At 37.2% G+C, this 118,412-nt stretch overlaps 6 protein-coding genes, 4 long non-coding RNA genes and 1 pseudogene across 19 annotated transcripts; 8 read left to right on the top strand and 3 right to left on the bottom strand.

The window, feature by feature from the left end:
* Nucleotides 1–8,888: 8,888 nt before the first annotated feature.
* Nucleotides 8,889–9,445, bottom strand: LOC145229893 (uncharacterized). Its single transcript, XR_013860505.1, has 2 exons — nt 9,371–9,445; nt 8,889–8,989 (listed from the first exon to the last, which is right to left on the bottom strand). It is a non-coding gene; the product is annotated as an uncharacterized LOC145229893 (long non-coding RNA).
* Nucleotides 9,446–13,728: 4,283 nt separating this feature from the next.
* Nucleotides 13,729–26,701, top strand: LOC145230699 (NACHT, LRR and PYD domains-containing protein 3-like). 3 transcript variants are annotated; one of them, XM_080096198.1, is made up of 13 exons: nt 13,729–14,275; nt 14,767–14,948; nt 15,156–15,281; nt 15,827–16,021; nt 16,681–16,779; nt 17,124–17,195; nt 19,852–21,632; nt 21,999–22,157; nt 23,736–23,894; nt 24,262–24,423; nt 24,831–24,992; nt 25,452–25,604; nt 25,912–26,701. In XM_080096198.1, exons 1-13 carry the CDS (start codon nt 14,262–14,264, stop codon nt 25,945–25,947), a joined length of 3,300 nt encoding a protein of 1,099 aa, XP_079952324.1. In that variant the 5' UTR covers nt 13,729–14,261; the 3' UTR covers nt 25,948–26,701. The 3 variants fall into 3 exon arrangements, with proteins under 3 accessions (XP_079952324.1, XP_079952325.1, XP_079952323.1); XM_080096197.1 differs by having other exon boundaries at nt 13,730–14,275; nt 17,121–17,195; XM_080096199.1 differs by lacking the exon at nt 15,156–15,281 and having other exon boundaries at nt 17,121–17,195.
* A 248-nt stretch (nt 26,702–26,949) lies between these two features.
* Nucleotides 26,950–50,168, bottom strand: LOC145230700 (uncharacterized). 6 transcript variants are annotated; one of them, XM_080096201.1, is made up of 18 exons: nt 48,742–50,168; nt 44,946–45,099; nt 44,407–44,532; nt 44,196–44,345; nt 41,660–42,207; nt 41,176–41,297; nt 40,786–40,890; nt 40,017–40,161; nt 38,359–38,500; nt 36,017–36,130; nt 35,547–35,689; nt 35,007–35,187; nt 34,616–34,795; nt 30,730–30,798; nt 30,383–30,556; nt 29,641–29,800; nt 27,937–28,125; nt 26,950–27,377 (listed from the first exon to the last, which is right to left on the bottom strand). In XM_080096201.1, the coding sequence occupies exons 9-11, from the start codon at nt 38,449–38,451 to the stop codon at nt 35,570–35,572; spliced, it is 327 nt and encodes a 108-aa protein (XP_079952327.1). In that variant the 5' UTR covers nt 38,452–38,500; nt 40,017–40,161; nt 40,786–40,890; nt 41,176–41,297; nt 41,660–42,207; nt 44,196–44,345; nt 44,407–44,532; nt 44,946–45,099; nt 48,742–50,168; the 3' UTR covers nt 26,950–27,377; nt 27,937–28,125; nt 29,641–29,800; nt 30,383–30,556; nt 30,730–30,798; nt 34,616–34,795; nt 35,007–35,187; nt 35,547–35,569. The 6 variants fall into 6 exon arrangements, 5 of the variants coding, with proteins under 5 accessions (XP_079952327.1, XP_079952326.1, XP_079952330.1 ...); XM_080096200.1 differs by lacking the exons at nt 35,007–35,187; nt 38,359–38,500 and adding an exon at nt 39,630–39,820 and having other exon boundaries at nt 48,742–50,164; XR_013860736.1 differs by lacking the exons at nt 35,007–35,187; nt 35,547–35,689; nt 36,017–36,130 and adding an exon at nt 37,878–38,016 and having other exon boundaries at nt 44,946–45,047; nt 48,742–50,167.
* A 4,378-nt stretch (nt 50,169–54,546) lies between these two features.
* On the top strand, nt 54,547–59,543 carry LOC145229709 (uncharacterized). The gene is made up of 13 exons (XM_080095042.1): nt 54,547–54,577; nt 54,673–54,786; nt 55,544–55,720; nt 56,046–56,185; nt 56,310–56,433; nt 56,509–56,639; nt 56,890–57,112; nt 57,373–57,508; nt 57,565–57,706; nt 57,987–58,143; nt 58,592–58,771; nt 59,029–59,247; nt 59,338–59,543. The coding sequence occupies exons 1-13, from the start codon at nt 54,547–54,549 to the stop codon at nt 59,541–59,543; spliced, it is 1,980 nt and encodes a 659-aa protein (XP_079951168.1).
* A 582-nt stretch (nt 59,544–60,125) lies between these two features.
* On the top strand, nt 60,126–67,872 carry LOC145229708 (P-selectin-like). Its single transcript, XM_080095041.1, has 11 exons — nt 60,126–60,145; nt 61,578–61,741; nt 63,211–63,387; nt 63,645–63,863; nt 63,953–64,141; nt 64,511–64,687; nt 66,157–66,333; nt 66,591–66,809; nt 66,899–67,087; nt 67,457–67,633; nt 67,751–67,872. Exons 1-11 carry the CDS (start codon nt 60,126–60,128, stop codon nt 67,870–67,872), a joined length of 1,830 nt encoding a protein of 609 aa, XP_079951167.1.
* Nucleotides 67,873–70,828: 2,956 nt separating this feature from the next.
* On the top strand, nt 70,829–73,917 carry LOC145229707 (clotting factor C-like). The gene is made up of 10 exons (XM_080095040.1): nt 70,829–70,895; nt 70,947–71,126; nt 71,282–71,458; nt 71,752–71,897; nt 72,022–72,154; nt 72,233–72,372; nt 72,624–72,846; nt 73,102–73,237; nt 73,294–73,435; nt 73,732–73,917. Exons 1-10 carry the CDS (start codon nt 70,829–70,831, stop codon nt 73,915–73,917), a joined length of 1,530 nt encoding a protein of 509 aa, XP_079951166.1.
* A 559-nt stretch (nt 73,918–74,476) lies between these two features.
* Nucleotides 74,477–75,280, top strand: LOC145229706 (angiopoietin-related protein 4-like). The gene is made up of 3 exons (XM_080095038.1): nt 74,477–74,495; nt 74,811–74,896; nt 75,011–75,280. Exons 1-3 carry the CDS (start codon nt 74,477–74,479, stop codon nt 75,140–75,142), a joined length of 237 nt encoding a protein of 78 aa, XP_079951164.1. The 3' UTR covers nt 75,143–75,280.
* Nucleotides 75,281–81,504: 6,224 nt separating this feature from the next.
* On the bottom strand, nt 81,505–89,293 carry LOC145230641 (uncharacterized). 2 transcript variants are annotated; one of them, XR_013860714.1, is made up of 4 exons: nt 89,134–89,293; nt 85,776–85,861; nt 84,991–85,230; nt 81,505–82,637 (listed from the first exon to the last, which is right to left on the bottom strand). It is a non-coding gene; the product is annotated as an uncharacterized LOC145230641 (long non-coding RNA). The 2 variants fall into 2 exon arrangements; XR_013860715.1 differs by having other exon boundaries at nt 81,505–82,632.
* A 4,902-nt stretch (nt 89,294–94,195) lies between these two features.
* On the top strand, nt 94,196–97,596 carry LOC145230640 (uncharacterized). Its single transcript, XR_013860713.1, has 4 exons — nt 94,196–94,551; nt 94,614–94,678; nt 95,042–95,120; nt 95,478–97,596. It is a non-coding gene; the product is annotated as an uncharacterized LOC145230640 (long non-coding RNA).
* A 596-nt stretch (nt 97,597–98,192) lies between these two features.
* On the top strand, nt 98,193–101,518 carry LOC145229956 (uncharacterized). The gene is made up of 4 exons (XR_013860524.1): nt 98,193–98,353; nt 99,068–99,136; nt 100,280–100,406; nt 101,454–101,518. It is a non-coding gene; the product is annotated as an uncharacterized LOC145229956 (long non-coding RNA).
* Nucleotides 101,519–103,196: 1,678 nt separating this feature from the next.
* On the top strand, nt 103,197–111,630 carry LOC145229705 (zinc finger protein castor homolog 1-like; annotated as a pseudogene). The gene is made up of 12 exons (XR_013860470.1): nt 103,197–103,256; nt 104,234–104,344; nt 104,646–104,733; nt 105,592–105,736; nt 106,247–106,387; nt 106,782–106,909; nt 108,117–108,205; nt 108,619–108,754; nt 109,061–109,157; nt 109,552–109,669; nt 109,900–110,028; nt 110,100–111,630. The product of XR_013860470.1 is annotated as a zinc finger protein castor homolog 1-like (transcript).
* The last annotated feature ends 6,782 nt before the right edge of the window (nt 111,631–118,412 follow it).

The following is a 118,412-nucleotide window of genomic DNA, read 5'->3' as shown; positions in this document are numbered from 1 at the left end:
CAGCGCGGTCCATCCCTACGGATCCATCCGTGCTCGGTCCGGCACAGTAAATTAGGCATTTAAAAGTGTAAAAACGTTAAAAGTTGATATAATGCTTGTTGCTGCATTGTTTCAGCAATGTGGACATAGTGTGGTTTTAACTGGTTTTTAAACACCCTCCCTCATTAACAAATCAATGCCAAGCATCAAGTTTAGTTTGGTTAACTTGATCTCAACAAGACTGAAAGATCCATCAGTACCAAGTTATTAATGACCTTTTGTGTGATATTTTGACATAAAAACTACCAATGTTTAATGTAAAAAGAAAAACGTCCAACAGTAAATTCAGACAAGTGCATATGTGTCTATCAGCATGTGTCTATTGCTTCCTAATAATTTGCAGCGCCTTCATATATCATTCAGTTGTATACCCTAGTTGTAATACAACATACCTGGTTAATGAGCATTAAACATTTAAATGTAAATATGAAACTTTTCTGCCAACTAATGAAACTTTAAACCAACCTTCAAACTGGTCTGTTGCAAATACACTTGTAGTGGTGGTTTGGATGTTCGGCAAATCTGGTGGCAAAATTGGTCTTTGACTGGCAGCTGGTTCCATGTGACCATTCCATGATCCTTCCATTGGATGCGGAAGTTGTTTAGACAGTCCTCTTCAAGTCTCCACTAGAGGGATGGAGCAGCTGGGATAAAAATAAAATGTTAGCACACAGTCAACTGGGGGTGAACAAAAGTAGCAAAAAGTTTTTAGTTGAGCGTAATAAGTGTGTAAGTAAGTCTGCGACAGTAAAACAGAGAAAATACCTCTGTGTTTGCATGATACATCCCTTATTATATTTTATTTTGACCAAAGTGTTACTTCAACTTTCAAGTAGAAAACTTACACTTCTCAATGACAACAAAACTGTAAGCTGGCTCTCTGAATCAATTCCATACAAACCTTGCTTCACTAAACTGGAATCAAATTTCTATTGTCTGCATTCTCTCCTACCATCCAATTTGTTGGAAGTTCATCGTTCATGACAACAAACTTGATTCAGCGGCATTTAAACATGCATTTCATACCTGCACAAAAGTAGCTAACAACATTATCTCATAATAGTAGTGATTTACAAAAATGCACAAAACACAATTTACAATCAGACAAGAAACCACATGTAAAAACTTTGTCTTCAAGCAGAATCTATTATAGCAGCTAAAATAGGATTTTTTCCCTTTTTTAAGATTCTCACTGCCATCAGTTGCAGGCATTTATCCCTCATGTAGTGGGTGTAAAAGTAAAGATAGGAATTGCATTACATTACAGCACCACATAGTGCAGGGGTCGGCAACCCACGGCCCGGCCCGCCAAGCAAAATTATCCGGCCCGCAGCCAGTTTTAAAAGTTGCTGCCTATGAAAAAAATCTGTGAGAACAAAGCTACCATTTACCATTTCTGCTTTGTGAATGAGAAAGTCTACATAAAACATAACCGTTGGTTAAATGTAATGAAACGTTTATGTTACATCATAATCGTGCGTCTGACATCACAGACAACTCACAGATGTAAATTCAAGCAACTAGCAATTAGCATTGTGCTAAGTTTCACTTAGGTTGTGTTACGTTAGTTGGCAATCCGAATCTTTGTCACATTTTAGTTAAAATCATGGCAAAACGTTGAAAAGTTAATGCTGAGTGCAGAGGTTTTAATGACGAATGGGAAAACAAGTATCTTTTCGTTTACCATTTTGGTAAACCGGTGTCTTTGATTTGCAACGTTTCTGTTGCTGTAAACAAGTAATTTAACATAAAGCGCCACTATGACACCAAGCATGCAAGTTTTTTAAAACGCAGAACTCATGAGTTTTGACACCATACAAAACAGTTAAGGAAACGAAACTAAACGTGGAAGATTAGTGCAGCCTGCTGCTATACTATTTAATTTTGAATGTGGCCCGCGGCATGCAAAAGGTTGCCGATAATGTGTGATTATTGCATATAAACCAGTTTCTGTTTCATATTTCAAAGATTAACACAAATTGATCTAATCATTTTTAGACCATTTATCATTTGAAAAAGTCAAGTTTATTTTTTAATCTTCATGTTGATCAACAAAGTTTTGCTTGAAATATACGAAATCGAAGCACATTTATCGAGTTTTAATCATATCTTAGGTGTGAAACCTTCGCCAAAACTGAAAATGCGCGTGACAACTTAATAAAATGACATGGCATTGCTGCGCAAATACAGCTAATTTCTAATCACCAAAACGACTGTCTCGTGAAACATCTGTCAGATGTCAAGCTGAGCTATCCTGCTCTGCATTAAACCGCCTTAATCGTAAACCAGTGAGTTACTCCCTTGGGACTTCTATCTGACTGACAGTGTACACATATTATAGGCTGTAAAGGTAACTATTTGGCCGATTAAGGCAAAATTGTAAATACTTAACAAGTTACCTACTCCAAAAAATTGATGATAATTTCAGCACATTAGGGGTTATATTTCTGGCCTAAAACTAAAACCAATTATTTCAGGGTTTAAAGCGTGAATCCAATAAAAAGTTACAAAATTGGTTAGAATACCTTACATTGCACCAACCAACAAAGCATGAAACTCCTAGATCATGTACTTTAGTCAGTACAGCCGTTGCAAAAAAATACATTTTGGGGGCCTGTGGGTGGGTCATTCGGGGTCAAACTTCAGGAGGATCAAATTTGGATTAATAACTAACGTTTGTCCAAATTTGAATAAATCTTGACCAAACGTGTATAACAAACCAGTGTTAAACAGAAAAAAAAAAGTATGGACAAAAACAATGTCAAAATTTGCCAGAACATGGATCAATAAAGGGCTAAACTTCGGGTTGGAAACCACACCAATAAATGACTTTTCATCAAAATGCATGTGTCAGTTTATTGACTGGCCTTCAGCATCATTATGTACGTAAATCTCATTGTGATAAACAGTTGCACGCCCCTGCCTTATATATTTGTTGTATGTTTCAATAAATATAAGCAATACATTCAATCATACAGACCCTTAGTTTATCCAAGTGCTAAAAGTGTTAACACCAAACAACTAGAATAGTGGTTTTCCTATATATTGCCAGTTTATATATACTACATCATATTTAACGATGTATCACATATACCATTTACTATATTTATAATGGATATATATTTGGCACCTACATTTCATTGGGTCCCTATCTTTTTCCTGGCACTTTATAACATAATTGTTTCTGCAAGCATAATCTAATGGGTCCCCACACATGTGCACATGCGATTTGGTAACAGTAAAAATAGGGCACAATCATTGTTAAACTGGCATAGTGCATCGATTTTTCATGGTTTCATTTCCGTTAGTGATCATTGTCTTTCGGCATGCGAATGTTTTTAGATAAAGATATGGCGCCGATCACGGCAGGAGGGGCCTGTCGTTAACCGCCATAAGACGCAAAACTGTGTGATACAACAATTGCTTAACTAACGTTTTTAAATGGTCTACAAACATATCTTAATTGCACAGTGCAAAAAGACTGCCTGATAGCACGTCCAGTTATGTGCGAGGCTGAGATATTCGCTTTTCAGTGGGCAGGTTTGCGCTTTTTGCGCCCAATGGGGCTTTTTTTCGACATGGAGTTGCGCGTTGTTTTCACGAGGTGGAAAATGGATAGAGTCCAACTATTTAAAGTTTTAACAAAGTTTCAACATTTTTTTTTCTTAATAGCCGTTTGTCTGTTGAATTATGATTTTTAATCTGCACATAGCGTTTCCTGGCGCCGTTAAGTTTCTACATACCAACAATACGATTGCTTAGCTGGGCTTTTTATGTCCAAAACCTGTTCTGAAACAGTTTTATTAACGCTTTCAGTTTGAGAAGTCACGTTACACAGGTGTAACAAATCGTGCTGTGTTGTCGCTCTGCGTTTCGAAACATGAATAAGTTGACCAACATTAACGTTTAAGGCCCGTTTACACTATGCTTAGCGGCGCCTAACCTAACCTTGCGACCACTTCCGTTTACCAGTGTTTCATACCGGAACAAAATAAATAATTTTTGACTCAAATACCGGAACGAAATATCCAAATAAAAAACATTCAAAATACCGGAACAAAATACTTTAAAATACGCTGCAATGTACCAATCAAAAAAGTATGAAACTCCAGAATCTTCTGCTTTAGCAAGTATAGCAGTTTTAAAAATTTCACGTTTTGGGGGGCTGTGGGTGAACCGAGGGATCAATCGGGGTCAAAATTCACATGGACCATCTTTAGACTAATAATGTGTGTAAATTTGAAAAAGTTTTAACCATTATCATTTGTTGAACCATTATCACTGAGACATGCATCCCAAAAGGAATGAGGTGCCATTTAGAGATGGGCTAAAACTGCAAGTGTTCTGTTTGGTCGAGCACCTAGCATCTCATGTTAATGCTCGGTGCTCGGCCAGGCATGCTTGGGTGCATTGTGATGTCACAAACATTCCCTATTCACCAGTGGTGAATTAACGCTGTACAGGCCCTGAAAGTACATGATTTTTTACAATCATAATGCATTTAAATAAACTGTCATTTTTGTTCTTGTGTACCTTTTCAACAACAAAATCGCATGTCAGCATGATTATGCAAATTTAATGTTTGGGTCAGTTAGTGAAACTGCTCGGCCGAGCACCGAGCATAAAAAACAGCGATGCTTGGTACCGAGTACTCGGGTTCTGGCTCGGCTCGGCCCATCCCTAGTGGCATTATGTTTCTAACTTCTAAACAGAGGTTGCCAAACCACGACATGCATGTCAAGGTTGACAAAGGAACAACTTACCGATCTAAAGGTTTTGGCATGTTCCTCTCTGGCTGCAGATTTCACTTCATATTCCAAGAAATCTCTTCTTTTGAAAACATAATCCAGTTGCAAACAAAAAACTCTGATCACCGACAAGAAGTTTCCAATCATCAAACAAAAAACCTTTGCAACAAAAACAATTAATCAACAGGTATCAAATAGTGGTACATATATTGGTTTGGCCAGAATTCATCGAAAAACGACTTGTTTTAAAAACTACCTGAAAAACTTGCATAAAGTAAACACTGTTTATCAATGAACAAGATGATTAAATGTCAGTTTTACAGGAAATAGTTAGTCACATAAGCACTGTAACTATTTGGTCGACAAAAAACCACAAAAAACTAGAAAAGTGGCTTTCTGATATACTTCCATTTTATATATTCTATACGACATTTACCAACTTACTACACTATACACAATTTATCTATATGTATGATTGTTTTTGCAAGCAAAAACGAATGGGTCCCCACACGCGCGTTTATGCGGATTTACGGTAAACCTATGTTGCGGTTATTTTTAGATTTTGTAGATAAAAGCATTAACTTAACTTTAAAAGTTTTTGTCCATATTCTTTTTGCATCATTACTGTCATATAATTACAATAAAACTGTGAAAAAAGAACGGGAAAAATACTTTCAATTTAATCTCTTGCTTTGACCTTGATATTGTCGTTCAAGTTCAGTATTTAAACATAAATTTTCCTAGAAAGCCTTAACTGTCATATTAGACACTATGTAAAAAAGTCGTTTGCTACAAAGGTATACATAACAACTTGTTTTTCACTTAACTTTGTTTCGCAAAAACGACCGTTTAATAACTCTTTTACACTGCTTTTAACAACATGCAGTCTTCAGTGTTCAACAATACCGTTTAGCCTAATTTATACATGACTTAAGTACTGATTCTTGAATTGATTTGTCAAAAATAAAGAAGATACGTTATGACGAAAAATTCGTAACTGTGTTCTAATGCCTACAAGTTGACCTTCAGTGACCCGTGGTTATGCGACGGCCAAGCTGACAACGAGAATTTAAAGACCATTTATCGCGGCGTTCTAAAAAGTTAAGTTTATTTTTTTCATATTTATGTTGATCAACAACGTTTTGTCCGACATAAACGAAACCAAAGTACGTTTATTGAGATAAAATTACGTCTTAGGTGTGAAACCTTCGCCAAAACTGAAAATGCGCGTAGTAACTCAATAAAACGACACAGCATTGCTGCACACAAAAACAGCTGATTTCTAATCACCCAAACGACTGTCTCGTAAAACATGTCTGTCCGGACGTCAAGCTGAGCACTCCGGCTCTGCGGCCTTAATCGTAAACCAGTGAATTCCTCCCTTGGGACTTATATCTGACTGATAGCGTACACATATTATGGGTTGTAAAGGTAACTGGCAAAATTTTAAATACTAAACGAATAGCCTGCTTAAACAATTGTTAAAATGTTCAAATATCTCTGCACCATTCTGCTTTAGCAAGTATAGCCGATTTAAAAAATTCACGTTTTGGGGGGCTGTGGGTGAACCGAGGGATCAAACGGGGTCAAAATTCACATGGACCATCTTTAGACCAATATCTGTAATGTGTGTAAATTTGAAAAAGTTTGAACCATTCTTTCTTGACCAAAACGTGGGAACAATAGCCGCGCTAAAAATTTCATGTTTTGGGGGGCTGTGGGTGAACCGAGGGATCAAACGGGGTCAAAACTCACATGGACCATCTTTAGACCAATAACTGTAATGTGTGTAAATTTGAAAAAGTTTGAACCATTCTTTCTTGACCAAAACGTGGGAACAAATCTGCGTTAGACGGAAAAAAAAATACGGAAAAAAACAATATGTGTCCCCTTCAGGGAAGGGGACCCATAACAATAAAGTAACAAATATGTTTAAAATGAGATTTTAGGGTTGACATGCCCTCCCACACTTTGGCACTGGGCTATACAACAAGAGATAATAGTTATGCTCTTTAAACTGAACAATTTTGTGGCACATTAAAAAAATATACTGTGGTTGTGGAAATGTTTTGTAACACAGTAAAGACACCGAAAACACATAGGTTATTGAGTCAAGTGCAAAAACATTATTGCACTTACCTGGTATTTCAAATACTTGCAATCTGGGTGCAAAGTGTGTGGCAAGTCGACACAACAAGTTCGCGTCCCAGTCGAAATGCGACCACATCTCCAAATTCACAGTGAAGCTCCCGTAAATATTCGTGTAAGGAGCCTGACCTTTCAAAGTCACTCAGGTTACCCTCCCTGCAGATAAAAGATATATATACCTAATCTCAAACTAAAAAGTTCCATAACAAAAGCTACAGTTTGTAAAGATTAAATACAAAAATTAGTGGTTTTCATGATCAGCATTTGACATGAGGTAAAAATAAGTGTATGTTTTTTAATACAAAAGTTGTAGCAAGTTTACGGAATGGAAACATATAAAGTCCTATTGTGACTTTAGTGATACTTGGATGGCGACTTCAACAACAAGGATTTTTATGAATCATCTTTTAGCCATATTATATTGAATCCGACTGCTGGAGGTTGTCAAACCAGTTTCAAAACTAACTTGTTGATGAAACATATATTTCTATTTATAACATGTAACTGTTTACGACAAGATTGAAATTAAGTGTCTGTTACGAGAAAAAGTGTCACAATTTAGATACAAGCGTGAAGCCAGTCTGCAGAACATGTCAGTTCCCGACAAGATCTCGGTGTGCAGGACCAACATGTCCTGTTTCTGCTTGTCAAGATGTCACTGTTTACAACGATAATGGACTAAGTGTCTGTTACAAGTAAAGTAGTAACAATTATTGGTGTATTCGTGAAGCATACTGAAAACTGGTCATCTAATATTGAAAGAGTCCTAATCCTAATTGGATTGCTTCTATGAATTTGAGAACAAAGTTTTGCAAAAGTCAAATTTATGCTTTCAGCAAGTCGTTACAAGTATGCAAGCAGAAAAGTTTGGAAACTACTGTGTTAAAGAATTTGAACTTTTAGATAGCAAACGCTTAACAACGAACTTTAAATGAATGCAACAAAGCAAATGTCCAGGAAAATTTTTCTTACTTTGCATCTGAAGCATCGAATCTAATCTAAACTGAGTTTCGACCAGTGGTGGAATTCAGCCGGTTCGAACTGGTTCTATAGAACCGTCTCACGAAATTTTATGAAATCAGCGAACCGGTTAGCACTACTGGTTACTGTCAATGGACTTTTTGTAACAGAACCGGCTGAAAAATATGACTTTTTTGATAGAACTGGCTGACAAAAAAATTGAATCTCACCACTGGTTTCGACCTGACCATAAAGAGTTAAATTTCTGACTTGGTCAACAATTTGGCGAAGTTGTGTTGCTATGAATATTTTTTACTGGAGAATTTTACCAAATATCGTACAAAAACATAAAACAAACAAGTATTCAATGGTTTTTTTGCGAGCAGAATAATTTAACTAAACATAAAATGTCGACGCGACGTATTCCCCATTATTTCCAATGAGCAAATGCAATTTTTCGTGAACTCAACTTCGGGGTTTTTCCCAAGGTAAATCCCCTGCAGTAAGATGAAAAATTTAATTCACACAAAACGAAATAAAAAATCACCTTTTACCTTTTTAAGTTGCTGCAATTTCTGGTGATTTACGTACTTCAGTCTTGTTAAAATCGCTTCGCGGATTTTGGTAACCGCTAAACTAGTTTGATGATACGTAGCACAAAGGCAAAACAAGGTTATATGCGGCGTTATTACATTTTACATTTCCAAACGGTTGTTGGACTCTCAATGTTTTCTTTACTGTGTGAAACGGATCAAAATGGATCTTGGAGTGGTTGAGGCTGGCGACTTAAGGCCGGTTTATACCAAGCGCGTGTAACGGTTGCAACATTATTGTTCAATGTTTATGAAAACGATTGCATGTTATTTCGCAATAACGTTTCACACCACGAAAAGGAAATGGTTACCTTCAGTTCTGCATAGACTAATGTTTATATTTCCGTTTCTATGGTAGTCATAAGTTATTTTCAGCCATTTTTCGGGTTCCAGAAAGATCTAACAGTAAACATAGTGTTTATTCCCTTATGACACATATTTCCGTCGGTATTTGCAATGTTTCCGCAGTTGTGATTCGTATTAGAACGCGTCGTTTCCACCCTGTGAAAAAGCATATGGTGTTCACCAAAAGGCGCTATGGCACTATAAATTACATGGCTACCTTAAAATAAATAATATAAGTAATATGAGAAAAAGAATTCGTACACCGGCCAAGGTTTCACATTGTTGTATAAGCGTAGACTTTGATGTTTTCGCCGTTCTATTTGTGGGTTCTATTTGTGGATTCTATTTGTTCCTGCTATTTCCACCGGGAAAGCTATTTTGGAACTTCTATTTTTTGGCTTCTATTTTTATCCCATGTGGATGTGTAGCTGATTTGGACGTTCGCCTTTAACGTTATTCAAGAATACAAAGAAAGAAGATACATATGTGTGGCTGTTAATCAGTCAGCTGTTATTGAGATGCAAAGATCAGACTCACCAAACAATTTGCAATGAACATCATAGTTTACATTGTAGCCGCCATTCACAAGTCGTCATCGAGGCAGGCGTGCCTACACGCGTGCGAAGCGAGCAACGCGAAATTTCTTTTCTCTGTTTTGCTGTCATAAATCGTGCTGTCACATGCAACAATTTACTATTTTCAAATGGTGACAGAATAGGCTTAGTGGTATCAGAAAAGAATGTATGGAACCAAGTTTTCAAATCTACAAATTAACTTTGTTGTATTTTATCCCCTAAACTAGTACATGTTTAAGTTTGCAAAACATTAGTGCAAAGAGTGCATACAATCAAGATAAAACATGCACTAAAATAGTTTGGAGAAAAAGGAAAACTCAAATGTAATTTATCGTGTGTTTGGAAGCTTTAGGCCATCTCAATAAAACCCATTAAGTTAATATTTTTGTCGGGCAGTTATCTTTGTGCTGACATACAAGACCTAACACTCAAGTCTCAACAGAAGTATAGTGTACGAGAAACATGCTGCAACCCCAGGGGAAAACTTGGGGTAACAAATACACTGCCAAACAGGATTCAACTTCTTTATGTGTAGATTTGTGTGCAATCATTGCTTAAATTAGCTGCGCAGAGTAGAGTAGTTTTGACCTACAAACAACGGCTTTACTTGAGGAGCAATTTAACTTTATCAGTTGTAAAACACAATCTTTGATGGTCATAGGCTTTGTATCGTGTACTGGTGTTTGATTAAGCCTTCACATGCAACAGTTAAACGTGCATTTGATTGTGTAGTGCACCACTGCTGGATGAGCGGACGAAACAACTTTGTTCGCAACGTTCGCGCCTAGTGCAAATCTCAAATTTCGCGTCATTCGCGTAAGGAAAAAAGTCTTGGGCAACCGACGTCAAACCCTGACACGTGCATGTGGCGTTAATGAAAGTTGAAAACGAAACACCACAAAAAAGAACGATTTGGGCAAAATACTTCGTCCAACCAAAACTTTGCTGCATAAGTATTACGAACACAGATAGGCCATAGATAGAAACTTTTAGTGGTCTGGATTTAACTTTTTTAAGGCAATCGATGTTAAAATAGAAAACATGTGAGTTAAGCCAGGGGTGGGCAACTTGCGGCCCGCGGGTCACATGCGGCCCATTGATTAAAGTCGTGGGGCCCACAGAGACACTTGAATTTCAATGTACTGGTAAACGAGTCCCATTATTATATTTTTCTATTTTTCTGCGACCTGGCAATATGTGGCTAGAATCAAATGCAAATTTTAGTTGTTAACTCAATATAGGTATATTTGGTATGCAACAAAGGAAAATCACCACGTGTTATATAAAGGTGCGGCCCACGATCGAATCATCGCAATTGTGTTTGACCCCACAGTGACAAAGGTTGCCCACCCCTGAGTTAAGCTTTAGATAAGAATGTTGAGTGAGTGACGAATAATACTTTCTCTACATCTTACCATGTTTAAAAATATGTTATCACCAGCATCATACTGACAACCGGTTGCAATATAATCCATCTACCGAAAATACATGCTTAATGTTCTGTAACGTATTTATATTGAGTTTAATTATTTTTTGTGATGAGTTAATTTTTCATTTGGTGAACCACAGACCATGCGTTTTCTAGCAACGCGTCGTTGGAGGGTCATTGTCCTTTTGGTATTTCGTGCAACTCCCTAGATAATGTTTGTTCATGAGCGTCCAAACTTACTGATTTCTATAACGACCTCTTTTTATTCTCTTGGCTTGAAAACCACCCATTGTGTCGAAAGCTTCCATGCTTTTGTGTTTACTCAGACCCTATTTGGCTTGCAAAATGTAATTGTTCGGCAGTTGCTAAGCCAATAGTCGTGGGACAATATCATATTAGCCTACCCACGCGATAGACGTATCTGATTTACTGACATTAATTTTAGATCTAGCCTATATATCTATACAGAATGTATGTGTATTAAGTTGACCGATCACGCAGTCATTAAATTCATTCATTTCAGCGTTCATTCTTTTCATATTCTGCTATACTGCATTGAACGCAGTAGGTCATTTAGACTCTAAATGGGTCATTTTGTGTGTTAACGCAATGGGTCATTTAGACTCTAGAGTAGAATCATCAAACAAAACAACCAAACTTCTGTAGCGTTTAATACCCATTCAACCGTTCCCACAAAGCGAAGACCTAAATCATACAGACGTAGGCTACATACAGTTCCGCAAACCAATGACGACTTAATTAGCAGCGCAATGAATTTTGTCGAGCTTCTGCCCTAATTGTAATGTTTCGACAATTTGATCCATATTCAATTCGTGTTTCCAAAGTTACAACTCCACCGAATGAAAGAAACAATAGAAACAGCTTCAGTGATTTATACTTAACTGAACAGGGATTTATACTTAACTGAGAACAGAAATTAACCTAACAACATTGGTATTAATTTTGCATAAAACGTTAAGCTTTCTTAAATTTGCAGTAGGCCTAATTAAAAATAGAGAGGTCGTATGTGGTGAGATGCAGCAACTGAGAACCTCTTGAAATTGACCTTGTATACGTGTCATGATTTAAGATGCGCAGACACTTTTTTGTCTTGTTTCCTCGATTCTGGTATTTAAATTCCTGAACAGTTTTTCCGATGTAAGTTTCCCACAGGAACATGAGCAGTGCTGGATTAACCATTAGGCAAAGTAGACACGTGCCTACAGGCCAGTCAAAAATCCAGGCCACTTTAAAATCAAAACAAATTTAGATCTTTGTGACAATGATTTGGAAACACTGATAATTCTATTTTTTTCGTTGGCAACCCTGATTTTCAGGCTACTTATAAAATGTGCCTACAGGCCAGCAGACCCTTAAACCGGCACTGAACATGAGTTGAGTTTATTTTGCCGGGGGAAACAAATCTTGGCAGTATAAATGCGTTAAAAACTTCACCAAGCCGAAAATAGCTGCCCAAAGTTGGGACGTTATGAAGAGCAACAAAGTTGAGGGCAAAGTTGGTGGATAGATGGTAAACGCGCTGCAGCTACACCGTTAGGCTACTATGAGACACGAATCGCTTATTCTGACATAAATTATTTGTTAAACACCGGGTTTTGCGTATCACTTGCTACGCTGGTGCAAAATTAGGACGCTAGTAACTTTTTGCAGACAAAACGTTTTGTCTTGAACTGTTTATTTATAACTAGAATAGAAACGATTATGCGCTAACTATTAAACTAGTTTCCAGGGAATTGGTGTGTACTATAAATGCAAAAAAAACGCATTGAATGTATTAAATTTTAATTTGTTTTCGTACAATGTCGTAGCTAAAACATGCTTTGTGTATTATTTTGCCAAACGACGTTTTGTCTCGCAATCAGGTAATGGAAGCACATTTTTGTCTGATAAAAAATACTTTGTTTGCATTTGCCGCGTCTGGCTGGTAGCCAACTGTCACGTTGATGAGAAGCGAAAAATAAACGTGGCACATTCTGCAAGAGTTTTGCAGCAATACAGAACTCGGTATGGCATTTGTCGATCACAAAACATACTTCATAGCGACTCACGCATTGTTTCAATTAATATATATTTGAAAAGGTTTTGAAACAGGATCATTTGCAGTTGCTCATAATTGTGATTGGCAAAAACATAATCGTTTAAGTTATTTTGTGACATTAGCAATTCGTCCCTCAAATCTTTCTGTCCGAAATCCGAACACGGAAGGCCGTTTGCGGCTAGACATTGCAGTTTGTTTGAACAATTTACGAATCAAATTCAGTTCGAGCTCCCTGTGCTGGTCGCCATGACGACGCTTGATGTCAATGCGATAAACTACGATTTGTTTGCATTTGTCGCGTCTGGCTGGTACTGTCACGTAAGTGGGAAGTAAAAAATTAACGTGAAACACTCTGCAAGAGTTTTGCAGCATTGCCGAACTTGCAAGCATTTGTTGATCATGGTTTAATTATTTTACTTTCCATTTATTTTACTTGCTCCAGCAATATGTTAAACAACAAAACCAATAAAGATCAAAATTTACCCTATCATTTCTCCTAAACACAAATACAGTACAAATATTTATGGCTATTGCACCCAATTTTTATTGTATATTGCTAAATTCTTCAAAATAGATCTATTTTAAACAAACCCATCTCTTTAAACAAACCCAACCCATCTAAACCAGCACAAAAGCCTACAAACTGTAAACAGGTAATTTGTAGCCAATTTTTTACTAATCATGAATTTTTTCCAACTTTGATTTGTGGTACATTGTGTTTATGGGAACTTTTATTAATGTCATAATTATTACACACATTTTGTAATTGAGCTGTCTCGTGATCTTTCAGTTAAGAGTAAATAATGAGATGAGATTGAGAACTTTGTGGGCAGCTGCATGGAGTGACGGGGTTGTTGTCACGTATCCTTAATTATGCTGATAATTATGTTGTTTTGATTTGTGTATATATTCTGTGGTTTTCAAGTGACAATTCATTCTACTATTCCGATTTTTCGCTCTACGTAGAATCACCTACGTCTGGCCACGTTTAAATTGCATTACTGTCGGTGTTACAATAAAACAAACTAACCCAAAGTCTGGTCTATTGCTGCTAGTAGAATACGGAAGCGCAAGTCGTGCAGAACACGCAATACACTTTCCTACAATCTGAAAACTTACGAGTCATGTTAGCTTATCCATGACGTCAAAGCGAATATTACATCATTTATTTTGCAATCCCAACCCCACCCATATTTGTTCTGACGTTTATAAGTTCAAGCAACTTCCTCGTTCGACATTTAGTGTTTGAATGGGCATGAAGTGCCATTTGGGCATGAAGTGCTGCCATTGTGAAATGTAGATGTATATTATTGTTACACCTAATATGTATAAACATAATTGGATGCTGTAAATACAAACAAAAAGATGTCGAAAACAAGGTAAAGTAACAATATGCTACACTCAAAAAATGGTATGTGTTAAATTTGAATAGGGCCTACCTGTGTACTCATGTTATTGTTTCCTTGGTCGCATTTGATAAAACAGTAATAAGCTAATTGCTGATGTCATAAATAAAATTGGTCAACAATAAATGTTTGATTGCTTAGTAGATATTTGCAAACTGTGGCTACATCACTGCCCTAATGAAAGTTATTTTTTTGCAAGAAGAGTTTGAACTGATTATTATTATTTAAATGAATTTGCAAAGAACAGTACATAAAAAAGAATGCTGCATGTTTGTTAATGGAAGTAAATAATCATCCGTATTTTTTTCCAGGCAATGTGTTTATGAATTACAAAAGTCTTAAAGTCTAAAGCAACTTGAACATAATCCCAACTATATCTACTTAATATATTGCACTTGTGTTGTGATTAACTTTTAGGACAAAAGTTTCTTTGACATATGACAATCAAATTGCTTGTTTTTCAGTGAACCACCATCAGTTTCATATGATCAAGCAGCTGGAGAAAGTATCACCAACATAAAAAAACAAATTCGACAAGCCAATTGGCCTGAATATCTCAGAAAACTTGGGTTTTCGGACAACACTGTGGAACAATGTGTCAGTAAAAATGAAGTGAGGTTAAATCCATACTGGATCAAATTGCAAGGTAATCACCTCACAGATGCAGACTTAATTTTTCCGGGTTTGCCATGTTGCATGACATCATTTAGTGACATACCAAATATCTTAACAAAGATTTTGACTACATTTGCCTAATGTTGTTCACAAAAGCTAAACCTGTTTATCATGTGGTTAACAGTATGTATAACGCTATTTCAAATAATTTATTTGACTCTTTATTTTGTGTAAACAGATGAACAGGGTGGACTTATTATTGGACTGGAAAAAATGGTAGCAGAAGAGATATTCACTTCCAAACGAAATGAAAAAGTCAATCAAATTTTGGCTTACAACTGGGTCAAGAAATCTGTTGTACGAAGTAAGTTGGAACAATTTAAATGATGTTTTGAATCAGAGAAGAAGTAAACCAATGATTTTTAACCAGAGGAGGCTTAACTCCTATATTAACATGTAAAGATTTTATTTAAATTTACCGCCAAACTGCATTGTTGAGTTTTTAACATTGTGTGTAAGAAAATGCAACAAATAGTTTAGTACAAATATAACATAATAATCTGTAAATTAAAAGACCGTGAATAATACTTGCACAACCAAATTAATCATTTTTATAGCACCAAACAGGTAAATAACACAAAAAAATTACACAACACAATGCTAAAGGCGTAGTTTAAAACATGTAACAAGAATCGGTAGCTAATTGACATTTATGAAAAAGTGAAATTCCGGTATGCCGGTAGAGCAAGAGTTTATGCAATATGATCTTACTCACTTGTGATGATAAGGTTAAATCAACCTGCAAAAACATGCCGTAAATCTGCAATGTAAACCTAGATTAACCCAAACTTGTTTTGGTGTAAGCAATACATTAAAAAATCTATTAAAGTTTTTACTTTTTGTTCGCAGATCGCAACCGAGCATGGTTCATTTATGATTTTTTACGTCAATATCCAAGTTATGACTTTTTCAAAGCAAACGTCGTTCGACTTAAGTTTCAACTTAACGAGGATCAAATCACTCAAATTGAACACGACTATGAGGGAAACATTAAAGAACAAAGATACCACATGATCTTAACTTGGATGAAAGCAAATAAAATCAGTAAGATGTGATATTGACTTTTTCAATTTTTACAGTGTCACATGTGAGCATAGAACCATGCAACCTGCATTGTCTCATGAGTGCAGCTGATTACAAGACATAGGTCATATTGGTTATTGTGGCCATCTAGCCACACTCCAGTTTGTTGGGAGTAACATGCAGAAAAGCCATGCCTCGACTAAATCTATTTGATACCACAATTAGGCATTAACAACAGCTGCTGAACTGACAATTGTGAAAGAATCCTTGCGGCCTTTAGCTGTTTAGCTTTTAATAGTCATTTGTCATAGCGCTATTGGTGAAAACATTTTTAACAGGGATTTAACTTTTATACCCCAGGATCTTAACTTGGTAAAAACAATAAACATGGTTATAATTGCCAACATTAAACCATTTAACCCAGTTCAGTTAAAACTTCAATGCCTGTTTAATAGTGAACTATTTAAATATATTCAGAGGTGGACAGCATAAAACCTTAAAACATTTTTTACCAGCTTATTATTTTTCTTTAGCAGCTGACAAATATAATTTGAGTTTTTTTTTTAATTTCATTCGATTTAAACTGGTTGTAGTTCTGTTGCTTCGAGAAAAATTACAATTGTAATTTTTTAAATCAGCTAAAGTAAATAACACAAAGATCTAACGATGTTTTGTTTTAGCTTCTGTGAAGAAAGTTGCAAAAGCTCTAAAAAACATTGAGCTTGTTGCTCCTGACATTTCCAAACCAGAATCAAAAGCAGCTGGATCTTCAACTAAAGGTTGGTTCATTTGCACTGGTAAAAAAACCTGTGATATTTGTGGGTGAGTTGGTCACTTGTAACACTGGGCAACCAGTTCTGCAAGGGGTGTTTAGCTAAATTAACACAATCATCGAAGCATTTGTTTGGCAAAGTACAACTGCAACAGGCAAGCTATGAATGTGATTACAGAGCTTTATTAGCTCAGTTAGAAAAGCCCAACCACAGATAAGCTCCTGTTGTGGGTTCAAATCCCACCACAGCCTAATCTTACATTTAAATGCTAAGATCTTCTGCTTGATTTGGTTCAAAGGTAAAACACAGTGTTACTTGGATGTTTTTTCAAGTCTTCTAAATTTTAGCAGACTCATGTTCAAGTGATGATGAATCAGATTCACAAAGTTCATCTGAATCTGACTGGAAAGAGACAATATCAGGTTGTAACTTTTTTTTGACATTATTAAATTGTGTCTCGAAAAAACTATTTTTTCACCAGTAAATAAAATCCATCAATAACATAATTGTAATTAGGACTCAATTATTCATGTTGTTGATAAAATGGGAAAAATCATACCAAATCAACAAAACCAAAATAAAGCAATCACAAACGCTGGAATGAAGCCACAGGCCCAAACTATATAAGTTTATGACCTAGGAGTTGCTTAAGTGTGTTTTTAGGCATTTTTGAATAAATGTTTGCAAGGGTCATGAGCTAAATAGTTTGGTAAGCTCTGCATTACCATTTTTCCACCAAAACTGAGTTAAAAGTGTAAATTCAAAATTCCTGTCTTGGTCAGGCAACAAAGGAAAGTCATAGAGCCATTTTTCATTTTTTTAAAACAGTATTACTTGCTCCGATGTGATTTTCATGCTTGAAATCGTTAAACAGCACTTTTATGTTGGTTGAGCATAAAAACAATGCTGTTGCCATTAACTACTAGCACAACTGAGTGGTAAACCTGACAGGTATATTTGTATGTTACTTACATTTTTTGTGGCACACCTGTACATTTGAAGGCATGTCAACAAAAAATACCTGTCAAAAATGTGCAAAAAGATCCTTAAGATGTTGCACATTAATGAATTAGAGAAGAAACAACAAGAAAAACAAACACATTAGGAAGTTAATTCATTGTGTGAGAGAAAGTCAAAAAAATACAACAGCAAAACAGAAATGAGACAAGCAGCTCAACAACAGACTCTGTGTGACATAATGTGATCAGGTGTTGTTCTGCTCACTGACATTAAAATAAAACACAAGTTAAACATAAATGGATACATGCAGAAGCAAATCCATAAATTTTAATTTTGGATTTCTTCTAATGACGCTCTGTGCTGTCTTTACTTTTGCTTTGTTTCCCATATAATTCACACAAATAGTTAATTTATACATCAAACAGCCAGTAGTGAGATTTTTGATAGGTTTTAGGTCGCATTTGACTTTTTGACAAGTTTATGCTGTATTAGATGAGGCTTGTTTTCCACCCCTTAAGCTCTTTTTTAATTCTATCAAATCTAGAATACTAGTTTGTCAAAACCACTTTTTCAGGGTAAATGCTTTAAATATGAGCTGTGAAAAATTTTCCTTGCTGAGTTTTTTTTTAAGGCTGGTCCACGATAGTAGTAATGGCACAGAGTGTATGCCAATCCTAGGCCAACTGTATAAACCTTTTTAAATCAACATTTTGAATCATAATTGTAACGTTTCTAGTTAGCCTTTTTAGTCTAAATTAACTATTTGAGCCATCATAAAAACGCCACTTAATTTAGAGTATAATCTTTTGTTAATATAGATTATATTATCTAGTTTATTCTATTATTCTATGAGTTCACTAATTCGCTTAAGGCTTTTTTGTAAGAAATAACTTTTAGTTGAAGTTAAACATCAGAAGACAAAACCTTTCTATAAACAAAACCTAGTTCCACTCCACCAAGTGATTTTAATAAAAGAAACACAGAAAACAATTATGATACACAAGACATGGCTAAAACATTCAACTGCCAAAACAACAGTAATCTGGCACTCAGAACTGCACGGGCAAACACACTGGGCAATCAGTCCAGCATACACACTGGACGACTGCACCGAGGATAACACTCTCCCTTTCGTAACGAAACGAGCCTGTATAAATACTATGTCGTAGGTATGCGAACTAAGAACGGACAGTTACATGTAAGGCACCAATACAAGAGAATGATTTAATTTACACAATTAAACGGAATTAGTGGGCTATCGTTCATTTGAAACACAACAATTTGTAGCTTAATTTGGCAACATTTACGTCACAGAGATCTCTCATCCGAATACCGCGTTGGTCAGTAAAATGACCTGCCCTGAGGGCAAATACATGTTGTCTTGTTTCAGTTTGTTAGTAAACCGATGAAAGTTTGTTGAACACAACCATGTTGGTTTTACGCAACAATAATAAAATACTGAAATGTTTTGGAAATGCTGGTGCTGAACCACCGAGTCTTTCCTTACCCATTGTCAGAACACTTCTGTTTCTTTTAGAAATACCTCATAAATTTCCACCGTAACATTTATTGTTGTTGTTCACTCTGTTATTTCACAGTGTTAATTCACATTGTTATTTTTCCGAGAATTAGAGCCTAAACTACAACGAAGCAACCACATTGTTAATGTCATTAGACTGGCATTTTGTGATATGTCTTTGTTAAGTTTACTTTCTGCAAGTCAAAGTTTCTCACCTGGGAGCTCATGCTTTTAGGGCAAATATAAATAAAAAAAATAGTCTGATTTGCGAAATATGGTGGTAAAATGGTAAATAAAATCGATTGTACAGTTTTAAAACTCTAAGCTTTCACTTCCAAACCTAGCAAAATTAAAATTTTAAACTTTTTGAATTATATTTTACAAGACTAAACCAGATCTTCGGTAAAAACTGTAGCAACACATTTAGGTGAATTGTTATGACTGATTTCGCGTTTTGGTATGATTTTAACCTAAGCACAACACAAAGACAACTCATAACAGAAAAAACATCAGTAAAACTACATATACATTGATAATGTTATTAACACAATAAGAGAAAAACAGAATCCACCGATTATAACTGACAGTGTTTTAAACAGTTTCAGACTTGGAAAAACAATCTTTAAAAGAATTTTGTCTGAAATGTGCAAAAGCAATAGCTGCTGTAACAAAACGTGTGCCTCTACAAGCAATAAAACAAGAGAATGTGAGTAAAGAAGAATTTGGAAATACAAGCAGCTGGTTGTTCAAAAAACAAACTGACAAAAAGAATATACCTCCAGAAAGTTTATTTAAGGAGGCAGCAGAAGCATGTAATGATAAAGCGAAATCATCATATGAAACAACCAACAAACATCAGCAAAATGTGGCCGGTCTAACTGGAATCGCTGGAATAGGAAAGACCACATATTGCAAATTTGTTTTGAAGCATTGGATTGAGTCACATCCACATTCATTTGTGTTCTATATCTCCATACGTGATGTTGACTTTACAAAAAGTTTTAATCTATTAAAGTTCCTTCTTGTGTCAACCGATCATGACTACAAATTCAAACCAGAAACAGATGATGTGATTTTAGATGAAATTAAAAAATCTTCAGACACACTGATTGTCATTGACGGGCTTGATGAAGCAGAAATAACAGGTGATTTTTCTAAACACCCACATGGCATGTCATTTTATGAAGAGGAACAGGCTTACTGCATCCTGATGAATCTGCTGAACTGTCGCTTACTTCCCAATGCAAAAAAGTTGATTGCTTCCCGACCAAATGCATTTCTGAACTTCAACCCAGAATGCAAGCCAGTATTTATGCTACAAGTTTTAGGTCTGAGTGAAGAATCTCAAAATCTTTTCTGCAAACAGTATTCCAATACTGAAGAGCAACAAAAACATGTCCAAGATGAGCTGGAAAAGCAACCAAATGTATCTGCATTGTTGTTTATTCCAATCTTTGCAAGATTGATCATTCCATACTTTGTTGACAACCTGGAGTCAAACAAACCAGTTTTGTCAATTTCTGATGTATTTCTAAATCAACTTGGGCAATGGCAGAAAAAACCAAAGTTCCACACAGATTTGAAGCATCTGAAGCAACTAACCAAGCTGGCTTTCGCTGGTGTTGAAAATCATCAATTTTCATTTCCCAGCCAAGATTTTGCGAAACATGGTATAGAAATAAAATCTATTGAGCCATTCATGTGTGCTCATGCCAAAAATCAACAACAACATGGTATGTTGGTTTTAGATGGGGAAAAGACATTTTTCTTCATTCATGCCACATGGCAGGAGTTTCTGGCTGCACTTCATCTCATGGTGTTTGCATCCTATGAGGAATTCTCTTCCAAGATTCAACAGATATTTCAACAAAGTTCCTGGGAGGTGGTTGTCCGCTTTCTTTTCGGATTCTGTCATCAAAAAGTTCAAGAAAAACTGAAAATATTATTTCCAGATGCTCAGGAAATAAAAATTAAGGGAAAAGTTGTGAAAGCAAAAGCCAGAAAGCTTCTTCTAAATTTGAGTGAGTTACCTTCTGATTTCCCAGTGACAGCAGCAGAACATTATGATGACAACATACAATCAAATATACAAGTAAACAAGTTTGAATCAAGAGAAACAGATATCACACTTTCCAGCATATGCAGTTGGGCCTATGAGGCTAAAGATGATGATCTAACCAAGGCTGTTGCCAATTCCCTTCCCAACCCACTGTTACTATCAGGAGATTTTCTTCCCCACCAAGTAATGAGTTTCTGTCATGTCCTATCGGCTGCTGAAGTGTCTCACATACTTAATGTGGGGGATTGGTGGAACCTATCCACTTTAACTGTTCTGGGTCTACATACATTACTGAGCACCATTCAGCAATCCCAACACAAAGTAAATGCTAAAATTTATTTTTGAAATAACATTGATAGTGTTTTATAGTTGTATGGGCAATAGTATAAATAATAGTGATTTAGAATATGAATATAAACCTGTAATGTAAACAACACATTTCATAATATGGAAGAAAACTTAAGGACCTAGCTGCAAAACCCAGCAGCTATAATATGCGAAAGTAAATAGCAGGGAACAGTTGGTATTTTAGTTTGACATTTTGATTTTAAACAAAAACAGCATGAAACAGATTTTTCTAATGTTTATAAACAGTGTATTATTTTATCAGTTAGCAAAATTTTGTATGATCTTGGCAAGATTTTGTTTTTTGTTACCAGCCTGATATACTTTAGTATTTTGTAAAAGATCCCGAAGTTGCATTTGGAGGATGTTGACTTATCAGTGGATTTTGAGATTGTCTTGGAGCTTCTTCCTGGTATCACTGAACTGTCATTACGGACTTGTGGTTTGACAATTCCTATGGTGGAAAATCTGGTTGGTGTCATCACACAACACAACATCTATGTATGTGATTTTGTAGTTTGCAGGATATTTATGAGTTCCCTTCCATGATGGGGACATATGCTGTTTTTGTCCTTTTTTATGTATTTGTCGACACTGGTTTGTTCCATGTGTTTGGTCAAGACAGAGTGCTTTAAATGTATTCACATTTACACACATGTTAGTTGGTTATCCAAAAGTTTTGTACTTTATTGGTAGGTGCATTGTAAAGTATTTTGAATGAAATAATCGTTTTGGGGTATACCAGTCCTTTAGGTCAGAAATACAAGTCCTATTGTGCTAGTTTAAACAGTTGTTTGTAGTGGGTTCCTTGTTTGGTATTCAAAATTTTACCTGAATCACCCCATCCCCTATAGTATGTACACAATGTATGTATACACTGGACAGTCAGCAACACAGAAGTCTTAGGGGAGTGATCGACTGGTACAATTGAGGCAGAGCGGGTGGTCTCTGCTTGTTGCATGGACAGAAGTTTTACTAAGCAGTCGTTTTCGATGATTATATAGTTTATTAGGTTAGCATACACATTTTTAGTTTTGTATCTTGGATGTGGTTAAACTTCGTAAACAGTAATTTAGTTTATTATATGCCAGACAAAAAGTTGTTAATTAACATAATTATAAATAATGATGATGCCTCTTTAAGCTGTGATAAATGGTAATTTAATGAACACTGCTTTTTTTGACACACAAACTAAACAATACTTGAGTAATGTATAACGATGTACTAATACAGAAACAGACGATTCCAGTCACATATATAGACATTAATTAGCTGACAAATTCAGCACAGACTTAAATCAGTTTGTATATTTCTTACTGCAAAACACTTCGGAAATCGATTTCGCCCAAACATATGGCATTGTCAGTACTAAACAGGAAATAAATAAATCACGAGTAATGTATAAGATAGGCAAAGCGTTATTGTTTAACGCTAAAAACTGTGTGCTATTGCAATCCAAGTCAAAAGGTCATTAAACAGTCATTAGGCTGCCATACCACAAGAGGCTACTGCAGATCATTTGTAAATGTTTTTGTGAAAGAAAGTTATGTAAAGAACTATTTGATTAGCCTTTTCTGCAAAATCGCTTTTTAATTTTAAGTATCTGTGGTGGATTTTGTAGGAATTTTTTTACCTGTTTATTACTGACCTTGGATAGCAATATCAAGGTCAAAGCTTGAGATTTCGTTCTCAGATGAAGTGTTTTTTTACCTTTCTTTTTTACTACTTTTGTAAATATATGACAACATAATAATGTAAAAAGAGTATGGACAACACCTTTTTAAGCTTGGGTTGATGCTTTGTACTGGCTTGTCCTGAAGAATCTAAAAATAAACGCATCATTTTGGGGGACTCATTTGTTTTAGCATGCAAAACAATTATCTGTGTAGGTCAAATGGTGTGTATAGTAAATCGGTAAATATGATATAAAATGGAAATATATAAGAAAGCCACCTTCATAGTGATGGCTGATTTTCAATTTTCTATCCAAACACAGTCATAATTTTTAGAACATGCAAAGGACAGTTACCGAATGGACAACATTATTTAACCACATAATTGTATATTTGTGTCCTACAGTTGTCTTATCTTAACTTGTCTGGCAACAACCTCAATGGTGTTGGGAAGTATTTGGCCAAATCCATCCACTTGATGCAGGTATTGCGGCTTGTAAAGTGCAACTTGCAAGAAGATGATTTCAATGCAATAGCTAAAGCCACAGCAAAGCGAGATACAAATGTAAGTTTATTGTGTTTTACTTTTTAACATCCATTTTATTACAGAAGTTTGTTGGGTTTTACGTGATACGATGTAATATAGTTAAAAACACATAAGTTTTGTCATAACATAACTGACATTTGTCAATTTATCAGTTTATTGTTTGTTACTTCCGATTTGTATAGAAATTCAATGTATTGGATAAAATATTCTGTATTATGACTGTGGTTTATTACATAATGGGACTGTTGTAACAAGAATAAAAACAACAATTGTAAGTGTAACAACAATGAGTCATTGTTCAACCATTGTCCATTTTAAGCATCTTTACACAAATAAAATGTTACAGATATATTCCAGGTAACAGATTCATGTTGGTGTTTTGTAGATGAGTTTGGTGGGCTTGGGTGGAAATGTGATGTCCAAGAAAGCTTTGGATAGTTTTGCACCGGGCATCCATAAACTTGATGGGATGGGGTTGTATGAATGTTCAGTCACAGGTGATGGTCTTGAACAACTGTGCTATGAAATCGGCAAGAGGCAAAAACCAGTAAGCTACTAATGCTCAACCTGTTTTGTTACTTTTGCAAAGCTTAGCAAAATAAAGGCTTTGTTTGTTATTAGTAATTTCGCTTTGAAACCTGTTTCAGGTGTCTTGGCTTAAAAAATATTTTTCAATGTCAAATGATCAAAAAAACGTTGCACATACACACATGACTGTAATTTAGGTAGAAGCAAAAATATCCTAACTAATCACAAGGCAATTGGCAAAAATATATTTCCCATATAATCAGTATTTAACTAAACCTGGAAACAAATCTATTGAATTCAGTAACATAAGCTTACTTCGTGCTACTGTGTTAAAAACTGGAATTGGTAAATTTCCGAAAATCACCTGTGTTGCTTTTCCTTATCTGTTTACCCTCCACTACAACTTTTATGCTGATTTGTTTGCAGATGGATGTTCTTTATCTGGGAGAAAACAACATTGGGTTGATTGAAGTCAATCATGTGTCATCTTGTGTTTACAACATCCGTCAACTGTTCTTAAATGATTGCAATTTGACCATCACTTGCTTGCGAGCATTGATTGCTGCCATCCTCAACATGGACCACTCAGTGAGTTGCAAACTTATATTTGAACACAGCATAACTTTTATGTGTTTGTTTCGGTGAGGTGACTTTAAAATGCCTAAGCTGGGTTGGGATTGTATTGACCACTCAACTAACATTGCAGTAAAAATGTTTAGTGAATTGTTTAGAATTGGAAGTTTATATCCGCCACATTTTTTTCTTCACAACATGTACTGTGACAAAGTATTTTTCACGGTGTATTCACTTAGATTTGATGTAAATTAATTTTAAGCCCCAATTTACTATGCACATTTAGTAGTTGGATTGCAACTGTCACAATGGAATTTTTTAGTCAATCCCAATTACATTTACTTTGTTCCTGTATAACAGTATTACTTCTGATTTTTTGCTTTTTTCGCATATTTGTTGCATTTGCTTTTTTTTGCATGTCACAAATGACATTTATTTCAACATGCTAAATAAAATAACCTCTTTTATTTACAGATGGTTTATTTGGATCTCTCTGACAACAAGTTTGGTGATGAGGGAGCAATTGCTCTAGCCACTTGTTTGGAAAAAGTTAAAAACCTTTTTGCTTTTGGTTGTGATATCACACCAGTTGGGGCAGAAGTATTGCACAAAGCCAACATTGAATGGGTGAGTGGATTTTACTTGTGGTAAATGTTAAGGCCAGTTCCCAGTTTAAATAATTTCATCAAACAAAAAAGTGTTCTTGTTTTGTACTGGAATTAAATGCAAAAAAGTAATCAGTTTTTTTTAATTCAGGTTATGACTTTAATGTTGTTTTTTCATGGTAACCTGCCTGCTACACTGGTAGTCATTTGTAAACACTATAATATGTAATTTGGGTTGTACCACCATAAATCACAAACATTTACAGTCAGATTATTTTGCACTGAACTTGGTGGTATGTAAGTTTCAAAATTACATTGTAATTTTGTAGAAACGCAGGATTGTTGGTCTTCTTACAATACCATAAGCAACTGGAAGCAAGCAGTGTTGAAAGGCCACATGAGGTTGCACAAAAACCAAAAAAAGCCCTGTGCAATAAGTTAAACTTTCACCGCTTCAACTGAACTTACTGACAAACTTACAATTTTGTCACAGTTTGTGTTTATTGATGCTAAAAATGTTGCAAATTTCATACCGAAGCTTTTGTAGCAAAATGTTAACTTCCCCCCTTTTAAATCTGCATTCCTGTTGACGAACAACTACATTTCTTGCATTGTGTTTCCTTGATATTTTTTTGGAGGGCATTACTTTTTGAATAATACTGACTTATACAATGTTTTTGATTTATTATTCAAAAACTGAATACCCTTGATTATCAGCTTATATTTTTATGATTGTATGTTTTGATTCCTTGCTTTGAAATTAGGGATGACCTCAGGTTTTTTTGACACCTGCAGCCTAAAAAGCACAAATAAAGCAACTAAGTTTAGATTTTCATGGAAGTTTTATCCCGATGACATAATTAAATTAAAATAGCTGTCAATATGCCAACAGCACATGTGTATGACTAATGCATTTACCTTTAGTTTTGTTTCCCTGATATTTTGTTGCTCGCCATTACCTTTTGAATAATGCCTGCTTGTATTTTTGTTGTTTACAAACCAAAGCTTATTGATTTTTTCGATGGCTTATATTTCTGCATTTGCATCTTTGCTTTGAAATCCGGTTCATTTGACACATGCAGCTTGAAAAGCACAAATAAAACAAACTGGTTTTTCATGTTTTGTCAAGTTGTATCCTGACATTACTGACCAAACCCAATTAAAGTAGCCAACTGTAACCATGCCAACAGCACGTGTGTATAACGAATTTTTCTTTAGTTTACAGCTTGTTGTGCTGATACAGCAGATATAAATAGTTTCTTTGTCATTTATAACTTACTTAAAATTAAAACTACACAACCGATCAATGAAGCCGAATATATAACAGTTTTTGAAATTATGTCGACCAGTTGTTCAGGAAAACTGACCTTGAGCATTGCCCTTTTATTTGTCAATGTCCACTAAACAGGAAATTTCTTCATGGTTGAAAGGCATAACAGCTTTGAGGTTGCAAGTACATAAATTTAACTGTTCATAAAAATATTGAACCAGAGAGTAGCACCAACTGATTTATGTCCTGTTGCAGAGTTTAAATCAACAGCAAGGAAATGCAAAATATTATCACGCAACAAGAACAAATAACATCACAATCATGATTTTAGTCACAGCGATCGCACAAACCACTAAAAGCACAGTGATAACATTGAGATAAGTGGCAGGCCTGTCATCTGTTGAAAAGTGAACTTCTTTCCACAATCTCCTGACATGAAGCGAATGTTAAAATTGTTTTCAGGAGTTGCCGCTTTGTTTGAAACGACTAATGGTGGATTTTGCTTCGCTTTGATTTATACTGGATCTGAAAACATTTACAACAAATGTTGTGGCGTTACTTCACTGCAAAACATTAGATTAAATCAAAAAACTCCAATTTAGACCAGTCAAAACTCCATTCCCAATTCCACACTAGTTTTAAAGCTTTCCAAGGTCCCTTACAGCACCAGCGGTGTATTGGACCGTAAAGGCTCTAGCTAGAAGTATGTGTTTTCCAACTGCTCGACCGAGCATCAAAACTGCAATGCTCATTGCCAAGCACTCAAGTTCTGGCTCGGTTTGGCCCATCCCTAGTGGGAAGGTTTAGGAAAAAATGTTCAATTTGTGTGACAAGCTGCAGACAGTGCACACTGTTTCAAACCGACAAGGTCTCAGTGCAGCTGGTGACAAGAGATCAGCCATATGAGCTAATGTTGCCTCCTTATGATACTCCTATTTGTTAGGAGCAGCAAGCCATACCTCACCAACCAGTTTGATGCCACAACTTGGCATTAGAGACAGAAGTATATGACACCTCAGGAAAACTTAGTACAACAATCGCTAATCCAAAAGATTGTAGCTTGTATATATAATACTTTTGATACCTTGGATGCATAATGCATCGTGCATTATTGAACTTAATGTCAATTCCGCCATCAGCAAAGTCAAACAAAACATGATGCTGGTTCGGTTCTGGCAAAACAGGCCATTATTTTTCTGATGTCTTCGTGGTGTTATATTGATCCCATGCATCGAGAAGCACAGCTGGGTATGGCCCATATGTCAAATGGACTCTACAAAAAAAATGCATCGACCCTAGGTTATATCTGACTTATTAGGTTTTTAAGACAGATTATAATAGATGAGTATCATTTTAACCAAGGTTGCAGAGTCATAAGGTCTGATATTTTGTGTCCTTTATGTCAGCTGCTCAACAATAAGCCTTTTTACATGGACTGTTAATCGACATGCTTCATAGATACGCATTTCTCTCACATCATAAAAAGAAAAGCATATTAGAGATCTCCGATTTCCATATGCTTGAAACAGGTGGTTTGACACGCTTACGGCATGAATACGCTTACAGAAACTCTTTCGTAAACAAGTAGGCAAACTTGAAAACAAGGCTAGTTTGTTGACTTTTGTGTGCAATATAATTGGGGAAATTTGTAGTTTATACTGAACAAACGTTCCATACACCAAGTCGCATATTCAATAAAGTTTTTTGTCCAACTGGTGCAAAGTTATACAAATAATTCATTTTTTTTCATAAAGAACACACAATAGACTCCAAGAAAACAAAGTTTAACAAGTTTGTATTGTCACATATAGGAATTTTTTAATGTTCTACTGTATGGCCTGGAAATAGAATACAATTTATTACTAATTGACAATGAAGTCAGAGTAATCTATACATTTTGAATGTTTGTTCCAACTATTCCTGATGGTTTAACACAGGGGTTCCCAAACTTTTTTAGTCTGTGGCCCAAATGTCTATTTAATAGCGATTCGTGGCTCACCACATGCTGTAAATTTGGACACAAACAATTTCTATGAAAATGTAACTCAAAAACAGGCTAAATGGTTTCTAGCAATTTTTTTAGTGAGATACATGCTCCTGAAACTTGGCTACAAGATTTGGAATTCTTGGCTCTGTTGATGACAGAGCACAGCGAATTTCTTGCTCAACTTTAAGACGGTTATGCTTCTTGGACTCCACACAGCAGCTAAAACCTATTGTTAGGAGACAATGACCTTGCTTGCTAAATAATTATTGTTTTGCAAAATATTATGTTTTTCAAAGAAAGCGCATAATATCTACAGTATAACAAAACAGTAGAATCTGTTCAAATGGCTCTGTGGCCCATTGAAAATGTCTTGGTGGTCTAGTACTGGGCCATGGCCTACAGTTTAGGAACCACTGGTTTAACAGATCACAATAAAAAAATTCAAACATTTGGTCTAAACTCGATGCAAACAATTGCTGCAAACAAATTGATTTAGATTTTTAGAAGCATAGACTAACAGTCCAAAAAAAACTTTGAAATTAACAATTATTCGGCCTTATGTTTGTCCATAAACTTACAATAACCACCATATCTTTTTTGTGGAAAGCTGAAAACCTTGAATGGGATTCGGGTCGGAAGCCATGTAATTTTATGCTTTAGCGAACTAAATGCATGACGCTGCATAATGCACATTAGTTTGGCGATTCGATTTGCTCATGTAAAAAGGCTTAATGACAATCTAAACATTTAAAGACAATCTAAGTAAATTTATTGTTTAGGTAATTGAAAAAAAAAACATACCAGATTTCCTAAAAACCCGAGTAATGCTATAATCCAGCCATTGCTTGAAGAAAGGGATAGGCGATCAATTCATAATGCGACGGTAAAACATTCGATCCAGTTTTAAATTTTTCTGACACTTGTCACTCCAATCAGCGCAGTTCGCATGACCATCAAGGACCTTACAGACAGTTTTTGTTAGTTTTGTTACATTACATGGCAGGTACTATTTGGGGCTTGGGGTTTAAGAGGTAAAAATGGGTGAATCCAATAAAAATAAAAAGTTTAAAAATACTTTAGAATACCTTACATTGTAACAACCAAGAAAGCATGAAACCCTTAGATTATGTAGTTTAGTCAGTACAGCCGCTTTTTAAAATACTTTTTGGGGGCCTGTGGGTGAACCACTAGGTCATTCGGGGTCAGATTTCAGGTGGACCAAATTCAGATGAATAACTAACATCTGTCCAAATTTGAATAAATTTGCAGCACTCTTTCTTAACCAAAACGTCGGAACAAATCTAAGTTAGACAGAAAAAAGATATAGACAAAAACAATATGTGTCCCCTTCAGGGAAGGGGACCCATAATAAAACAGAATTTTTGCTCACTACCTGTGGACAAAATCACAATGTCACAAACTTTTATGCATTTCCTATATAAGTCAGTAGTTAATTGCAATATATAGACTTGAATCCTTTTTAAATACTTGTCCTTGGAAAAGTTTGGGAATTATTGTTTAAGATTAATCAAGGTCAGTTTACCTGCAGGGCATCGCAGCATCTGTCAACAATCCTTTGGAGCAGGACAAAGTCCCATGGCAGGCAAGAATTGCAACCCCAGGTTTGATTAATCCACAGTCTTCGATCCTGTTGCATAGAATTCCACATGTAACCCCTCTTACACTTGCAAAGGGAGGACAATGACTGGTATTAAATCTAACAGAAAAAAAATTTTTTAGCCAACTACCTATGGACAAAAACAATGTCACAAACTTTTATACATTGTCTGTATAAGTCAGTAAGTATTTGCATGTACTTAAATGCTTTTTATCCATACTTTACTGGAAATGTTTGGGAATTCTTTTTTAGATTAATTGAGGCCAGTTTACCTGCAGGGCATCCCAGCGTCTGTTAACAATCCTTTGGAGCAGGACAAAGTCCCACGACAGTAACTAAAACTGCAAAATAATTATGGCATAAAATCAGATAAAAAGAGAAACACTAAAAATAAACTAGAAGAGTGGCTTTCTGATATACTTCCATTTTATATATTCTATACGGTATTTACTATACACATCATTTGATCTACACGTATGATTGTTTTTGTAAACAAAAACAAATGGGTCCCCACATGCGCGTTTGTGCGGTTGCGGTGATTTTTAGATTCTTAAGGACAAATTTTTAGAAAGCTTTAACCCAACAATAAAAAAATTAAAAAAACATTAAAAAACGTAACAAATACTTAAATCTAATCTCTTGCAATGACCCAGATATTGTCGTCCAAGGTCGGGTTTTGAACACATTTTTTTTTAGAAAGCTGTAACAGTTGTGTTACAGACACTTTAAATTAAAAAGCAATTTGCTACAAGTGTATACATAACAAATTGTTTTTCATTTAACTTTGTTTCGCAAAACGAGTACCATTGACCTGTAGTAACCTCTCAGTGTGCACACGCCAAACGACTGTTTGATCTTTTGTCACCGTTTTCAATAGCATGCCGTCCTTAGTGTTCAACAATACTGTTAAGCCTAATTTATACATGCCTTGAGTATTGACTCCTAAATTAATTGTCAAAAAACGCTACGTTATGAAGAAAGTTGAACTGTGTTTGTAATACCGACTAGTTGACCTTAAGTAACCCGTGATCATGCGGCGGCCAACCTGACAACGAGCATTTAAAAAACATTTATTTGGCAAAAAAGTCAAGTTAATTTTTGCATCTTTTCTTTGAAAAACAAAGTTTTTCTTGACATATACAAAACCGAAGCACGGTTATTAGGTTTAAATCACGTCATAGGTGTAAAACCTTCGCCAAAACTAAAAATGTGAGTGATAGCTTAATAAAACGACATAGCATTGCTGTGCAAAACAGCTGATTTCTAATCACTGAAACGACGTCTCGTAAACCGTCTGTCCGACGTCAAGCTGAGCCCACCCGCTATCGTCAACCAGTGAGTTACTTTCTTGGTACTTCTGCCTACAGCAGTGTTTCTTAACCTTTTTAGCGCTTGTACCCCTTGAGCTTTCATGATATTTTCTCGTACCCCCTCTCTACAATGGCCGACAGAAGCAAACAATAATGGGAATTAATCTCAGTGTATTTATAACTTACATGTTGAATGCATGCATTAAAACAGTCTTGTAAGTTCAACAAAATTTACAGAACACCAACAATCAGGCAATTAAAATCAACTACACATAACAAAGTAACTTGTTACGCATTCTTCACAAATATGCCTAAATAATGTATAATTTCACATTGACTGTCGTACCCCCTACTTTGGTGCTTCGTACCCCCAAGGGGTACATGTACCCCTGGTTAAGAACCCCTGGCCTACAGTGTCTTTCTTGACCAAACGAGCGTTAGACACATTTACGTTTCGGGGCCTGTGGGTGAACCTCTGGGTCATTCAGGGTCAAACTTCTAGAGGATCAAGATCAGATTGATAACTAACATATGTCCAAATTTGAATAAATTTAAAGCACTCCTTTACCACACGAGCGATAAAAACCAGCGTTAAAAATTTTACGTTTCGGGGGCCTGTGGGTGAACCGCTGGGTCATTCGGGGTAAAATATCTAGAGAATCAAGTTCAGATTGATAACTAACATATGTCTAAATTTAAATAAATTTGAAACAATTTTTCTTTACCAAACAAGCGTTACAAACCAGCGTTAAAAATTTTACGTTTAGGGGGCCTGTGGGTGAACCGCTGGGTCAAACGGGGTCAAACGGGGTCAAACTTCAGGAGGATCAAATTTGAATTATTAACTAACATCTCTGTAAATTTGAATAAATTTGAAGCACTCTTTCTTGACAAAACGCGTCTCACAAACCAGCGTTAGACAGAAAAAAAAAAAAAGAAAAAAAAATACGGACAAAAACAATATGTGTCCCCTTCAGGGAAGGGGACCCATAATAAGAGAAAAAGCATTCTTTATTATTACTTTACATCCAAAATATTGATGCAGTCAATTAGGCTTAAATCACGTCATAGGTGTGAAACCTTCGCCAAAACTGAAAATGTGAGTGATAACTTAATAAATGAAATAGCATTGCTGTGCAAAACAGCTGATTTCTGATCACCAAAACGACGTCTCGTAAAACGTCTGTCCGACGTCAAGCTGAGCCCTCCTGCTATCGTAAACCAGTGAGTTACTCTCTTGGGACTTCTGCCTACAGTGTCTTTCTTGACCAAACGACCGTTAGACACATTTACGTTTCGGGGGCCTGTGAGTGAACCGCTGGGTAATTCGGGGTCAAACTTCTGGAGGATTAAGTTTGGATTAATAACTAACACATGTCGGAATTTGAATACATCTGAAGCATTCTTTCTTTACCAATGGAGCGTTACAAACCAGCGTTAAAAATTTTCTGTTTCGGGGGCCTGTGGGTGAACCCCTGGGTCATTCAGGGTCAAACTTCAGGAGGATCAAATTTTGGTTAATATCTAACATCTGACAAAATTTAAACAAATTTAAAGCACTCTTTCTTGACCAAACGCATGTAACAAACCATGTTTTAAATATTTTGCATTTTGGGGGCCTGTGGATGAACCGCTGGGTCAATCGGGGTCAAACTTCAGGAGGATCAAATTCGGGCTAATAACTAACATCTGTGCAAATTTGAATAAATTTGAAGCACTCTTTCTTAACCAAACGCGTCTAACAAGCCAGCGTTAGACAGAAAAAAGATAAAAGAAAAAAAATACGGACAAAAACAATATGTGTCCCCTTCAGGGAAGGGGACCCATAATTAGCATAAACATTAAAGTCGTATGTTGCATCTATGAGATCACTGCATATTAACTGTGTGTCATATAAAATTATGTTAAAATGCATAAAATGCTTACGCAGTACTATTCCTTAGTTATCCGGTTAACCGACACAAAAATATCCGGATATCGGATAGCAAAAACCCTTCAGTTAAACAATTAACCGGTTATCCGTTAACAGCATAATTCAACCCTAAATCACATGTTTAGTTAAGTTTCCATTTCCACAGTGAACCTGACCGGGCAGACACAAAGTTGGCAATCTAGTAATAAAACAAAATTTTACATCGTGCTTGATTTTTATGGTAAAAACAACATTATCTTGTTGATCTGGAAGTGCAACTACGGGAGTTGTTTTGTTTAAAAAGGTCACAAACACAAAAACATGGAGGTAACATTTGCTTCAAACTGTTTAAATCAACTTTTCAGACTTTTTCTTACCAAACATTAGACATGACGAGGACATAAAGCATTTTGCCTTATTTCGTCTCTTCCGTGGCAGTGATTTGTTTCAAAATTTTATGATTTCTATTGTTGATGCATTAGCACAATTAAAATCTTCAAAAAACAACAACTCAAAATGTTACTTATCGTGTCTGCACCAGTTACCAGCAAAAACCCTTCAGGAAAGGGGACCCATAAATAGCAATACATAAATACAAAAAGAAATAGGTCTGCCTGTGAGTCTGAGCAAGTGTGTGTGCCTATTGCTTTCCAATCAGTTTTATCAGTTTTTTATTCGGGTATTTATACTTAAATGTTTAGTCCAACCTCGTATACCGTGGGTATACAGTATACATGGTTGGACTAAACATTTAAGTATAAATTTTGAATATAGTTCACATGTGTTTAGATTTAAAAATTTTCTAAAGTTGGTCATAGTGATTGAAACCAGCATAAAGGATCATGCAGACTACCTGATTTCAACTTGGCAGCAACAAAGAAAGAAATGTAGACCATACTCAAACTTTTCTGACAACTGACAAAACTTTAAACCAACCTTTAAACTTGTTAGTCGCAAATACACTTGTAGTGGTGGTATTGGATGGTTGGCCGAACTGGTGGTGAAATTGGTCCTTTACTGGCAACTGGTTCCATGTGACCACTCCACGATCCTTCAGTGGGATGCAGAAGTTGTTTAGACAGTCGTCTCAAAATCTCCACTAGAGGGATGGAGCAGCTGGGATAACATAACATGTTAGCACACAGTCAACTGGGAGTGAACAAAAAGTTTCTAGTCAAGCGTAATAAGTGTGTAAAAAAACTAAAGTATAATATTTTTAGTCTGTGGCAGTGTAACAGAGAAAATACTTCTGTGTTTGCATGATACATCCCGTACTACATTTTAGGTCGACCAAATTGTTAATTTACCTTTCAAGCAGAAAACTTACACTACTTAATGCCAACAAAACTGTAAACTGGCTCTCTGAATCAATTCCGTAGAAACTTCTCTTTACTAAACTGGAATCGAAATCGTATTGTCTGCATTCTCTCATGTTATCCAATATGTTGGGAGTACCTCGTTCGTGACAACAAACTTGATTCAACGACATTCAAACATGCATTTTATACCTATGCACAAAAGTAGCTAACAACAGTATCTCATAATAGTGGTAAGGTACACAAAGATGTACAGAATACAGTTTACAACCCTAAAAAACCTGTGCAAAAACTTTTTCTTTAAACAGTATCTATTATAGCAGCTAAAATAGGGATTTTTCCCTTTTTGTAAGAGTTCATCAGTTCATCAGTCACCAGTTATATTACAAAGTCTACATGCAGGTATTTATCCCTCATGTAATGGGTGTAAAAGTAAAGTAATGAAATGCATTGCTTTACAGCACCACACAATGTTTGATTCTTGCTTTAAAACCAGTTTCTGTTTTACAGTTCACAGATTAGCACACTTTGATCAGATCCGCATTACTTACTATGCATGGAGTTGGGATAGGATTTATATTTTCTCCATCTTATGGTAAAGCATCTTTCTTTGCTGACCGAATTGATGTGCTGCAAATATCCTTATATTCCTTGTGACAAGAATTGGGATTTCGGTTGAAGGCTGGAAAAAATGCTGCAAAAAATAAACAGCTCCTTAAATTGTAATTTGGTTTTATCTGTTACATATAGTTCAAACCAAAATACAAACTTGAAAAGCAGCTAGATAAAAACAAATCTGCCAAAGAGATTGTGTGTAGAATACAGTGTGTTGCAAATGTTTCTGTCATCGAAATTAAAGCAAGTTGTGGCATAACAGGATAAAGAATTGATAACACATAAGTGTTGGTATAAAAATGTTTTGCTTCATGAATTTGTTGTATACAAGCATTTTAGTATTTTTGCTTTGGATCATTTTTTGACCTACTTGTCCAGCTGTGTTTACATACCTGTTTTAACTCACCTTGTTAAGTGAAAGTATGAAGTTCAGTTGCAAGCAGCTGTTTGATGTTTGTGAGTTTGAAACATGAAAATGTGCCATGAATTCGATGAAGCTTTTGTGGATTTGCCAGCTTTTCTAAACATAAATATTTCATCTGAAACAACTATAATCTTGTGCTCACAGTAAAGTGCAAACAATAAAAATAGCACAATGCTTTAAATGTTGAAGCTAAAAACCAAAACACTCATTAATACAATAGGTCCCACTCCATGCACGACTTAACATATTATCAAACTAAGCTTGCAGGCCCTAGAACAGGGGTGTCCAACCTTTTTGGCCAAAGGGCCACATGCGGTTTAAGAATGATTGCGCGGGCCACTTGAGTGTTACTGATAATTTGGAATCTTAGAAATAGCTGTCTTATAATTTCTAATTAAAATCCTCACACCGAAATTCTAATCTTAGAAATGTGTATTATCCTTGTTTACAGTTAAAAGGACAATAAACACACCAAGATATAGTTAAGTCAATAAAGTTTTTTCCATTTGTCGACAAAGGAAGTTTGGCACTGTTTATCTCCAACAAGTTTGGCAATATTCGGTGAGATGGACGACGAAGCAGTGCGAAGCAATTTTTTCCATATGGCTGTCAGAAATTCTGATACTGATCTTACAGGGGATTTAAAGTCACATGTCAACCTTTCTTGGAAAGTTCTGTTGGCGTTCTTTGCTTTTTGTTTCATAATCTGTATCACTGCAGCAAAGTGCGGAAGATGTTTTACTGCTAAATGCGTTTTGCGCCAGTCTCTGATACCAGATCCAGATTTATCTCAATGAACCAAGAAACATTACTGACTGATTCTTGAAGCACGAGTCAGATTGTGACGTAACAAAACATTGTGACGCAATAAAAGTAACTTGAACGGTTGTGTATTACTCTATTAACAAAGAAATAAAGCAAACAATTAATATCAATTTTTCGGAATGAAAGTTTGCCATGAACTACGTAGGCGATTAAGTTGCCAATATGAGTTGTTTCAAAAAAAAAACCACGAGAGCCACTCAGAACCTTCACGGGTTGGACACCCCTGCCCTAGAAGTAAGTGTTTTTTTGAGGGTAGAAATATGCAAATTCAGTACTCGGGTCAGTTTGTGCGACTGATCATCAAAAACAGCGATGCTTGATACAGAGTATTTGGGTAGCTCGGCCCATCCCTCCTAGGCACAGGATATTAACTACTTATAAGTGTAAAAAGTTGATTTGATGGTTTATGGCTAGGTTGTTGCATTGTTTCGGCAATGTGGACATTCTTTTTTTATCAGTTTACGCTTCATAAATTATTCAAGCAGGTCAAGTTTCACAAAGGTCGGGAGTTTTGTTGAAGTATACACTTAGGTATACAGTATACCTGGTTGAAGAGCACTAAACATTTAAATATAATTTTTCAATATAGGTCATATGTGGTTACAATTTACACCAAGATAGTCCCTGTATTTTTTGTTCATAGTGATTGAAAACAGCATAAAGAATCATGCAGGCTACGTGACCACTCCACAATCCTTCTATTGGATGTGAAAGATGATTTGAACAGTCCTCTTGAAATCTCCACCAGAGGGATGGAGCAGCTGAAATAAAATTAAACTTTTGCACACAGTCATCTGGGGTGAACAAAAGTAGCAAAAAGTTTTTAGATAAGCGGAATGAGTGTGTAAAAAATGGCAGCAGAAAAACAGAGAAAAGACCTCGACCTCAGTGTTTACATGATAATCCTTATTATAGTTTATGTTGACAAATTTGTTATTTCATCTTTCCAGTGGAAAACTTACACAACTCAATGACCACAAAACTGTAAGCTGGCTCTCTGAAGCAATTCCATACAAACCTTGCTTCACTAAACTGGAATCGAATTCCTATTGTCTGCATTCTCTCCTGCCATCCAGTTTGTTAAAAGTTCATCATTTGTGACAACAAACTAGATTCAGCGACATTCGAATAGGCATTTCATACGTGCAGAAAAGTAGCTAACCACATTATCTTATAATAGTGGTGAGTAATACAAAGATGCACAAAGCACTATTTACAATCATAGAGACCACATGCAAACACTTCTTCTTAAACTAGAATCTAATAAAGCAGCTAAAATATAAATTGTTGTTTTGTAGTGGCTCATACCATGATGAGTTATATTACATAATTATCGTCTATATGCAGGAATTTATCTCCCATGTAATGGGTGTAGAAGTAAAGTTAGGAATTGCATTGCTTTACAGCACCACATGTTATGTGTGATTATTGCTTAAAAAACAGTTTCTGTCTCACAGTTTGAAGATTAACACAACTTGATCAGATCTGTATTATCTTACTATGTATGGGGTTGGGATAGAACTATATCTTCTACATTTGTGGTAAAACATCTTTCTTCGCTGACGAAGTTGATGCGCTGCAAATATCCTCATATTATTTTGCGACAAGTGTTGAGATTTTGGTTGTGGGCTGGAAAAGATGCTGCAAAAAAATAAACAGCTGCTTAACTTGTAATTTGCTTTATATGTTACATACAGTTCAAAACTAAAACCACAAACTTAGAAAGTAGCATGATGAAAACAAAACTGCCACAGAGTTTGTGTGTAGAGAATACATCGTGTAACATTGCAGTGGTTTTTAAAATGCTGTCGTCAAAGTTAAAGCAAGTTGTAGCATAAAAGAATAAAAAACAGATAAGATAAGCGTTGGTACCAAACAATGTTTTCGATTTATGTATTTGCTATATACAAGCTTAATGGTGAATTTGTTTTGGATCATTTTTTGACGTATATTAACATTTCCAGCTATGTTTACAACTTGTTTACAAACTCACCTTGGTAAGTGAAAGTATAAAGTTCAGTTGCAAGCAGCTGTTTGATGTTTGTGAGTTTGAAACATGAAAATGTGCCATGAATTCGATGAAGCTTTTGTGGATTTGCTAGCTTTTCTAAACACAAAGATTCCATTTGAAACAGTATCATTTTATGCTCACAGAAAAGTGCAAACTATAAAAATAGCACAATGCTTTAAATGTTGAAGCTAAAAACCAAAACACTCCTTAATACAATGTATTTTACTCCATGCGCCACTTAACATTTTATCCAACTTTATGTTATATTCCTCTACAATAAGTTGATTGCAATTAATATATTCTTTTAAAGCAAAAAAAATAGAGCCAGTATATTTGTGTAGAACATAACGACGTTTCGACAAGTGCTATTGTCATTGTCAGGTTATAAGAAATAAAAAGCAACAGAAGGCACACAACTGGTGGGCGACATGAAGTTAACCTTGTGCGTCACCCAGTTGCGTGCCTTCTGTCGCTTTTTATTTCTTATAACCTGATGATGACAATAGCACTTGTCGAAACGTAGTTATGTTATACACCAATATACTGGCTCTGATATTTTTGCTCGGATTATTCAAAACGGTGAATAGTGTATTTTAATATTCTATCAGTCCATTAAAAGGAAACTAAACTTTACACATTAACAAACTTTTCACCACAAAATTGTTAAGGTTTGGTTGGGCATAATATTTTGTTTAATCAACCAAATAAAACACATCTAAAGTCCCCCACTTGAAAACCATGCCTTGATAAGTGAGTTACCTTTTCAAACACAACCGCAGCATTGCAAGGGACAGCAAAACTTCCAACCATGCAAATTGTCCAAAAGCTGATCGAGTCAAGCAGACAAGTACAAGAATCCTCATCACAAACAACCACTCTCTTTTCATGTTTGGTTTTGTCCATTCCAAGGTCACCTGACCCTGAATTATACATCCACCGGAGGGCAGGTACTGTGATGTATACAAACATTGCACATTATATTCTGCCACATTAAACATGTAAAGAAAAAAATAACAATTGAAGCACGCATAATAAAAATAAGGGAAGGGGACCCATAATTATTGCTAGAATACATTCTGCAGGTTTCTGCCAGCTTTAATGTTTTAGATTTAAAAATCTTCCATACATTTTATAAATCAAAAATACCTTTGTAGGCTGTAGTTTGTTGACCCTGCCCTAGATGGAGCACTTGTTGAGGGTTGAAGTTGCTCACTTCAGGTGAGATGGGATTAACAGGAGTGAGTGTTTAAAGTTTGGGGGAGCCTGATTGTGTTGATGATCGGATCAAAAACTGCAGACAAAACACAACATTAATAGGAACTTCAGATTAAAGTAGGTTGCAATGTATTTTGCTTATACCACAAACAAACTGATTAAATAAGCTCAGACAATAAAATGTACAACTTTTGAGACCATATAAGCATTTACAGTTAAACTTAACATGTTCAGTTTGGTCAAGCACCAAGCATCTCATGTTATTGCTCGGTATTAGGTCGAGCACGCTCGTGCATTGTGACTTCATAAACATTCCCTATTTAACACTGGTTTTGCAACTTTCTCAGGTTGCTTACATCACCAGCAGAGTATTAAGCTGTACAGGCCACAGAAGAGCACTTTTTTAACCATCTACTGCATTTGTTCATAGACACCCTTTCAAACACTAGTTTTGTATGTTAGCAGTGCATAAATATGCAAGTTCAATGCTCGGGTCAATTTGCACAACAGCTCGGCCGAGCACCGAGCATCAAAAACAGCGATGCTCGGTACCAAGCACTCTGGTTCTAGCCAAAAAAAATTCAAAGGTAAATCAGAAGAAGCTTATGTCTATGTGATCATTTCTTTGTTATAATATATGTTGATGAAACTGTTGTCATGGCTCTCTAAATCAGTTCTCTACAAACCTTGTTTCACTAACCTGGAATCGAATTCCTGTTGTCTGCATTTTCTATCCAATTTGTTAGAAGTTCATCGTTTGTGACCACAAACTTGATTCAGCGACACTCGAACATGCATTTCATACCTGCAGAAAAGTAGCTAACAACATTATCTCATAATATTGGTGAGTAATACAAACATACACAAAACACAATTTACAATCATCGAAACCAAGTGCAAAAACTTTTTCTTCAACCAGAATCGAATTTAGCAAAGTCTGCATGCATTTATCTTTTATGTAGTGGGTGTAAAAGTAAAGATAGGACATGCAATACATTACAGCACCACATATTATGATTTTTGCTTAAAAAACAGTTTCTGTTTTATAGTTCAAAGATTAACACAACTTGATCAAATCATTTCATCTTACTATATATGCAGTAGGATTTGTATTTTCTACGTTTTGTGGTAAAGCAAAATCGCTATGTTGTGAACAACCATATATATTCTTTCTGACAAGTGTTGGGGTTTCAGTTGTGGGCTGGAAAAAAGCTGCAAAAATTAATGTTTGAAATATTGCTAAAATCATCTGCTTAACTTTTCATTTGGTTTCAAAAGTTACATAGAGTTCAAAACTTAAAAAACACTAAACACAAACTTAAAAAGTAGCTTGATAAAAACAAAACTGCCATAGAGCTTGTGTGTAGAGAATACATTGTGTTGCAGATGTTTCTAAAATAGCTGTTGTCAAAATTAAAGCAAGTGGTGGCATAACAGGATAAAGAACTAATAACCTAAGTGTTGTAAAAAAATGCTTTTGCGTTATGTAGTAGCTTTGGTAATTTTGTTTAGGATTATTATTTTTTGACCTACTTTAAAATGTCCAACTATGTTTAAAAACTTTTTTAACTCACCTTGGTAAGCGAAAGTATAAAGTTCAGTTGCCAGCAGCTGTTTCAAGTTTGTGCTTTTGAAATATATAAAGGTGCAATTTGATGAAGCTTTTTTTTTGTGGCACACCTAATGACATCTCGCGCATAGTTTGGGAACCACTGCTTTAACACATTAAACTGAATTTTCACCACAACATTCCTAATTTTAGGTTTGGTATAATATTTTGTTTAATCAATCAAAATAATTACCCAAACACATCTAACTTTCCCCCCAGTTATTTACTTTTTCAAAAACGACTAAAGCATTCAACCGCGCAAATTTCCCAGTATCTGATTGCGTCCAAAGACAAATAGCAGGAATCATCATCACCAACATTTACTTCCCGCTAAAAATTGGTTTTGTCCCTCCCAAGGTCACCTGAACTTGACCCCCGGATCCCAATCATAAATCCATCGGAGGTCAGGTACTCCGAGATATACAAGCTTTGCACAACATATACTGCAACATCCAAATACCTTCATTTTGTGTGTTTGGAGGAGCGTGATTGTGTTGATGATCGAATCAATAACTGCAGACAAAACACAAAATTATTAGGAACCGGAGATTAATGTACGTTGCAATGTATTTTACCTTGTTGCAATGTACATTTTTTAGGATGAACAAACATTTAAAATTCAATTAAGTTGACATTGAAATACACTTTTTACTTTTATGGATTCTAAAAGTGAGCAACTTTTTGCATATAAAGGCCATAGAATCCATGACATTGCGGAGACAGGTTATAACGATGCTCATTGAATAAAATAGGAGTGCAGGCAAACATAACTTTAGGGAAATTGAACGAAAAAAGTAAACTACAGTACTTGCTTGCTTAAATTTTATCTATTAGATAGGTTTGTTTAGGATACCAACAATCATGCCCAACTACAACACAACTATATTACAACCCCCCCACAAAAAAAATGCACATACACAAAATTTTGTCTTCATTCTTAACAATGCCTTTTCCTAGCAATAACTATCAGCGTTAAATATAACAACTCTTGGGTATGAGTGGGATCATAGGCACTGACTTTCAAATTTTTCCGGGTATGCCATATTATATGACGTCACAAAATGATGTCATGAAATTTCAAATTCGAATCCTGTGGCTACATATGACGTTAATTCTTGCAGTATATGAGTTTACACAACGTAATTCAACTACCAGGCACTTCTGCTTCTGTCGCAATTCAATCCATGTGTGTTTGCTGTATACAGTGTTATAACACTGTGTTACACATTGCAAAAAACCATTTACCGAAATTATGTGGAGGCGGAACAATAAAGATAAAATAAATTTTGCTCGAACACTACCTTAAGCCACAAATTACTGTAATGTTTAACATATATTTGTAATGTTTAACATATAGCTTGTTTCGTTTACAACTTGTTGCGTATTTAAGTGAGTTGTTTGTGACGAGTTATTAAATTTAAAGTTAGTGTACTTCAAAAGATGTCCTAAACTGCCAGAAACTTTCGATATAAGCTAACACGTTAATTTTAGGAAAAGTACCAACCTATACGTTTGTGACATAACAACAAGCGTTGTTTTTTTGGTTGAAACTAGACCAGTGGTTCCCAAACTGTGGGCCATGGCCCAGAAGTGGGCCACCAACACATTTTCAATGGGCCACAGAGCCATTTGAATAGATTCTACTGTTTTGTTATACTGTAAATATTATGCGCTTTGTTTTGAAAAAACGTAATTTTTGCAAAGAAATCCAAATCTTGTAGCCAAATTTCAGGAGCATGTATCTTATTAAAAATAAATTGCTAGAAAATTTTGCCTGTTTTTGAGTCATTTTTTTTGTTTGTGCCCAAATTTACAGAACATGGTGGGCCACGAATCGCTATTCAATAAACATTTGGGCCACAGACCAAAAAAGTTTGGGAACCCCTGAACTAGACAGTCGTTGTTCTTGCAGTAGAAGCTGTCAGAACAAAGATTGGACTGTATTCTAAAGTTTTTTTTATCAAGTGGTTATTGACGTTTCAACCGGGAAAGGGCCGTTTGCCCTCCTCCAGCAAGCGAACGCCAACCTTTGTTGTGCTTTTTACCACCCTTTAATGTTTAAATTCCAATGCTTATTAAAGACGTTACAGTTGTAATCAATGCGAAAAATTAATGGGTTGTGAAACAATGAACGCGATTGAAATCAATTGATTATGTTACGTATGTTCGTATTACAATAATTTCTATAAACGCATGACTAACGTTGGTCTAATTTTTGGGTATGCGGCATACCCGAGGTTTTCGTTCGGGTATGCCAGACATACCCGGCATCCCATGTTCGGCGCCTATGAGTGGGATACAAGAAACATTCAGACTGCTGTAGCAAGCAGACGGTTGTCCACCCTTGATGTATTTCATCAGAGTTATTTAAACTGGAAACACCATGCAGACTAATTAATTTTGGTTAGGCAGCAACAGAGTAAGCAATGTAGGTCTTCCACACACATTTCTGACAACTGATAAACTTTAAACAAACCTTCAAACTGGTCAGTTGCCAATACCTGTGTAATGGTGGTAGTGGATGGTTGGCCAATCTGGTGGCAAATTTGGTCTTTTACTGGCAACTGGTTCCCTGCAACCACTTCCTATTCCTGGGATGCGGAAGTTGTTTCGACAGACCTCCTAAAATCTCCACTAGAGGGATGGAGCAGCTTACACTTCTTCATGACAACAAAACTGTAAACTGCTTCTCTGAAACAATTTTGTAAATACCTTGCTTCAGGCAACTGGAATCGAATTCCATTGTTCCATTGTTCTCTCCTGCCATCCAATTTGTTAGAAGTTCATTGTTTGTAACAACAAACTTGATTCAGCGACATTCAAACATGCATTTCATACCTGCAGAAAAGCAGCTAACAACAATTTCTCATAATAGTGGTGCTTTATACAGAGAAGCACAAAACACTATTTACTAGAGATCACATGCCAAAAAACGAATTTTAAATTTTTCGACATGTTAGGTGAAAAATTTAAATCTTACAGCCACGAATTTTAAATCTTTTGTTTGGTAAGATAAGTATATAATAAATATAATAAATGCAAAAAGATATATGCAAAAATAATAAATATATGCAAAAAGTTTTTTTTTTTCTCGATCAGGTAACTTAATTTTAAATTTTTCAATATCTTAGGTAAAAAATTAACTGCCGGCCATCAAACTTGGTATATGGCCTTGAATTTTAAATATTTTGTTTGGTAAGATCAGTAATAAATATACAGAACTAGAGAGAGGCTTAGCGCATATATATTACCTTTTAAGTCGCCAAACTTCACTGGGTTGTAGGTCAGCAAGTTCAAGTTTTATTTCAGCTCCAATCTCCCAAGTGTTGATAAACTTTTGATGGGAATCACACCTTCAACAGAAATCGATTATCAGTGCAGGACAGGCAGAAACAAACAGGTCACCTACACAGAAAGTTTCTAGTGTCACACTTGATATAAAGTCCACACCTTTCTACAGGCAATCCTAGATTACATACACTTGTAAAAACAAACTAATACAATGCAAATAGATTAAAAAAGACAAATTGGGGATAAGGCATTACAGTATATTCAGAAGGATGAATAGCTTTATGATTTAATAAATTTGGGAAAAAGCATAAAATGCATTTGATAAATTTAACTACTGCTGAAAAAATTCATGTTTCTATCACATTATTTACAACTCATAAGAAGAAAAAAGAAAAAAATACACTAAATCTCTTGTTTATTTTTAGTGTAAAGCATGATAGGTCATGTATCTTAGTAGTTTATCATGACTTTTTGAAGTTCAAATGCACAGAAAAAAACGATTGTTTCTATGTTTTTAAGCTAGTTGGCAATAAGTTACTATGCAAAATTGCAAACTAGAGATCAGGAAGTGGAACCACTTGTCATTGGTTCAGGTTCAGGTTTGCTAAAGAATTGTTTTTAAGAGTTTAGGTTCAGTTCAAGTTAAAAACATATACATTTTCGTGTTTAGGTTTTGTCACAGTTCAAGCAAGCTACCTGGCCTGAAACGGTTTGCATTTTTTTAATCAGTTTAAATCTCATTTCGTTTAACTTAAATTCTACTCATTATCTACACAGCCTTTATAGTACAGACGAATCCGGGTAATTGCATTATCGATTTGCCAAGGGCATTTGATGCGATTAACCGGAATATGCAATAATCTGGTTGCTACGTAAATAGTACACGCCATTATTAAAAGTGCTCATTTTCACTTCCCCAGCTAAAACAAAGTTGTAGTGACGCTCAACTATGACTCTGGAGCAGTATTTTCTCTCTTTTGTTGCCGAGAATTGAAAAAAGTACTGTCAAGTCAAACTAGATTTATTACTCTCAGCGCAATACATGACGTCATGCTTCCTAACTGTCGTGTTTATGGTGCAATCGCCCAAGTGTATTAAAGAAACAGTAGAAACGCACTCACACACTGCTTAATTGGCCACAGTTCGCTTGATTTGTGCTTTGTCAGGTTTATTTGAAAAGATGTATTACATCGCATCGTAGCCAAGGGGGGTCAACATTTAAAGTTAGGAACCTTCCTATGATGACGCTTTAGTCTTGTTTTGGGTAGTTTCCCTTATAAATGTGCTAGGTCACTAGCTTAATATACACGTAAAATGGCCTGTTGTTTCTAAACTATTTTGTTTTCAAATTCAAACCAACCGGTTAAGCGGCAAAGTGCTAGGATTTGTAAGCAAGCCCAAACCCGAAAGTACACAACCGAAACCTGGCCAACTTACGACATTGGCACATTCTACACAGCAAGGGCGCTAAGGCGAGCTGCATTAGTTTCTATTATAACACATTATCCAGTTGACAAAAAGAATAATTGATTTTAACAAAACCTTTTAACGACTCAGATTGTGGCGCTACTTTCTAGCTTACCCAGCAAAACTGCAGCTGCAAGATTAGCGTAACTGTCACTTGATCAACGTGTGATCGTTGCTTCAAAAATTTAAACCAGCAACAAATATTAGAGGAATAAATGACTTTCTTAATCGGTGATCCACCTGATAAGTTGCGCAAGGTCTCAAATAGAAGACATAAAATATGGTAATCATCGGCATGTTACCAGTTACGTAACAGTTAGCAACTTTGCCAGAATACCAGTTTCGTAATTGAAACATGTTGAACCCTTTAAACGCTTGTTATAACACTATTGGCGATTAGATAAGCCAATAAAACAGAACCAATGTGCACAGCTTTGAGATAACGACTCCTAGTTATTGCACAGCGGTAAACTGAACGCCAATTTAATCTCCTAATAACTTTTAAAAATATTTTATGGTCGAGATGTGTCATTTTCAATGTTGAAATTAGATGCAACCACGCCTTTTTCGCGTACATTACCTTTCGGAGGATTTGACTATCATCAGTGGCGTATCCAAGGGTGGGGTTTTGGGGGTCCGGACCCCCCCCCCCCCCCCGTTTCAAAAAGTTGTAAATAGGCCAAAAACGTTTGTTTACTACCGCATGATAACAGGGAGTCGTTATCGCAAAGATGCGGGCCTTCAATCTCTTATATTCGCTTGTTATCTAATCGCCAATTGTGATGTACCAAGGGTTTAATAAGGTTTATGCGCTAACAATCGGAAAGTTACATTCCGGCTAGGACGCTGGTAGCAGTTTCTTACCAAGTGGTAACTGAACTAAGTGCAACATATCAAACTGTTTTTGCATTTGAACAATGTAAAAGTGCATTCGTGACTTTGCGCAACTTAACAGTAGGATTACCGCTTCAGCAAGAGATTTAGTTCTTGAGAAATTGGACCCTGTTTTTTAAGCAACGATTTTGATTACCTGACAGTAACGATTATTTTGCAGCTGCGGTTTGGGTGACTAAGCTAGATGCAGCGGCGAAATCAGAAAACTGCAACTGTCAATTAGATGGGTAGAAAAACCGCCAATTTTGGAAAAAGTGCTTTGCCGCATAATGCGTCGTTCTGAACGACGTGTGACGTCACAATGACTTCATTAGGGATTTTCCCCAAAAAACTGTTGGACCCCCCCCCCCTTTAAAAATTTCTGGATACGCCCCTGACTATCATATCAGCATTTTTTATTTGAAAAACTCGGTCTGTTCGACTTTCACATAAAGATCATCAATCCAGTTAATTGCATATTTCAATGAAAATCGATGCGAATTTCCGGTTTATGTGATAAACGAGTATGCGATTAACCGGACGATTTTCTTAACAAACGATGGGTGACGGTTTGGGATTTTTAATTGTGATGCAACTAAACGGATTATGCGATTAACCGGTATGCGATTAACTGGATTCGTCTGTACTTCATAACAATTTTAATAGTTATAGATATAACACGTTATAAAAAAATAAATAAAAAACTGCCGCAAGAGCTGAAATTTTGTTAATACAGTAACACCTTGTAATTCATTATTTTTGACACACACTATAGCTATTATCCCACATGGACCACATGGGCGCAACTAAGGGGGCAGGTTCGTCGGCATGCCAGGTCCCTTTTCTATCGGCGTTATTGCGTATAACAGCTCTCGTACAGCGCATCAAAGCTAAAATTAACTTTCAAATAACAGGACCAGGCGCCGGTACAGCAGTAAATTGCTTCATCAGCATGTATTGCGACAGTAAAACCGAAGTTTCTGCGATGTATTTATACAACAACCTAAATAACTGCAACAACGATCTTTGTTGGAACTTAGTAGATAGATTGAAAGATCAACGTGTAAACACCCAGTCCAACAAGTTTTTTTGTTACGAAACAATGCCTTAGTTTAAAACGTCAACACACTATCACAATGGACTTTGTGACTTACAAGTGTTATTTTTTCACGGCATTCGAAGCCGTACAACCCAAAGACGAATCCCAGTTTTTCTAGATTATTAGTGGAACAGCGCATCGGACCATTCGACCAATCTATGATATACAGCAATACAATCGTTTTTTGGGAAAGTCGTATTGGTAGTTCGTTGCCTGTCCCCTTAGTTTTCAGCTAGTTGCGCCACTGATGGACTATGTTATATTGTTCCAAAATAAACACTTTTGTAATGGCGATCACAAAATATTTTGTAAGTTACCTGTTTCTGTTCTAGCTCAATTAATTGTTGATCATCTTTTCTTAAAGCAGTTTTTATTCAATTGTCTGTCACAACATTCTACACAATTAGGAATAGTATTGTGAACTGCAAAAACAAAACCATTAAAAAATTTTTTTTGAAAACGCTAACATCCACAATATACTAATACAGTGTTTAATGATTTGGTGTAAAAACTTTAAAGCCATTTCGCTCATTGTTATGCAATGTTTATAGGATTTTTGTAAACTTGATATTAAAAACAGCAATGCTATGCATTAAAACACTGTAGTTTGTTTCAAAATACTTTTTGTGTCTGTTTGATTGCTGGAATATTTTGTTACTGACATAATATTGCTTGCGACAGTTACAATGGTTTAAAAAATATTTGCACTGGAAAGAAGTAAACAACAAATGTAAAATCTCGATCTCAAAAAATAGTTTTTGGGATTTTGTCCTTGCTTGTATACGTTTCTATAGTTGCATATGTACAGTCTTTGTGACAGAAACTAATCAGTTATATCACTGACCAAAACAACAAGTACTTTTATCGGCATGTCACACAAATTGTATGACAAGTGCAAATCGAATATTTCGCATATATTATATCTATATTATAGAGTGATTTTTAACATTAGTTATGATTTTGCAACCATTTACATAGTTTTTAGAGCTCTTCTGGCAAATGTAATTTTATTCTGCTGTTTCGACATCCTATACAGGTCCTATACTTATGTACAGTGCAACATGCATTCAGTGTTATTTACCCTGATGAAGACGACCTGGATACGCATTCGAAACGTTGAAAAAAAAACTAGATTTGCCAGAAGAGCTCTACAAACTTGATATTATGCCTGGCAATAATAGCTTATTTGTACTTTATAGTGCTACCATCTTGCCACAACCTTCATGGTATTTGCATTTCAACTGTTAGTTATACATTTATACTGTTTTTGCATTTTTTGGTAAAAAAATGTTTTGCTGTATGAAATATAGTTGACATTACTTTATTGGCTCTTAATATTGACCTCTAATGCAGGATAAAATCAATACAGCCACCAGCAAAAGAATGTGGCAATGTCTTATTGCTTATTGAAAACTTTTATAGCTACAGAAAACCAGTCAATATGTCATAATATTCAAGAATATTACAACTACACTTTGTGTTTACAAAAGGGTATTAATAACATGCGTAATAATTATTTTAATATAGATATATATACATGTGCTTCAATGTTTAAAAAGCGTAGAATATTGCGTTAACATTTCATATTTCGAGTGCGTTTCGTTTCAAAGAAAATTTGAAAACACTTGTTACTTCGCACAAACCGCGTGTGTTTTAAACTACATTATTAACTGATAAAGTTTCCTTCAAAAAATATTTGAAACAGCTGTTAAACAAACAAAGCACATTAACATTTCAGAGACCGAAACGCTCGTTTGCAAACTCGAGTTTGATTGTTTATGTTTACGTTTTAAGATTTCTATGAACAAAAAAATCAGTTTAAAAAACAAAATAAATTAAAAATTCAGGGCAAACGCAACCGACCGCACATACAACGAGGATGGTCGATTAAATTTGCCCACATCATATGTAAACATGAGGATGAGATAAAACACCATTGTCATTCTGCCAGAAAAAGAGAGAACGTCATGGATGGTTGCGTAACGAGTAGCTTGGCCAAATCGAAATATTGACGAAATACGCTAAATTTAATCCAATTTTTAAATACTTTTTGGGACTATTATTTAAGTAAAAATCACAACACTATCTTTTCTTTCAATCTATTTCAATAATCCGTTTTCAAAAAGTGAACCCGACTCGATAATTACAGCTGAATGCAATTAACACCCACTTTGGGACAAATGTCAATGGTGACGAAATACGCTAGGTTCAATACAATCTTTTCGGGCCCATTATTTTCTTTAAATTCGCAAAAATGCTTAATCTGTTTATCTATTTTAATAATCCGTTTTCAAAAAAGTGAACCCGACTCGATAATTACAGCTGAATGCAATTACACCCACTTTGGGACAAATGTCAATGGTGACGAAATACGCTAGGTTCAATACAATCTTTTCGGGCCCATTATTTTCTTTAAATTCGCAAAAATGCTTAATCTGTTCATCTATTTTAATAATCCGTTTTCAAAAAAGTGAACCCGACTCGATAATTACAGCAGAATGCAATTAACTAACACCCACTTTGGGACAAATGCCACAACAGTGAAGGGCACAAAATGTGGCTAAACTTTATTGTTGTTTGTATTTGCATTTCACTTTTTGTATTAAAACGTTCTCATGTCATGTACCGCTTCACTCACTTCCTTAATCAATTGCTGTCTCGCACTAGTACAATACCAATATGAAATAATACCATAAATATTAACTGGGGACTGGGGTTATTTATTATGAAGCATTTGCCCTAAGCAAAAAGTAAGTTTGTGCAGTCAGCAATCATATCTTAATACTTCTGCGCAATTAACAATGATGCAATTGAAAGCACCTCGTTTAATAGATTTAAATCACCCTGGTGCTATGCCAGAATCTAAATCAATGTTCTCTCTGTTTGGTCGACATCTAAAATGTACCGCACAACTAACTCTATGAACATTGTTACATTTTTTTGGTTGATGAAACTCTATTCGAGTTTAACAAATTTAATCCATTAAATAATATCAAGTGGAAAAGAAAAAAAAATAGTTGGATTGTAAAATGCAGCAGGAAATTTTTTTTCGGTAAACAAATAGCTCTTATTGTTTTTACATAATATGCAGCCAGCCTGCAAAATATGTATTGTTGCCTTTCTCTACACGCTTTACACTCGTACATCGGTACATGTGTATTACATCACTGTGATAAATCCACTTTTCAGTGGTACATTGTTTATCCCTGTAAATCAAACCGAAGGTCTGATTGGCTTTTGTCGGTTTTGTACTTTAAACGCCACAGCAGCATCATTTAATGATTACAATACATTGTAATCCATACTGCGCGCATGACCCTGTTTTTCAGAAATCCGAAACAATTAAAGGAACCTTGAGTTTAAAGTAATTGTATCGAAAATTTGTCGAATGAAACGTGAACTTTCAGCAGTTCGCAAATAGTTTTAACAACTTCCTGTCCTGCACTTTGTATGTAACTGCTCGTTGTTGGCACCTTGCAATGTTTGTCACAGTTGTGAGTCGCTTGCAGAAGAGACAGTGCTTGAGAACGCTAGGAGGTAGGCCTACTTGAGCTTGATTAAAATAGAATGAAACACAACTGTCGCAGCCGATTTAGCAATTGCAGTCATATTTGTTGCTTTAAAATGCCAAATCAGTTTTTTGTATTTTAAATTTTAATTGCGGCCCTGGCAAATAATGCATGAATTGAATTAATGTTAATACTGATGTGTGTTTTACAGGAAAACTAGATGATTGTTATGAAAACCTTGTGTATTATCGTTTTGTCACTATTCTGTCGTTCAGTCTCAATTGTACGACCTGGTAAGTAAGAAAGTATCAGTTACTGCTTATTTGCAATTAAACTTGTACCGTAACGGTTACATTTACTGTATTGATGTGGTGTCGTGTTTAATTAAAAGATAAAGTTTGACCCACCGCTTCCAACTTATTTTAGGATGATATACATTATTTACTTTTATTGTTGTCTTTTCAGTGGGTTATAACAGGCAAACACGAATTTATTGCTTTTCGGGTTGTTATTACAAGTTCAATATTTTTTGCAGGTTCTTCACAAACAATTTGCCCCAGCAGAGATCTAAATCTCATCGAGTCTGGAAGAAATTGTCGGAAACCCTGTTCACGTGATTCAGATTGTAGAGGGCGCTTCAAGCGGTGCCGATGTGACGATGTTTGTGGCATGTCGTGTTTCAATCTAAGTAAGTGAATGGTAATCGATAAAAAAATGAATTGTCAGGTAATATCTGTAAACACGAGCAGAAGAAATCGGGATTTTTACTTTTGTGGCGGTTTTAAGACACCTTCGTTTCACGAAATTAAGTTACGCAGGTGGAACCCTGACAGAGTGAAAATAAAGCAAATGATTGTGAAATATGTTGGAGTAAAATGCATGTGAAAGGTTTCGATCTTAATTTTATCGTAGGATGGTTAATATAATTACAAAAAGTTAAGCTTATCGGACAAAATTAAATTGCTGTTGTGAATGGCTTCTCATTTTATGTATTGTGCTTGTCCTTTTATCGTTAAATATTTTTACCATGAAATCATTTAGTCGTGAATAAATTCGTCAACATTTACTGTCCATTTCCAATATCTCGATTCAACAAGTGTAACCGAAATAACATAAAAGTATTAGATCACTGATATCAATTTAATGACCTTCAGAAACCTTGTTTATGAATATGATCAAAGAGTTTGTTTTATGTTGAGCTTATTGTCGCCATTTGCGTTAACAGATGCGGTGTGTGCCAGTTTAAAGGTTGAGTTTGGAAGAGTCATTTATCGTTCCCGAAAGTACGGATCTCAGGCAAAATTTCGTTGCCATCCAGGCTGGGAGTTAAGGTGGCTGTACACAGGATCCGTTTCGGTCCGTTTTCGTCCGTCATGCGTATACGCGCGTAAATTTCGGTCCGTCGCCTTCCGTCGACGTGTATACACAGAATGCGAACCATGCGTTTTGTCCGAAAACGGACGAAACGGACGTCAACGCAAGGCCATCCGAACAAATAGAACATGTTCTATTTTTTCGGACGTACGCATGCGATTTTCGGTGTAGTGATAGTGCAAAACTGAGAGATATTTCTAGATTGGTTGATTAATATTAATTATTTTGATCAAATCACAAGACTTGAAGCCCTCTTGTTTCTAATAATAAATAGAAGTGAAGTAATATGCAAGGTTTTATTTTTAAATCGGCAAAAAGACAGACTTCAGACTCGAATGGAATGCAGAACAACAGCGGGATACAAAAAGCTAATAATGTAAGTAACAAAAGCTTTCCGCGAAACAAAGGGGTCAGGAAATAGTCAGTTCATAACTTAGTTCTGGCAGTTAATGTCATTGATTGCAAAATTTCAGAAAAAGAAAACTGCAAATATGCCATCAGGGTTTAGAAATTCGGAACTATGTTGTATTAATATTTAGGATGTTGCTTATGAAATCTAAGTCCATAGGCTAGTTGTTTACATGCACTTAAGTACTGGTTGATGTTTCTGCAACAATCTGTGAATTATGCACTTTAAGTTATCATGATAAGTTCTTTTGTAGAATCCTTGGATTAATAAATATCAACTAAAGAAATCAAGTTTAACAAGAAAAACTAGTAACCAGCTTTGGAGAGAAATCTACCTTATAAATGCCTGTAATTCAACTTCAGCAGAGTTTGGTTTAACAGGTAATTTAACTAACTTGTGTTACAATGTGGATACATTTTTAATGGTGATAGAAATGTTGTGGTTTTTACCAAAAAATGTTTTGACAACATTTTATTGTACATTGGGAAGGGCTTATTCTGCTTATCAAATTTACATTTTGTGAAGTATATGTGACACCTGCCTGTTACGTTTTTTTACAGAAAAAATGTGAAAGAAAGGTGACATATGCGACACCTATATAAAAAGAAGACAGAAAATCCAATGGTTTAAGATTTAAACACAGCACCACAGGTATGTAAATTAAATGATTTATGCTCCATATTTGTAATAAACCTACTATATGTGTTGTGTTTGTAAGGCATGGACCCCAACAATGTGCTATTTGAGTACTGCAGGGAAAGAATTGTGATCAAAAATAGTATTATTTTTCACATCTTCATTGTAGTTTGTAACCAAGGATTGTGTTTAATATGAGAGATGGAAACAAACCAGAAAAGTCAAGTTAAATGAAAGATTGCACTTAATTGTGGATTAAACAAATATACTTCTAAACTAATTTGTACATACTGTTGCATTTATGTTTTTGTTATTTGTAGGAGACCTACAGGCAACAACCAGCACATTGCCAAATTATAAGAATACAGCTACTGATGCTAGGATTGCTTTTCACTTTTCAAAAATAAGAAAATGCTTGAGGCAATCGAAAGAGGGTACAGGAGGGTTTTTAAAAGCAAATGAAATTCTTTAGAAATACGAAGCATTCTGTAAAAACACAAAAAAGTCCTTTCAGTGTTTGTTCATCCCCAATTTTACCATTTAAACATTTCGCTCATATGCACTGTGTGTTTGTACTTTTTTATTTTGTCTGCTTTGAAAGTGTCTTTTAGAAAAAAAAAATACAAATATTTTGTGACATTTGTTTTCCATTAGCGATGTTATTGTACTGCTATCTTATTTGAGCATGTTTTGACACCAGCGAATGCCAAGGGTAGGTTGGGTAATGTCGATTGTAAACTATTTAAATTACTTTTTTTGGTCGGTGTGTTCGAGTTTAGCAATATTAAAATCCCACCACCACCACCGTGATAACCCAAATGCAAGAAATTAGCGGTGTTCCTTCTTTGAACAGCCAAACAACTGATTTGGAGTAGGACGCATTCAAGCAAAACGTCGCATCGTTCGGATCCTGTGTATACCACCAAACGCAGCCACTTTCGGAACGTAAATTCGGTCCGTTTACGCACGTCAGAATACGGACCGTTTTTCGCATGCGTTTACGCACGTTGACGGAATACGCAGTCTGTGTACAGCCACCTTTATCGGGAAACGCTGTCCGTACATGTCGTAGTGACAAGAAATGGTCGGGCACAGCGGCAAGTTGTTTAAGTAAGTTCATTGGTCACTTCAGGTTTGTTAATCAGTTCATACCAAGAAGGTATTCTAACTATCGTTTTGTCTTTGTGACAGTTTCACGATGCAAAGAACCAGTGGCACCTGATCATGGTGATGTTGTAACTGAGGGAGTTGATTTCACCTACAGGTCTCGGGTTAAGTTTACCTGTGACCCAGGTTATGAGAACATTGGAAGTGCTTGGACAATTTGCATTGAAAACGCTACCTGGGAAGGAATGGCAAACTGCACGGGTAAGCAAATTTTAGTTTAAAGCAAGAAGTATGCTATTGTTAAACATCTAATCTTTGAACCATATAAAGCTGGTTTACTGTGAGCAAGCCTTTATATTCCATTAAAAATCCTAACATCAAACAGCAAATAAAATTTATAAACAAATTTTCTGATAAGCATAAGTTTAACGAATTTTTTTAAAATAACCGAATGAAAAAGTGGTTAAAATATTTCAATCTAATTTGCAAAAGTTGCAGATTACCTAATCAAAGCATGCTCATTATTCACGTTTCAGTGAAACGGCATTAGGCAAATTTGTTTTAACAGTCTAATATTTTCGTGTAGGTATAAAACTGAAGTGTGGACAAACTGTAAACCACACAAGCACTTCACCTTCCCTTGGTCTAGTTTTCGGAGTAATTACTGCAGACAGGTCTTGGCCGTGGCAAGCTTTAATTATGGTCAAGCACGGAACAGTTTATGACGTAAGCAACGGTACAGTTTTATTATGCCCCAAAACTGTTCATCTTAAACAAACAGCTTGACCGATTTGACTTTTATTTCCTCGGTCTTGATGGCTAACCTGGTGGACTTCTTGTAACTGTTTAGAGCTTCGCGAGTAGTTTTGCCGGTGGAACTCTGATCAATCAACATTGGGTTCTAACAGCAGCACATATATTTGATGATTACTCCATCATTGAGAATGGGACAAACTGCTTTGTTGTGGCCGTAGGTAATAAAAGATAAAAATACTTACAAATTGCATCGTATGTTACATGACAACAAAGTTATCTTCTTATTTTGTAAGGAATTTTCAAAAGACCTGACAGAACAAGTAACATCGACTCTAATGTGATTGTGTTTCAACCGAGAAATATTGTTGTACATGATCGGTTCGATCAACATGAAAGAAGCAATTTTGATTATGATGTTGCACTGGTAAGATTAAAAGTTTGTTAAATATTAAACGACCTCAAATAATATCAAATCGAGCAGGGTACAGTTGGTCCTCGGCCACACAACTGAGCAAATTAAAACCAGTGTTAGTTTCGAGTCGATGCAGTGACTTTTACCAAAAAATTTTACAGGAGGATTCCAGCCGTGTGAGTTAACAAGGGATCCTCCTTTGCGAACACAAAAGGAAAAAAAAACGTATCATTCGACCATAGTTTTGTAAATGTTTTTGCAGATTCGCGTGGGCATAGGACTCAGTACCATCAAAGAAAATGAACTGTGGATTTGGACCGACAGCGCACCTAAGTTTAACGGGACAATTCCACTCTCAACCCACGTGAACCCTATTTGTCTTCCCTGCAGTAACTCGTGTATTCCGATAGAAAACTATATGTTCCAAAATGGAAGCAGGTTAATAAACGAAAATGACTCCGAAGGTGTCAAATGTCTCAAGAAAGGTAACTTCCTGCCGGGCGTCGTATTGGCCAAGCTTTATTGTGTAATTAAGTGCAATACTATCTTATTAATGATGGGCTACATGTAGAGATTTAATGTGAATTTGAACGAAATATGCGTTTATGTGAAATATGTCACTTATCACTTAAATGGTTTTTGTAGTCAAATCTTATGTAACTGTGACGCTAAGGACAAAAAACGACGCAAGACAATTAGGATAAAATAATACAACAACGCTGAACAAGATTTTTTTTCCGTTTAGGAAAGTGGCTTGCGAATCATTTCACTGAAAATCGAGCACCGGTGTTCGTTACAGGTTTCGGTATTACGAATTGGACAAGCGAAACCATGTCATTCCACCTTCAACAAGCAACTCAACGAATTCAACCTGACTCAATGTAAGGCAAAATGCTACTTTATCTGTCTCCAAATCTTGTTATACTTTTATCTTTAGATGTAAAATTGCTGTCAACAAAATAGTGGATGAAACTTCACTGGATGTAAGGTATACAGACCGTATGATTTGTGCTCGATCTGAAACAAGTGCAGTATCGGATGCTTGTAAGGGTGACAGTGGTGGACCTTTGATGCGAAAGGTATGTTAGCAATAAGAAATGCTTCACGTATCAGGAAACACCGCCGCCGAAATCTTAGTTAACTAATCAAGCTAATTTACACTTGACGCTATTAGTTTAACAGTGGCCCCACGTTACTTGGTAAAATACGTATTAATGACAATTCCAACACAAGCGCCATAAACTGCGTCACTTGGAGTAAAGTTTCAATTTAGAATATTTAGGCTATTTGCCTAAATCGTAGTTATCAAAAAATGTAATCTTTCTGAGTGGGAGTAATCTTTGAGTTTTCTACTGGCAGTACAAAATCCCAAACACCTCAGAATCGTGTTGGATTCAAGTTGGAATCGTCAGTTTTGGATACAAATGCGGTCAAGTCGACAGAAATACTGATTTCCGCTTTCCAGGATTTTATACTGATGTTTCCAAAGTTCAGAGCTGGATTGATTCAACCATTGGTAAATACGACTATTTCAATTACCCTCAATTCTAAACTATAAAATCAGTTTTTGTAATAATTAGTTTGACAAACAAATAATAATTGAAATTTATGCATCATAATTCCAAAGCAAATTTCTGTTACAATCTTGTCCAACAACTAGAAACTTTCAACGTGAGAAAAAGTTGCAGTATAAAATGTTTCATTCAAGTTTATACCTGAAACCCTTAAACGCATTACAAATTTAGCTCTCAGTTGCACTTGCTGGCAAACACGCATGTCCAAGTCGATACTGTAAGGTAAAACTTCTTGAACCGTTGTCCGAAAAGTGTGGAATATTTTTCTACTCGGAACACTAAAAGTATGTTTTGATTTTCTGCATTACATAATTAACTGATATGATGCACTGAATTATGTTTGAAACATCGAAAATATATATATTTTTTGCAATGACACTTTTCATGCAGATGGAACAAAGTGTCCGAGTTTCGTAGTTGAAAATGGTCGCCTTGTTCCTCAACGAAGTGTATACGCCCATGGCTCAACTGTTACCATCGAGTGCAATACTGGTTATCAACTAAATGGGACAAGTTCTCAAACCTGCACAGAGGATGGTCTTTGGATTAACGATCAACCAAGGTGTACAGGTATGTTGAAATTTATTAACAGAATAATGGACATCACCGTGGGCTGGGTTTTTAAGAAGAAACTTAATCCGATTAAGTTCTTGTTTTTCTACAACTCATATATTTTAAGCAAACTAACGACATTTAATATCGAGTGTTGAAATGTGTGTAACGGACCCTTGTAAAGTGGCTAAACAAAACACACTTAGGTCTCTTTATATGACTCCTTCGAATAGACACACACATTCACAAACAAATTACTTAAACCGTTTTTGCAGACCTGGAGTGTCCAGATTTTCCGCGCTGGATTGACAATGGCGAGGTTAGGATTACGTACACTCGTGAAAGTCAAGGACATCGCCTTCCTGGGACTAGAGTCAGTTACACATGCCGAAATGGTTATAAGATTAACAACATAAGATATCAAACTTCGGTCACATTTACCTGTCTTACAACCAAACGATGGGATACCAACCCAAGTACCGCCTCATGTGTTAGTAAGTCAGTTAATAAACAGAATATGTTGTCCGCAAAAGACAAATATTTATTGTCTGTCAGATCATTTGACGTGTTCCACGTTTTCGCAGAAAAAACTTGTCCACCATTGAGAAGAATCATCAACGGACAAATGAATCCTATATTTCAAGAGAGGTTGCGCCACCCAGTGGGCACCGAAGTTACGTTCACATGTTCATCTGGCTACAGGTTGACGAAAACAACACCACTTCGTTGTCGGGATTCCGAAAGTTGGTCTAGAACCCAACCAAAGTGTCGAGGTAACAAGTCAATATGAAAGTAAAACTGAACGTCAACAACTAAACACTATAACACTAGGTAAAGGTCTAAGCAGCAACAGCTTGGCAAACTGCCACATAACAAATCACTGATGCATAAATAGTTTAACTCCAGCATCAAATAAAAACTAGAATAGTGGTTTTCCTATGCATTGCCAGTTTATATATACTACATCATATTTAACGATGTATCACATATACCATTTACTATATTTATAATGGATATATATTTGGCACCTACTTTCATTGGGTCACTATCTTTTTCCTGGCACTTTAAAACATAATTGTTTTTGCAAACATAATCTAATGGGTCCCCACACATATGCATATGCGATTTGGTAACAGTAAAAATAGGGCACAATGATTGTTAAACTGGAATAGTGGTTTTCCTATATATTCCATTTTACAGAAACTGTGCCATATTTACGCACCATTCATTAAAATTGCAAGGGATATGTATTTGATGCATACATTCAGTATGGTACCAATACTTTTGTGGCCTGTTATAACATAATTGTTTTTGCTAGCAAAAACCAATGGGTCCCCCCACACACATATATTTTGAGTTCATAACAGGATGAATGGCGCTTGCACATGCTAGGTAAGAATTTGAATTGCACAGATGACATTTAACGTATTAAAGAAATATTTATAAAGTTTTGTTTTGTAACAGTCACAGTTTGTTGAATTTGTTGAAAAATTTTTTTGAATTTGTTGAACCCTGTGTTTGTTGAATCATGATTTTAATCCGCACATAGCGTTCCCTGGCGCCCTTAAGTTTCTACATATCAACAATACAATTGCTTAGCTGGTTTTTTTATGTCCAAAACCTGTTCTGAAACAGTTTTATTAACGCTTTCAGTTTGAGAAGTCACGTTACGCAGGTGTTACAAATCGTGCTGCGTTGTCGCTCTGCGTTTCGAAACACGAATAAATTCACCTACATTAACGCACAAAATAACTAACGTAATATCTTAACTCCAACCAGTGAGAAATTGGTCAAGTGACGACTGCGTTCATGCGTGAATTTCCATGCGCCACTATCGTCAATCTCTCCCATTGCGTCAGCTGAGCACCGAGCGACAGGCAAATACGGTCATGACGTCATACACATCGCCTGCCCTGCCGTGACCCCGCAGCGTTAACGTTTACAGCGCAATATCACTAACATCGTAACATGTTAATTCAAACCAGTGAGAAAACGGTCAAGTGACGACTGCGTTCATGCATGAAGCAGAGGCATTTTTTCCATGCGCCACTATCGTCAATCACTCCCATTGCGTCAGCTGTGCACTGAGCGTGCACAAATTTGACAAAAGACAGCATGTAAAAACATATTTTTATTATTACTAAGCCGATTGCACTGAAATTTTTAACAGCCAACCAGGAGCACTCTATCCACAGCTGTTTAAAATTTCAGCAGGTTAAGTTTGTATTTCTGACCTCATTAACATGTGAACAAACAAACAAATATTTGGGGGTAAATGGGTGAAAATGGATATATACAACTTCAAGTTACAAAATACTCTAAAGTACGCTGCAATGTACCAATCAAAAAAGTATGAAACTCCAGAATCATCTGATTTAGCAAGTATAGCCGTTTTAAAAATTTCACGTTTTAGGGGGTGTGGGTGAACCGAGGGATCAATCGGGGTCAAAATTTACATGGACCATCTTTAGACCAATATCTATAATGTGTGCAAATTTGAAAAAGTTTGAACCATTCTTTCTTGACCAAAACGTGGGAACAAATCCGCGTTAGACATAAAAATATACAGACAAAAACAATATGTGTCCCCTTCAGAGAAGGGGACCCATAATTACTAGTACAACACGTCAAAGGCGGAAAAAATTTATTTCTGCAGACCACATTTTACTAAGTAGCGATTTCAAACACAATACGTTTTTTAGTTTCTTTTCAATCAACTCTTTGACAAAACTGCGCTATGGTGATATATTTGCAGAATTACAAAGACGTTAAGATTATTCCGTGTTTTCTTTAAAAAAAACACATTTGCAGTGATACGGTGCAGGAGTTTCAAAGTGCCCGAAGGTCGACTGATTCCGCAACAAAACGACCATGCTGCTGGTTCAACGGTTTCTATCGAGTGCAATGAGGGCTTCAGACTAAATGGGATGAATTCCCGAAGTTGCTCTCAGAGTGGTGATTGGGTTGGAGAAAAACCGAGGTGTACAGGTATGTTAGGATTTTAATTCTAAAAAAAAGTTTTTTACGCAAATATAAAAACGCAAACAACAGAGTACAATGTTCTATTGTTGACATCGTTAAACATTTTACCTTGAAATCATTTAGTCGTGAATAGATTCGTCAACATTTACTGTCCATTTCCAATATCTCGATTCCCTGAGTGTAACCGATATAACATAAAAGTATTAGTCTGCACAGTTGAAATCGTAAAAGAATTTGATCACTGATATCAATTTAATGACCTTCAGAAACCTTGTTTATGAATATGATCAAAGAGTTTGTCTGCAATTTGGCAGTTTGAGAAGTCACGTTACGCAGGTGTTACAAATCGTGCTGCGTTGTCGCTCTGCGTTTCGAAACACGAATAAATTCACCTACATTAACGCGCAAAATAACTAACGTAATATCTTAATTCCAACCAGTGAGAAATTGGTCAAGTGACGACTGCGTTCATGCGTGAATTTCCATGCGCCACTATCGCCAATCTCTCCCATTGCATCAGCTGAGCACCGAGCGACAGGCAAATGCGGTCATGACGTCATACACATCGCCTGCCCTGCCGTGACCCCGCAGCGTTAACGTTTACAGCGCAATATCACTAACATCGTAACATGTTAATTCAAACCAGTGAGAAAATGGTCAAGTGACGACTGCGTTCATGCATGAAGCAGAGGCATTTTTTCCATGCGCCACTATCGTCAATCACTCCCATTGCGTCAGCTGTGCACTGAGCGTGCACAAATTTGACAAAAGACAGCATGTAAAAACATATTTTTATTATTTCTGAGCCGATTGCACTGAAATTTTTAACAGCCAACCAGAAGCACTCTATCCACAGCTGTTTAAAATTTCAGCAGGTTAAGTTTGTATTTCTGACCTCATTAACATGTGAACAAACAAACATATAATATTTGGGGGTAAAGGGGTGAAAATGGATATATACAACTTCAAGTTACAAAATACTCTAAAGTACGCTGCAATGTACCAATCAAAAAAGTATGAAACTCCAGAATCATCTGATTTAGCAAGTATAGCCGTTTTAAAAATTTCACGTTTTAGGGGGTGTGGGTGAACCGAGGGATCAATCGGGGTCAAAATTTACATGGACCATCTTTAGACCAATATCTATAATGTGTGCAAATTTGAAAAAGTTTGAACCATTCTTTCTTGACCAAAACGTGGGAACAAATCCGCGTTAGACAAAAAAATATATAGACAAAAACAATACGTGTCCCCTTCAGAGAAGGGGACCCATAATTACTAGTACAACACGTCAAAGGCGGAAAAAATTTATTTCTGCAGACCACATTTTACTAAGTAGCGATTTCAAACACAATACGTTTTTTAGTTAACTTTCAATCAACTCTTTGACAAAACTGCCCTCTGGTGATATATTTGCAGAATTACAAAGACGTTAAGATTATTCCGTGTTTTCTTTAAAAAAAACGCATTTGCAGTGAAACGGTGCAGGAGTTTCAGAGTAGCCGAAGGTCGTCTGATTCCACAAAAAAAATCCTATGCTACTGGTTCAACTGTTTCTATCGAGTGCAATGAGGGCTTCAGATTAAATGGGGTGAATTCCCGAAGCTGCTCTCAGAGTGGTGATTGGGTTGGAGAAATACCGATGTGTACAGGTATGTTAAAACTTCTTAACAGATTAATGAACATCAATGTGGGCTGGGTTTTTAAGAAGAAACTTAATCCGATTAAGTTCTTGTTTTCCTACAACTCATATATTTTAAGCAAACAAACGACATTTAATATCGAGTGTTGAAATGTGTGTAACTGACCCTTGTAAAGTGGCTAAACAAAACACGCTTAATTCTCTTTATATGACTCCTTCGAATAGACACACACATTCACAAACAAATTACTTAAACCGTTTTTGCAGCTCTGGAGTGTCCAGATTTTCCGCGCTGGATTGACAATGGCGAGGTTAGGATTACGTATTCTCGTGAAAGTCATGAACATCGCCTCCCTGGGACTAGAGTCAGTTACACATGCCGAAATGGTTACAAGATTAACAACATAAGATATCAAACTTCCGTCACATTTACCTGTCTTACAACCGAACGATGGGATACCAACCCAAGCACCGCCTCATGTGTTAGTAAGTCAGTTAATAAACAGAATATGTTGTCCGCAAAAGACAAATATTAATTGTCTGTCAGATCATTTGGCGTGTCCACGTTTTCGCAGAAAAAACTTGTCCACCATTGAGAAGAATCATCAACGGACAAATGAATCCTATATTTCAAGAGGGGTTGCGCCACCCAGTGGGCACCGAAGTTACGTTCACATGTTCATCTGGCTACAGGTTGACCAAAACAAGACCACTTCGTTGTCGGGATTCCGAAAGTTGGTCTAGAACCCAACCAAAGTGTCGAGGTAACAAGTCAATATGAAAGTTAATCTGAACATCAGCCAAACAAATCAACAACTAAACACTAACACTAGGTAAAGGTCTAAGCAGCAACAGCTTGGCAAACTGCCACATAACAAATCACTGATGCATAAATAGTTTAACTGCTGCTTCAAATAAAAATTACTAATGCATATAAGGTACAACAAGTCAAAGGGCGGACAAAATTCATTTCTGCAGACCACATTTTACTAAGTAGCGATTTCAAACACAATACGTTTTTTAGTTTCTTTTCAATCAACTCTTTGACAAAACTGCGCTATGGTGATATATTTGCAGAATTACAAAGACGTTAAGATTATTCCGTGTTTTCTTTAAAAAAAACACATTTGCAGTGATACGGTGCAGGAGTTTCAAAGTGCCCGAAGGTCGACTGATTCCGCAACAAAACGACCATGCTGCTGGTTCAACGGTTTCTATCGAGTGCAATGAGGGCTTCAGACTAAATGGGATGAATTCCCGAAGTTGCTCTCAGAGTGGTGATTGGGTTGGAGAAAAACCGAGGTGTACAGGTATGTTAGGATTTTAATTCTAAAAAAAAGTTTTTTACGCAAATATAAAAACGCAAACAACAGAGTACAATGTTCTATTGTTGACATCGTTAAACATTTTACCTTGAAATCATTTAGTCGTGAATAGATTCGTCAACATTTACTGTCCATTTCCAATATCTCGATTCCCTGAGTGTAACCGATATAACATAAAAGTATTAGTCTGCACAGTTGAAATCGTAAAAGAATTTGATCACTGATATCAATTTAATGACCTTCAGAAACCTTGTTTATGAATATGATCAAAGAGTTTGTCTGCAATTTGGCAGTTTGAGAAGTCACGTTACGCAGGTGTTACAAATCGTGCTGCGTTGTCGCTCTGCGTTTCGAAACACGAATAAATTCACCTACATTAACGCGCAAAATAACTAACGTAATATCTTAATTCCAACCAGTGAGAAATTGGTCAAGTGACGACTGCGTTCATGCGTGAATTTCCATGCGCCACTATCGCCAATCTCTCCCATTGCATCAGCTGAGCACCGAGCGACAGGCAAATGCGGTCATGACGTCATACACATCGCCTGCCCTGCCGTGACCCCGCAGCGTTAACGTTTACAGCGCAATATCACTAACATCGTAACATGTTAATTCAAACCAGTGAGAAAATGGTCAAGTGACGACTGCGTTCATGCATGAAGCAGAGGCATTTTTTCCATGCGCCACTATCGTCAATCACTCCCATTGCGTCAGCTGTGCACTGAGCGTGCACAAATTTGACAAAAGACAGCATGTAAAAACATATTTTTATTATTTCTGAGCCGATTGCACTGAAATTTTTAACAGCCAACCAGAAGCACTCTATCCACAGCTGTTTAAAATTTCAGCAGGTTAAGTTTGTATTTCTGACCTCATTAACATGTGAACAAACAAACATATAATATTTGGGGGTAAAGGGGTGAAAATGGATATATACAACTTCAAGTTACAAAATACTCTAAAGTACGCTGCAATGTACCAATCAAAAAAGTATGAAACTCCAGAATCATCTGATTTAGCAAGTATAGCCGTTTTAAAAATTTCACGTTTTAGGGGGTGTGGGTGAACCGAGGGATCAATCGGGGTCAAAATTTACATGGACCATCTTTAGACCAATATCTATAATGTGTGCAAATTTGAAAAAGTTTGAACCATTCTTTCTTGACCAAAACGTGGGAACAAATCCGCGTTAGACAAAAAAATATATAGACAAAAACAATACGTGTCCCCTTCAGAGAAGGGGACCCATAATTACTAGTACAACACGTCAAAGGCGGAAAAAATTTATTTCTGCAGACCACATTTTACTAAGTAGCGATTTCAAACACAATACGTTTTTTAGTTAACTTTCAATCAACTCTTTGACAAAACTGCCCTCTGGTGATATATTTGCAGAATTACAAAGACGTTAAGATTATTCCGTGTTTTCTTTAAAAAAAACGCATTTGCAGTGAAACGGTGCAGGAGTTTCAGAGTAGCCGAAGGTCGTCTGATTCCACAAAAAAAATCCTATGCTACTGGTTCAACTGTTTCTATCGAGTGCAATGAGGGCTTCAGATTAAATGGGGTGAATTCCCGAAGCTGCTCTCAGAGTGGTGATTGGGTTGGAGAAATACCGATGTGTACAGGTATGTTAAAACTTCTTAACAGATTAATGAACATCAATGTGGGCTGGGTTTTTAAGAAGAAACTTAATCCGATTAAGTTCTTGTTTTCCTACAACTCATATATTTTAAGCAAACAAACGACATTTAATATCGAGTGTTGAAATGTGTGTAACTGACCCTTGTAAAGTGGCTAAACAAAACACGCTTAATTCTCTTTATATGACTCCTTCGAATAGACACACACATTCACAAACAAATTACTTAAACCGTTTTTGCAGCTCTGGAGTGTCCAGATTTTCCGCGCTGGATTGACAATGGCGAGGTTAGGATTACGTATTCTCGTGAAAGTCATGAACATCGCCTCCCTGGGACTAGAGTCAGTTACACATGCCGAAATGGTTACAAGATTAACAACATAAGATATCAAACTTCCGTCACATTTACCTGTCTTACAACCGAACGATGGGATACCAACCCAAGCACCGCCTCATGTGTTAGTAAGTCAGTTAATAAACAGAATATGTTGTCCGCAAAAGACAAATATTAATTGTCTGTCAGATCATTTGGCGTGTCCACGTTTTCGCAGAAAAAACTTGTCCACCATTGAGAAGAATCATCAACGGACAAATGAATCCTATATTTCAAGAGGGGTTGCGCCACCCAGTGGGCACCGAAGTTACGTTCACATGTTCATCTGGCTACAGGTTGACCAAAACAAGACCACTTCGTTGTCGGGATTCCGAAAGTTGGTCTAGAACCCAACCAAAGTGTCGAGGTAACAAGTCAATATGAAAGTTAATCTGAACATCAGCCAAACAAATCAACAACTAAACACTAACACTAGGTAAAGGTCTAAGCAGCAACAGCTTGGCAAACTGCCACATAACAAATCACTGATGCATAAATAGTTTAACTGCTGCTTCAAATAAAAATTACTAATGCATATAAGGTACAACAAGTCAAAGGGCGGACAAAATTCATTTCTGCAGACCACATTTTACTAAGTAGCGATTTCAAACACAATACGTTTTTTAGTTTCTTTTCAATCAACTCTTTGACAAAACTGCGCTATGGTGATATATTTGCAGAATTACAAAGACGTTAAGATTATTCCGTGTTTTCTTTAAAAAAAACACATTTGCAGTGATACGGTGCAGGAGTTTCAAAGTGCCCGAAGGTCGACTGATTCCGCAACAAAACGACCATGCTGCTGGTTCAACGGTTTCTATCGAGTGCAATGAGGGCTTCAGACTAAATGGGATGAATTCCCGAAGTTGCTCTCAGAGTGGTGATTGGGTTGGAGAAAAACCGAGGTGTACAGGTATGTTAGGATTTTAATTCTAAAAAAAAGTTTTTTACGCAAATATAAAAACGCAAACAACAGAGTACAATGTTCTATTGTTGACATCGTTAAACATTTTACCTTGAAATCATTTAGTCGTGAATAGATTCGTCAACATTTACTGTCCATTTCCAATATCTCGATTCCCTGAGTGTAACCGATATAACATAAAAGTATTAGTCTGCACAGTTGAAATCGTAAAAGAATTTGATCACTGATATCAATTTAATGACCTTCAGAAACCTTGTTTATGAATATGATCAAAGAGTTTGTCTGCAATTTGGCAGTTTGAGAAGTCACGTTACGCAGGTGTTACAAATCGTGCTGCGTTGTCGCTCTGCGTTTCGAAACACGAATAAATTCACCTACATTAACGCGCAAAATAACTAACGTAATATCTTAATTCCAACCAGTGAGAAATTGGTCAAGTGACGACTGCGTTCATGCGTGAATTTCCATGCGCCACTATCGCCAATCTCTCCCATTGCATCAGCTGAGCACCGAGCGACAGGCAAATGCGGTCATGACGTCATACACATCGCCTGCCCTGCCGTGACCCCGCAGCGTTAACGTTTACAGCGCAATATCACTAACATCGTAACATGTTAATTCAAACCAGTGAGAAAATGGTCAAGTGACGACTGCGTTCATGCATGAAGCAGAGGCATTTTTTCCATGCGCCACTATCGTCAATCACTCCCATTGCGTCAGCTGTGCACTGAGCGTGCACAAATTTGACAAAAGACAGCATGTAAAAACATATTTTTATTATTTCTGAGCCGATTGCACTGAAATTTTTAACAGCCAACCAGAAGCACTCTATCCACAGCTGTTTAAAATTTCAGCAGGTTAAGTTTGTATTTCTGACCTCATTAACATGTGAACAAACAAACATATAATATTTGGGGGTAAAGGGGTGAAAATGGATATATACAACTTCAAGTTACAAAATACTCTAAAGTACGCTGCAATGTACCAATCAAAAAAGTATGAAACTCCAGAATCATCTGATTTAGCAAGTATAGCCGTTTTAAAAATTTCACGTTTTAGGGGGTGTGGGTGAACCGAGGGATCAATCGGGGTCAAAATTTACATGGACCATCTTTAGACCAATATCTATAATGTGTGCAAATTTGAAAAAGTTTGAACCATTCTTTCTTGACCAAAACGTGGGAACAAATCCGCGTTAGACAAAAAAATATATAGACAAAAACAATACGTGTCCCCTTCAGAGAAGGGGACCCATAATTACTAGTACAACACGTCAAAGGCGGAAAAAATTTATTTCTGCAGACCACATTTTACTAAGTAGCGATTTCAAACACAATACGTTTTTTAGTTAACTTTCAATCAACTCTTTGACAAAACTGCCCTCTGGTGATATATTTGCAGAATTACAAAGACGTTAAGATTATTCCGTGTTTTCTTTAAAAAAAACGCATTTGCAGTGAAACGGTGCAGGAGTTTCAGAGTAGCCGAAGGTCGTCTGATTCCACAAAAAAAATCCTATGCTACTGGTTCAACTGTTTCTATCGAGTGCAATGAGGGCTTCAGATTAAATGGGGTGAATTCCCGAAGCTGCTCTCAGAGTGGTGATTGGGTTGGAGAAATACCGATGTGTACAGGTATGTTAAAACTTCTTAACAGATTAATGAACATCAATGTGGGCTGGGTTTTTAAGAAGAAACTTAATCCGATTAATTTACTGTTTTCCTACAACTCATATATTTTAAGCAAACAAACGACATTTAATATCGAGTGTTGAAATGTGTGTAACTGACCCTTGTAAAGTGGCTAAACAAAACACGCTTAATTCTCTTTATATGACTCCTTCGAATAGACACACACATTCACAAACAAATTACTTAAACCGTTTTTGCAGCTCTGGAGTGTCCAGATTTTCCGCGCTGGATTGACAATGGCGAGGTTAGGATTACGTATTCTCGTGAAAGTCATGAACATCGCCTCCCTGGGACTAGAGTCAGTTACACATGCCGAAATGGTTACAAGATTAACAACATAAGATATCAAACTTCCGTCACATTTACCTGTCTTACAACCGAACGATGGGATACCAACCCAAGCACCGCCTCATGTGTTAGTAAGTCAGTTAATAAACAGAATATGTTGTCCGCAAAAGACAAATATTAATTGTCTGTCAGATCATTTGGCGTGTCCACGTTTTCGCAGAAAAAACTTGTCCACCATTGAGAAGAATCATCAACGGACAAATGAATCCTATATTTCAAGAGGGGTTGCGCCACCCAGTGGGCACCGAAGTTACGTTCACATGTTCATCTGGCTACAGGTTGACCAAAACAAGACCACTTCGTTGTCGGGATTCCGAAAGTTGGTCTAGAACCCAACCAAAGTGTCGAGGTAACAAGTCAATATGAAAGTTAATCTGAACATCAGCCAAACAAATCAACAACTAAACACTAACACTAGGTAAAGGTCTAAGCAGCAACAGCTTGGCAAACTGCCACATAACAAATCACTGATGCATAAATAGTTTAACTGCTGCTTCAAATAAAAATTACTAATGCATATAAGGTACAACAAGTCAAAGGGCGGACAAAATTCATTTCTGCAGACCACATTTTACTAAGTAGCGATTTCAAACACAATACGTTTTTTAGTTTCTTTTCAATCAACTCTTTGACAAAACTGCGCTATGGTGATATATTTGCAGAATTACAAAGACGTTAAGATTATTCCGTGTTTTCTTTAAAAAAAACACATTTGCAGTGATAGGGTGCAGGAGTTTCAAAGTGCCCGAAGGTCGACTGATTCCGCAACAAAACGACCATGCTGCTGGTTCAACGGTTTCTATCGAGTGCAATGAGGGCTTCAGACTAAATGGGGTGAATTCCCGAAGTTGCTCTCAGAGTGGTGATTGGGTTGGAGAAAAACCGAGGTGTACAGGTATGTTAGGATTTTAATTCTAAAAAAAAGTTTTTTACGCAAATATAAAAACGCAAACAACAGAGTACAATGTTCTATTGTTGACATCGTTAAACATTTTACCTTGAAATCATTTAGTCGTGAATAGATTCGTCAACATTTACTGTCCATTTCCAATATCTCGATTCCCTGAGTGTAACCGATATAACATAAAAGTATTAGTCTGCACAGTTGAAATCGTAAAAGAATTTGATCACTGATATCAATTTAATGACCTTCAGAAACCTTGTTTATGAATATGATCAAAGAGTTTGTCTGCAATTTGGCATAAAAAAAAGTATGTGCTGATGTTTTATGCTGAGCTTATTGTCGCCATTTGCGTTAACAGTTGCGGTGTGTGCCAGATTACCAGTAATTTCGTTTGGAAGAGTCATTTATCGTTCCCGAATCAGAAGATATGGATCTCAGGCTAAATATCGTTGCCATCCAGGCTGGGTGTTATCGGGAAACGCTGTCCGTACATGTCGAAGTGAGAAGAAATGGTCGGGGACAGAGGCACGGTGTTTAAGTAAGGTCTTTGGTCGCTTCAGGTTCTTTAGTCAGTTTATACCATAAGGTATTCGAACTATCGTTTTGTCTTGGTAAATTCTTATACTTAAATTCGGTTCCGTTCAAAGCCACTTGGTTTGTAGCGACAAACTTCAATATGTATATTTGTGACAGTTTTACGATGCAATGAACCAGTGGCACCTGATCATGGTTCGGTTGTATCCAAGGCAGTAGATTTCACCTACAGGTCTCGGGTTGAGTTTGCCTGTGACCCAGGTTATGAGAACGTTGGAACCGCTTCGGCAATTTGCAATGAAAACGCTACTTGGGAAGGAATGGCAAATTGCACGGGTAAGCAAACTTACTTTAAAGCAAGAAATATGCTATTGTTAACATCTAATCTTTGAACCATATAAAGCAGGTTTACTGTGAGCAAGCCTTTATATTCCATCAAAATTCCTTACATCAAACAGCAAATAAAATCTTAAAAACAAATTTTCTGATAAGAATAAGTTTATCGAATTTTTATTAACCGAATAAAAAATGTATTAAAATATTTCAATGTAATTTGCTAAAGTTGCAGATTACCTGATTAAAGCATGCATTGGGCAAATTTGTTTCAACAGTCTAATATTTTCGTGTAGGTATAAAACTGAAGTGTGGACAAACTGTAAACCACATAAAAACTTCACCTCCCCGATCCGTTGGTCGAGTTATCGGAGGAATTAATGCAGACAGGTCTTGGCCATGGCAAGCTTTAATTATGGTCAAGCAGGGAACAGTTTATAACGTAAGTAACGGTACAGTTTAATATGCAGTTTTATTATCTTAAACAAACAGCTTGACAGAAACCGATTTAACTTTTATTCCTCGGTCTTGATGGCTTACCTGGTCGACTTTGTGTAATTGTTTAGAGCTTCGCGAGTAGTTTTGCCGGTGGAACTCTGATCAATCAACATTGGGTTCTAACAGCAGGAAGTATATTTGATAGTTACTCCAACATTGAGAATTCCAACATTGAGACAAAACGCTTCGTGGTGGCCTTAGGTAATAAAAAGATAAAATTCTTGCAAATTGCATCGTATGTTACATGAAAACAACAAAGTTATATTCTTATTTTGGAAGGGATTTTTAGAAGACCTGACAGAAGAGGAAACATCGACTCTAATGTAATTGTGTTTCAACCGAGAAATATTGTTGTAGATGACCGGTTCGACCGAACTGACCGACATGGAAGAAGCAATTTTGATTACGATGTTGCACTGGTAAGGTTAATAGTTTGTTAAATATTAAACGACCTTAAATAATATCAAATCGACCAGGTTACAATTGGACCTAGGCTAACATCATTTTGCAAATCAAAATCAGTGTTAGTTTCGAGTCGATGCAGTGACTTTTACCAAAAAATAATTACAGGAGGATTCCAGCCGTGTGAGTTAACAAGGGATCCTTCTTTGCAGGCGAAAAAGAAAAAGATACGTATCATTTGAAAATAGTTTTTTGAATGTTTTTTCAGATTCGCGTGGGCATAGGACTTAGTACCATCAGAGAAAATGGAGTGTGGATTTGGACCGACAGCACACCTAAGTTTAACGGAACAATTCCACTCTCAACTCATGTGAACCCTATATGTCTTCCCTGCAGTAACTCATGTATTCCGATAGAAAACTATATGTTCCGAAATGGAAGCAGATTAATAAACGAGAATGACTCCGAAGGTGCCAAATGTCTCAAGAAAGGTAACTTCCTGCCGGGCGTCCTATTGGCCAAGCTTTATTGTGTAATTAACTGCAATATTTTTTTTATTAATGATGGGCTACATGTAGAAATTTAACGTGAATTTGAACGAAATATGCGTTTAAGTGAAATATGATCACTCAAATGTTTTGTTGTAGTCAAATCTCATGTAACTGTGAAGCTAAGAAGAAAAAACGATGCAAGACAATTATGATAAAATAACCCAACAACGCCGAACAAGATTTTTTTCCATTTAGGAAAGTGGCTTGCGAATCATTTCACTGAAGATCGAGCACTGGTGTTCGTTACAGGTTTCGGTATTACGAATTTGGCACGCAGGACCATGCCATTCAAACTTCAACATGCAACTCAACGAATTCAACCTGACTCAATGTAGGGAAAAATGCTACTTTATATGTCTCCAAATCATGTCATACTTTTATCTTCAGATGTAATATTGCTGTCAACAAAATAGTAAATGAAACTTTACTGGATGTAAGGTATACAGATCGTATGATTTGTGCTCGATCTGAAACAAGTGCATTTTCGGATGCTTGTCAGGGTGACAGCGGTGGACCTTTGATGCAAGAGGTATGTTAGCAAAAAGAAATGCTTCACGTATCAGAAAACACTCCGCTGCAATCTATAAAAATCGCCAGATTAGTTGACTAATCAGCTAATTTACACTTGGCGCTATTAGTTTAACAGTGGCCCCACGTTACTTGGTAAAATACGTATTAATGCCAATTCCAACACAAGCGCGATAACCTGCGTCACTTGGAGTAAAGTTTGAATTTAGAATATTTAGGCTATTTGCCTAAATCGTAGTTATCAAAAAATGTAATCTTTCTGAATGGACTTATATAGTTAAAATTTTCTACTGGCAGTACAAAATCCCAAACACCTCAGAATCGTGTTGGATTCAAGTTGGAATCACCAGTTTTGGATACAAATGCGGTCAAGTCGACAGAAATACCGGTTTCCGCTTTCCAGGATTTTATACTGATGTTTCCAAAGTTCAGAGTTGGATTGATTCAACCATTGGTAAATACGACTATTGCAATCACCCATAGTTCTAAACTATAAAATCAGTTTTTGTGTAACTAGTTTGAAAAACAAATCATAATTGTAACTTATGCATCATAACTCCAAAGCAAATTTCCGTTATAATCTTGTCTAACCACTAGAAACTTTCAACGTGAAAAGTTGCAGTATAAAATGTTTTACTTAAGGTTTTACCTAAAAAAAAATAACCCTTAAACGCATTTCAAATACAGCTCTCAGTTGCACTTGCTGGCAAACTCGGATGTCCAATTTTGTTGGGTTTAAGTCGATACTGTAAGGTAAAACTTCTTGAACCGTTGTCCAAAAGCGTGGAATATTTTTCTACTCGGAACCAGTGGCGGCTCGTGCCTAACTCAATAACATGCAGTAATAATGTGGCACAAAAACACAGGTGACACAGACTCGAAACAAAGCGGTTGTAAATACGGTAAAACACAACAACAGTATATACAAAAAATTATAAATAAATGAGTCGAAAAGGTCGAAGTATTTTAATTGGACAACATTTAAAGAAAACTGCTTATAACAATGACTACTAACTAACACACTTGCTACTCAGTCATTAATATGGTCATGTATCATTTAAGTACCTTATAGTCATAGTCAGCAGTTTCAACATATTCCATTACACGTCACAGATTATAATTGCCACACAAAAAAATAGCCATAAAGCCATTTATTTGTTTCATAACTGACAAATTCAACAACCACATTACATTTGTGTCAGAACTTCTTTATTCAACATCTTTTTTTAAAAGACTCCTTATACCCACACAAATTTCCTCTAATATATAAGACCCGAAACTAAACTATTTTATCTTTTCCTTTCTGAACAAGAGGTTTTGTATTTTACGATTTAGCGACAGAAATTTCATTGTGCAAATATTTTTGTTTTTTTAAGCACCCAGCTGCTTAACGTCATCAGTGGATGGTTACCAGAGGTTCATCAGTAACAACAAGGAAGCGGTCTGTGAAGAGGGTTGGACGGTAAATGGAAAAATATGTAAAATAACACAAAGGAATTACAACACTTGTATATTTCGAAAAATATATGGAATAACAACAGAGCATTACAAGACTCGTATATTTCTTGCATGACAGGTTTTCCAACGACGATTTGACGGAAGTGTGGATTTTAACCGAGCCTGGCAGGAATATAAAGATGGATTCGGAAACATGGAAGGAGAATTCTGGCTCGGTGAACAAATAATTTTGTTTAAACGCGTAAATTGAATTTGACCAAAACTTTAAACAACCCAGGTTTAGATGAAATATACGAAATGACAAGTGGACAGAACTGCAAACTGAAAATAAAGATGACAGGTTTTGATGCCGCAACGGCTTACGCACAGTACAGGTATGATTTCTACTACAAAAATAATATGCCCATATGGTGGCGCTACAACTTGGGCATGATAGGGTCGGTAATCAAGGTAAATAGGAAATTTCGCGCTGGTAAATAGGAAAAGACGGCCAAAGATATTTTATTGCTGATGGCAACAAATTGTTCGCATTAGACGAGTTTTATAAACCAAGGCTAAGAACGGAACATTTCATTTCACTTTGCAATAAGTTTTAATACTTTAAAAATAATTCGCTTTACCGCAATCAAAAATCAAACGCGGCGGTCTTCATGGCGGTGTATTTATTCTCGCAAACAAGTTAAAAATTACAACGCCTAAGATTCCCCGCTTTGTTATTTCACAAACAAGACGTGTTATTTGTGTGCCTTATTTTGTTACTTGTTACGTAACATACAAGCATTGCTCGTAAGATGGGACCAACTGTACAATTTAACAGTCGCATTACCAGATTTTAAATGGGATTGTAAAAAGACCATCTCTTGGCCCCCTACAAAAATCGCCTCGATGGCTAAGTTTGAGGACGGCGGACAAACTACGTGGCCCGCGCGATTCATTATTAAACTTATCCGGCCCGCAGTGAAAAAAGTTTGGTGACTCCTGGGCTAGATGATTTTATTTCAACACCGTCCCAAGCAAAACTAATTAAATATCTTTGGCAAAACTTTGCCTGTAGCACCACCAACCTTCGTGTCAACTCGCCCGTTAAAGTGTTTTTTGCAACAAGGACAAAATTGTGCAATAATTCCATAATCTTCTTCCAGTCGTAATAATTCTGTCAGGACATGGATGGATTTTGTTGATTTGTTAGTGACCAAGTATTTTTTTTCACATTCGAAGTCATTGCAAAATAAGTCTGTGTATAAAACGTGTTAAGTAATACCGTCTATAAAGTGGTAAAAAATAGGGAGATTCAATTACTGTTTTTTAGTTACTGAAAAATTTTACCTTTAACCTTGCAGATTGAATCTTCGATTTTTTGGTGTCTCTCAATTTATTTCCGTTTCCGTTATTTGTCTGTTTAATAGTTACACCGCCTTGGATTGTTTGTTTTCCAAAGCGACTATATTTTGTTCAGAATATTAATTCACAAGAAAAATCACATTAGAGTTTTTCCAGTCTCAGGTGAAACTGCGAAACCGTAAAAACACATCGTACCTCGAGCAAACATGTTTAAACTATTCTTTTGTTTACACAACTCGAAATCGTTTTCTATTTTGCAAAGAAAAAAAATCAGGTTTTGTAAAAGGAATCTCACTGAACCGACTGGCTTTAAATCAGGCCCTGCGAGATGCGGGTGCAGCCGGTGCTCTGCGCCAGGGTCTATAACAGTATAATGGGGTCATAAATATAAAAACTATAACGAACAGTTACGTGTATATTTTTACTGTTTCTATGAAGACGCAAAGTGTTGGTGTAAATCTAGTATAGCATTTTGAATATCTTTTTTAATACAAATACGGCTAATCTAGTTCGGACTAGTGTGCGAGTAAACAATGAGCAACGTATCTACTTTGTTACAAATTATTTTAGCGCATTACGTACAACGCACAACTTCAGATAGGAAATTTTAAATTAGCTTAAACAAGGGAGTCGAACCGTTTGTTATATGGGTTCAGTTTCGCTTCGGGTTTACTGTTTCTGGGGGTTGGAGTTCGGTTTGTAAACCGGTTTAAATTCAGTTTCCATTAACTTAATTCTACCCATAATTTGTCTTTTTTGAAACGCCCTGTAGCTCCTATGTCGCGTATTTTTAGTACATTGTTTGAAATCAATAAATTTTGTGATGGCAATTACAAAAAGTGATACAGGCTGCATGGCAAACAAAATATAACGTTAACTCCGGTTCGGGTTGTGTGGAAATCGTTTGTTTTGGTTCAAGTTTAATGAATTTAACCGCTCAAATCGGTTAGACTTCCGGGTTTAAACCTGTTTTTTTTTACCAAACGGAAAAACATTAGCGTGGGACAGAAAAAAAACGAAAGAAAACGAGATGTGTTTTCTTCAGAGAAAGGGAACCCATAATAAACACAAAAACAACAACAATGTATTTTGTTTTCGCAGTTCGTTCGCAATCGACGACGAATCAGACAATTATCGTTTGCATGTTTCTGGCTACAGTGGAATGGCTGGTAACAGTTTGGCGTCCCACAACGGAATGCCATTCACCACCAAAGATCGGGATAATGATGGGTAATTACAGTTTATGCACATAGGTATAAAAAATATTTCCGCATTGTCCAGTGAACAAGATTATTTTTGTTTTATTGTAAATTTGGGGTCTGGTGTACTTTCTTGACCAAACGCAATAACTTCCGAACCCTATGACGTAACGTAGTGATATTGATATGTAATGTACTACGTCATCACCCGGATACGTCACACACATAATGACGTCACTATGACGTCATCATAGAATTTTACAGGCCTCCTAATAAACGCCATTTTGTGAAATATTCATCGTAGCGAGCCCAAACTTCATACATGACGTTATCATACCTTCTAATGACGTCATCCTAAAAATGTCGTCATTCGCTCATCATTAACGCAACTTTTTTACCTCTCAAACAACACTAACCCTGTGACGTGACCAATCACAACACAATCGTTGCGCAAATGCCGTAAAACAGAGTAAGGTACCATTCAACACAAATTTAAAGGCAAAACAGCCCCGTTTTGGCCAAAACCGTCACAACAAAAGCAGTTATCTCGCCTTTTCTTCTTCTGACATTAAAAAATATACATAATACAAAACAAATCATCAAAAACGCTTCATTTGGTAATTAGACATATGATTTCCAATGGGTTCCTTTTGTCTCTTATATCCCATACGAGCAAACTACGAAAAAGGTATACACTGAATCCAACACCAATTTCATGAGCCTACTGGGCAAAAAGTAAAGCGCTCAGAGCGACAATCGGGGTACCGTTGGAAAGGTCCATCCCTCCTCTCGACCTTGCACCCCCCCACTTTGCCCTCCCAAATACGTGCGCCACCCAGCGTTGTCTAAACAAAGGAGGTTTTCGTCTCTTTGTGACGTCACAACCGATTATGGTAAAATTATGGGACCGCGTTCGATGGAAAGAGTAATACTTCTTGATAGTGTAATACTTCTTTGACAAGAGTAATACTTCTTTGACAAAATTTCGAGTTGATACCTCAAAGGGTCTGTCGTTGAGAGCTGCCCCAAGGGGGGCACCTCGAAGCGCCTCGGCCAATGGATCTTCTTTTAAAAAAAAAATTGATTTTTGTGTTTTCATTCCTTTCAAATTCATTGACTTGTACGCAAGGTTGCCATTGACATGGACCCCAAAATAAAATATAACCGTAATATGGCTAAAAATAAAAAAGTATGGCAGAAACAAAGGTTTTTGAACAAATCTTTGCATTTATTCGAGCCATGACATTCTACACGCCATATTATTCCCATAACAATCTGTTCCAGCAAATCCTTGTTCGTAGAAAATATTTTTTGCATCTCAAAACAGCTCAGATCTTAGATTGCTTTTACTTGTAGAAGGGACAAAATAAGGTCACAAGTTAAGAACAAGGACATTTCGTAGAAATAAGGACAATATTTTTTTCCTATAGACATTTCCCCTCAAAATAAGATTAAATCTAAGAAATGAGGATAGTATGGCAACCCTGCTTACACGTGATACACGTTAGCAAGCAGTGTTTGTTTCTGCTTGTCTGTTTTTGCATTTTGTGTGTGTTATTTTGGCAACAATCAAGATCTTCTGGTTTAAATTGTTTATATAGCCTGTCAGCAGTTAAATTTGTAATGCGCGTTCTGAATTTTTAGAATAAGAAGCTTTTATTTTTTGTTTAAGCCTATATTTTTTTCATGTAATATCAGATGTTTCTGTTTGCACTAACGGTCGAAAAACTCAGTTAAAGCTGCAAACACTTCCAAACAAGGCAGATCCTCAATTTAGTGGGAGGGGTAGGCTCGGGAAATAAGTTTTTGGAAATTAAAAAACTAAGCTTTGAAGCAAGTTTTGTAGTAGTTTTAATGAATTTACCTTACCCCCCTTGCCCCTTGGCTCTACCCGCCATAATTTGTACAGATAGACTATATCCAAAACGGTGATAATTCTTGTATTTTTTAAAAGGTATGACTAAGCCGTGCGTTTTACAGGTCTCCCCTGCGAGAAAGATGTTTCGAAATTTTGTTTGTCTCATTAGTTGTTGCCGGAACTGTTTGCACCCGATGTGTAAAAAACGTTATTATTATCCTTTGCAAAAGATGTAGTTTTTGAGGCAATTCCGGAACCATTTTTTTACCTGCCAATACAACAACAAACCAACGACATAATCTTACTTTTGTCCGATGATTTTGTTGTCCGAAACTGTTTCTTAAATCGACAGAACGCCCACAGGCACAACGTTAACGACCGACTCGCGTTTGCTACAAGCTTCAAAATTCGTAACAAATTTAAATGTAACTAGTTTGAACCTCCGCCTTAGTGCAGTTTCGTGACGCACGCTACGTTTTAATGAGAGCCCTACTAAAAACCTATATGTGCAATGTGTTCTGATTGATACTTATTTTTCCGCTTTTTATTCCGTTGAAAAATAATATATACCTGTTTTTTATCTTCACATAAGTGTCAACATATTTCATCTTTGTCACCTGTTGAGCGTCCATATTTCATCTTTTTCACCTGTTAAACGTGTGGATAAACACAACATCTCAAAGCAGCGATCGCTTTTAATTTTGACAATAAACTTTCCGGTAATTGTAAATTGTAAACTTTCCGAACACAAAGAACTACATCTTTAACTAGCCTAATCACGAACATCAGCAAAAGCACAGTGTGCAGCGTAATTACACAACGGGGACTGTAAGCGTATTAGCTTGATTTTTGGACAAAAATGTTAATTACTGAGCCTTTGCTTACGGCACCACGCGTGATCTACCGCGGTAGATCAAAAAAAATAAAATAATGACAATTAGCGTAACTGGTCAAGTTTCATCAATAAAACTTGTCACGCTGGTGCTGGAGCCAGGTGAGGGGCTCTTCCGTGATGTCCCTTAAAGATTGGCCAGCGCATGCTGGGCCAAGAGGGAAGCGGGATAATATATGGTCCATCATTTGAGTTTCTAGGCCACATTCACAATATGCATCTTGTACGAAGCCCCAATTGTGGAGGTTTGCTTTGGTGCGCCCAACAATGTATCTAAAACGTGTTAATAGACAAGTTCAATATGCGTCAAATTCTGGTCAAGAAAGTACACTTGGTGCAACATAGGCCTTTTACGTTGTTAAGGTACGCCCCTGCGTCGCTTCGAGGTGCCCCCCTTGGGGCAGCTCTCAACGACAGACCCTTCGAGGTATCAACTCGAAATTTTGTGCGAAGTATCAAGAAGTATTACTCTTTCCATCGAACGCGATCGCATAAATTTACCATAATTCGTTGTGACGTCACAATGCGACGAAAACCTTTTTTGTTTTCGATTGTTTATAGACAATCGTTGGGTGGCGCACGTATTTGGGAGGGCAAAGTGAGGGGTGCAGGATCGAGAGGTGGGATGGACCTTTTCATCGATATCCAGATTGTCGCTTTGTAAAGAAATGCCTTTTCCATCGAACCTGATCCAATGTTTTACAGTATTCTTTTGGGGCATTACAATTCACATCTTGACATTTTTTTTATTTGATTTACGGCTGTTGGTGACTTGTAATTGGGTCAGCATGATCACACACGGGTGTAAGTATATGAACAAGCATTTTCATGTACAGTTCCTTGCTTTGGATGCAATTATTTATCATCGCCATTTTAAATATTTTAGTGGGACTGTACCTAACTCCCGTTTTACGGCAGAGACGCGACTGCTGTGCCTGCGTTGGTCGCGTTACAGGGTTAGTGTTGTTTAAGAGTTAAAAAAAGTTGTGTTAATGATTAGCGAATGACGTGATTTTTGATATGACGTCATTAGAAGGTATGATGACGTCATGTATGAAGTTTGGGCTCGCTACGTTGAATATTTCACAAAATGGCGTTTTTTAGGGGGCCTGTAAAATTCTATGATGACGTCATTATGTGTGTGACGTATCCTGGTGATGACGTAGTATATTACATATTAATATCATCAGGTTACGTCATAGGGTTCGGAAGTTATTGCGTTTGGTCAAGAAAGTACACCAGACCCCAAATTTACAATAAAACAAAAATAATCTTGTTCATTGGACAATGCGGAAATATTTCTAAATTTGTTTTTGAGTGAACAAAAAAAATCTTCACAGCAGATAAACGACTCACTCGTATGTTTAATGATCGTGTTTAAACCGTTTATCAAAAAAATGAAAGTTAGTGTGTGACGTCATAAAATCATTAAAACAGCCTGTGTGATGTCACAACTGATAAAGTAATGGTGCTATTGGTTAAAACACACGAATAAAGTTTCACTATGTGTTTGTGTAGTTTGTATCGAGGTTAAGTTTTGCTGGAGTATTACATTGTGACACAGGAGGAATGGAGGCAACTGTGCACTTCTTCACGGCGCTGACGGTGGATGGTGGTATAATCGTTGTTACCGTTCTAAACCCAACGCTGAATGGGGAAGATCAGAAGGTTTAACCCGCAACATGATCTGGTATTACTGGAAAGGATGGAGTACACCGGTTATACAATCAACGATGATGTTTAAATGTGAATAAAATCAACATTTCTCTTTCAAAGATGAAAATATGGACTTTTATTAATTTTTTCCGTATTAGTGTAAATGATGTAAATACAGTTACCCAGTTAAATAAATTGCTTAAATTTTGCTAAATTAAAAATTCGCATAATTCTACCTTGTAACCGTTAGTGATTAGGATTTACAAAAAAAATAACGAAATTTTTTCTCCAAAAGTGATTTCACCCATTTTCTGCAAAATAATTTGAATGTAAATATATATAAAGACAAACCGTGGTATTATTACTAACAATTGAAATACGTGTAAAAATGTTCGTATTAAAAACAGATTTGATTTTGTGAATACAATACACGGCTTAATCAGCACTTGTTGAATTGTATTTGGAGATTTTTTGGATAGAAAAGACAGAATAAGCAGAAGTTAACGAACTTTACTTTAAAATTTCAACTTACTGCACACAAATGACGTAGCTCTGGGAAAGTTAGAAAATACCATAGAAACTAAAGTTAAGCCATTAAGCCACCAAGTGTTCGACAATTGTAAAAAATGTCGAGTCATCTTCAATCGGTTGCCCTGGTAACGGAGAAATGGTTTGTAACATTGTCGCCATGGTTACGAAAGTTGAAACCGACTTTGTCACTCTTGTCATGGAAACAAATGCAAAGCATCATTTGCTTTCACACCGTTGTCATGGTAACTCCGTTTATTCCTCGGCTGCCCTAGCAACAAAGGGTAAAACGTTATTTCTAACTGGGTCGTCATGGCAACGGATGTGGCGCGTGTGCTGTGGTTGACTTCTGTACATTGTTGCGCGGATCAACCGTCGCCAAAGGGGGTCACGAGTTATTTGCAGGGAAGGCACGAGTGTGGGCTCAATAGAAAAAGCAGAAAAATTCGCCATTTTTATTGAGACGTAGCCTCTTTTTCGAAAGGCTTTTCCAACGTAATACACAGAATTGCGTTTGTGTTGCAAATATTATATCAACTTAACTTGCTTGAAGCTGAATAAATTACTAAACTATAAACTTCAGCGAATTTGCTACTAACGCTGATTTGTCGTTACTTGTTATGGTGCAAAGTACAAACAACTTCCACATATGTGATCATTGTAAACCTTTTGCTTGTTTCAAGAAATTCATACTTACGCTAATAGATTGTAAACTTAACTTTATCTAAACTCTGCCTTATCATTATACGATGTTCAAAGAATTTTGTGTCGAGTACCGGGATTTACCGGTAAAAACTGCCGTGCTCGGTACATATCCCTGATAAATAATGCCAAGTTGTAGTTTATTTTAAAATATGATTTGATTCCAGCTCGATCGCTGGAATCTTTCGTTAGCAAATGTCAAATCAATTTCACTGCGTCGTCTGGCAGAATTTTATCTCCCTCAGGCCACTCGATGTCTGCAACGTGAAAAACAAACGTACAACAAAACTAGAAGGGTGGTCCTAGCACATTTTGTTGTTCCATTTACACTATAACCTAATTTAAAACATTAATATATTTCCTATGCTTATTTTCTATTGGGTCCCATATTAGCCATCGTTCTTATAACCTTAGTCGTTTCTGCAGGCAAAAACTCATGGGTCCCCACACATGCAAAGTTGAAAATAATGCAATTCAAGAGATAACCATGAGTAAGTCAGGTTTTGTAAGGTAAAACACATTGGGCTCAAATAATAATACTATGTAGAATACAAAATATAAAATTAGATTCACCCCAGATATTGTTTGAAGTATGTCCTATTTAACGTTTTAAAAACTGACCCATGTTAGGGGGCTAGTAGGGTAACTAATTGGGTTTAACACACAAACTAAAAAATATATAAAAACCACAATGACTCAATCAATAGTACTGCAATATTTCAGCCCAATCCGCCAATGTTTAAAATTTCGACCACTAGAGGTGTTTTGAGCAACAACCGGTAATGTTTCTGATGCCATAGGGCTGTTAACAAGCCCCTAACTGCCATGGCGCAAAAACGACCACCAAGCAACCCACCAACGAGCAACATACAACTGGTTGCCCTTGTAACACTATTGCTCCTAAGAAATCTTTTGTTTGTGGTGCCCAGTAACATACAAATACGTTAGGGGCTTGTGGGGTAAATGTTAGGACTACAGGGTTGAAGGCAACAATCGACACCTATAAATGGCATACTATACAAGAAAGCCTAAATTTCAGGAAATTCTGACACTGTTTAAAAACTCACCCATTTTAGGGGACTAGCGGGGTAAATACTGGGGTTATCAACAAAAACAAAGTACGATGCACATCTACATAACTACATCTACCATCTGTATGAGTTTCAGCCAAATCCATCAAACATTTGATGGAAAAACGAGTCGGACAAACTTCGGGGAAAAATACCCCTTTTAGGGGGCAAGCGGGGTAAATACTGGGGTTATCAACAAAAACAAAGTGGGATGCACATCAACATAACTATATCTACCATCTGTGTAAATTTCAGCCAAATCCATCAAACATTTGATGGAAAAACGAGTTGGACAAACTTCAAGGTAAAAATACCCATTTTAGGGGGCTAGCGGGGTAAATACTGGGGTTATCAACAAAAACAAGTGGGATACACATCTACATAACTACATCTACCATCTGTGTAAATTTATCCAAATCCATCAAGGATTTGATGGGGAAACGAGTCGGACAAACTTCTTCTGGGTAGAAGAAAAAAAAAGAAAAAAAAAGATTTGGAGTAAAATCAATATGTGTCCCCTTCAGTGAAGGGGACCCATAATTAAACTATAATGTGTGTTATTAAACACCAAAATAGATTCCAATATAGTGTTTTTAACTTTGTTGAGCTTGCAGACCAATAACTTTTTTAACCAAGTTTTACAGGCCTGTGATTTTATAAAATCTAAACAAATCTCTTGTTGTTTTGTTTTTACTGTTTTAAGTCCTAATTTTGATCTATCATGTGAAATGGGAAGTATTCTATTTGAAACTTACCTAAAAACTTGATGTACCAGCAGTTTAGAAACATTATCTCATGGAGCTTAATGACTGTTATGTTTCAAACCCCCCAAAATAATTAATTCATATTAACCTTTTTTTGCAGTCCATTCACTGATTCGTTTGTTGTTTTTATTGTGGTAACACCCACTGATTCTCCACTGCCTCTATAAAAAGGCTTCCTCTGTGGCACCAGAACGAACATGGTTATGAAGAAACTGATATTTCGTATTGACAAGCGATATAACATTCAGGTGAAGGTAATCCAAATGGGTCAGAGATGCCAAAAGTTGGGCAGTGATCCAAGAACCGACCAAATAAGGAAGTTTCTCACCTGTTTAATGATAAAACATGTTAATAGTGTTGTGGTTTTACAAGGCAAAGAAAATATTATCACGGAAAAAGCAATGATTACAAAAAAGTTTATGCAGCCAGAGCATCTTTTTTGAAATGTACATACTACCTACTGTATTATAATGAACCATGTATTGATACAATTGCCTTTGGGACTTTTTGCTTCTTAAGTAACAGATGTCAGTGGCTCAAAAATATACATAGTACATGCTTGGAAGATGTATGAGTCCAGCTTCTAGGCTGTTTGAATGCATGTTGTTTAAAAACAATCCACAGTCTTAACATGTAACAATGTGTAAATAGTGGTGTGACAAACTGCTAGAAGCAAGTAGTTAAGTTAAATCTATAAATGCAATTAGACACCAATCTGTATTTATATGCACCAGTAAATGAGACATTGGGAGATTTCCTTAAAACTGTAATTTATACATGAAAACATCATTACACTGGTGGCCTTGTTGAAATATGGACCAGTGATGTGTGCATATGTAGCTGAAATATTGTGCATTCCTGCTACCTACATACCTGCACATGTAGGAGAAACATTACGTTGTTGCAATTCCATGGACATGCTGTATGAATTGCATTAAGGCAACATTCTGTCAAGATACCTGCGTTATAGAAAAAGATATATATGTGAATGAGTGACAGAGATTTTACAAATGTTTGTATGATAAGGTGTGGAATATGACAATAAATTCTCCCTCTGCCCTTGTAGACCAACATTATATGTTACATCTGCTACCAAACATATGTAATGTCTTTCACTGTGAATCACAATTTGTGATTAGGGATGTTCAAAGTAGAATAATTGGGTATTCTAGAATAATTGATGCGAATCTAGAATATCGAATCCAATTCTTATATTATTTTTGACTGAGCAATCATTAACCTTGACAACAACTAAAGTCGACCTGTTTAATACATTACAAAACATATTTTTCATTTATAATGTAAAAAAATAACCAACCAAAACAAAGAAAACCCTGGGAAAAAACTTCGCACAACTGCATTGAAACTAAATGACCCAAAATCCACTAAGCCACAAAAATTAGCATAAGGTTAAAAAATAACTTACACAATTTTATTTAGTGATTATTATTGCCTTCAGCAGAAGTAAGTATGTTTTAAGCATGCTGTGGTAATTTGATTTGTTGATGGTAGAGAACTAACATAGACTCCCTAGTGTACAAATATATAACGTTTGTTAACCTAAAACAACTGCAAAAACAGGCCCCCTAGCAAAGTTAAAACATTGGGTGATGTAAAGCTGGCACGTTGGGTGATTTTAAATTTCAATTACACCACCAGCGATTTTGCAACACAAAATATGAACTTTGCAGCGTGTACAGCATTTTTATGTTTGTATGGGGTTAAAAAATGACGCAAACGCCATATGTTATGGGATTCCATCACTGTTTTTGCGATATTACCAATCGCTGCCTAACGCCATGATCTTCAAAGTTTTGTTGTGTCGAAAAAAAGTCGGAAAAATTAGATGCTGGTAAGACGTTGCAAATAGTCGCCCGTATGTCATTTAATGACATAAGCATAACCAAGTGATCAGATGCGTAACAAGTGCGCTAATCGTTATTTATGCCTTCAACGCACAACCGTCGTTATGGCGTTGTTATAGCAACTCGCGACTTCGCGTTATAACGTTGTATGGCGCTCATTGATCTGACGGGACGATGCACTTGCCGTCTTTGCAACGGGTACAATGACCGGGCGTCGACGTAAAAGCGTAACACATGTGTTTACATTACATTTTGCCAACGACGAGAACACACATTTATAACGGTTCCAATTACCCGATATAAACGGCAAAAATGGATTCGAATCTAACTGGATTCGAATCCAACGGATTCGTTATTCTACTTTGAACATCCCTATTTGTGATACAAAACAACTAAAAACCTTGCAGCTCTATTCCAACAAGAAAATAGCCTGGTGGCATGTGTGGTCATGCATAAAGCAGCGACTATTTGACCAAAACCAATTGCTCCTATGGAAATTGATTATCCGGAAAGCCCAGGGTTTTCTTAATACATATTAAGAGCTGTAAAGATAACCTCTGGGCTGATTGGGATAAAATTTAAAAGACAGCAAACAAAAAACGTGCTGTTTAAATGTGTGTTTGTAATTAAAGCATATTGGGAGTTGTATTTCTGACCTTAGAGACTGGAAAACCAAAAAATGAAGATTTGGGGCTGACACTGCGAAAATGGGTGAATCCAAACAAACGTCACAATTAAGTCCGACTTTGTAATGACAATGACAAATTTTAATTTCAATTTCGTAAAATCTGAGGATTAAACGACACAAAATGTTGAAAAATCTCCCATTATTATGCACGACATTGCATTGTTGTGTTGAATCACTTTATAAATATATAAATTTATAAATTTATCTCATAATATTTTTAATATTATTCACATTGGTGTCCAACATTAACCAAGATTTATCTTCGAATGGGTAAGAGCCCCACCCATTTTTTGAGTGTGCCTTGTACCTGAGAATGTGACCAGGTTGTCATGCATAATACACAGCTAACAAAGTGTTTCTGAACCAATGCATAACAAACACCATAGAATCAATCGGCTATTGTCTCACAGCCAATAAATTGTTCGCATTCATCACAATTGTAAAACAGCCTGAAGCAGTTTTGGAATTTAAACAATTGCAAAAGCAAACTAATGTTGTTGCAAAGAGAGACACACATTTCTTTTTTGTGATGTTCAAAGTGGCGTTATTGCACACAAATAAGCAATCATTTGTAATATATTAGTGGAAATGCTATATGTGACGCTCATATACTACAAGCTTTAACATATTCTGACCTAATTTAGGTACAAGAAAGTTGTCTATTTTATTTTGTAACATCATAGAATGTCATATATCTAAAAACATTTCAAAGTTGGCACCTATGACTTTAGGCCTGTATATATTTTACATTTTCTCAAACATTAAATATTAACCAAACCAATTAAAATGCAGTCCTTATTTTTGTGATGGCAACAATATAAATTAAAATCAAACTGATAACTACACGAGATAACAGCTTTATATGGTGCGGCAAAAATGACAAATTTTTCATTTAACTTTGGTTTGATGCAAATACAGTTTGATGCATTGAATTTAGTGCAACTACCACTAAGTGAGAAATTGCAATGACAAACTTATTTCATATTTTTCACACAATTTTTTTAAAATTTAAACCTCTTATTTCGCAATTAACAATTAGATAAACCAATACAAAACGACAACACTTCCCAGTAAAGAAAGTATGTGTTTATGTACCAACAATATTGTCAATACCAAGCTAGGAAACCATCAGCAGTTTTAACACTGGGGTCCACTGTCCCTTACCTAGAGCTTCAAATCTTTCTAGCATCCTTTTAAGTATCAGACTGTGTTACTCGTTACGTAAAATGCAAAGTAACATAGTGTATATTGCTGAATACCCTTTATTTGAAGTAACAGAAGCAATTTTTCATTGGAAATGGCAACACCAATCCAAGTTTTGCGAAAGTAAATATTCAACCATATGAACTGCAAGTCCTATGTAATGAACCAAAGATAACGTCAACAGGCCCATTATCATCAAAAAATATTTAAATGTATAAGAACCAACCTACGTCTACAAAGTGTTGGATTTGTGCAGCAACATATCACCTGGCTACTTCAAAGTTCGTGACACAACCCTGGGACAAAATATAATAAAAAAACACTAGATGCCAATGACCAACAAAATAACAAAACAAATATTTCAACTGAAGTAAACTAGGCAATGTCTTGTCACCAGCTGTACTGATGAGACCTTTTGGTCAAAACATGGTTTTAACACAGATTAAGTAGAAAAATATGAACGTAAATTGGTTACCTCAAAACAGTGTCAGAAAGTTGAGATGGCTTCACATAAGTAATAAATCCATATGTGCAGAGCAGAGACATTTGGCTTAATCCATGATTTATCTGATATAGTAAAGTTGTTGCAATATATATTAGGATCAGTAAAAACCAACCTATTTTTTGTGTTCAAAGGATAGCTGTGGAAAAAACAAAATAGGTAACAATTATTTAATACAAATAAAAACGGTAAATAAATATTTTTGTTTCATATCTTTTTTCGCTGCTTAACTTAATGTGCCTTAGCTTTTTTCAATATCCAACTATTGCAAAATGTAACTGGTATTTTGACAAAATACGAACACCGTAAAAACAATAACACAGCAACAAATACAGCACAAACTACCTACGCGATCCTGGCAACCAGCAAAAAAAGGCTCCAGCAACCACGCAAGGGGTTCACTTTCAACCCCAATATCTCGCCAACCAAACAAAGCTGAACAGAAAAATTTTAACACAATACTTTTGTAAGCTTTAACAAACCATCGATGGCACTCGTTTGAAAAAATATTAAAACCACGAATATTAATACGCTTATGAATATGACTGCTTAATGCTCTTAAATACGTTCCGAGGCATAAAAGCCAATGGCATATTCTGTTTCTGCAGAGCATGCCGTTTTCAAAAAGCCCCAAATGGTTATTCTGAGTTGGGGGGCTCTACCCCGAATATTAACTTGAAGTTCATAACTCGCGCATAATGCCGTCGTCCCCGCTCGCCAGCAATCAATGACGCGCGACAGTTCAAAATGTCCAAAAAGGGTTCACTTTCCACCTCAATATCTCGCAAACCAAACAAAGCTGAACAGAAAAATTTTAACACAATACTTTTGTAAGCTTTAACAAACCATCGATGGCACTTGTTTGAAAAAATATTAAAACCACGAATATTAATACGCTTATGAATATGACTGCTTAATGCTCTTAAATACGTTCCGAGGCATAAAAGCCAATGGCATATTCTGTTTCTGCAGAGCATGCCGTTTTCAAAAAGCCCCAAATGGTTATTCTGAGTTGGGGGGCTCTACCCCGAATATTAACTTGAAGTTCATAACTCGCGCATAATGCCGTCGTCCCCGCTCGCCAGCAATCAATGACGCGCGACAGATCAAAATGTCCAAAAAGGGTTCACTTTCAACCCCAATATCTAGCCAACCAAACAAAGCTGAACAGAAAAAGTTTGACACAATACTCTTTGGTTGCGCTGTACATGTCCGTTGGTTTCCCTCGCGTAACGAGGTACTCGCGACTCTCGCCGGAGCCAGATCGATGATTACCTCCGGTTTTCCGAAGTACGACTGGCTCAACTCGTGAAGGCCGGACCATTTGAGAGTCTTTACTATGTTTATTTTTTTCTTTTTCTTTGACAAGAATTTGCGATAATATTTAATATGACCGATAATATTTAATATGAAATATTAACCTGTAAATAATCAATTTTACTTCAAATTTTTTAAACGTTTTGAACACTGCATTTGTCACAGTACCAGACTACATTTTTGTCACAAACATTATTTGGAACTGTTACCTTTACACAGCCAGGGTGATACCATTCCTTGCATCTGTCGCATTCAGTATAAAGCTGCTTGTTGTCAGCTAACCTACACTTGCAGTAAACTGGAATCTCAAAGGAGTCCCTTATGCGCTTTGTAATTGTCCGACCAGAAATTATTTCGGTCGGACAAACTTTTCTGTTTTCCAGCCACTTTCCAATCATCTCGCGTAAACTCGCCTCCTTAAGCACCGCGTCTTCAGGTCGCATGCCGATGCAAAGCGCAGCAGCAAATGCTATCGCGAACGGACCGCAGTTTCCTGATCCTGCTCTCTGTCGAGACACATTGGGGAAAACACAATTAATATTTTTGTTTTTACAGGTAATAAGTTTTGAAATGGGGAGTTCTTCTTCTATCTTGTATTTTGTGTTACCACTGTCGTAAATCATAACAGTGAAGTCATTGTCTGAAAATACGTTGGACGCAGTAACCCAGTGATTGCCCTGGACATTTATAATTTGAACAAATTTTTGCTGAGGTGTGTATAGAGGAGACGTGTCCGTACAACCTGTAAACGCGAAACAACTTTGCAAGCCTCCAATATGAGGAAACTGCTCTCGAGTCAGAAATACAGATTACTGAACCAGTCGCAACCTATTCGGTTCAATTCGTCTTCGATTTTATTGTTGGCGAATAATGGTAAAAGATTTTTTTACGGGTAATCCCCAAATTTTGCCGCGCAAATAAAATAAACTTGCACAGACAAGTATTTCTGTGATATCATAAAAGAGCAAACAAATAATGCTTTATACTTTCAAAATAAGGTCAAAAATTATGTACATTAAAAAGTAGTAGGCGATTTATTTTCGTAAAAAAATATTCTCTAATTTGAATTCGAACGCAACCGTCGCCGATGCGCGCTTTAACCAAAAACGTTTTTTCACTATGAGGTTTTTGTTTTGCGTTAGATGCTCGACGTTTACGCGTGGTAAGTTTTGTTTAATTTCTCTTTTGTTTTTTGTTTTACTCAAGTTTTCTTAAGATAAAGTAAACAGAAATATTAAACTATTTGTAAAGAATAAAAAAACACAATACCTAATGTAATAATGGCATTAAAATCTGAAATGCATCTATTTATGTGTTTGTTTGTTTGCAGATTTTTGTCTGCGATGTGTCCATCTTGCATTCATTCATCGTCAATCAACCAACATCTCTCAACTTCAAATATTTAATTGTATGTAAACATATGAGTCTGTCGTGGGTCAACTGGGTTTTTGGAACTGATAGGCCTAACTTAGGTTAACTGGCGCTAGGGTTAGTGACCTATTCTTTGCCGAGGTTGACTCGTGAAGGAAGTCTTCCTCGGTGGTCAAAGAATGGTCCAAGTCTGTAGGAGTGCTACTATGTCAGAGAGTTGGCGCTAGGGTTATAACTAGAGTAGCGCTCGTTAACTAAGGTTAGGTTAGGTAACATAGGTGGGGTACGTTTGGGATTGGCGCGCCACATAGGGACTTAGCTTAGAACGTTTTTTTGCTAGGTGTGGCGCGTTGCTAAATGGCTTTAGCTAAAATAAGGTGCGCATAGAAACACGGACTGGGCATGGCCTCCACCGCATGCGCCGGCCGCGGTGCAGGCGGGACCGAGTACCGGACACAGTTACTCTCAATGAAGGCTTTGGCTCGAAAGCCTGAGGGGGCCGACATAGCATTTCGCCAGAAAAGTCCCGTGAGCCACCCTGATAGGGCGCAAACTGTTGTTAAAATTTCCAAGCCCAGAGGTTGCGTAATCCATTTGGGTCCTTGAACGGGGGGGTCTCGCAGGCAGAGAACAGTGATCTCATGTTGTTATACGCTGTAATCATCACTGAACTCTTTAAACAAAAACTTCTGCGCCTATATTAACTGTAAAGATAGGCTTATTGTGGATTTGTTTTTGGGTTTTGACCAGCTTTTGTTGTTCTTGCTTGTATTTCTGTTACACTTTTCTTTCTGTTGAAAGGAAATTTGTACTAGATATCAAGCAAGGCTATAACTCACTTGTTCGTTTTAGTAAACTTATCTAGTAGCCAAAAAATGCGCTTAAAAATGTCCCCTGTTCCACTTGTGCTGGTCAAGCCTGTTTTTTTTTTTTGTGGATTTAGATTAACTTAATTACTAATTCAGTTCCGTAACCTACTTGGCCAGGCCACCTAGTCATAATGGGGCAATGACTGCTTGGGTGGTTGTAAAACACGACAGACTCACTTTTTACCTTCATAGGCTATTTTGCGACGTTTGTATGCAGGGCAGTTAGTTAAGGCAAGCTTGTATTGTGTTTTTGATGTCGGCCGTGCAGGGACGGTGGTGGTTCAAACGTTTTTTCAGACTTTCCTCTTGATGATGCCTGAACTTCTTGATTGAAGCTGGTTATGAACCAAGAGCCACTATCATCAATATTATTGTGACTTAAATTTTGCTTGCGTTTTCCCTCTTTCATCAACAAAAATGTGGGTAGAGTCTACTTTAACTATCCTTTATTTCTTTTTAAGTAGACCAGTTCTTGGGGGTGTTGTGCCTTTTTACATCAGCCGACAGATTCTTTAAACATCATTACAGTATTGTGTTTATTTATGCGTCGCTCTAACCACCTGAACCACCATCGTCAAGTGCTCAGAAAGTAATAAAAAGTCAGAATTGAGACTTCAGTGTGTACACTCTCAACTATCGTTTACTTCATTCCAGGTGTGTACTACTTGTGTTAAATACTTTGCTATCAAATATCAAAACATTTTTGTTTTATCTTTCAGGACCTGCTTTTGATCGATCTATTGTGTTGTATAAATTTGGTTCAATTTAATCTTTGTTATTGAGCATTTCTACATTGCTAAGGTAATGTGTATGTGTCATCGTTCATCAATGACTTTTTCATATTTGGAGTATTAATATATTTCCTTAGTTTTTTTGCAGGTTTTAACAAATTTTTGTGTTTTTTAGGAATGTATCAGTTACCTTATAGTTAAGAAAACTTTTTGCAGGTTTTAACATTATCTTATTAAACATTATTTCAGGTTTATTCATTATTTTAAATAAACATATTTGCAGGTTTTTTACATTATCTTATTAAACATCTTTACAGATTTTAATCATTATTTTAAATAAACATTTTTGGAGGTTTTAGCATTATCTTAAACATCTTTTCATATTTTAATTATTGTCATTTTAGTCATTACATTTTAGTGATAATATAACAGTTTGTTTTCATGACAGATTTAGGCATTTCTTGTTATTTACAGGTTTAGGGTGTTTGTTTATGTGGGTTAACAGTTTATTTTAACGTTCCTGATTTACAGATTACATGTTTTTTGTTGTTTACAGGTTTAGGGTGTTTAGTTATGTGAGTTAACAGTTTATTTTAACGTTCCTGATTTACAGATTACATGTTTTTTGTTGTTTACAGGTTTAGGGTGTTTGTTTATGTGGGTTAACAGTTTATTTTAACGTTCCTGATTTACAGATTACATGTTTTTGTTGTTTACAGGTTTAGGGTGTTTGTTTATGATGGGTAACAGTTTATTTTACATCTGCTGATTTACAGATTACATGTTTTTTGTTCCTACAGGTTTAGGAATTTAGGATGTTTATATAATTAGATTAATCTTTTTTATCTTTTCAGGTTTACAGTTTATTTCTTTTGTTAACAGGTGTAGGAAGTTGCCTGTGTTAGGTGCTTTATAGTTTATTTGTGTAATCAGATCTAGGGTTTTGACAGACTCGTATATTAAGAATTACCTGTTTTTTCACAAGTTTGCAGCTGTTTGCTGGCTTGGTTCTTTTTGTGTGTTTCAGGCATAGGGCTTTTGCTGTTCTTGTGAAATACAATTTAATAGATTGCTGCAACTGATGTTAATTGACCAATATTGTTGTAAGTACTTGCATAAACATTATCAAAGTAAACTCGTTTTACATCTGTAGCTCCATTTTCAGAACTTCCATTAATTCAATCTGACTTTCTGTACATTAGAAGATCAGTCAATGAGAAACTGCTTCAGGTACTATGCTTTTAGCAATATTCATAAACCTAAATGTTTTCATAGGATTTTAAGTGTAAGTGTATATGAGTGGTCACAACCTGCATGGAGCTAACACACCTTAATGCTCACACGCATATTGAAATTAGTATTGGTTTTTAGGCACAATCAATTTGCAATGAAAAAAATACATATTTATTTAACACATTTGCTTGCAATCATTTGTTAGTTGTGACTCCCTGTTTACAAATAAAATGTTGTCCAAGATATATATTTTGCCACATATCTACCAATTTCAATAGTTATTGCTGACATGAATGATAATGAGATATTCGTAATTTAATTTTACCTTTGTATTTCATACCACATGAACTCCTAAATGAGATGGATCTTTATGCAAGAAAAACAACAAGGAAGTACTCTAGTGGTTCCCTCAAAATTGCAACACTAGGGAATCAACAAGGTACAAAATTTAATTTCATACTTTTGCATGTTACTGACGTCCAACAAATACATTCAAATTCAGTTTAACACATAACTTTATTGTGCGATTCAGCAAGCACTTCAATCTTTCTTGTTAAATGATTGTTTTAATGAACCATATGCAACCACATGGGTAGTGCAATAAAATAAATTTGTTTTCAACATAACCTTTTCGTTTCTAAAGGACTGGTTTATATTCTGTAAGTTGCTAAAATGGTTCCAATCCACTGCTCTAAGGACTATATATTGGTGAATTGTCTAATAACTTGAATAGCTTTTGTTGTCTAAATGGTTTATGCTTGGTGTGTATTTTAAACCCAATACCTCTGAATTTCAGACAACATGACCTTCAATAGCGATTGATTTTGATGCAAAAAACTCTACAAGCTGTTCTCCAAAATCAACCTCCTGTTAACTAAGAAACTTAACAACTGAATTTGGCAGCCTAACGTGGCTGTATTGATGTACAGTGGACCAACCTTCACTGCTCATGTGGGATAGAAAATTGAAATAACATTGATAATGACTTTGCTCATACATGCACAAGTGCAAACATACTTTGGATTAGGACACTCTTATTGTAATGTTTGTTTAGCTTTTTAGTGCAGTAAACTATTGCAAAATTGTGTATGTCAATTGTTGAACAACATAAAACATTGTCAAAACATATTTCTTTCTATTGTAAATTCGTATTATTATTTTTTAATTATTTTGATGTAATTGACACAAACAGGTTATCAGTTTTATGCATTTATCTGTCTGCGTAACAAATTATGACAACTTTGATTTTTAAATGCGATACCACAACTGGGCATACAGCATAGAGACCTTATAGGTTGAAACAGTGTGCACTGTCTGCAGTTTTTTTTAATTACTTAGCCACAGGCCTGGCTGCTGCGCTTTTAACCATTGTGATCTAATTGTGTTTTTACATTGTCATGTTTTACTTAGCCACCTTTCTCTATGCTTTAGTATACAGTATAGCTTCTGCACTTTTAACCGTTGTGATTTCATTGTTTTTTCTTATTCTGGGTCCATATTGCAAATGCTGTTACTATACCAAACTGTGTTCAATGGTCAGTTTCATGTTATTCTATACACTATTAATGGTGTTAGATCTGTTCTTTAAAGCCCAGTTTTAAATTGTAGTGGTGTGCATTTAATTCCTTTAATTATCGCTCACAATACTTATGCTGTAACTTCTGCAAACATGTTTGTCAATTTATTCGTTGAATTTAAGGACAAAGGACTTTTTACCAATCAATTTAAATTGAGTTTATTTAATTTGTGCACATCAGTATTTTAGTTGCACTGTAAAGGCCCGTTTACACTATGCGTAACGCGCTAGCGACGCTCAAACCTGCGTAAGTTTGTTTGTTTCATTTTTTCTGTCTGGTTTCGCACTTGACTGATTTCGGGCGCTCAAGTCTCGTAGAAATGAGCGAGCGATCGCCTACCGAGCGTTTTTCTGCGTATCAAGCTGCTTGAACCTGCGAAAACGGTTTGTGTTATCGGTGCTTGCGGGTTTGTAATTGGAAAAAAAGTGGTTCATTTGCCGAAAATAAATGATTGGCGCTATTTGCCTCAAATTTAATTATTTATTACATCGTTATGATTGTATGTTGTGTTTTTTGTGTTCAAATATTGTAATTAAGTGCATTTAAAATGTAAATTCTACCCAGTACAGGGTACTACATGCTACAAAAACATGAAAGTGAGATAAACATGCCGTAAATCTATACAACAACATACTAAACAATCCTGTATGATGACCGAGATGCAAAATCATGTTTACTAACAAAATATCATTTAATTTAGATTCATAAAAATCTTTTTCGAATCTAAAATAGGTAACAATGAATTTATGTGATGAATTATGGTCATCGATAGTTGCTGTGAGCTAAAAATGACGTCGGGTATGTTATTTAGTACACTTAGGTACGCGCCGAAATTCGTAGCGTAAATGGAAGGGGTCGCAAGGTTATAGGTTAGGTTAGGCGCCGCTAAGCACAGTGTAAACGGGCCTTAACTTAATAGTTCCGTTTGTGACCGTTTTTATCTATTTTTTGTTGCTTTGTAATCTTTATGGGTTTGTGCAAATGCATTATTGTTTTTCATGCCATAATTTTTTTTGGCAAACATTTTTATTAATTTATTTTTGCCACTGCGAATCCCTCATTACATAAACGTCCATAATATTGTACCATCATGTTGTAGGGTTTTTATTACATACCATACCACGGGTTACCATATTTGCATGAGCAAAATTCCGGACCGTTTCAATAAATGTCGTGTGTTTGTTTTTTCCTCCTTATACGGTTTTATCTTTCGTGCGTTTCTTAATATTCATTACGTGTTCAGTCAGTTTCGTCTGTTGAGCTTTCAGTTGAGGATTGATTGATTGTGTGTTCGAAGAACTATTAGATTTTTTTCTAATTTTAATGCCTTTTCGAGTACTATCCATTTCTGCAATAAAAAGCGGACGAACGACTTACTAAAATACTACCCCCAGTGGTAAAAAGTGGTTCATTTGTTCAAAGGGGCTCAGCTCAGTTACGAACAAAGAAATTACGTTCCGGTCTCGAAGGAAAAGCTTGACAAGTGTTTCAAAAACATATACCCGAGTACCATCACTTCGCAGATGTACCAAAATCTGCTAACAAATAAAAACATAATTAGATATATTTCAGATTTATAATACCATCATTACATTAGGTATTGCATTTTTTTATTCTTTGCAAATAGTTTTATATTTCTGTTTCCTTTCCTTAAGAAAACTTTAATAAAACAAAAAAAGACAAATCAAACAAACCTTATGATGCGCATCCCACGCGAAACATAAACCTCATGATGAAAAAACGTTGCGAAAACGATTTTGGTTTAAGCGCGCATCGTCAACGCCAAAAATATTTTTTTACGAAAATAAATCGCCTACTACTTTTTATTGTACTTCATTTTTGGCCTTAGTTTTGAAGTATCAGGCATTAAATATTTGTCTTATTATGATATCACAGAAAGACAATTGCCTGTTTGGTTTTTTTTTCACAGCGTATACACATTGGACAAAAAATAGGTTAGGTTTAACTGATCCTCATGTATTGCAACAACTCTACTATGTTGGATTGATCGTGGATTAAGCCAAATGTCTCTGCTCTGCACATATGGATTTATTACTTATGTGAAGCCATCTCAACTTTATGACACTGTTTTGAGGTAAACAATTTGCCATGTTAGTTTTCAGCTTTACAAAAAAGGATATGCTTATGTTTTTCTACTTAACCTGTATGTTAAACAAGTGGGTCAAAATTGTCCACACTTGATCAATTTCAGTAATTTTATTTTCAAAAAACATATTGTATGGAATTATCTAAACCAGGGGTTTGCAACCTTTGTCACTGATTTTTCCCGTTGTTATTTACTGTTTTTTGTAATTGTATGACAATAATGATGCAAAGAAATGCGAACAAAACTTTTAAAGTTGGGTTAATGCTCCCGAATGTTTTTTCTTTATGAATCTAAAAATACCCGAAACATCTGTTTACCGTAAATTTGCACAAACACACATGTGCTGACCCATTCGTATTTGCTTGCAAAAACAATCATATGTGTAGATCAAATGATAGTAAATTGGTAAATAGGATATAAAATATATAAAATATGTGTAGATCAAATGTTTATAGTAAATTGGTAAATAGGATATAAAATATATAAAATGGAAGTATATTAGAAAGCCACCTTTCTAGTGTTTTGTGATATTTGGTATTAGAGCCTAAAAAATAGTAATTTGTGGTTGGTATTTTAGCTGAAGCTAAAATATAATGCTTGAGCTTCTTTAAAAACATGTTTATGAAGATTTTCCGCCCAATTTTAGTTGGTGCCCTAATATAGCAATCCATTTTAATCCACTTTGAACTTGTCTTTTCCTAGGGGTCTAGATTCTGCAACCACAGGGTTTTAGTGATGATGAAGGGATCGAAAGTTCAGCAAGTAAACAAGGTAATGCTTGAAATGCTTGGTGTACAACTAAATGAACAATTTCTTTGTAAGATTTCCCTCCAAAGAACACAATCAATTTTGAAACACTGTTAACTTAAATAAATAATTTTTAAATAAATAAATTAAATAAATAAACTAAATGTTTCAACATTTACAGTTGTATGTACCATTGTGTTACATAAGCTCCATTTTTGTAACATTATCTCGGTTGTAGCTTGTTTTTCAACAATGTAATGATTCAAGCTGGGTAAAACGCTAAGAAAGGCGTTTGCTTGTGTTAAAATATATGGAAATTATCTGTGAAAATAAACTCTACATCAAAATCCTCCGATTGTGCAACAGAAATCATCTCAATGAGTCAATTTAGCACCGAAATATTTTTCAATACAACTTCATCTAGTTTTCTATGAAATCAAACCGGCCTTAGAAATATTTTAACTTTATTTCAATCTGTTGGTTGATATTATACTTAGTATTTCAGCTACTGTGGCCATATTTTTTAAGGATATATTCACAACGAATTTCGTTTGCTGTCAAACCACGCAAATTAATTTTTAAAACTTAATTAAAATCTGAAACTGATATTTGGTTAAAGGCCTTATTGTACTTAGTGCATCTTTTGTTCCTCATTTATTTGAATCTTCATTCTTTGTTGTGAAAACAAACACAGCTCCAATGTATTTCAGTTTGCCTCATTTAAATTTGCTCAAGATAGCTAAGAAAATATTTTGAGTGCAAAAAGTAGGAAGTCAACTAAGAGGGCATTGTGATGTCATACTAGGTCCAATACATATTGGGTCCAATACATACGTTTTAAAAAGTTGTGCACCAAATCCTGACTTTACTTCTGTCTTTAACAATAACAATCAATCCACTGTTAAATAGTCATGGTACTAGCATTATATTTGACCTTTTAGACTTGATACAAATCATTCTTTGCCGAATACTAAAACGGAAATAGCACAAACAAAATTGTACAAGATTTGTTTGATAATATTTAGCAAATATTATGTGCAGTAATTTGTTTGTGAAAAATTATTGTTTAAAATGCTGTTTTTTAAGCTGAACCAAGTTCCATGCTGCATCATGTACAAGTAAAAATGCATCAATATTTGTTGTTTCCTTTCTAACACTGTTTTACAGATTACGATCGCTCCGAGCAAAAACGAATGCGAGATTTTGAAAACAACACATCTGACGGTGAAATCCCTAACCCGAATGTGAAGCCCTGCCTTGATTTGTCTGTGAAGCGACAAAAAAACTGATGAAGGTAACATTTTTGTTCTGCGTTTTAGATGCACAAACACATTGTTTGTTTTGTTGGAGTTTATAAAAGTTTTATTGGCACAAAAAAAATAATCATTACATTAGAATATAATTGAAAAAATAGAATTATGTCATAATTAACATGACCTTTTAAAAACATTTAATCACATCCCTAGTTAATACTGCTATTAATAAAGGGAAACCTGGAAAAAAGACAGTTGTTATTTGTGTGTTGTCCAACTGGCAACATGAAATCACACAAAGTTGAGAACAGACTATCATTAATCTTTTGCCCTAGAAATGAATCATTATGGGTCCCCTTCCCTGAAGGGGACACATATTGATTTTACTCAAAATGTTTTTGTTTTGTTTTCTTTCTTTTTTCTTCTCCCCAAAGTTTGTCCGACTTGTTTTTTCATCAAATCCTTGATGGATTTGGATGAAATTTACACAAATGGTAGACAAAAACAAAGTGGGATGCACATCTACAGTAGTTATGTAGATGTGCATCCCACTTTGTTTTTGTTGATAACCCCAGTATTTACCCCGCTAGGCCCCTAAAATGGGTATTTTCCCCCGAAGTTTGTCCGACTCGTTTTTCTATCAAATGGTTGATGGATTTGGCTGAAATTTACACAGATTATCTACAACTTTGCATGTGTGGGGACCCATGAGTTTTTGCTTGCAGAAACAACCAAGGTTATGAAAGACAATGGCCCAATACAAAATGGGACTCAATACAAAATAAGCATAGAAAATATATTTATGTTTTAAAATAGATCACACGAGCGATAAACAAACTCGTGTTTTGGAAGCTTGAAGTTAGGAAGTAGCCGTCAAACATTTCTATAAAACTCTAAAAGTTTGTTTTTTCCTGCTCTAAGGAGCGGCTGTCTGCTGGCAAGTGAATAAGCCACAAGATGCTTTGCCATAATATATGTGCCATGTTATTGTCAACGCAACATTACAGCATTTTCTTTCTACGGTTCTACGATTGTCAGATTATTTTTTTTTACCCCAGCAGAGCATTAAAACAGTCTTATATTCCCAGGTACATATCGAAGCACCCTTGTTTGCAGGCATCATGTCCTCACATCAACAGGGATCATTACCACTGCACTGATAGTGATTGTAACTTTCAGGTAATACACTTAACTTTACAATAACATATAAGACAGGTTAATCCCCTGCAAGTGGGCATTGTTCATACGACTTGCCAAGTTCTTATAAAACGTTTTCCATAAATGTATAGCGTCTTATTTACCTATTCTTAACGTTTGTGTTACGCATTACCTTTGCATTACTTAACTGCAAATACAGACAGACAAGACACTCTTATTTGATCCTAATTTTATTGGTCCTGAATTGTTGTAATCATTTGTTTTAATTGCAAGAAGATTTCATTAATAAGGAAAGATTTACTACATTAGTACGTTGTACTGCTTAAACTTGGTGTGTAACAAAGCGAGGTCTGTAAAGCTTTTTGTTGCAAAAAGCTAGATTTATTTTTCGTTGTAATTCAAATTCAGTGTCCTATTTTCCTGTTCTTAACTTTTCTGACCCTAAAATTCCAAATTTCTAATCTTTTTCAAATCTATCCAGCGCTTTACCAACAAGTCAGATGTGATTCGTCATTACAACATGCATAAGAAGAGAGATAACTCATTAGGTCATGGCTTCATGAGATTCCCACCAACAGACGATTGCTCGAGACAATTGGCAACTGTCACTTGAACGGGAAAAGCACCCACTACCATTGCTTGCATGTAGGTTCAACTCATCACTTGCATTTTGTAACGAAAGCGCGCTAGAAAAAGCTAACGTGCGCTGGGATTCGAACCCACGACAGTAGCTTATCTACCAACAAAGCTACTGAGTGTGGACAAAATACCCAAACTAACATTGAAACATAAATTTGTGAACAGACATGCTGCACGAAAGTCTACACTAGCACATCTGATGTGATGATGCATGAAAATTTCCACAAGAAGAACCAACAGTTTGTGAGTAATGGATTTAAGAGATATCGAGCCACGGAATCATGTGGAATGTCAGATTGTCCGTTTGTCAACCAACGAACAACTCACTTCCATTGCACGTGAGTTTCACACGAATGTCTTAGCTTATTCTTTCAAAAGCGTAGGCCGTGTGCACTTATTTATGTACTCGCGCGCTTACACTTTCCAAATGTAAGTAATTGCAAAATTCCATCAAAAGGCTTATGCAAGATGTGCGTTTTTTTAATCTCTTGAAAAGTATGTTTTAGTTACATTAAAAGTAGAATTTTGTATTTTTTTTAATTTGTATTTTACTGGCCAAGTTTTCTAGGAATTTAACTGAATTTAAACCAATGGTTCTTAAAGCTTCAGGTCTTTACCCAAACTTGTTTCTTAAACCCTTAATCTCTCTGCTTTAATCCCTAAAAGCAACTGTTTTCACTCAAAAGCATATTAACCCGGGTTGAGAGTAAACTTCAGCCGGTAAACTTCTGTGGACGTCGAAGTGTCGGAAAAATAATACATTTGCCAGAAGAGCTCTATTAGCAATAGCTTATATATTCAAAGATTGATGTTTTAAATTTTAATTTACTTGTTTTAAAGTAGTTGTTTATTTTTCCTAAGAAATGTTGTTTACAGCCCTTGACAAAAACAAGTAACATATATGAAAAAACACTAAATTTTTAGTCCAAACGTTTGTTTCAGATTTCCGACATGTGCTTGGAACCGCACAGCAAACCACTTTCACTGTTTGCGGAATAATTGCGGCTTTTCATTCACGTCAACCAGCCAGTTGGTGTCGCACAAGAGGAAACACGACCGACAAGATTTTGTGGGGTTCGACAGTCTAAGCTCAAGTAAGAAAAGTTACTTCGGAACGTATTTTGAATGAGAAATATTACAAAAATTCTTTTTTTCTGCACAAATTTTCATTTTTTCTATCAAAACTTTAATTTCTAATTTCTTCATCTTCTGTTAATCTTGTCGCCACTGCAACTTTCCTGGAGCTTCTCCCTCCTACTCCCACTCTCACTTCTCTTTCCTCCTCATGTTCTTCCCGTCCTACATCTGCTCCGTGCGCTCCACACCTCACTCCAGCGGTGGTGCAGCAGTTCTTAGTGAGACATCAACAAGCCCCGGTGACCTTTGGACGACCCCCGTCTTATCTGGGTGTCAGGGGAAATCCCCCAACCCCAGTTTTGATGCCATCTTTTATTTACCTCTACGTCATGTCGCGATTACTCAACCGTGAGATTTCTTTTCCTTTTCTTGCTTTCTATGAAACTTTTTCTTCACTAAAACCTTGTTCACTTATTAGGGATGCGAAGAGCCGAGCCGAGCCAGGACCCGAGTACTCGGTACCGAGCATTGCTATTTTTGATAAAACAGTTTTAGCATCAATCCCAACAACTGTAGCAACTGGTGGGTTTTCGTTTGACTTCTTACACTACTTTGCACTGTAACTTGCGGGAAATATAAACCACTCTGAAACACATTACACGGATCTGTTCATAAGTTTAATGGCAAATATAACAACCCAAGTAGATGTGGCCTTCAAATCACTGATGATGGCGCGAGCATTTGCAAAATTATGTATATTTGCCAGATCTGTTCATAAGTTTAATGACGAATTTAACGGCCCAAATAAATGTTAAAAGTGACATGCTTTTTCAAAAATCTAAAGAGCCACATCGGTTACACCCGTTTACTTGATTTAAAAGTTTTGAGTAATCTTGAGTTTAGGCTTGACACAAGTTTTGTGAAAGCGTCTCATACCAAATGAGCTCAATCTTAGGTTAAAAAAAATATGTTTCTGTGTTTTTTTCTTCACCAGAATGACGTGTATGCGTCGTGATTGCAAATATATGATGCAGAATCACTGGCACTGCACTCTGAACCGGTGCAGATACGTTTGCAAGTCGCTCGCCAAAGCTTAAACGCACAGGTATGTTAAGTATCATGCTGTAATGTGATCAACACCTAACTGTTCTACATTTATTGCTTCTGCTGCTATAACATACTGTCATTACACGCACACCAATACAACGGTCGCATAACATACTCAAAACAACGCCAGGTTATTTGCCTTGTTGGACCACAGGAGTATTTCGCTACAACGAAAAAGCATAGTTTATGACGTCATGGTTTTGGGCCCCAAAAAACGTAACACCAGCATAGGGCATAAAAACTTGAAATTGAAATAAACAATATCGTATTTTTTCTGACACTTGTTTGTTTTCATCCAGACAAGCCCACGACAGTTTGGAAGCTTATGCGAAAGCGGCAAAAGAATGTTTTCGAAGCTACACAGTGAAGAAGATGTGTCCTAACCCGGTGAGCCATCGCTGCTTGTTTATAAACTATGTGCTAGTGCTAAGCTTTCTGTTTCATCGACTTTTATCTCATGATTAGGGCAATGGCTCTTAACCTTTTTGGTGTAGTTTCCCACTAAAGTCAACCACCAACTTCGAATTTCCCACTTGTAATTTAATGATGTTTTGTGGCCTACGTTAAAAAAATCTTTACATGAAATAATCTTGTGAAGCGATTTGGTCTTGACCTTAAAGGTATACTGCAATCTTATTTAGTTTAAATAGTGCTTCTGGGAGAGATTAAAGTTTTTGGAATATTGAAGAGTCTCCTCTGCTTGCAATAGTCATTTATTGCATCACAATCAACCAAGGAAAGGCTTTTATTTGCGCCAAATAGCAAAGTCATTGATACTTTTAGTCTTGCCTGTGATGTAACAAATGGTCTTCGGATTTGTATGTGTCTTGTAAACCTAGGTGGAATTAATCTTATATATTGGCGCGGAAAATTTTTAGTAAAGTAACTTTTAACGGTTAATCAAAGCCGGATTCGACCCTCGGGCCCGAGTTTGGTTACCCAACTTACATAATTTCCCTCTGAAAACAAGAACCACTGATTTAGGGCCTAATGACTAAAAATGCGTCCCGTTTTATTAAAATATTTGCTGCATAAAGCAGTCTGAAATTGCAAATTATTTTCTTATTATAGTTTGTGGCCCCTTTTCGCTGTGACTGCTACCCAAAACACTTCCAACCAAAAATATTCAAGTGTTTCCGAAAAGATACTTATGTTATGTAAGTCTAAGATGAACATAATTTCATAACTGGGATCAGCCCTGAAGCGTGAATCGCACCGCAGACTAGATTTTTTTTATTTATTCAGAGTTGCGAGTTTCGGTTGAGGGGACATTACCACTGCTTGAAGCCCGGATGTCAGTTCGTTACTATAGAAACGTCGAAGCTTCTCTGGCACATGAATAAACATGAGAAGATTGCGAAAAGGTAGGCGAGCGGATGCGGAAGATATGGTGGGTTTTAAAATGGTGCAAGTTTTTAAAATTAAATGGCGAAAAAATTCCCTTTAATGGTTGGGACCATATTTTAAGAATTTTAACAATTCAATCCACTATTATCTTTTTTTAATGCTGCAACTTTGGAAAAAAAAACGGCAAAATTGCTTTCTTTTTTACCAATTTAACTTCAATCAACCTTTAGCCTGTCTTCAGGAGAAATCTTTTTAATGTTGCAAAATTGCGAATTGATACGACAAGAATGTTTCCTTTGGTTTGGGATCTTGTTTTACTAAATGTAACATTTAACTACGCCTTTAGTTCGTCTGTAAGAGATAAAACAATTTGTTAGCTATCTCAAATTGTAAATTAATCTTTAAGCAAATTGGGTTTAAAACAGTTACGTGGTTAAGTATTTGTTTTTGTTTTTTACCACATTCTGATATTTAAACACAATGTATATCTAAGCGATATATTTTGTTTGGAAAATAATTGATTTTAGTAAACTGTACATTTTTTGTTTCGTAGATTGCAAGTACAACGGATTGTCCAGTCATTATCACTGCATAAGAGCCGGTTGTGCTTTTTCTTTCCAATATAAACATCAGATGTCAACTCACGTGAGAAAACATCTGCGCAGAATGTTGGGGAGCAGTTACAACGGAATGGGTGAGATACAGAAATATACAATTGTGCAGAAACAGATAAAACAAAAACACGTGTTCAGTCGAAACATGAAAAAAGTTTGTACGTATACACACAAAAAAAACTTGCACCAAAATGCCACACACAGACACGTACAAAAACATAAAAATATACAGTAAAAACAACGTAAGAAACAGTTTGCTTGTGTGCCTGCAATATTTGATTCATTGCTCTGAAGCTCTACCGTCCTGGTGGGCAAACCTGACCGACAAATTTGTTAAATATGCCACCTAGTGGACGAAACGCTTGTTCGGTATTTTCCAGAAAGAAACAATTCTGTAAAACATCTTGCACAAACAAACACAAAAAATTATCGTCAAAGACACTAAGAGTTTTAAGATTTCTATTATTATTGCAGATATGACGTCAGACACGACTGACATCGACCACAGCAACGTCGATTCCGGCGACGACTCTCTACCGCTGATAGTGAACAAAGCGCACGAGAACGAGCAGCGTCCGGGCGTTGCCATGGATACGAGCCAGGTACTGACAAAAGAATCGAAAATCTTTGCCTGAAAATTATCACGAAAAATACGGCGTCTGATATGCTTGATTCTAATACAAAAGTTGCATCACAAAAACCTGTTAAAAGTTTAAAATATTACTTCAACAATATTTTTTCTTTACAGCAGGGGTTCCCAACCTTTTTTGCTGCTCGTACCCCTTTGTCAGGTCAGACCATTCTTCGTACCCCCAAAAAATTGTGATGGATTTTTTTAGATATATATTGCTAAATTAAATTGCTTTTATAGCTCAATTAAACGTAAAACCAGTGTTTCACACAAAAATGCAAAAATAAATTAAGTGTCAGTTATTTTGTTTGTCGCCAAACGATAGGTCGATTTTACTCAAGGCAACACGTAAATCCTCTATCATATTTGAATTTTTTTATATTCTAGACTTCTAGAACGAGCAGCAGTGTTTCCAAAATTTTGCATAACATTTAGTAGTCTTAATTCTAGCTGTTACGCAAAACAAAATGGTGGTGACAGTTCATTTAATATAAAAACAATGAGATGTTCGTTTTGACCCTCCTACTTTCTCTAGTTTAATAGGTGGATAGTAGACCGTTTGTGGCAGATTTACAGAAAGACTACATTGAATGCCTCCTTTATCTGTGCATTTTCTTCCCAACTTTTGTGCTTTTTGTTGTTTATTGCTGACAGCAAGTATAAAAGCATAATTATGAGACAATGAGGCTTCTTTCTAAATAACAACAGTTATTTGGAGATAATTGTTATTTTTTGAAAGCAAATGCCGTATAGGCATAATATCATTTACAATTTCAAAATAAAACTGTACTGTGAAATCTGTTTGAAAAGCTGCTCTGTGACCTAAGGATCTTCGTACCCCTTGAAGTTCAATCTCGTACCCCCAGTTGGGAACCCCTGCTTTACAGAAACCGTCGAATTTCATGCATGAGTTGAGTCGACATCACCTAGCGATGTTGGAGCAAATATCGAAAGGTTCAGGGTCGAAATATTTCACTTATTTCGCTTCGACCGAGGCGAGCTGAATTCATTATTAAGTACTACTTACATGAAATATTTCAGCAACACAATATATTCTCCACCCAAAAGTTCTCTGGCAGTTTTGTTTGACCAAGCTCCTTTCCATGTCCGTTTCATGTTTTTAATCCAACATATCTAAACAAAACTGTTTGAATGGAATTTCAGAATTCCCAAACAAGATGCCGTCGACAAACGGTGATTACCCTGATAAGATACCGGAAGAGGAGGGGAATTCGTTTCATTTTTCGGACCCGGAAGTTGTCAACAGGTGAGGAAAAGTTTCTCACCGACTTGTTTCGCAACCTGAACTTTTTTCGTCCCGTTTCGTTTTGATGCAAAACAGTTGAAGTGTCAGGAGTTTAAAGCGAACAAAAAAGTTTCACAAAATTTTCACAAAAACACGAAACCCAGAGAAATAGTTGGTATTCTCATTGGAATATTTTTTGACAAAATAGCAAAAGAAAACGTTTAGTAAAAACTTAATGACACAAAACGTATTTCTTATTGAAAAGTCAAGCAATTTTAGTTTTTCGGTTTATTTATTCAAAAACCTTGGCTGGGATTTCCCGAAATGTAAAAAAAATCTTGTTAAATGTTACGTCACTATTTGCGATCATGGCGTCATAGTAGTATGACGTAACAGTTGAAACTCTTAAATAAAGTTCAATTTTTTTTGAACAGATTCGTTCCGAAACCGAACGACAAGAATCAATTGATGTCCGCCAAATTCCGAATCAATAATGACGTCATAGATGGATTTCGAAGGTTCGAGTCTTCGGAGAAGTGTGGTGACACTCAGTGTCCGCATGTGTTTAAAGTACGTCATAATTCATTCATAGAAATCGTTGTCATGTAAATAAATATTTACTCAGAGAGAAAAAAAGAGGATCGATTATTGTAAACCACATTTCCGTAGCAACGTATTTTCCCATTATTCGTGAACAATAATATCTTTTTTCGTTTTCATGTAAATAAGTATTTACTCAACATAAAAAATGTGGGCTATGAAGGTAAAAATTGGCCCTCTTCACAAATTTCGAGGGTAAAAGATAATTGAGAACATATCCTCCTTTCTGGTGATGAAAGCATAGCAAGCCTGCTATAATCCCTTTCCCACTTGCAGGTTTCGCATTATCACTGCACGAGGGACGGATGCATGTACAGATTCACAGGTCGTACTCACATGTTCAAACATCAGCAGCATCATGAACGTGTGGCCGGTTGGTGAGGGACGACTTCAAACGGTTCAAGACAACACAGGATTGTGAAGTGGATGGTTGCCAGTACATAAGCACCAGCACACATTTCCACTGTCTCAGATGTCAGTTTAAGTGAGTCTATTCGATATTTGCTACAAACAAACCTTGGACTTACAAGAGACTAAGGGAGTTTTAAAGTCATGTTTTCCTGCACGAACTCGTTAGGAAACCCGCTTTAAGCTTTCAAAGTCGTGCATGTAACAAGCGCTATGGTTGGCTGCACGAAGCTAGTTAGGAAACCCGCTTTAAGCTTGCAAAGTCCGTAACAAGCGCTATGGTTTACTTTAGGCATCTTTATTAGAATTTTTTCGTTGCTTGGAAACAAACTTTGTATTGTGACGTGACATGTGTACAGACAGTGCGAAAGTTGGAACACATCGACGTCAACACGTTAAAGCTGATACACTTGAACAATCGGGTTTCGAGAGATTCAGAGGAAAGGAGGATTGTATGCGGGACACGTGCAAGTACAGGTAACAATCAAGCTATGTGATGTCATAAACCAGAGGACATTCTGTATGAAAGCATCAAGCTAATAAATGATAAGTAACAGCAAGCGGTGAAAACTCTTTCAACCTACAAGGTTTCATGTAAAAGTAGTTTTCTGGCAGAAGAGTATGAGTTGGCGGTCGATTACGTCACAGAAGTATGACGTAACAACTTGAAACTGTGAAATAATAATTGAAATTCCAACATCCGACAGAAATACTTCCCACTTTCACTGTCTGCAACCGGTCTGTACTTATTCGGTGGTCGGTCTGTCCGGCATAGAACAACACGCCAACAAACATAAGAGAGGAATTCTACTCGCTCAAGTCTGCACAAAAGCCGGGTATGTCATCACCCTGTTACTTCATGATTGTTTAGTGAAAAATATCGCAACTTTTGATGTTTTTTCCGCAGACAAGGCATTGAATACAGCAACATGTCACAAGCCTGAATTCCGCTGAATCATCCTGACTCAGCATTTAGCGCCCCAACCTCAAGCGGTGCCTACCCACAATTCAACGCAGAGTCGTACGCTCGAGTGAGCACTCACAGCAGCCCCGTTCCGGATGAAAGGGCATCGCCACAGTTCAATGCTGCTGCCGTTGTGACGCAACAGTTTAATCCTAGTCTCATGCAAGGAAACGCAGCCTCTAGTGTGGCGATGGACCTCTCTGATTCGCTCAATCTGTCTGTCAATCAAAATCACCAGGGCGGGGTTACAAGCGTGATGACAGGTTACCATGCAGGCATTGGACTTCTAACTTTCCTGGTTGTTATTTTTCCCGTAGATTAAATCGTTTTTCTCCCGTGAAAGATTTTTGCGCTTGTTATAGTTGGTGGTTAGAGTTTTATCGTTGTTGGATCGAGTTTCTTTTCACGTTATAGCGACTTGCCTCCTGTTTATGCAAAAGCCCGCAGCTTTTAGCTTTTATGCGCATTCTTTTGACCGCGAGTAACCTTGACGGCGATGAACTCTTCTGTACGGGGTCAACGACCTTCTGTAACCTTTTATCAGCTCGTTTTTAGCATCGAATAAACAAAAGCCTGTTTTTTTGCGCAACATCCTTCTATGAAGTCATAGTGCTCGATTGAAAGCCATAATCTTTACATTGTTGTGTCAAACACAATGCTCTGTGTGACGTTACAACGGCATCCTGCCTACCGTGCTCATTTTTTGTTTATTTATTTAATTACTTCGTACTTTTGTAGTGTGCAGCATGTAACTGTGTTCGTCACGTACTTCCGTTTTGTTTTACTGGGGACCTGTTTTTGACGGGAACCTCTGTGATTGGTCGATTTTTTAACCAATCGAGATCACGATACAGTCGCGCAGCATAATGTCCATACTGTGAACAATAAAACCGTTCGAACACCAGCTAATGATCTTTATGACGTCAGCAAACGAATAAACGCCGATTGTGAACACGAAGTGAAATTTCCTTGTTTTTATTATGATCACTATTTTTTTGCATGTATTTTTTGTTTGTGATTCTTTTCAACCAAAAACGAGTTCTTGTCGATATGTGACGTCATCGAGCAGGTGCGTGTTTATGACGTCATGTGTGTGACGTAATGGACCGTGTTCCATCTTCAAAAAGATATAAATCCTTTTTTATCCGACTCGAGTGCTTCATCAACCCCTACGTGCTACGTAATACATTAATGACGTACTCGCATTATGACGTCTGACTGTGACGTAACAAACTGTGTAGTGTGACGTTTTACCGCGTGTGTGCTAATAGTTATAATATATCAATGTTTAGCGGCTGTACTTTTTGGATTGTTGTCGTTGTTTTCACTTTGGTTGGTGCCTCTTAGCTGGTGGAGTTGACTCGATCGTTGTGTATCTAGCGAACAAATTCTGGATTCGTGCATTTTCTCTATGCATATGTACATAAACAACATATTGGTCACTCCGGCAATAAAATGCATGCGTGATTGGGAGTTGGTTTGAGTCAAGTGAGTTATAGATTGGATGATACAGGGCAACATCAGCACAGAACTGTTTGTCAATCAGGTAATCAAGAAACCGCACTGGTGTTTTCCGTGTAAGCTGTTTTATTTGGTGAACAGAACTTGCGGGTTCAACCACCGTTGTAGGTAACCGCCTGTCTTACAAAACTTACCTAATACATTGTAAGCATCATTCAAATAACCGAAAACGTGACTCGAAAATTGACGTTGTGGTCAATCGCATAAATTGCTAGTTGCACTGAAAAAATGCAGAGATGTAAGCCTAAGATCAACGATCAACGTTATATTTTTACCATTTTGATTGAACTTGATTTAAAGATGAGGTAGGAGGCAAAACCTGTGGAAATTGAACATTTCAGCAACAAGCCACTCAAAATCGGGTAACTAAAAACATTGTTAGACTTCAAACTGAAAAAAAGCAAAAGTCTGTAATTTAATCAAATACTGCGGTATGTAGCAATCTAAGTCAAACAGAAACTAGAAAATCAACGATGCACATTGAATTTTACCAAATCTATCAAAACCTCAAAGCAAAGGAAACAAATTTGTATGACAAAAACTCGACAGTACATATAGCATTTCTATGAGCACAAAATTCTGACGACTTTGGTTTCCTTTAATGCTCTCAAAATAGGAAAAACACCGTTCGGTGCTTTTAACTCTCAATGAGTGGCAAAGCGGGAGCTGATCTAAATCCAGTCAAGTTGGAGCAAAAACAGTGTAGCCTATTGTTGTTAACGTGCTCGTCTTGCTCCTCCCAATCCTCTTCGGGGGAAAGGTGAGCGCGATGTCGCTGGAAGTCGATGCCTTTGCCAGGCCAGATCGCTTTTTTATTGCAGGGAGCCCACAAACACTCAAAAATTCGATTTGGCCTGGCAAAGGCATCGACTTCCAGCAACCTCGCGCTCACCTGCCTCAGAAGAGGAGTGGGAGGAGTAAGACGAGCGACGTAGCGGGTCGAATCGAGCGACTTGGTTCTGTCCAGCAGTCTTGTGATGCGCGAACTGCTGATCGATTGTGGGTTTTCATTTGGCAGCTACCCACATCGAGGCAGGCACCAGACCCATCCTTTGCCACACCTCTATGTCTCTCACGTGACCGCCGACTATTCAACCATGTCAAACGTTGTGACCACGTGATTGCATTGCAATGTACCCGCACACACGAAACCCACAAACGAAAGTTGGGTGCATCCATTGAAATAGCCCAAATTTTAGGCCTTGAGTGAAGCTCGTTCTGGGTGTTTCGACACACGGAACGTCGGCTCGTCCCCAGCTCCGTCACAGGTGACGTCAGAGCTCGGGAATCCGCTTCACCGCCGATTTCCCGAGCAATGGCGACAGTCTGTTTCGGCGGGAGCAGCGGGGACAAGTCGAGTTGGCTTCTGTTTGCAGCGTCGGCCTCTCGGCTTGCTCGAGAGGATCGGTGCTGGGCCTTGTGGTCGGCACCGCTCCTCTCTGGTCGCAAGTCGAGGTGTTGGCGTTGCCCGTGCCCAGTTGGGCGTGGAGAGAAGAAGGATTACATATACGAGCGCTTTTTTGGTCACTTGCTGCTGCTACGCTGCTCCATCGACGACGAGCTGTAAAAAAGAATTCGTAGCTAGCAGTGCATGATAAATGAAAGAGATAAGTGAAAAAGAGCCCAAAGCTCTTTTTTTGTCCAAAACGAGCCCGCTCAAAGCCAGCCAATGCGGGAGCGAAAGCATCCCGCAAGGCGGCAGTTTCTCAAACAAGAGAGGGGAGCAACGCTGGAGCAAAAAAGCCCCAGCATTGCGCCCACTCTTGTGAAAGAGGAGCGGAGCTGGTCCTTAGCTTATCAGGAGGCGATGGTACTGGCGCATCGAAAGCTCTACGTCACCGCTAGGCAAAGTGCAAAGCACCTGATCTGCAGTGACGCGTCGAGCCTGCGTGACGCAGCAAGACTTCACCTCTTAAAGCTAACAGAAAGCTGTAAAATTGACCTTTTTCAATCCTTTTACCCAATTTCTGTTTGTGGTTTTTCAGAACCTACTGCAATTGGACGTACGGAAAACGTTTTATTGCGTCACATAATGAATGGAAACGAGGCATGTATCGAGGTGGCATTAAGTGGCAGTGTAGCGACGACCAAATGTCGCAATTGCGCGGGCGCGCGCTCTTGAACGCCAACGCAAAACCGTCGCCACAACTAGACATCGTCCCCACACGACCGTCTAGCGGGCATTGGTCCTTTCGTTTGCGGCGTCGTCGGTCAAGACGACTTAGCACCGAAGCACAAGTCGCGACCAAGGACGCCCAACAAACGGGAGAGTTCCTCAACGTCCGGCCTCGGTTTGAACGCTGATCATCGGTGGAAGCATCGGCTGGACCTCGAAGACCACCTGCTAGCGCGACACTTTGTGTTTGTGGGCTCACCACAAACACTCAAAAAGGCGATTTGGCCTGGCAAAGGCATCGACTTCCAGCAACCTCGCGCTCACCTGCCTCAGAAGAGGAGTGGGAGGAGCAAGACGAGCGACGTAGCGGGTCGAATCGAGCGACTTGGTTCTGTCCAGCAGTCTTGTGATGCGCGAACTGCTGATCGATTGTGGGTTTTCATTTGGCAGCTACCCACATCGAGGCAGGCACCAGACCCATCCTTTGCCACACCTCTATGTCTCTCACGTGACCGCCGACTATTCAACCATGTCAAACGTTGTGACCACGTGATTGCATTGCAATGTACCCGCACACACGAAACCCACAAACGGAAGTTGGGTGCATCCATTGAAATAGCCCAAATTTTAGGGCTTGAGTGAAGCTCGTTCTGGGTGTTTCGACACACGGAACGTCGGCTCGTCCCCAGCTCCGTCACAGGTGACGTCAGAGCTCGGGAATCCGCTTCACCGCCGATTTCCCGAGCAATGGCGACAGTCTGTTTCGGCGGGAGCAGCGGGGACAAGTCGAGTTGGCTTCTGTTTGCAGCGTCGGCCTCTCGGCTTGCTCGAGAGGATCGGTGCTGGGCCTTGTGCTCGGCACCGCTCCTCTCTGGTCGCAAGTCGAGGTGTTGGCGTTGCCCGTGCCCAGTTGGGCGTGGAGAGAAGAAGGATTACATATACGAGCGCTTTTTTGGTCACTTGCTGCTGCTACGCTGCTACTCTGCTCCATCGACGACGAGCTGTAAAAAAGAATTCGTAGCTAGCGGTGCATGATAAATGAAAGAGATAAGTGAAAAAGAGCCCAAAGCTCTTTTTTTTGTCCAAAACGAGCCCGCTCAAAGCCAGCCAATGCGGGAGCGAAAGCATCCCGCAAGGCGGCAGTTTCTCAAACAAGAGAGGGGAGCAACGCTGGAGCAAAAAAGCCCCAGCATTGCGCCCACTCTTGTCCAAGAAGAGCGGAGCTGGTCCTTAGCTTATCAGGAGGCGATGGTACTGGCGCATCGAAAGCTCTACGTCACCGCTAGGCAAAGTGCAAAGCACCTGATCTGCAGTGACGCGTCGAGCCTGCGTGACGCAGCAAGACTTCACCTCTTAAAGCTAACAGAAAGCTGTAAAATTGACCTTTTTCAATCCTTTTACCCAATTTCTGTTTGTGGTTTTTCAGAACCTACTGCAATTGGACGTACAGAAAACATTTTATTGCGTCACATAATAAATGGAAACGAGGCATGTATCGAGGTGGCATTAAGTGGCAGTGTAGCGACGACGAGATGTCGCAATTGCGCGGGCGCGCGCTCTTGAACGCCAACGCAAAACCGTCGCCACAACTAGACATCGTCCCCACACGACCGTCTAGCGGGCATTGGTCCTTTCGTTTGCGGCGTCGTCGGTCAAGACGACTTAGCACCGAAGCACAAGTCGCGACCAAGGACGCCCAACAAACGGGAGAGTTCCTCGACGTCCGGCCTCGGTTTGAACGCTGAACATCGGTGGAAGCATCGGCTGGACCTCGAAGACCACCTGCTAGCGCGACACTTTGTGTTTGTGGGCTCACCACAAACACTCAAAAATGCGATTTGGCCTGGCAAAGGCATCGACTTCCAGCAACCTCGCGCTCACCTGCCTCAGAAGAGGAGTGGGAGGAGCAAGGCGAGCGACGTAGCGGGTCGAATCGAGCGACTTGGTTCTGTCCAGCAGTCTTGTGATGCGCGAACTGCTGATCGATTGTGGGTTTTCATTTGGCAGCTACCCACATCGAGGCAAGCACCAGACCCATCCTTTGCCACACCTCTATGTCTCTCACGTGACCGCCGACTATTCAACCATGTCAAACGTTGTGACCACGTGATTGCATTGCAATGTACCCGCACACACGAAACCCACAAACGGAAGTTGGGTGCATCCATTGAAATAGCCCAAATTTTAGGGCTCGAGTGAAGCTCGTTCTGGGTGTTTCGACACACGGAACGTCGGCTCGTCCCCAGCTCCGTCACAGGTGACGTCAGAGCTCGGGAATCGGCTTCACCGCCGGTTTCCCGAGCAATGGCGACATTCTGTTTCGGCGGTAGCAGCGGGGACAAGTCGAGTTGGCTTCTGTTTGCAGCGTCGGCCTCTCGGCTTGATCGAGAGGATCGGTGCTGGGCCTTGTGCTCGGCACCGCTCCTCTCTGGTCGCAAGTCGAGGTGTTGGCGTTGCCCGTGCCCAGTTGGGCGTGGAGAGAAGAAGGATTACATATACGAGCGCTTTTTTGGTCACTTGCTGCTGCTACGCTGCTACTCTGCTCCATCGACGACGAGCTGTAAAAAAGAATTCGTAGCTAGCGGTGCATGATAAATGAAAGAGATAAGTGAAAAAGAGCCCAAAGCTCTTTTTTTTGTCCAAAACGAGCCCGCTCAAAGCCAGCCAATGCGGGAGCGAAAGCATCCCGCAAGGCGGCAGTTTCTCAAACAAGAGAGGGGATCAACGCTGGAGCAAAAAAGCCCCAGCATTGCGCCCACTCTTGTCCAAGAAGAGCGGAGCTGGTCCTTAGCTTATCAGGAGGCGATGGTACTGGCGCATCGAAAGCTCTACGTCACCGCTAGGCAAAGTGCAAAGCACCTGATCTGCAGTGACGCGTCGAGCCTGCGTGACGCAGCAAGACTTCACCTCTTGAAGCTAACAGAAAGCTGTAAAATTGACCTTTTTCAATCCTTTTATCCAATTTCTGTTTGTGGTTTTTCAGAACCTACTGCAATTGGACGTACAGAAAACATTTTATTGCGTCACATAATAAATGGAAACGAGGCATGTATCGAGGTGGCATTAAGTGGCAGTGTAGCGACGACGAGATGTCGCAATTGCGCGGGCGCGCGCTCTTGAACGCCAACGCAAAACCGTCGCCACAACTAGACATCGTCCCCACACGACCGTCTAGCGGGCATTGGTCCTTTCGTTTGCGGCGTCGTCGGTCAAGACGACTTAGCACCGAAGCACAAGTCGCGACCAAGGACGCCCAACAAACGGGAGAGTTCCTCAACGTCCGGCCTCGGTTTGAACGCTGATCATCGGTGGAAGCATCGGCTGGACCTCGAAGACCACCTGCTAGCGCGACACTTTGTGTTTGTGGGCTCACCACAAACACTCAAAAATTCGATTTGGCCTGGCAAAGGCATCGACTTCCAGCAACCTCGCGCTCACCTGCCTCAGAAGAGGAGTGGGAGGAGCAAGACGAGCGACGTAGCGGGTCGAATCGAGCGACTTGGTTCTGTCCAGCAGTCTTGTGATGCGCGAACTGCTGATCGATTGTGGGTTTTCATTTGGCAGCTACCCACATCGAGGCAGGCACCAGACCCATCCTTTGCCACACCTCTATGTCTCTCACGTGACCGCCGACTATTCAACCATGTCAAACGTTGTGACCACGTGATTGCATTGCAATGTACCCGCACACACGAAACCCACAAACGAAAGTTGGGTGCATCCATTGAAATAGCCCAAATTTTAGGCCTTGAGTGAAGCTCGTTCTGGGTGTTTCGACACACGGAACGTCGGCTCGTCCCCAGCTCCGTCACAGGTGACGTCAGAGCTCGGGAATCCGCTTCACCGCCGATTTCCCGAGCAATGGCGACAGTCTGTTTCGGCGGGAGCAGCGGGACAAGTCGAGTTGGCTTCTGTTTGCAGCGTCGGCCTCTCGGCTTGCTCGAGAGGATCGGTGCTGGGCCTTGTGCTCGGCACCGCTCCTCTCTGGTCGCAAGTCGAGGTGTTGGCGTTGCCCGTTCCCAGTTGGGCGTGGAGAGAAGAAGAATTACATATACGAGCGCTTTTTTGGTCACTTGCTGCTGCTACGCTGCTACTCTGCTCCATCGACGACGAGCTGTAAAAAAGAATTCGTAGCTAGCGGTGCATGATAAATGAAAGAGATAAGTGAAAAAGAGCCCAAAGCTCTTTTTTTTGTCCAAAACGAGCCCGCTCAAAGCCAGCCAATGCGGGAGCGAAAGCATCCCGCAAGGCGGCAGTTTCTCAAACAAGAGAGGGGAGCAACGCTGGAGCAAAAAAGCCCCAGCATTGCGCCCACTCTTGTCCAAGAAGAGCGGAGCTGGTCCTTAGCTTATCAGGAGGCGATGGTACTGGCGCATCGAAAGCTCTACGTCACCGCTAGGCAAAGTGCAAAGCACCTGATCTGCAGTGACGCGTCGAGCCTGCGTGACGCAGCAAGACTTCACCTCTTAAAGCTAACAGAAAGCTGTAAAATTGACCTTTTTCAATCCTTTTACCCAATTTCTGTTTGTGGTTTTTCAGAACCTACTGCAATTGGACGTACAGAAAACATTTTATTGCGTCACATAATAAATGGAAACGAGGCATGTATCGAGGTGGCA

This window comes from Phallusia mammillata, chromosome 5, assembly GCF_965637545.1.
Source record: "Phallusia mammillata chromosome 5, kaPhaMamm4.hap1.1, whole genome shotgun sequence".
NCBI classification, from domain to species: Eukaryota; Metazoa; Chordata; class Ascidiacea; order Phlebobranchia; family Ascidiidae; genus Phallusia; species Phallusia mammillata.
The sequence above is the reverse complement of the archived record's forward strand: the minus strand, read 5'-3'. Positions and strand labels throughout refer to the sequence as shown.

Excerpts from the sequence above, each read along its gene's own strand:
- LOC145229706 (XM_080095038.1), top strand. Across the intron at positions 74,897-75,010 it reads TCTGTGAAGAGGGTTGGACG|GTTTTCCAACGACGATTTGA; the intron begins GTAAATGGAAAA and ends CTTGCATGACAG.
- LOC145229707 (XM_080095040.1), top strand. The coding sequence starts at position 70,829 with ATGACCTTCAGAAACCTTGTTTATGAATATGATCAAAGAGTTTGTCTG. Across the intron at positions 71,459-71,751 it reads AGGAATGGCAAATTGCACGG|GTATAAAACTGAAGTGTGGA; the intron begins GTAAGCAAACTT and ends ATTTTCGTGTAG. Across the intron at positions 73,238-73,293 it reads CGAATTCAACCTGACTCAAT|ATGTAATATTGCTGTCAACA; the intron begins GTAGGGAAAAAT and ends TTTTATCTTCAG.
- LOC145229709 (XM_080095042.1), top strand. The coding sequence starts at position 54,547 with ATGAGAGATGGAAACAAACCAGAAAAGTCAA. Across the intron at positions 56,186-56,309 it reads AGCACGGAACAGTTTATGAC|AGCTTCGCGAGTAGTTTTGC; the intron begins GTAAGCAACGGT and ends GTAACTGTTTAG. Across the intron at positions 58,144-58,591 it reads CTGGATTGATTCAACCATTG|ATGGAACAAAGTGTCCGAGT; the intron begins GTAAATACGACT and ends CTTTTCATGCAG.
- LOC145229708 (XM_080095041.1), top strand. The coding sequence starts at position 60,126 with ATGGCGCTTGCACATGCTAG. Across the intron at positions 64,142-64,510 it reads AACCCAACCAAAGTGTCGAG|TGATACGGTGCAGGAGTTTC; the intron begins GTAACAAGTCAA and ends ACACATTTGCAG. Across the intron at positions 66,810-66,898 it reads AAGCACCGCCTCATGTGTTA|AAAAAACTTGTCCACCATTG; the intron begins GTAAGTCAGTTA and ends ACGTTTTCGCAG.
- LOC145230699 (XM_080096197.1), top strand. Across the intron at positions 16,780-17,120 it reads AGCTGGATCTTCAACTAAAG|CAGACTCATGTTCAAGTGAT; the intron begins GTTGGTTCATTT and ends TCTAAATTTTAG. Across the intron at positions 23,895-24,261 it reads CAGCAAAGCGAGATACAAAT|ATGAGTTTGGTGGGCTTGGG; the intron begins GTAAGTTTATTG and ends GGTGTTTTGTAG.
- LOC145230700 (XM_080096200.1), bottom strand. The coding sequence starts at position 39,803 with ATGTATAATTCAGGGTCAGGTGACCTTGGAATGGACAAAACCAAACAT. Across the intron at positions 36,131-39,629 it reads CTGCGGTTGTGTTTGAAAAG|AAAAGCTGGCAAATCCACAA; the intron begins GTAACTCACTTA and ends ATTTATGTTTAG. Across the intron at positions 35,690-36,016 it reads TCATACTTTCACTTAACAAG|CATTTTTTCCAGCCTTCAAC; the intron begins GTGAGTTAAAAC and ends TATTTTTTGCAG.